At 40.4% G+C, this 143409-nt stretch overlaps 4 protein-coding genes across 18 annotated transcripts in view; 3 read left to right on the top strand and 1 right to left on the bottom strand.

Annotated features, from left to right (window-relative positions):
* Positions 1-41977: 41977 nt before the first annotated feature.
* Positions 41978-98263, top strand: PPM1B (protein phosphatase, Mg2+/Mn2+ dependent 1B). Of its 8 annotated transcripts, XM_068676685.1 has the most exons (10): positions 42326-42547; positions 57049-57165; positions 59075-59425; positions 66362-66506; positions 74236-74303; positions 76116-76979; positions 79032-79149; positions 86537-86648; positions 88659-88716; positions 94530-95136. In XM_068676685.1, the coding sequence occupies exons 5-10, from the start codon at positions 74262-74264 to the stop codon at positions 94833-94835; spliced, it is 1500 nt and encodes a 499-aa protein (XP_068532786.1). In that variant the 5' UTR covers positions 42326-42547; positions 57049-57165; positions 59075-59425; positions 66362-66506; positions 74236-74261; the 3' UTR covers positions 94836-95136. The 8 variants fall into 8 exon arrangements, with proteins under 8 accessions (XP_068532787.1, XP_068532786.1, XP_068532785.1 ...); XM_068676684.1 differs by lacking the exon at positions 59075-59425; XM_068676686.1 differs by lacking the exons at positions 42326-42547; positions 57049-57165; positions 59075-59425 and adding an exon at positions 41978-42136.
* A 10586-nt stretch (positions 98264-108849) lies between these two features.
* On the top strand, positions 108850-123865 carry SLC3A1 (solute carrier family 3 member 1). Its single transcript, XM_068676681.1, has 10 exons — positions 108850-110645; positions 111135-111314; positions 112174-112328; positions 113489-113614; positions 116552-116671; positions 117560-117684; positions 118443-118641; positions 119766-119912; positions 122359-122475; positions 123286-123865. The coding sequence occupies exons 1-10, from the start codon at positions 110219-110221 to the stop codon at positions 123724-123726; spliced, it is 2037 nt and encodes a 678-aa protein (XP_068532782.1). The 5' UTR covers positions 108850-110218; the 3' UTR covers positions 123727-123865.
* A 212-nt stretch (positions 123866-124077) lies between these two features.
* PREPL (prolyl endopeptidase like) lies at positions 124078-142965 on the bottom strand. Of its 7 annotated transcripts, XM_068676675.1 has the most exons (16): positions 142826-142965; positions 142339-142428; positions 141929-142159; positions 139001-139201; positions 138435-138501; positions 137602-137808; positions 136254-136377; positions 133825-134041; positions 131946-132131; positions 130390-130593; positions 129475-129650; positions 127820-128036; positions 127463-127612; positions 126390-126516; positions 125913-125995; positions 124078-125141 (listed from the first exon to the last, which is right to left on the bottom strand). In XM_068676675.1, the coding sequence occupies exons 3-16, from the start codon at positions 142127-142129 to the stop codon at positions 125094-125096; spliced, it is 2208 nt and encodes a 735-aa protein (XP_068532776.1). In that variant the 5' UTR covers positions 142130-142159; positions 142339-142428; positions 142826-142965; the 3' UTR covers positions 124078-125093. The 7 variants fall into 7 exon arrangements, with proteins under 7 accessions (XP_068532776.1, XP_068532775.1, XP_068532777.1 ...); XM_068676674.1 differs by having other exon boundaries at positions 141929-142428; XM_068676676.1 differs by lacking the exon at positions 142339-142428 and having other exon boundaries at positions 142826-142963.
* Positions 142966-143076: 111 nt separating this feature from the next.
* Positions 143077-143409, top strand: part of CAMKMT (calmodulin-lysine N-methyltransferase) — a 226782-nt gene continuing 226449 nt past the window's right edge. For both annotated transcript variants that reach the window (XM_068676692.1, XM_068676691.1), the window contains exon 1: positions 143077-143207. In XM_068676692.1, the coding sequence (XP_068532793.1) occupies positions 143109-143207 (99 nt within the window). In that variant the 5' untranslated portion in view covers positions 143077-143108. The remainder of the gene's footprint in view (positions 143208-143409) is intronic.

The raw sequence follows: 143409 nt of genomic DNA, 5'->3' as shown, positions 1-143409 counted from the left end.
ACTCAGACATGAAGTCTACCAACACTGAAAATGTCTTGAAATCTTTTACTGTGACTTGTTTCACTCGCTGGTGCTGATCCAGTACTGCTGGATACTGACTGAGAATGAAGAATATGGCATGGGGGAAAGTACTCTTTCTGCAAACATCAGAGTTTTCTTGGAAGTTTCCCATCTAAATACTGACCTGGCCTGACCCTATTTAGATTGTGAGATCTGATGAGACCGTAGCCTGAGGTTATGGCTCTAAACTAAGCAAAGTGATAACAAAACAAAAATGGCATGATTGACAGGGTAGCAGGCTGCACACAATAAACCTATGGAGAACTATGTGCATGTATCCCACTCCTTAATATCCTCTTTGTAGATAAGAAAAATAAGCCTTACCCTGGAGCTAAAATAGTAATGGGATGAGGGCTGTCTGCATTTCTTGATGGCCGTAAACAGTATTATACAAAGATGGATTACTGGAATGGAAAGTGGGTACTCATGAGATGTTACCTTGAGGCAGGACTGAAGCAAGAGCCATCCTGCACCCTTGTGCTTTCCACGGTTATCTCCTGTTGGTGGCCCTGTGTTTCTCAGTAAGCTGTGATATGACCCTGTGCGGTCCAGCTTCAGTGCTTTTCACTGTCAGGTTCACTGAGGCTATATAAGATTATTTTGCTTGGAGAAAAAAAAAAAAGAAAAAAAAAAAGATATGTGAACAAGTCACTGAAAGCATTTACAGATAAAAGAAGTAGTCAGTAGAAAGCTGTCTAAAGAGGTTTCTTTTGTAGTGCACCAAAAGCAAGCAGCTACTTATGACAATAGAAAAAATAGCAATAGAAGACTTACATAAGGATAAGGAAGCTCAGCATTTTTTTCTATGTTTTTCACTAAACTTGAAAATTTTTGAGACTGATGCTATTAAGGTTGTGATGTAATTATGTTGAACTCATTTAAGAGAGCTGTAAGAGCAGATTTTTCTCTCAGCAATGAGTATAGTAAAATTTGGAAGTAACTTCAGAAATGAGGCCAAGTTTTGATATTACTTTGCAGTGTGACAAAAAGGGAGAAACTCCATTAATGTCAGTGGGATTGTTCTAGATTGTTACCAAATACCTGTAGTTTTTCAGTGCTAATAGCCTCTATATTTTAGCTTTTCACAACACTAGCCTATTTTCTAAACAACTTTCATTCCTATTGTCTATTTTATATGCTAGCTGAAGACATATAAATGTCTTCCTTCCCTGGAATAAGGCTGGAACAGAGCAAATCAAGTCCCCAGGGCGTTTTTTCCTACAGTATTCTAATTCAAGACAAGAATTCAATTACATTTAATAATGAGTTACATTAAAATCTCCCTATTTTAGAGATTCAGAGCAGGTTTGTGATTTCTGGATGTGAACTAGAGCTGGTGGGAAAGTTTCTGCTGAACTAGTAGAAAATTGGATTTCTGAGGGAACATGAAATTCCATAAAAGGAAGAATACATAGTTGTAAAATTATAAATGAATCAAAGTTGTTGCTGAGTTGCTAATTAAATATATTTTAAACTAGTTCTGGTGAGGATCTCTCATGTTCTGTCCGGGTTAAATTGAATATGAAGGCCTCAGATGTTTGGCTTATATTTTTGGTGCAACCTTGAATACAGGGTTTTTCCTCTTTACTAAAATCTAAAATGATTGTCTTTTGTGCTTTCAGAGGACATGAATTTATTTGAAAAGCAATAGATTGTTTTCCTGGTGACTTTTCCAAATACTGTTTTATTTCCTTGTGAGGCATACTGTGAATGTTATGGTTTTACATTTTATATAAAACTCAAATGCAATAAAATATAAAATTCTTTTAGTGCTGTTATCTCAGTTGTTGCAAAGTACTGTCTTTGGTCAAATTTGTAGGCATAGTTTTGCAAGTACTGAGAAGACTCTTGCTCCCTGAGAATAAAATCACTTCGGCAGGGACACCTAAAATCTGAATACAAATCATTTTGTAAAGGCAAAGTGGTCCAACCTCAAGTATTTGTTACTAAATTCATGTATATATTTTTCAGGCATCTGAGGCTACTTCTTGGGAAGGATGATATTGGACAAATCCATGATTAGAGCCTTTGTAATGTAAACCATCCCTACTGCGCTGGAATTGATTACACACATTTGGTGAAAGGCAATTTGAATGGTAAGTCACTTAGTCATATTCTCGTTTTCACACATCATTCAGCTTCCTACTGTCCTTCTGCTCATTCTTTTCTCTTTTCTCACAGCAATATGCACAGCATGTTCCCACCATTGTTCAGCGTAGTTTAAGATGACGTTAAGATAGAAAGATCAGTGTAAACATGCAGAAAAAGTTCCTAGTGAAATGTCCAGGCTTCTCAAATGTACAAAGGACTGCAGCATTCTAACATCCCTGAGGAAGACAGGGAAATTTGCAGCATTTTACTGAAGAGATTAGCTAATTACTGCAACAGGTTGAAGTCCAGTCCCACAAGTGGCTGGGCATTCTCAGCTTTTTAGCGCAGTTTGAGGGAACTGAGAATACTCAGTAGCTTCTGAATGTGACCATTTAGCCAAAGAAACTTGTTGTCTACTACGAAGAATGTCTGGAGTTGAAAATTACCCAGAATATGATAACTGAGCCAAAATAGAGTCAAGGCCCCAACTCCAAATGTACATGAAATTTATCTTTTTAATGTCCAGATTAAATTTCTGTGTATGAACACGACGAAGTATGGGCTTTCCAAGATTTTAAAATGTTATTGCTCTCCTTTTATGAAGAGCAGTAGCATAAGAAGACAAATACGAACAGATCTTCATCCACTATATCGAGCTCCATGGTTTTGTTTTTTTCTTTGGACTCTTACATAGTGTTAAAACTGGCCTCTCATACTGACATTTATGTCACTTAGATGTTAAATGTTAAAATTGCTTGTTTTTATTAAAACGAGATTAGCTGAAATGCATGGCAACACATACTTACCACATAGTTACCCAGAGACATGGTTTTAACAACTTCGAGGCCTTTTTGTGATGGCAAGGCTGTGTACAGACAGCTGGGACAAACATCTCTAACTGACGTCAAGATCTTGATACCCTGAGTACTTCTAGAGGTATTTAGACAGAGTCTGAAGCTTCAAATTGGTGATCCAGAGGCCTTCTCAGCCATTTCTTGGTGTGTGTAAGGTGTGTCAACATGGCACAATGCAGATTTGAGGCAAGAAATGCGAGCTCCTGGAATGCCTGAAGGACCAGCAGTGTTGCTACACTAGCACAGAGCTCTGCTCAAGCTAGTAAAGCCTATTTTTCTTGTAGAATCCATGTTTGCCCAGTTGAGCTACCTGCCTCAGCTTTAAAATGCATCTGGAGAAGTGCCAGAGCAGGTACAAAATTACAAGGTGGGAGGACGCAGCAAGACAGAGGGGATGGCAGGACCACAGAAGTATCTTCTGAGAACACCTTTGGGTAATTAATATGAAACTGTAGTCTCAGGCCAGTGCCTGCTCCTTGTAGCTGAAAACCTAATTTACAACTGCATTGTGCTGTGCTGATAGACCCTTAGGTCTTCTCGTGCTCTCACTAGAGTCAGTGATAAAATTCCTGTTGAACTAAGGCTGAGCAGTACTGCCCCAAAAGCTGGGAGCACTACAAGAACATCCGAAACATGTCAGAGAAGTAGTACATTCAGAAATTGTATCTCAGCAGGAGCTACGAGTGCTGGGATCTCCCAGGCTGGATGTCTCTAGAGAGAGCTAAGTTAACAGGAACCCTCTGGTTTGTCTTCTCGTATAATACAGGGCAGAATTTCTCCAGCTATCCTGTTTTTGTTCTGTTCATCAATTTGTCAACACACAAAGGGAGAGGGAGAACTGTCAATGCTGTACTTTCTATGTGATGACCACCAGAGCGCCAATTTTCACAATAAGCAGGGCTCCGTATTTGCTGTCTTTTACAGACATATTTAAAAAGGTCTGAACAGCCATTGTGCATCCAGTGAACCCATATTTTAGATATGTCTTCCAGCCTTGGAAAGATTTGATGCATCTGCTATGTGGACTGGAGAGTGCATAACATATTTTTTTCCCTGCCTCTGCATCAGGCAGCGTTCCCTCGCATTCCTTCTTTCCAGTAAATAGATCTGTGCATAAATAAGACCCTAAAACTCTTTTCTCTTTGATAAATTTTTTAGTGAATATCCCTGCTTGCACAGGGCTCTCTTTGGTTCCCCTGAAGCCAGATCTGGCCCACATACAGTGAAAATGAGGCTGTCAGCTCAACATGCAAAATTCCTTATGTTCTAACTAACAGTAAGAATCAACTAAAAGGAAAAGGACTTTTCCTTTCTTTGTCTTCTAGCAGTGTTAGCTTAGACAGCCACCAGCACATGATCATTTACATAAGGAGGGAACTGCAGAGCTGCTGCCAACTGCCCATAGTGCCTGCCAAAAACAGATGTTAGATGTTACTGTTAGAATAATGTCTTCTTCAGCTTGACATGTGAGTGCTGCAATCTTTTTTTTTTTTTTTTCTAAAAAGGAAGAGGAAAAAACATGGCTGAATTAATGAAATGAAGCACACAACATATGGTCTGAAAAAACTATAATGTAAGGGGAAGTGCTGGTTGTCCAATTGCCTAAGACTGCTAGAGCGCATAGAGAACTGCCCTGGACTGTCAGGTAGCTGAATCTGGTGGCCTGATCGGTTTGTTTAACATTTACATTTTTACTCCCATGCCTTTACATTGATTTTTAAATAGTTTACAAAAGACAATGGGTAAAGCTTCAAAGCTCTATACTAAGAGGGTAATAAATTCAGCATTCATTAACACCTGTTGAAACCTACACGTGTTAAGTACTGGACAACCTTATTACAAAAACTGGGAATTATGCTTGGATTTTGCTATCATTTTGGAGGAATCCTGCAGGTTCTATAGAAACCAATTGAGATAAATCTTTGTGTTTTATTTGTGATGTATTTTATTCATGTATTTTATGGGAAAAGAAGGAACCTGTCTGAATAATGTTACAATTTTGACTTTGTTTACTTGTCTTCTTGTAAGCAGCAAACTAAATCTCGATCCATACAGCTGGAAGACTGACTTATATTGAAGGCAGCCCTATATGGTCAGCCTATATGAGGATTTGTATGGATGCTGGTTCTGTAGGGTCAGTAGAACCAATGAACCCTCATTTCTTGCATTTGTGTTTTGAGGCTGAGCTTTTACATGGACTCAGCAATACCTAAAAATGTGTAGTTCACGCTTCAGCCCTTCCTTTGGTTAATAGCCATGCTGTTTTACTTGCTAACCAGAAGTTGTGAGAGTTTAACATTCCCAAGACCTCTGTCCCTTGCCTAAATGTTGTTGGAAGTAGTTAAAAAATGTAATGGGAAATACAGATAGCCACAACGGCACACATACTGCGTGATCTCATCAGCATTGCTTCTGCAGGAATTCTGGCTGAAATGAGGTCAGACCCCCAGGTTTCGTAAGCTGTGATTTCATTGCAGGCTCTGCAGTAGAAGCAATTTGCACCTATTAGGTGTCTGTCCCAGACGACTATGACACAAGGCAGCGTCTCTCTCTCTCCCACTGCAGGAGTAGCCAACACAAACCACCTCGCAGGGATTGCTCCCGCAGTTTTAAAACTTTGACTCAAAGCTGTCGTGTGGAAAAGGCAGCTGCCTAATTGCACAGCTGTCTGCCTTGCAAGGGCGTATGAACAAAGTGCTGCCTTCTGCTTTTGAAGGTAGATGGGAAAAGAAAGTATGAGTGTCTTGCATCCTCTCTGCCCTCTTATTTTCCTTGGATAGGAAAGGAGATTGTCAGGCTCTTTGCTGGCTATTAGACTCTTGCGGGCAGATCTGAACGAGGCGGGTTCTGCAGAGAGGTCACTGCTGATGAGGAGAAGCCCTAGTCCCCTTCTCTTCACACCTGCCACGTCTGTGGCAAGGTCTGGTGCTCTCTGCTCCTTTGGTGAGCTGATTTACCCAATTGACATGGCATTCTAGGTATGCTTTGTTACCTTCTGTGGCTTTGGTGAACCAAGTCAGCCCAGCCCAATAGTCCAGTGCGTGGCAGAGCTTCCCCCAGAGAAGAGGAAGAGGGAATGGGATTACACATTTTGGTGACACTGGTGTGTTGGGTTGGCTCAGCCATCTTGCTTAAAAATACCGACAGACTGTGTTGAGATGTTATCACTGCAGGAGAGTGACGCAGATGATACACTTTGCAATATGCTTTCAAGAAACTTTTCAGTAATCTTGGCTTTTGTTCATTCTGATTCTTCAAACATTTTTGATCTCTTCCCTCTCTCAAACTGCAAACTGTTTCTTCCATGATTTGCAAAGGGGCTGGAGGAAGAAACAAGAAGGAAATGTGTGCCAATGCAGTGCTGCAAAAGGTCTGCAACAGCACAGTGATGAAGAGCTTTTGCTGGATGCAAAATACACTGTGCTTGGCTTTTAAGCCCTTTTTCTTTGCGTTCTCCTATCCAAAGAAGTATTTACATGAAATGTCAGTCACCCTGTGAAACTATATGAGAATTAATTATCTGTGGAGAATGATTTGGCCCTATTAATTATGGGTCTCACATAAGAAAAAGAATAGGCCTAATGTATCATATGATTTTTTTAGCCAGTGAACTAGGAACTCATTGGTATCAAATATCAATGATGGTTTTGTTGAATACGGATTGATGACCTCTGACAAAAATTATAGGAGAAATTTGTAGTATTTTGTCTTATTATAGCCTGCTAAGACCTTAAGCAAGATTGGGGTCTTATTTTCTTAGGCTGTCATGCAAGGGGTTAAAGCTGATCTTTATCAGATTATTGTTTGCAACCAGTCATGAATGAATAAGCCTTTAATGTATGTAGAGTCAGAAATAACTGATGTTAAAATGCAATCACAAATCAAATACAGTATTTCATGGAGACAGTTAAAACATCGTGTCTAATTAAGTCTTCATTTAAACGTGTGTAATTTTGTTGTTCAGATTTATGTATATCCTTGTAGAACCTCCTCTGAAGTGAATCATGGTGCCTGTTTGTATGTTGCCATTTGGTAAAGAAAATCTGGAAGTTTGTGTTTTGCAGGTATCATTAGATATAAACAAAGTCCTGAGAAGTTTTGTGGGTTATTCAAAAGCCATATACATCACTTAGAAAAACTGAGTATTTATCACGTTGTACTTCAAATATCTGCTCTAGGTATTTCCTTGCCCCTCTGTTTTCTCGCTTCTCTGTTCAGCACCTTCCCTGAGTGGCTGCAAAGCACAGTACTGGCATGGCAAATTTGTTGGAAATTTTCTAAGGCAAATAGCCTCTTGGCTGCATGGGAACATCATACTGACATACCAGCAAAATACTTAACGCCACCACATACAATAATTCCCTATTCACTATACATGAATGTCTGACTGCAGCATGAATATGTGAACAAAATGAAATGGCAACTTGATTTTCTTTTTGGAGGAAAGTAAGTCCTGGAAGTTAAAATTGAAACTTGAATTTGAAGCAGAATTTACTTTTGAGAAACAGAGCTGTGGTAGGAGCAATTTAACATTATAAAGCAGATGATTCTCAGTTTTCAGACAGTGGTGTAGGTCAAGAAACTACATTGGCACATTCATCCATTTAAAATTAACATAAATGGCAGGAGAAGCAACTTTACAACTGGGGATTCGAGTTTAGTACTTCAGAAAAATCATTCCACCTATGAGCTTGGCTGCCAATGTTAAAAACTGCAGTTAAATGAAACTGCCAAATCACAGACCAGTTATTTGGAAACAGAAGAGACAGAAAATTCTAATAGAAACTCAGATGATACAAATAATTCTTTGATATCAACTTAGTATGTGTCTAGTGGGATATCATATAATGGGAAATGGAGCGAGGGATACCAATTAAGGCACTTAACTGAAGAAAAGCTCCTTCTTTGTTCTGTGTATTTCTCTTAAAAGTATTTCTGTTGTATTTAGCATCACCTCCATGGCCCAAGCTTTGATTTCTTTGGTAATTTCTATGCAATGGATAAACTGAAAATGTGATTTTTCACATTTTTTCAAGTCATGAGGCATTTTTACATGCAGTTTGATTTAATTCATAGCCACTATGTCCAATTCAGACATATCTACTTGGAAGTGGAAAAATGCAAAGAACAAAATGACAAACAGGAAAAACCTTAGAGCGGTTTCAGTGAAAGTTTTTTCCACAGCTCTGTTGGAGACGAGTGGCCACTGCTCTGTGATATTTTCTTGGCCACCGCAGATCTAGCATCAGGTCTTGGTTAGGATCTGGACCGTTAGGTCTGGACATGATTAAGTAGGAGAAAGCAAGTTAAAAGAAGCGGTAAATACATACAAGTACTATTCACACCTGGATTGTAGGTGTTTTTCCTATGCTCACACACACAAAAAATAAGACAAGAACAAGAACAAAAGAGTTTATTCATTAATGGCAAAACTCTCCCTTTGTTTCCAGAGGTATACAAGAGTCTTACACAGTCTTGTTCTGAGCACAGAAGGACAGAAGGCAGCTCCACCATGCACCACATCTTGCTAGTCATTCCTCTTGAAAGCCTTTTGTGGCTGGGCAGGATATGTAAGGAGAGCTGGGAAACCTGCTGTAATCCAGAACTCATTTCCCAGATTTGCCATACCCTCCCCATCAGTATGTTTCCTTCTTTCAAGGGAGATCTTCTGAACGGTATTTTCAGTCTTTGGAAAGAAAAGCTATAAACAAGTACAGAAATAGAGCCTTCACACCTATTTCCTACTTTTGTGTGTATGTGGGGTACATGTGCACAAACCTCCCCAGAGCAGAATGAGCTAGTGGTTTTAATTATGGTGAGGATAGTATAAAAGAACATTACATAGTAATTTTGATAACTGCTTATCTGCATCCCGTGTTGATGGAAAAGTATATGATGGTACATGAGGAAATAATTTTAGTTCCACAGAGGAAGAAGTATTGCCTCAAATTTAGCAAGTGTTATTACTTCTTTAGTTCATAATGATTTGAAGCATATATATATTAAATATCTTCACATAACCAATAAATTATTAACATAGTCTTGGGTATTTTTCACAGACATAGTCTCTTAGTCTTTCCTGGCAGTTTCCTAGAGAAACAATTAATAAAGGAAATAAAATTTTTTAATAAATTCAGAAAATGGGGGAAATGTCTGGTGATAAAAATGTATCTGCTTCTAAAAAGCACTAGCATGTTTATTTCTTTCACTTATGCTTCAGTTTCACACTGTTATGGTAATATCATTTTGAACATTTAACTTCATATTGATTAACAATAAGGTATTAAAGACTTCGAAGACAGAGGGCAAGCCTTCACCTTTATAAACTGCTATTGTTCAGTGGATATCACTTTTATTCCCAAAAATCTGACTCAGAGTAAAGAGTGAAAAGGATGTAAGACAGTAAGAGGAAGCCAAATAAAGGATACATACTGATCCCTGGGCACAGTCAGTTTCCATTTAATCAAAAATATGCATTTATGCATATCCGTTAAGCAAATTATACTTCAAAAGAATATACACAAAAGTATTTTCTTCAGCACTTTTTAGGGATTGATTGGAGGAGGCTTATAAACTACTGTTTTCTACTTCTTTGTTGTTTTTTGTTTGTTTGTTTTTTTAATGCATATTCACTGATTAGCCATTTAGTTAACATCAGATTGTGGGTGAAAAATAATTGCATACGGTGTCATACATGGACAGACTACTCTGCAAACTCTGAGAATGTCAAGATTAAGTCGGAGCAAGGCATCCTATACCTAAAGTAAGATGGTGTTTACCTTGCCAAAACCTATTCATTCAGACTTATTTTTGTGAAATGAATATCACACCAGCATACCAGGATCTCAGTCTGCGATTACTCTGAGGCTTTCTGCAGTTACATTCAAGGAGGTGTTCATTTCTCCCTTTCCCTTTATTTTTCCTTGAAAGGAAAGGCATCTTCCTTCCTTCTCCCTTCCTGTTTCTCTCTGCTTCCAAAGACAGTTGCACAACTTGTTGGAGCTTCCCATAGGAGCAAAATGTCCTCTGTCCTGCTAAATTCAGCAAAAAGTGACTGTGCTTGGATCTTGTGAATTTGTATGTTTAGTGCTTAGTTCCATGTCCAGGGCCCAGAGGAACTGTGCATGGCTGTAAGACCGCACACTGCATGCATTTGCACTCCTGTAATGTTGATATTTACTGAGGCATAGAAGTTCACAGCTGTCTATTCTTTCATAGATAATCAATAAATCATACGTCAGCTCTGGTGATTATGCGTGTCAAGTAACAAGTCATCAACATCTAAGCTATTAAAGATCATGCACTATTTTTTGTGTTAGCTTAAGAGCTGTAAATATGTTCTCACTAAAAGAAGGAAACAGTGAAAACTAAGAAACTCCATACAAAAAACATCACTTGCTGCCATTTCTGCCTCTGGTCAGGAAATGTTTATGGAATAAAGAAAGAGAGCCTTCCTCAGTAAAAAATGAAAATGAAAAAATTTGCATGATCTATAAACCGCCCTAGCTGTCACCAGCTGACAGATCTGAAATATGAAAACCACTTCTGACATTTTCTGATCTTAGCCTACCAGATGGTGTATGGCACTTCCAGACCAATATGAAAGGGAAGATAGGAATGGGTGGAAAGCAAAGCAGATCGTAATTGTAAGCATCCTCTTTTGTAATTCTGGCCATTTGCTACTTCATAAATTAATCAATCTGATTTCCGATGTGTGGTTATTATTCTACTGAAAATTGGACTAGCATAAATGGATCCCGTTCTGCATCCTGGATGAAGATAAAGATTACAGAAGATAAACAAAATTATGTGAGACTCTGTATTCATCTCCTTACCTCCGTATATTCCCTTCTGACACAAAGATATTTATGGTCTAAATTAGCGTTAATGTTTTGCAAGGCTTAATCCATATTACTAAGTGGCTTTGTGATAAACAGCTAAAAGAGCAAAACATTACAATTCTATTTCCCAGACTATAATTTTCTGCAGCAATAGAAATGCATTAGTGCTGGTTTTGACTCCTCTTCTGCTAAATAAGGGCATGTTTTAATGAGTTTCTGAATCTGCCGTACTGTGCTCTTCTGGGGTAGTTCATTGACTTATTTCCAACTAAGAAAATATGGGCAAATGCTGATGTGCTGAAATCTGGAATTGAACATAACATCTAGGAGCTTCCCTCAAGATGGCACTACCGAACTGCTTCACATACCTCTGAACCCTTATGTAATCTTGTTTATACAGCGTCAGGGTCATTTTAAAGCTAAGATCACACGATGCTAATTTGGCCAATGATTTTCACTTTCATTTTGGCAAAATGCCTTCTTTATGTCTAGGCACAGACATTTAAAGGCAATATTTTTGTGCAGGCTCTGCCAATAGAGTCCTGTAGTCAAGGAACACTTGTTAAAAAATAGCCAGGATTATACTTTCCAATTTGCCTTAGAAACTATGAATCCCTCTGAAATCTGCTGGGCAGATTCATGCACGTCAGATTTACAGGCCTTTTTTCATGTTGGCTGAAACTCTGGATCCATGCTGAACTGAACATGTAACATGTGAATTGAAAAGGATGACACAAAGTAAGGGGGAGAATGGGAAGAATGTGTTTTTCCGATATCTGTGAAGAGAGGGAACCCCTGCATGCAGCTATCTTCGTTCTTGGCTAGGAAATTCTTGTCTTTGCACAATCCTACTAGAGCTTCCTGAAACACTGTGTAGAAATCAGAGGTCATATAGCATGTAGAGGTGAAAGGTCTGGAGCAATGTTCATTATTTCTTCTCTCGTTTCAAGCTTTGCAAGAAATACACCCCAAACTTCCCACATGCTGTCTTGACCTTTGTACATGCATGCAGCCTTCCATGCTGTGAGCGTAGTCGCAAAGAAAATCCAGACACCTTTTTTCATATTTCCTTTACTGACTTTCCACAGTTGTCCTCAAAATAGTGCCCTCTGAGAGGGCAACTCTCTCGAATAGTATTATTAACAAAAAAATAAAAAATTCTATAGGGACTTTTACGCAGAATTTCTACATAGTTTGGGACAAGGCATCAAGGAAGATCTTGCTGTTCTAAACTGATGAACTGTTAGAGGAAACTGAGCTATCTTTTGCAACAGCAATCACCTTATAAACCACTGGAAAGAATCTGGTTATTCTTCATTCAAGTCTTGTAGGAGATTTAATGAAATTATCCTCATCACAAGACTAAAGAACCTTGTTACGCTATGCAAAAACTATGCTACGCCTTGAGTAAGTGATTCATCAGAGCAAAACCTCATCTATGTAGCTATGAATAATGTGAAAAAACCTGAACAACACAGAACCAAGAAAACGTTTTTACACCGTGAAAGACAGATAGCATCAGACTCCATGTGAAATATCTAACCTTTTCATAGAACCACAGAATGGTTTAGGTCGGAAAGGATCTTAAAGACCACCCAGTTCCAACCCCCTGCAATGGGGTTGCTCAAAGCCCCATCCAGCCTGGCCTCGGGCAGCTCCAGGGATGGGGCAACCACAGCTTCTCTGGGCAGCCTGTGCCAGTGCCTCACCACACTCTGAGTGAAAAATTTCTTCCTTTGATCTAATCAAAACTTATCCTCTTTTGTTTAAAGCTATTACCCCTTGTCTGTTGATATGCTCACTGATAAAGAGTCTCTTCCCATCTTTCTTGTAGCCACTCTTTAAGTAACTTTCAATTATTTTCTCCATGATTTAAGGGTATTTGAAATCCGAGATATGTATGCTAATGAAAGCCAATTGGACTTTTATTTGAAGCTGCAGCAGTCTTCAAGAAATGAACAGACCTGAGTGAGGCCTCCCTGCTATGTGGCACTGACACAGTTCCATATCAATGCTTAGTGCAAAATCTGTGCCATCCGCATGAGTCCTCTGGGATTAGGCCATGGACCAAAAGCTGCTCTACTTTTTTCTTGCACCTCTGCGTGTTGATTTGATAAGGTACATCACCGCTCCCTCAACGATGTTGCTTTCCCACAGCCATACTGCCATTGCACAGGTCCTACATTGCTGTGAGAGGAGCTTTGTGACCACACATGATGCTGCAGCAGGAAGTGGCCATAACTGGTCACTGCAGGGGAACTGGGGCCGATTTTGCCCAGCACGCTCTGAGTGGAAATGGATGAATTAAGTAAGGGTTCATTAGACAACCCTAGCTAAATTTTCAAATGGTGCCATGCTAAAAACCACTGATTTAGCAAAAGCTCTGAAATAACTGCTGAAGGAAGCAATGTGAAGATGGCACGTGGGTCCTCTGCCTTTAACATCTAAATGATGCCTGAGGGAATCCATGGCAAGGCAGCGCTACCCAGGATGCTGGTGGGTTGGGTGCTGTATCTACAGAGACTTCATGATTATTACCTCAACTCCTCAAATTAATATATATATATTTTTTTTCTCCCTCTATGTAATAAAAAGCTGTATTTTCAGAATCTGACTGAGTACTTCTGAGCAGCAGGGTATTGTCCATCGTATATTCAGCAGAAAGGTTAATTGGTACATTTTAACCAGCTTTTGGAGGATCAGGGGAGAAGTGCATATTAAGCTGTGTTTGTTTTATAACAGAAACCCAGACCCTCATCACAAAGTTGAAAATACACCTTGTAATTCCTGTTCTTTCAGTAGTGGAAGTTACCTGAGGAAATCCTTTTGTCTTCTTCATTGTGTGGAAGAATTCAGTGTTTCTGTGCAATCACGGTAAGAACCACTGTGATTAAAAGGTCTAGCTGCAGTCAATAAGAGCTTGCAGTTTATTCAACAGAGCCAGCGGTTCACTCCTGAATTCTTGGAAGCTGCTGTGATGACAAAAACAAAGCAAAGCAAAATCATGCTGTCGTTCTACTCACTAAATGTAACGAACAGGATTAAAATAAACAGTACCCTGTTGCTTTCTGGGCCTTAATCCTGAAAGCACATATGTGTGTGCTGCAATTCACGACCATGGACTTTCCGACTAATTTGTGTAACACAACTTTGTGGAAATGTTTTCAGGATTGAGACCCTAAATTTACTATGAATGTACTATGAGACCTAGTTATCTGCTTAGCTGCTCCGTGGTGCAACAATGGTAGGATCTGTCCCATTATTATCGATTGCATTATTGCATTATTGGTGTGCTCACAGTGTCTTAAATGCTGGCCTTAAAAGGCACAGGCCCTCCTGCAAGGTGTAATAGTCTGAAAATGTAGGAAACAAGCACAGGATGGGAAGGGAGTAAGGCAGATGAAACATGAAAAGAAAGCTAGACACATTTCCAGTCTTACAATGCCTGCTGTGCCTTTTGCTCTGGCAGACTAGGGAACTTATTACAGAATGTTTCTGACTCTATGAATGAGTAATAATTTAAAGGTATGCAAGAAGAGACTCAGAACCTCAGCTTAAAAAAAAAAAAAAAAAAAAAAAAAGCCTTTTTGAAGGCATCATTACTATCTTAGAATGAATAACAAGTTTCACTCCTGCTGATCTCTTGTTCTACCTGTCTACATTTTATCAAGTCTCCTACCTTCCCTTCTTCCCACTCCTTAACATTCATTGCATAGTTACGATTTAATAGCTTAGTGAATAGTTCCTCTAAATGGTGTCCATGTTTTAAGAAATATTATCTAAAAATATGTACCTAGATTTTAGAAGAACGAGAAGTAGCCAGGTAGAGAAAAGAATAGTCTAAGGAAATCTTTGTGTCTCAGTCAACTCTAGCTCTGTCCATGAATATAACTTCTAAAAATGACCCACTTTTAATATACTGAATGGTTTATTTTGCTGAGAATATAATAGATGCCAGTGAAAGAGGCAAGGAAGTGAATTTCTAATTGCTAAGTGTCATATCCGTGCATGTATGGATTGTCTGTACTTTCATACTTTGCAGCAGTGGCACACGAAGTAACATAGTAGGAACTTCCAGTGAATGAATGGACTTGCAAGAATGGATGTGGGCAAGTAATAGATGTCTATGACAGTTTGATTCTGATGAGAAAGCAATATTCACATCTACAAGCAGAAGTAAGAGAGGAACCACTAAGCTAGGCTTTCACCAAGAAGCAGCTACACTGCTAGATGGAATCTGATCAATGCAAGCCTGCTTACAGGACGGTTGGCATCAAAACACAACAGCTGAAGTGTAGCAGATGGCTAGATCTGAAGGAGATGTAAACAGAGGCTGAATAACTAAGCATTGCATTCTGTAGATGTCAAAGTTTCCAGGCTGTAAAAAGTTTAGTCTAAGCGCTCTCCTGAAAGCTCTTTTTGTTTTTGGCTACCTAAGCCCTAACTCTACCCACACTCTGTAAGATATCATGTGATATCTTAAAGGCATCTGAATTGTCTGGTTTTCCAGCACGTGGTTGCTCCTGAAAGTCCACATAATGCAGATTGTCATTTCCTTCCTTCCTGTGCTTGGATCCTGCCAGTACCAGGTGCTTGTGGGATTTCATTTTCAGTAGCAAGGAGATTATTTCAAAGGTGAGAAAGATGATACTGATACAGTTAAAGGACAAACAAGCATGAGGATGGAGTGGTTAATTCCAATTCCCTGCAGGTCAGCGGAATAACAGAAATACCTTAATTCTGTTTTCCTCCCTCTTTCTTGCACATTCCCAGCTTGTTCATAGGGCATGTGTATAAGGAAGGAGGTCTATACCTTAGAGAATGGCGGAAAATCACAAAGAAGAGCTGTGTGCAGGAGCCAGTTGTCCACAAGGCCAAGAGATTTCTCTGCAGTCCTCCAAAGAAATAAACAGACTGGAAAGCTGTATGAGTCAGCCCTGATCTGTTCCATGCATTTTGTGCTGCCTACTTCTTTTGTCATCTTCTCCCACTTGTGACTTGCACTTCTTTTCACATCACACCTCTACTTAGAGCAGGCCACTACTTTGCAGATTATAAGCACCATTCATCTCTTTCAATCTTCCCTTAAAACACTCTGCCATTGAAAAGAAAAATTGTGAGATCTCTTCACCAACAATAACTGGGCTGTGCATCATATTCTGCAAGTGAGATGGTGAGCTGTTCATTCTCAATGAGCCCTGTAAAGGGCATGTGCATACTTGACGCTGTATACACAGCAATATCTTCCAAAGTCAGGTAATTCAAACTCTTAGGGCAGATGTTTTGACTAGTCTTCAAGGAAAGGACAGCAAATGGCAGTGCAGAGGGAAATAATAGCGCATATGCTGAGCCACTACCTGGAAACTGATGCTAGGAAAATCATGCAGGGAGAATGTTGCTTTCCAGCTTTGGTGTAGTGAAGAATGAAGTTCAGTGGAAAAAATATTTTCAGAAAATTAACTCACATTTATATCTTCAGTTAACTGGAATTGTTTTTGATGGATAGGTGTATCATAAAGGATTTTCTTGCCTGATTTCCACCTTGCTTTGCTGGAATTCCAATTTCCTGCCCTCCCTACATTGGCTGCTGCCAGCAATGCAGCTTTATTAGCCCAACAGCCTGTCTTCAGTCCCGAGCAATGCCATGCTATGACTTGTACTGGTGCTTTGTCAAAAGGTCACCAAACAACATTTCCAGTTTATGCTCATGCAGGAATCCTTCCCACCTCAAGAATTAGAACCATTAGGTTTTCTTTTGTATTCTTTTGTCCCTCCCCATGGCATAAAGTTGAAATTATTGTCCATTTTCTTGAAGTATATTGAAGTTATATCCAGGTTACCCACCAAAACTGACTGAAGAAAGAATGATTTTAATAGGGACTTCAGCTGGAGCAGATGATCTCACACCAAGCTGTAAAGATATTTGTGGTACCGAAGGAGGAAGGCCTTACAGAAAGAACAAAAATTACCATGCTTCAGCTTTTGTTCAGCTTGCAGTATTAATTAAAGTGATTTGTTTCACTTTGGCAATAAAGCTTTAACTAATCTAGTTCAATCTGAGTCCAAATGTCATTGTAGAGTGTAACCATGAATGACATTGGCCAGTTCAGTGACTTTGCTGGTAAAATTACTATTAAAGCTGACAATTCAGTTCTGGCATGTGGAAAACACTGTGTTGTAGTCTGGGCCACAGATAACACAGGGAAATGACAGACCACATCCCTGAAAGTGTAACTGCATGACAAAGCTGTGCTAGTGTATGGGTAGACGATGGGTTCGTGTCCACTATGGTTTTAAATCCAGATCCACATGGAAACATTATAAGACTTGAAGGTCTTTCCTCCAGATGTCTGAGCATTTTTAAATGTTAAAGGAGAGGAGAAGTAAAATTCAGATCCAAATGGAAATAAACCCTTTTCAGTATAATGCAGATGTTTGAGGTGAGGTTCATATTCAACTCTGGATGAATACTGTATCTTCTCTTGAAAAGAAGAAGATTTAGGAATTATATAGTTAAAGCATTAATGGAGCTAACTAGAAAAAGCCAATGACTGTGAGTGTCTTTGAAGTTTGGGTTGTTTTCAGATGATGTACTTAATTCTGAATAATCCATTTCACCTCTCTTTCCCCAAACATATCACTTAACTTGCTACCCAGAAAGCTCAGATACTGCACCAATGAACATCAGTAGATTTGAGAGATGAGTTTCTCAGATGTCTCTGGGCCTAGTTTCGCCCTTTTTTTATTCACTATCTCCCTGCTTCCCTCACTACGTTTTCCACTGCAAGGCTTCCATTGTGAGTTTTCTCCAGCTTCTGGCTATGAAAACAATTCAGTCTTTTGCTACAAACTCAGCCTCTCACAGCTCTGCAGCACCCATTTAGGAGTTCTGCTCTGAGGAGTGCCTCATGCCCTCAGCTGAGCCATGGAGCATCAGAGATGCTGTGCATGAACACTGAAAATATGAACTTGTTTTTTGGCCTCTAGAGGCCAAAATTTCCATTCCTTCTGCTACTATGGGTTGAGTTCAGCACTAGCTAATTGCTGTCCCTTACCTTGGAGAGGGTGGTGTTTCAGAGAACGCTTCTTGCACTTATATATTTATGTATACACATATCTGTAAGTGTGTGTATAAATATATATTTCAGCTTGTTTCGATTCTTTTGGGGTAAATACTACTACCATTATTTTCTAAGCTTCAAGTGTGACTATTTGCCATATGCAAGGAAAGTGTTATGACTTTGTTTAATCAAACAAGGAAGAATTTCCAAGGTGGTCAAAAAAAATCTGGAATATGACCCTGGCCAATATCAGATGCTTCAGAGAAAAATGTAAGGGATGCTACAGTATGTATTTCTGGGATAAACTGTGCAATTATACAGAATAAAACAAACTTAGCTGCCACAGTTACTGAGTTAATATTAACCATGAATTGTAAGAACAAAAACCATGAGTAGAATCAGCTGTTCGCACCCTGAGTGATGTATGGAGTTTGAGGAGGTAACCATAGCACATTCCAAACTTTCTGCTTCTCCCCCAGACGTATTGCCTGCTTCAGTACAGCAGCAGGAGCCTCGCATACCTGCCACTAAGAGAACTGCAGGATTGTTCGTCTCTGTGTGGAGTCCTGCTCATGATACAACTATAGCTGTTTACAACAGCAGCTTTCATACAGAGTCTCATAAATCTTGTTTTGATAGTCATTTACCCACTTCCATGTGGTGTCTTTCTTTTCAGTTTCTGAAAATCTGCTGCAGGGAAGTCTCTAAAAACAGTCAGATACCAATATGTGCAATGTGAAATGAACTCTAAAACAGCCATGAGCTTATGCTCTGATAAACAGCTTCATTTTAATATCCCTTAAAGAAAAAGTGATGGTACATTACTTAGCTCAGAAAATGGGGCTTATTCCCAGAGAAATACCCCTTTCATGTCTTTTTCCCAGAGTTTCATGTCTGTGTGACTTGCTTTGAGCTTACATCTGCACACCAGAAAGTGCGTCACACCTTCCAAGCCATAAGCTCTCCTGCCGCCGGTCAGACTGTCCCCCCAAAGTGAATCGGTGTCTATCTGCCAGATATCAGTCAGCTTGTAATGACTAACAGGATGGATTTTATGCTGCCTATGTAGTTCATCATCACACAATCATAGCATCAACTAGTCACAAAGTCAGTTCAAAGCCAAAGTGTGAAATCAGTCACAGAGGACCATGAGGTGTGACTGTAAGCCTGGTTCGCTGGCCTCTTCCACTTCCCCAGGTCTTCAGCACTTTCAGTGAGAGAAGAAGAGAGGTGAAATAAGCCAAACAGGGCTCTGGTATCTGCTAGATCTGAAGTCACTCTCCTACTGGGTATTTCTGGGCATGGGCTGTGAAGAGGCAGTGCTGCCACACCTACTGTGTTTTGGGTTATACATGTATGGTGCTGAGCTGCACGGTGTCATGGTGTGCATTTCTCCTTTTGGCTGGCAAAGCAGAAAAAACAACCCTTCCCTAAGTTTCTCCTGTACCCAGAGAATCAGATATCCAGTGCTGAATGTATGTCATGTTAGGAGAGGACCTCTAAAATATTTATAATTAATATTGTTGAATGAGTAACTCTGAACAACAACTCCTTTTTACTGAAAAATTAAGAAAGCCAAATTAAAAGCATGTGTCTGATTTAAAGAACAAAACCACACAAAACCTGAAAAGCATCTTTGTATGTTCCATTTAAATGTTTGGAGGCAATTCTGAGACAAGGATCTAAATTTAGTGAAGTGATTCAACAGTTACATTAGCCTACATGATACCAGCACTAACTTGGCTGGCAGACAGCCAGAGTTGCAGGGCCAGATTGAGAGGTGCAAGGAAGAAGACTTGTTTGTCTTCAGGAAAGCAGTGCTAGCTACTTTCATTCTTTTCCATGCATATTGTATGACTAAAATATGTGGAGAAAGGACATAGCAAATAACTAATACTAAATGCTCTTAATTTCTGACTCGCTGACATCCAAGTATTTTAAATACTCTGTAACATCAGTGAAGTTGCAAACTTCATGTAAGGTAGGTTGGATGTTTGTACAAATAAGTGTGCTGTAGTACAGCAAAATTAAAAGCTATGCCCAGTATTTCTGAATAAGTGAATAAGTTCTTTGAGACTGTGAAAGGTTATCCCAAGACATTAAGTCTATTAAAAGTTAAGTTAAAGATATCGCTTGATTTATTCAGTGTAGAAATTTCTTAAGTGACAATTCATTTATGCTTTCCTTCTGACCTAGTCGTTCTCCTTATAAATTAATATCTTGCATGGAATTGTGACCTGCTGAATAGCTCTTTCTCATCAGCAGAACACTCCTGAAATTTGCAAGGCTTTTTGAGATCTTCCCTGGTTCACCTCAACTGTAATCAGATTTTTCAGCCTTTTTGTGACACTGGAAGTCTCAGCACAAATGTCAGGTCTCATCCTTAATCAATGAATCCTTTCAAAAGCAGGAAGAAAAGGTTTCCATTATCATAACCCTGGTCTTTTTTGGCAAGATATATCAGGAATATCGGCACTGTTAGATGACTGCAGCAGTCCAACATCCTGCATTTTTCTAGAAGGGTGCATGGTGCTGGGAAGCTCCGGACATGTGGCAGGGCTGGCTTTCAGGTTCTGGAGGGACTTCAAGTGCAGAATGGGCTTTGTGGCATACCACTGTGCCCTCAGTTATACCAATCCAGTTATTGACGAGACAAACTGTTAGCATTTCTAATTCCAGGACACTTTATCCAGACCCTAGGTGCCTTACCCTATTACATTATTAATTTCTGTCCCAGCTTTGGACACTTTAACATGCTGGAGACTATGCTGTTTTGTAATTGCTTTATTAAAAGTGCAGATGAAAATCAGTTAGATCTGTACTACTGGCTGCAAATGAATTTCACTTAGAAGCTATTACAGTTACCAGCCCCAAATTATCCTCATCCCAGCTGGAGTGGTGCCTCGGTCGCAATTCACCTTTTAAAATGTTCTTTGTGTGGATAAGTCAGAGAAAAAAGAACCTAATTGGCCTTTATTGTAATTTTTATTGGTGCATTTCCAGTGGATCTTTTTGTTTAACATTACAACAGAGTAAGTCAGAAGCTTTGTGTAAATCATAGTTACCACTTGGATTAACATTAGTGCCACAGAAAATGGAGAATAAACCCTCAGGGGAGAGATTCAGCCCTTGGTTCGTGCAGAACCAAGTCACACAAACACTGAAAAAGATGGTGTCTTCCCCAAATTTGTGGTAGGTTTTCTGCTCCAACCAGGGCAGCTGCAGCCACATCTCTGGCCTGGGATTCTGCATGCCTTGGTCCGGACGTGCATTGGTGAGCACTGTGAAATAGCTTAAGAACGTGGACATCAGTCCAGAGACACCTCATGAGCATGTTTCCCCTGTTCCTCTAGGTCTGCTTGTTCTTGATGTTCTTTGTGCACAGTGACTCTCCTACAGGCTGCACAAACCCTACAGGGGACTGATCCTGGAGGTTCTTTGCACTGGGGAGGCCAGTCAAGTCTGAGAAAGGTAAGGAAGGCTGTCCTGAGTCACCAGCAGTGCAGAAGACAGCTCTGTTCGTCACTCTTCTGCACAGGTACCGTGAGGTGTAGATCTCTGATCTCTAAAGCACAGAGGAACTTAAATTTCCAGGGAGTGCTCAGGATACTCAGCACTTCAATTGCAGGTAGTAACTTGAGGGTTCAGTCAGTAATACCAGACTCCAGGCACATGCCCTGTTTTGCTGAGAGGTGGGAGCAACTTAAAAAGCGAGAAGCGCAAAAGGGAGGAGGTTGTGTTTCAGGGGTGTGTTGTAAGCCATCCTCCATCACCATCTGACTGAAAGGCTTCAGAGATGCCTGGAGCCTGCAGGGTCTGTGTCACTGAGACAGGGAATCAATAGTGGACACACCACAGCACCATTTTATTACTTACGTGACTTCAGCAGCAGAACATCTCACTCACAGCATAGGACAGCTGTGGGAAGAACAAGGGGGGCAAAAAGGCCTGGTAGCTTGCATTTAACTCATCAGCCAACTAACAAGCTTGTTTGCTTCCTTTGGTGGGAACCATAAATTCCTGGCAAGTCTGCCTGCTCTGAGTGAAGCAGAACATCAGCAGTTCTGCTCTCAGCACCAGTGGCAGGAGAAGGGTTTGCAACAGGGATACTGATCTGAGCTGTCCAAAAAAAAAAAAAAAAAAAAGAACAGCCAACCAACAAAAACAACCAAAAAAAACAAAACAACTGCCCTTCAGAGAGATTTAATATATTGAGGTCTGCACAAATATAGGTGGGCTTTGGGAGCGGATTTTCATTTCACTGCAGTGCCATCTTTTCAATATCAGTTTATTCCACTGTTAAATGTGTTACATTCTCTGCAGTGGTTCCTTGATTTTTTTTTTCAGTTTAGATCAGCTCTTACAATGAGGTTATTCTGAAAATGGTGGCATTTTGTGACCCATGACTGCTAATTTCCATATCTAATTATTCAGTTTACAACTAAGTAAATGGACTGCCTTGCTGCATAATCTTATTATATAAATTTCATGCTAATCATCAGTCGTGGCATCTCTGCTCTTTGGAGCCCTTTGAGCTGCGACAGTTAAGATACACCAACTTCTGGCACACCAGAGGGCCGTGTCGCTCTCATCTCGTTTGTCAGCTTTTGACTCCTCAGCCCAAGTGTGTGTTTACTCTTTTGGAAGGACACACGCTTTGGGACAACCTCAAAGTCGCCCTTGTTACATTCGGCAACCCACTTTAACCACTCCCCCCCTGTGCTCCTGTGTTTTCCTGTTATCACTTAGTTTAACGTGAGGCATTTTTAGATCGTTTGCTTATATGGCAATACATTTTTCTGAAACACTGCTTGGCAAAAGGACAAAGCCGTGTGGCTAGCAAGAACCTGAAATTGTGATACTTGTTTAGGTGTTTGGCTTCAGGTATTGGCATTTCTCATATATAAAGCTTCTCCAAATGATTTGATGCCATGACAGCAGCTCTTCTCTCAATAAAACAAACCCAAACAGAGAGGGAACTGTCCCCCTTCAGGGCAGGAACTAAAATGATAAGGCCAGCTGGGCTTCACCCCAGTTTCATTAACATGCACCTCTTCTGGCTGCACAAGATTCCATTCCCCTGAGCAGCACTCGCTATCATTAGAAAGCTGGTTCCAGCAGCAACCCCTTTCTCTGCTGGAAAACCCACACACTTCAGCTGTAATAGTTTTTTTGTTTGTTTGTTTGGTTTGGTTTTTGGTTTGTTTTGTTTTTTTTGGTGGTGGTGTTTTTTTCCTCCTCTCAGAAGTGATGGGGAAGTAACTACTGGCATAAAATTTTAGGTAATTCTTTTTTCTTACAACAGAGAAAAGGTCTACCAGTCCTCTCCCCCATGTCAGGACCATTCCTTGAGCGCATTAATGCCTTGGCAGGTGACAGCTAATGCTTCCTGAGGTGTCCAGTTAGGAACAGGGTCTCACAAGGCTTCCCGTGAGCAAGACAGGCACCTTTAGAACATGCTTCAGATCTTAGGTGGACAGACTCTGTCTGTCACTCCCAGCTAACCCAATACAGACATGAGGTCTACTTAACCTTCCATTGACTGAAATATTTGCCTACAGCTAGGTGAGATGAATCCAGACTGAAGACATTACTCACCTATCAACTGTGCAAATTTAGCCTGGATCTCAAATTGTGGTCTCTCCAACTCTTGTACTGTTAGCGACAATAGAAGATGTCAAATCATTCTTCAGCTACAGCTTTCTGCAGATGGTTTCTGTCTCTGGTTAGGCTGATGTCAATCCACTGAAGTTACTGGGTGAATGAGGTTGCAGAAGCATAAATGTGTGTGTATACACAAGTATTAGTTATGTACAGTACAAATAATAGAAACACAGTAGTAATCCTCATGGTGATACATGAAACAGAGGAGAATCCAATTAATTTCTCTCCTCTTTGTGGTTCTGCAGAGCTGCATAAAATAAATAAATGTTAATTTTGCAATTAAACAAAGTGTTTGATACAGTATACACAAAGGAACAGGTCTGCCAAAAATTGGTAGCAGTCTTATTAAATTAGTTTCACAGCCGAGTTATGTTAGTCTATTAGTCCAGTAGAAGAACTTTTTCAGGACTCTTCCATTTAACTTGCTAAGACCAGTTGCATTATATTGCACTTGCAATTATACCTGAGAAGATGCATGAAATTAATCAAAGGTGAATAACAAAGCTTGTTCTGTTTTGTTTTGTTTTCTTCTGCAATGTGCTAATGTCTGCATGAAAGGCTTCCAGTTCAGTGCTCAGTAGATTTCCACAATCCGTGCATCTCTATTTGAACAAGTAACTGGAATTATGACGTCCTACGGTACCTAAAATAGACTGGACTACCAAGGGGAGGTGTCATGAAATGACATTTAGTAAAAACCGTTCTCTGTTCCATAGCACAGTTCCCTGCAGTGTCCTTCATGCCAGTTATTGATCAGATCTTCACTCAATGCAGAAAGCCGCTCTTTCAGCCCATGCTTTAAATGTAATAATAAAGTAGGTCATTGATTAACTGGAAGTATGACAGACAACTCCTCCGGTCAGGTCCTGATGTACTGTAAATCTTGGGGGAGGAGGGCAAGCGATGAATCAGTGATGTGAAAAGAAATAAAGCCCACAGGTTTTTGTCTTCTGGGAGGACTTCTCACAGCAAAATAGTTGATAGCACTACCCTCAGCCAGCTGACAGCTATACGAATTTGCCAGGGAAGTGTTTTCAATTTCCAAAAAAAGGAAGGGAAGAAACAAACGTATAAAATGAAATTCACATACCCAGCTGCACTACCTGAGGAATATTTTAGTTTGCAGACAACTTGTATGGGCTACCCCTACTTTTTTAGGAACCTGGTCTGGTGGGAATTGGCTTTATCCTGGCCATGCTGAGTACCCAGTACCTCCTCCCCGGTGGATTATTTTTTTTCCTCTCCAAAATTGCTCATCACGTGCCACGGCTAGGGTTGCTAGATGTCAAATCTGCTCATCAATCAGTTCAGAGAGCAGAACAATGTTGGCTCAGCACAATGCACTGTGACACCCAGCAGCTTTTACGTGCTTGTGTTTGATGTGATTTTTTTCCTAAGCATGTATCATCTGCAAGTTCTACTGCTACCTCCTCACTGCCTCCCACTTGCCCACCCAGTAAAAGCTCGCTCAGCCACTTGCATATCTTTTTTTCCCTCCAGACAGTAGCACTGCCCACAGTCAGTCTACACGAACATATTGGTGTGTGAAAAGAGAAAATAAAACAACTGGCATTTATTTAGTTGGTTTTTTCGGATACAGCTATGCTCTGAGGACCTCGTCATCACCCACGCATCTCCAGCCTTTCTGTCTCCTGTCCGTGTCTCCAGTGCCCTGCCCGCTCCACCCCTCTGTTCTCCCTGCCTGTAGCTGCAGCATCCTGAGCCGAGCAGTGGCTGCTGTCAGAGGTTTAAGGGGGGAAATTATGCACATGAATCAACTCAGACAGCATTTTCAGTCAAGTTTACATTTGTTTTTTAATCAGAATTACACAAATATATACGTATACACATACTGTCAAACATATAGACCTATAAAACACTGTCAGATCCCCTACTGCCCTTCGTTTTGTATGGTCACTGTGTTTGTGCAAGAAAGCTCAAAGTGATATTGAACATTGCTAAAGTACAAGGGCCACTGTCAGTGAACAAGGTTAGCAGAATTCTGTCATTGTTCATTTTTGCTTTTAGAAATTTGATTTTTTTAATGAAACAAATAAAAAAGATGCTGAATAATAACCTAGCATTGTGTGTTAAAGTAGCTGTTTTAGATAACAAACTAATGAAAAACTTTAGCCCAATCTGTTGCTCCAGATCTTGATTCTTTCCTTTCATTCTCTCTCTCTTTTTGATTTGAAGCAAACACTTGTACCTGATCTTGACATGCAATTTATCAAAGCTAGAAAATGTAACAGTAGGTCTGCACGGCAGAGCTGAATATTTGATACTATCAGCAACTCTTAGCTAGTGATTACCTAAATGCTGCAGGCATGAAAATGATGCTCTAAATTACATTAAATGAAGCAGCATACTGGAAAATGACCAAGATTACTCAGCATTTTCATCTTAGGAAACCCTCCCGTTGCTAGAATAGAAAAAGCCTCTACTAGTCGCTTTGTAACAGGGACACAGAACACGAGCTAAATTCATCCACAGTTATTTATACAGAATGATATCATAAGTACATTCAGGAACTACTTGAATGAGAAAATCAACACTATGTAAAATACTACAGGGGCTATGCCTAGTTTTAAGAATAAGGCCCTAAGCCTTTGGAGTAAACCTTCCTGAAATCTTGTAATGTCATCTCACTACCCAGTCATGGAGGCTGGAGTTGCCTCATCCGAAGTCCCACCTGAATTCTTAGGGCACTGACATACCTATTTTATTTTTTTTCAGATGCCTATTCAGTGTCTGTGTAGGTCAACCAAGGAGCAACTCAAAGAGATTCCAAAGACTTGGACACAACTCTAGCTCTTCTATTCCGATGGCCTGAATAAGAGTGAGTAGAGATTGGCTTCAGCTCTCATTCATGAGATGCTACAGCACTCAGGAAGCCTCCAGCTTTCATTTCCAAAACAGGTGAGATGCTGAGCAGGGATTGTGGCTTTTTCATGTGGCAGAGGAATTCACTCTTAAATGCACTTGAAAGCATTGAAGGGAGGGAAGGAAAACACCTGTGGTTTTCCTACTTGTAAGCCTACTCATTGGATTACTCACAAGATCTCCAGCTCCACAGGTCTGACTTGAAGTTTTCAGGAGTGAATCCATGAGCATCAATTTTGAGGTTTCTTCTGTGGTGAACGAAAAGGAAATTCCATATAGCTCCTTCAGGCTCCGATAGAAGAGGAGTCTTCCCGCAAAGGTAACTCAAGAACTATTGTTTGTTATGTCATTTGCCACAGCCAGGTATTAAATCATCTTTGACAAATTCTTTGTTTTATACCTGTTGTATGGTTACCAGGGTGGATTTCCCCTACTTTCAGCAAGCTTGGAAAGTTGCTCTTCAAATCTTATGTAAATGTGAGCTTCAGTAGCTGACGGAAAACATAAGGAGATGGGGAATTTGCCTCATTTTTATAGCTTAAACTACTGTTCATCAACCCACTTTGGTTGTAGGGAGTGCTGAAGAAAGAGTAATGCGTCAGAAGACTGAGAGCTGCTTCCAGTAACATTTGAAAATGAGTTTATGAAAATAGGCACTGCTTTACATTTTTTTTTGTATAAAATACATATTAAAATGTACAAAGTATATCGAGTATTGACATTTTGTGGAAAGACTGTCTAACGAGAATATATTCCAAAAAGATAGCTATATGCATGTATGTGAGTGTATACTGTGTACAAATATATTTACAATAATCACTTTATCTGCAGAAAACATTTTCTAGTCTCTACAGTTTACAGCAGCAAATGTCCTACAAGATTTGAGTTTGGGTAAAATATTTCACTTGGGTTAAATGCTGAAGCCCAAGTCCGATCTCAAGGTGCCTCTGACACTCACACAATCCTTTGCCCTCAGAGCTTCTTGTGAGGTCTTCAAGGGGCCTATGCTCATGTACGAGGTGTGCCTGGGGCCACCTCTCCTAATGACACTAATTCACTCATGAATTCAACAGGATTCACAAAATTGGCATTTCCTCATCTGACATCTCAAGGACCATAATTTAGTAGACAAGTTCTAAATAAGGTTAATGCCTTACAAAAAATACCCAGAGGTAGCAGCACAAGCAGCACACAGGTACCCTCCTTTACTTAGTGTATGAATTAACACAACATCTACTTCACAGAATAATAAAAAGCACAAGTTTTTACTAAGACTTCTACACAAAGCAACACTGAATGAATGACAACATTAATTGTCTGAAATCCTAAGTAGATGATACACAGACAAGTTAGCTAGGAAAAGAATTGATTAGTAAACCAAAACACAATAGTTAGGAGTAAATCCAGGAAACATCCTCCCTTTGCAATGAATGAGAGAACAAATTCAGAATACATTTGCTAAGCTATTGGAAGAGCAGGAAAAAAAAAGAGTCTGCAGTTTAAAAACAAGAGGCTAAGCCATTTCTGTTTACACAGATTTTAACGTATCTGATAGGACCAGGGCCTTTGTTTTGTAACTAGATTAGCTGATGTGAATCTGGCTGCATCTGTATGGCATCACTGTGATAAGTGGGATCCAAATGGATGACTAACTCTAGCAGTGGATTTTGTTTCCAGACCGGGGTGCTAGGTGGTCAGCCAGCCAAATAGCTCTATGTGAATGACCTGTTCTGTTCGCTAGACTGTAAGTGCAGCCATTTTACTGATCAAATTTCCCTCATCTTAAGCGAAACTAAAGAAAAAGTAAGTATTAGAGATCCTAAAATGAGTATGATAAGTAGTGGGAAAAAATGTATTTCCTGTGGAGTTATACAATTATGGAGCACTGGGAAATATACAGAATGGCATACTGGAACAGAATGAAACCTGTTTTAGAGGAAAATGAAATATAAAGAGTAAACCATTTAACTTTTCCATGAAAATTAAGAAAAGTAGAAGAGGAGAAAACAGGAATAGTTTCAGCCTTAAAAATCCTTATCTATATTATATTCAGAAGTCTTTCTATAAGATATCCCAATTAAAAAGTCTTTCAAGAACAATATCGACACTATTTTGCTTATTACATGGTTGGTGATATCAGCTAAATAACTTCATTTGTCATAGCATCTTATTATCCACTTGAAATTTTGAGTGATGGAAACAATTAAAATTGGAAGAGAGAAAAACAAACTCTGCATGTTTCAATCAAGTAATCAGAAATCCACCTGAAAAGCAGGTGTTGCTCAGTTGCCAGTCAGTGTAATGCAAGTATGTAAATGTTGTGTTTACTACGAACTTGCAACCTGAGGCTTTCTTAGAGGCTTTTCATATTTGTGTTAGCTCTGCTTAATGAAAATACCAAAATAAAGAGGGATTCTTTTTAACCTCACATGTTGAGCTGAGAACACCTACAATATTTTAGGAAAGTTGGGCCTGTCATTAATGTTATCTAGACAAAAAGCAGGAGGATGGCATTATTTTGTTACTGTGAAATGTTTCTAAATGTACCTTGCAGATTCATATAACCGTAGGACGGTATGTCTGCTGATGACTCATGCTGACTCACCCACCAAGCCAGAATTTACTGAGCTTTCTTCTGTGCCCACACACAGTGATATGATTTCCAGTCTGAGTGAATTCTTTAAAATTTAATTTAGTAGGCTTTAACTACAGAGACAGATACACTTCTTCAACGGTTGCCTTAATTTGTATTTATGTCTTATTAAATGCGTGTTCAGATTATGTTTTGCAGAATCCATTGAAATCAATTTTTAAAATAATGTGGATAAGTGCAACTGTACTTTCTGAATACAGAGGTCTGTCTGAAAATGGTGCAGGTATATAGAAACGGTGATAATTTACTGATGCTATGGACCTAATGGCCTAATACGTAACCACTGCCTTTTTGCTATGGTTTTAGCAGTAGTGCTTCAATTGTGACAAATCTCCAGGCTCTTAGGCAATGAATAATTAATAAAAAGATGAACTGACCTGATTGTTTTTGTCTTTAAAGCTGAAAAAGCATACATTGCTCCACTGAAGTCAACAGAATTAAATGGTAAAAAACTAGGTGGAAAAGCAATTCTTTAAATGCTACTACAAATATGTTCAGAGTGATTTTACTTTTTCTGAAATAAGTAGAAATTGTATGGCAGACTTTACTGGCAACATGATTAGTCCAATTGTTTGTCTCTCTGAGTTCTTGTTAAAATCTGATGCGATGTAGCAGCCTGAGAAGTATTTCTTGTTGTTACAGTAGAAGCTGCAGGGATTGAAAAGACAAATGCCAGTGAGATTAGCTCTTGGAACCGAATAAATACTTCTCTACTTTCTTGGACTCTTTCATACAGAGTCATATATTTGTTAAATCGGGATTTATAATAGTCTTATCCTCACCCTGGGATGCTTTCCCCTCCACACAAAGACTAAGAGGAAAAAAAATTTGCTTGGACTACTGCTGCACAAATTGCTTTTTAAACTCTTCTGACAAATGACTAATGAATGTTCAAGCAACAGAAAATGAGAGGAGTGAATGTTCCCCCAAAAGAACGCGATCTGATGCTTCAGTAAATTGGTAAGGTCTCCAGACTTTACTCCACCTTTGCAGTATTCTGATATGAGCAGTTCATGCCCCCAAGCCTCATGCTCTTTCTCTGGGAATTTGTCATTTCTCAAAAGTATGTCAGCTTTGACAGTGTGATGGGGCTGTGCGTTTTATTTTTCTTGCTCCTGCAGTCAGTCAGGCATGATTCCTAATCTGCATGAGTTCGGCTATGATTCTGTCTTCTGATCTCTGGGATTCACTAAATTGCCCTGTCCTCTGAATCTGAAAGTGCTGGATGAGTGGACACTTTGTCCCTTGTGGTTTCTGCTCCACTGACTTTCTTGTACTTTGGGTATAGAGTCCTTTGTTTTTCTTCTGGAAAACAAAAATCCCAGACTTGAAATCTTTAGTCACACCTTCCTGCCTACATCATTGTTTGCACAGGACTTTTCTTGTAATTCTGTCACTAGAATTCAGAAGTTGTTGGTTTTGTGGTTTGAGTTAAATGTGCTCGAAAATAGAGTGTAACTTCTTCTTTTCATTGCTCCAACCCCAAGCAGCCATTAGGATTCTGTATATAGTAAGGCACGACACAAGGAGAACCACACAGTTGTAAGACAAGGTTTGAACAGAAGTTGCAATACGTGCCCCTCCATCAGTCCCTGCATGTTTTGCCTGTTAACGTTCCTCCTCCTGCTCTTGCACTGCCAATCACAGTCAAAGTTTTATTTGAAACCATGATTTCTACCAGACAGGCATGCACAAAGGACTTGACCCTGCTGAACTTCTGTCAGAAGCTCCCGAGTAGGGATGCCCAGTTCTGAGCCTCCAAGCCTCTTGCTCAGAGTAAGCCGTATAGCAAGGCCACATACTGTGGTCCATCCTTTGCTGCAGGACACGAGACTTCTCTAGAAGTGCCTTAATTACAGAATAAATACAATAGGTTGATTGCAGCAAGTTTCCCACCCTGAAGAGATGAGTGCTGTTGAAATGTAGGAACTGAGAGTAGATTACTATTGCTGAGGAATTCAGATGCTGTTAATCCCCTTCCTTCTAAGCAGTGCCACAGACCTACGAGGAGGAAAGAGTGACTACTGGCTTAATGGTTGTGACAGTAGCTCATTTCTAAAAGCCCTCTTTCTCCAGTAGCCCTTGTCTTTCCTCTGTTTTATTGCCGGATTGGGAAAAGGCCTCCGGACAGAATGGTGGTAAGTAGGCCACTGCTACTACCAGAGCAAGTCATTTTGCCTACAGCCTATTCCTGTGGGCTACAGACAGTATAAATAAACCTGGAAGTCATAGTCGCTGCAGACTGAATGCCCCTGCTCTTTTCGGTGTCTCTGTAAATACCGCATCCTCTGTTCTTTTACTCTTGATTTGCAAAAACACAGCGATAACGTAATACCGATGTGGTAGTAATTGAAAAAAATAACATGGTTTTTCAAGGAGGGAAAATTCCCAAGCCCCATCTAGCATTGCAATTAAGTGGTTTATGGTGTTTCAGCTAACACTAGCCTTTCCTGGATAAATATAGACAACTGCAAAGCCTGTATCCAAAGGTCTCTCTCTATCTGAATAAACTGACACGGAGGTTTTCTGTATTTCTATAGCTTATACTCTGCTTTGCATCAAATTTTAAGAACTGTATTGTGTTATGATGGTGCCAGCAGTGTGTTTGGAAGTGTCCAATGTGTACTCATCTTTGCACTTGCTGCACTTCAGTTGTGGAGCCGCTCTTATTATTTTTTTCAAATACATTATTAAAAATCTGAGCATGTTACTGTTGAAGAGCTTTGCACAGTAGCGCTCTCAAGTGCCTGTTGCCATTCTTTCTTTTCCAGCTCTCACCATTTTGTTGTTCTTACACCATTTTGCAATGGAAGGTAATATTTACATGCCTTGAATCATTTTTTTTATTTTTTTTTTAAATGGCAGATATTCACCTGGCTCCTCCTGGCAGTCGAACACCGTAGCTCCCTGGGGTGCCCTTGCTTGACTGTCTTGGAGTTGTACACGTTCTTCTGCCTTGTGCCTCTGTCCCTGCGCTACTTCATCCTTGGGAGTGCCAGGGCACTGCGTAACCTCCAAAAAAATTTAACCTAAGCTGGGTACCTCCAATTATACAATCTGACTTGTTCAACAAATACCCACACGAACAGACTTCTTCCCACACTGCAACACTGACTCTTGCTACTTATTAAGAAAAGCTTTAGTTTCTGAAATTTCTCCCAGGTTGTGGGTATCCTAAAGGTGTGTGTGCCATCTCATTCATTTGGAACTGGTGCTTTCTCAGAAGTCACACCTGGTGTTTGACATTGTTACTTGAAATCATTTTTACCAGGCAAACTTAAACAAGAAACAAAAGATTCTACTAGCAAAACAAGGGTTAAGTTTCTGATTACAAATTGGAAATAAACTTAACAAATGCACACACACACACAAAAAAAAAGCGTAAAAGCAAGAAAGTCCAATTTCAAAATGTAGTTTGTCCTGATAGTCACAGAGGATCTCTTTGAGGCATAACTTGTCTCTGGGAGCCAAGGAGATGGTACAACTGCATTTCTCTTTTTGGTTGTTGCCTGTCTCCACACAAAGTACCAGGGACTTCCCTCACTTCAAGGGAGGATAAACTTCAGAACATTTCTTCAGACCATTTCACTTCCCTTGCTTCCTTCAGCTTAGAGAAAAATCTAATATATTGTATGGGAGTTTTGATCAACCTGAGCTATTTATATGAATGCAAATGAAATCTGTTTGAGCTTGACTAAAAATGAATCATCCCTGATACGCAATGATCCTTTGACACACTGATTTCCAAATTTAGATTTACCTTCCTGCTTAGAAAGTCTGTTGAATTACAATTTGATTTGGGTCTCCGTTTCCCAGACACCATAACTTCTATTATGAAATTTCTTTTTTTTGTCTTTTTAAGACCTTACACATTTCAATAACAAAAATATCAACTGTACATCAGATTCCAACCTCACAGCTCGTGAAAAATGGATGACTCTTCTTAGAGTTCACACTTGAGACATCACTAATACTGATGATCAGTTTAGGCTTTGCAGCATTTTCTCAAATCATTTTCATTTCTCTCGTTTTTTCACTTTATCATTTCAGAGGTCTTATGCTATCATAGTAACTCCTAACTCTAATTCCCTTAGCCACAGTTAATTATAGCTATTCCAGCAGTTTCTCTGTGTTATTTATTCTGGAGTTTCTTGGTACTGACAAGGCCAGGGAGAGATCTTTTGGGGGCTCTTTCACTTCCAGAAATGCTGCTTTTAACATGTCAAGTCCCATCACCAGCAAGATATTTCTGTTTCATATTTGTACTACAGAGTGTAAAATTCATGAATCTGTGCTCATTTCTCTGTACACATTTTAAATGCAATGTCCTTTTCTAACTAGTTTTGGATTGTCTTTGAAATTAGGCATTTTTTTTCTAGCCATTTAAAATGCACTTATTTATCTGGGGAAACAGGTAGCCCGTTTAAAAGGTACGCTTTACACATTTCACTGGCTTGGTTGTTCTATTGGCAGAAAGGCACTTTTGCAATATATATGCTTGTCTTAATTGGCAGTCCTTTGGTGGGGCGTGGGAGCAGAATTCGTAACATTAATTGTGCAGAGACGTGCCTATTCTTATTTTGTATTTTCTCTTTGATAACTGAAAAAATTAATTTATTTCTGTGTTTCAAAAACACTGCTAGATTTTATTTTATTTTTTTCCTTAGAGGGGAGTCCATCCTCTACTTCTTCCATGGAGTGTATTTTTACCGGCATTAGTGGTACTCTGGCTTGAGCAGAGCTGAAACCAAAGGCTCTCATCATGATGCTAGTTTCCCTTTGCCGAAACAGGAGGGAGTCAGAGCACTCAGTACCTCGAAGGAAGTGCACAGCATACTTAACGTTGACGCTATTACTATGGTTGGCATATTTTGACCATCGTATTTTTCTCTTTGATAGTGACATACAGTAAAGAGTGAACATTATCTTTAAGCTGCAATCTGATCTTACTGAGCTTTAAGTGCAGCAAAGGGCAGTGGATTTTCTCTTCAGCAGCAACACAAACAGCAGGAGTTCTGGAAATTGTAGTGGCAACAGCAGCTTCTGTTGTGACAGTTCTCTTGTAGGTCACCATGGTGAGAATGTATCTGAGCGTTAATTTTCTTTTTTTTCTTTTTTCTTTTTTTTTTTTGTCCAGATGCTAACGTAATTTCTAGAAGCCAGAAGAATACCTTATATAAATTAATATCCTTACCATAAATAATGTTCAAGTAGGTATGCTAAAAAGAAACGTACACGTTTTTAGGACAGATTTAAAACTAGACAAAGGAAGGGTTAACAATACTTTCAAGGCTAAATACAGCATATTTATGTTTAAAGCAGTTGTTCTTTCTGCTGGTATATCTGACAAACAACAACAACAAAAAAAAACACTGTTAATTGGAAGAACTTACTGAATAAATAACAACATGGAGTCTGGCCTACATTCTGCTTTGCTTTTCTCTGTGCAGATTCATTACGTGATTATATGTCTTAATATTAAAAACTCATTTTTGACCTGTGGGTACGGGAAGACGATGCAGGGGCCCTACTTGGGTTCAGCATGCAGAAGGCAAAGCTCCCTGCCCAGAGCTCAGGGTTGAAGTGGCCCCAGAGCACCTGAGCTGGGCCACTCTGCTGGTCAGTGACAGCCCCTAGCAAACCCTGCCATGAAAATGCAGGAAAGGAAACATTAACTATTTTTGTAACAGCTGGGGTGAGGGCTCTGTTTAGAGTTAGCCGTCCTGCTCGCAGCAATCCGGAGCGCAGCCTGTTGTTCCTACCAGGTGGGCCTGCTGCTGGTGACTGATGGAGTCGCCACCCAGAGCCTCCATTAGCAAGCCTGCAGCCACTCAACGTCTGCAGCCCTGGCCTGCTGGGCCGCTTCTGGGGCTGGATACCAGTGAGCACTGCTCAGGTGTGAGGAGATGTTAGAGAAACAGAGGCCTTTCCTTTGCTGTGGGCTTGCTTGTCTTGGTTTGTTTCATTTCTTGCCGCCTTCCTTTTCTACTTCTGAAATTAACTACCCAGAGTGTGTATTCATCAGGTGCACACGTCTATAAATTACTCAGTCCCTGCTGCAATTTGGTGCTTTAGGAAAAGGTTCAATGACCTACTGGACACACATGAAGTTTCTGTCAGAAAGACTTTTCACAAAAAGAAAAAATCCTCTCAAGACCCACTTTGCTCATCAGTACATTTCAAGTGTTGGATGGGGCAGCCCTCCATACCACCCAGTCTGGTTGCTGGTGGTTTTTCCACCCAGAACGATGATGAGTCTCATCCATGCCCGTTTAACAGCCGGGCTGGATGCCCTCACCAGAAATGTCCTGAAATAATACAAACCATGCTGATAAATCAGCTTGCTCCTGCTGGATGCGTTGCCCATCCTAGGCAGCTTCTCCTTCTCAGATGAGGTGAGAGGGGCGTCTTGCAGCCCCCACCTCTGGCTGGGGCTCCACGCTGTTCTTCTCCCTCCAAAATGGGAAGAAAGAGGAACCATGGGCAGCACGACTGTAGGAAAGTATTCCTAAAATGTCACCAGTTTTATGGAGCTGCCCTCCCAGGCAATTACTTCTCGTAGTCACAGTAAAGAAAGGTGAAATAGTAAATTCAGAGTAATGGTGATTCCGTATAAAGTAGGAAAACATTACAGAGATTAAGTAGGAAGCAGTTAACCCCTTGTCATGTGTTTTCTGTTAGAGACATTTTTAAGACAGAAATGTGACCAGGCAGGAAAAGGTAGCAATGGAATTGCATAGACGAAAATATATCTAAGTTAAAAGCAGTGTATTTCAATGGTAATCCCTTCAGATGGTGTAATTTCTTCTTGAATCTCATGCTTTACGTTTTGAATTTTCATTAGAATGGTGTCTGCTGTAAAGCGCCGTCTCCATACGGTGTTTGAAAATTGAGAGGATACTGTTACCAGAAGTGGTGTTTTTTATGGAGCCTGAAAACAAGCCTGCTTGCCAAACTTGATTGACTTCTTCAATAACATAAGCTTAAAAGATAAGAACATAAGTACTTTACAGTTGATTATGCTTAAGCTTTTGAACTCTCTTAAAGCATTTTAAGCTCTCTTCAAATGCTTCAGTCAAAGGGTAGAAAAAGTAATCCAAAGTCCCGATAGTCGGTGAAGAGCCAGACAGGGCAGTAATAATGATGAAAGCACATTGGGGATGATGGGTAAGAGCAGGCTAAGCAAAAAATGATGTTCTAACGTCATAGTAGAGTTTAGCGAGATTTTAGGCAGAAAAAGGAGACGTCTCAGAGCAAAACGTTCACAATACTAACACTACTCACCTACCTCCCGTGCTACCTACATTCATTTTTCTCTGAGCTTCCCTGTAGCACAGAGGAAAAGCACGAAGATACGCTCACAAGTGATTTTGTTACCAACCCAAACTACTGCTTATCAGCTGGGACACTAGCAGAGGATAGCAGCTTAAACTAATACATTTTATTTCAGCAGCTGGACAAGCTGAGAGCATGCACACAGGCAGTTATTACAGCTCGTCTGTGGAGCAGTAACTTATTAAGCCATGCTAAGTCATGGCTTAATTACAAACTGGCTTGACAGCTTGTGGCTGTCTGTCCCTACCCAATTTAACAACATGAACAAAGCTGAAATGAAGGCAACAGGAGTAATCATGGCACATCAGCCCCTTCAGTGTGTTACATCTCGGAGCCAGCTCATGGCTGCCTGCGTGGAGCTCCAAATAAGCACTTCCACACTGCCAATTACGTGCCTGTGTGAAGGCACCTAACCCGTCGCCCAGCCATGTTTAAGATTGCATTTGGCGTTCTAATGCTGAAGCTGAATGGCATCCCCTGTCATGCTCTAAGAAACGAGAATATTCCGTCCTTCTTCATCGTCCTGAAGTGATGAGCACCCAGCTGCTAGAGGAAATTTCTGATATTGGTCCCCAGAGATCTTGCTTCTGTACCCCTGAAGTTAGCTGCATTTCAATTTCTCCATCAGTTTAACTGTGTATGGTTTCCAGGTTCTCCTTACTGTTGGTACCTCCTAGCACTGGGTCAACTTTATTTCCTACCACCTTCTTGTGTCATTAATGAAAATATCTAGGTTTAAGCCCCAAACTGACCTTTTACAAAACAAACCAACCCCTTATTTACTCAGATACTTCACCTCTGATTGGTTTATTTTGCTTTATCCTCTGTGGATAGTCCATTGCTTACACTAGTCTCTGACACTACTCTGCTCTACCATCTCCTCCTTTATCTGGAAGGTGAATGATAGTATCAAAGAAAGATATTAGGTTAATCTGGTCAGGTCCACCTGTTGTAAACAAGCATTACTCTTCGTCCTCTCCTCTTATGCCTATTTTAAAAAGCTTACTACAAGACCAGTGATTTCCTTTGACACTCTTTCCTGACTTCTGGAATGGGCATTATCTATCCATTCTTTCTGCCTAGAGGCTGTAGTGTGTGCTTTACTTTCATCTTATGTGTGATACTAGCAATTGATTTCCTTTCCCTCCTAGCTATCAGCCATCCTGTCCTCTAGCCTCTTGTTCAGCATCACCATCTCTACTGAAAATTAAGATAAAATATGTGTTTAGTTTTAGAATTTGATGTAGAGTATCTCTAATTCCCCTTTTTTTCCCCACTGGGAAGCAGCATTACATCTTTCTTACCAAAAAGACGGATAACATCTGGCTGTTTTTCCAGATACCAGGGACAAGGTCTAAATTAACCTGATTTTCCAGATAAATTCTCCCTTCATTTTCATATCTATTGTTGTTGAAGATCTTTCCTGAACCAGACTTTTTTTTTTTTCTTTTTCTGTTTTGTTTTTATACTCTGTGCTTATAATTCATACCTCTCTCTCCCTTGCAGCTGTTTCTCTCCTAGTTAGGCCTTGAAGCCCCTTCCCATATCCCTTTTTGCCTTGTGCATGATACAGAATCACAATGGAATTAGCAACTTTGATTTTAAGATAGTTAAGGCTTCTTCCACATCCAAATTTTTTATTCTGTTTTACATGAGCTGGTTTTACTGCCACGTCCATTCATTTATCAAGTCTGTTTTTCTGACACTGAGAATATTCTTTTTCACCTCCACCTTTCATCGCACAATTTATGATCACGTGCTCTAGGGTTATTATCGATGGTCAGGCCTCTGATGGCGTATTCCTGAATCATCAAAACACTTTACTTCTGGTGACAGTTTGAAAGAGGAATTCACTGAGTACCACATCCAAGAATGTCTGGCCCCAGCTACTAGCAGCATTTATTGTCCAAACTATTAGCTTGTAATATTAATACTACCTAGTGGATGGGTTTTTTGTTTGTTTGTTTGTTTGTTTTTCAGTTTATGTGCCTTTTTCTTTGCTACCCATCCCACATTCTTCCTATTCTCCACCTCTGTATTAGCATTTAATCTTTCCCTTGTTGAGCAAAACGAAGACAAAATGGTACATGAATCTTTCCAAACTTTCTGTACTCATTTCTTCATATGAAGACAGCCTTATTAGCTGTGGTGATTTCCTTCCTTTCCTCACAGATGGTGTAATCTAGAAGGGGTACCCAGGGAAGTGATGAAGAACTTACCGACTGTTGTTTACTGAATCAATTTCCATGGGAAGTTACTCAGCTGAAAATGAAAGCACTTGTTTGCTTCACAGATAAAAAATGTTCATACACCATGAATATTCACAGTACATAGGCATGCTTTCTTGTGAAACTAGAGCAGTTCTCCCTTGAGGTCAAAGCAGTGTGAAGGCCAGTTAGCCCACTGGACTGATGTATGCTACAAATGAAACACTGATTTTTTAAAGCTCATAAACAGCGGTGAAAGTTGAGATAACGTAAAAATGTTTTCAGCTCAAGTAGTTTCCCAAAGTTACTGATGTTTTGTCAAGAGCTGTTTTACAGATCATTCATTTGAACACGAAACAAATTTAATTGTCAAGATTGATCAACAGCTACTCCTAAAGGGTCAAATCTGTACACCAATAAAAGTAGAATATGGAGAAATGGGAATATTAAAAACTCTGTATGGTAAGAGCATACTTTCACTGCTCTTCTGTGCAGTATCAAATAGAAGTTGTCTGTGAATTACCTTTATCCTGCACAGTCTATTTCCCACGTATTAGTTAACATTTCTAAAGTTATTTGCATCAGCTCTGAGAATCAGATAGACACTGCATATATATGAAAGTACATACACTTCCAGGCACGCATGCTTTACTGTTGATCCAATGCACACACGTTCTCACAGACAAATATTCATCTTTAGCAATCTTTCATGAAGCTAAACTGAGGCCAGCCACGAAAAGCCACAAAATCCCTCGATTAGCCATTAACTCCGCATTGCCACATACAGCCATTATTTCACCTACTTATTACTTCACCCCACCACCCCTGCTGCCTGCCACTGTGATCCTTGCCTCTTGCCACACACACCTCTTGAGCAACGGCAGCATTTCGTTTTAGCCCACGTAAACCAGCCAGATATGCACATTTTCTAGTGATTAGGAATGTGCTGTTTCTGCTGGGTTAAGGACTCATATGTGGAGTGCAGATTTTTAGTTTATCTCTAACACTTATGCAGGTTGTGTTTGGGAAATAGTAAGGGATAGAATTTATTGTGTTAAAAATAACATAGGGTAGCATTTATTATTTTGGGCAGTAAATTCTCTAAAGTTTGTATTGGTACTGAGGTGATGTATTGAGGAAGTATTTCATATTTTTCAGAACCTGTTATAAAATTGTATATGCAGTTGGAGCAGAAGGTGAAATGAAGGGGATAAGACTGAGCTGAATCTGGGAGCAAGGAGAAAGACAGGGTCAGATGGTTTGAATGACAACTGAAAGGCTATTTCTTTGATATTTGTGTACATTTTGCTTTTAGTAGCCACTGTGGGAAGAATGGCTGCTACAGTAAACGAGATGGAGGAGTCAGTATCAGCTGAGTATACCTTGGTCATACGGGGCAGGATTATCTAATGCTGCCTGTGGTATCTCGCTGGCAGGTGGCCGAGTAGCAAAGTGGAGGCTGTAAACAGAGACCTGATAAAATTACAGCTCAGTTCTGTACCTGCTGAAATCTGTGTTTCAAGAGTGACAGGCTTTCCAAAAATTCCCAGTGAATCACTTAAGGTAAAAACTGCTATTCCAACTGCAACCCAAGAATTATCTATGTTGAATGAATTTTATGTTCACTGACCAGAAAATACAGCAATTTTTAGCCAGATGTGTCATCACTTTAATAATACATAAATTGTATTTAAACAACCTCTAGAAGTAAGCCTCAGGAAAAGCACATGCACACCAAAAATAAATAAATAAACAAATCCCTCCTAGTGAGATGTATAAAAGTATATTGAGTCCCAGATCATGTGGACACGGCAAGGATAACTAGGTTGATTGGCAGCCGGGGCTGGGCACTCAAATTAGCTTGTCTATTAGCAAGTCTCCCATGGCAGAGGGCGATCCGTGGTCTCAGTGTTCTGTTTCTGAGCTTGCTTGTGAGCATCTGTTCAGAGGCAATCGAGGTTTCGGTGTCCATCAACTCTGTCGGTGAGCAGAGAGCTGCGGGAAGCAGCACGACCACGCTGGGGTGACCCTTCCAGCCCCCTCCTCGCAGCACATGTGCACTGCACCTGCAGAAAGCACAGCTCCGGCTCCTGTGCCCTTTGCTCAACCTGCCTCTGGAGCGCCAGGCAAGGGTTATCTCGTCTGCGTGTCAGTGACCTTACAGCCAAAAGCTGCGTATTTTCTGGACTGTGGATGTAACTCTGGGAAATAATCCCATTGTGTGCCTATGTGGAAGAGAGAGGGGCCCTATTGTCAAGTTGCAGGCTTTTTCAGGGCTTTTCCAATGCTCCAGAAAAGTTGAGGCAGATAAATAAAAGTGCTAGGTAAGCTGAGTTTTGACCTATGGCCCCAAGTCCGACAGCGGTGCCTGTTCACCCCCAGCACATGGTGAGAGGGCACAAGGCATCAATCAGCCACCGGTACTGGTACGGGCAGCGCTGGGCTGGCGGAGCCGAGGGGCAGGCGGGGGGCACGCAGCCGCTCTGAGCCCCTTGTGTGGCCGGCATAAACCCAACACGGGGCGGCAGGGAGGGAGGTGGGGGTCCGGGGTGTGACCCAGGCTGGCTGCTGTGTGTTGGGACAGCGGGGCTGTGAGGTACCAGGGGGCTGTGAGGTGATGGCAAGGTAATGGCGGGGGCTGTGAGGTGATGGCTGGGGCTGTGAGGTAATGGGAGCTGTAAGGTACTGAGGGGCTGTGAGGTAATAGTGGGGGCTATGAGGCACTGGGGGCTGTGAGGCACCAGCAGCTCCGAGGTAATGGCGGGGGCTGTGAGGTACTGTGGGGCTTTGAGGCACTGAGGGGCTGTGAGGCACCGAGGTACTCTGAGGTACTGAGGGGCACTGAGGCGCTGGGGGCTGACGGCTGTGAGGCACCGGGCACGCGACGCAGCGGCCCCAACGGGCGGGCGCGAGCCCCCGCCCCCGGGCCCCGCGCCCCCTGATTGGCTGCCGGTGATGTCATCGCGCGCACATACGGGCATTTTTCCCGCCCCCCCCCTTCCCCCCCCCCCCCCTTCCCTCCCCTCCCCTCCGTGCCGGGGGGCGCCGCGCGCCTTTCCCCGCCCCTCCGGCGCCCCGCAGCCAATCGCTGCGCGGAGCGGCGCGCGCGCCGCGGCTCCGCCGGGGGCCCGCCGGCCCGGGGAGATTGGCAGGGGGAGCAGCCAATCGGGAGGAGGCACCCGCCGCCCGGTTCCCGCCCACCCCGCGCAGCGGCGGCCGGGGCGAGGGAGGCGGCGGGGGAGTGGCAGCGCCGGCAGCCAATGGGCCGCAGGCAAGGCGGGGCGGGGCGGGGCGGGGCGGGGCGGGGGCGCCGCCTGACAGCCGCTTCCGTCCGGCCGGCCCAGGCGGCGAGGCCGGGCGAAGAGAAGTGCGGAGAAAGGCAGGCGCCGCGCGCGCCGGCGCCGTGATTGACGCGGGCGGCGGCCAATAGCTGGCGAGACGGGGGCGGAATGCCCAATCGGGGGGCGCTCCCCAGCGGGGCCGGCGGGTGAGCGGCGCGCGGCTCGCCCAATGGCGCCGCGGCTCCCCAGCGCGAGCCGCGCGGGCACCCAATGGCGGCGGCGGGGGGGCGGGAAGAGGGCGAGCGACGTCGGCGGCGGCCAATAGGAACCTCGGGACGGCCGCGGGGCGGAGGGAGGGGGCGGGCCGGGAGGGGGGGCGGTGACGTCGCGCGGCGGGAGGGCGGGGCCGGCGGCGGCCGTCGGGACGGGGGCTCCCAACATGGCGGCGCTGCGGGCGGCGCTCCGGCTGCGCGAGCGGGCGGCGGCTGCGGCCGGCGGCGGCCGGCGCGGGGCGGGCCGAGCCTGAGGGCTGCGCCTCACGGGGACGGCTGCGCCTCGCCTCGCCTCGCCGCCCCGCAGCGCGCCCGGCCCTGCGCTGCCGGGCCGCTCCCCGACAGGTACGGGGGGGAGAGGGGGGAGGGGGGGGCAGGGCCCGGCCCTGCGCGGTGTGAGGGGGCCCTGGGGGGGGGGGAGGCGGAGGGCCTGTGGGGGGCCTGTGGGGGGCCTGTGGGGGGCGAGCGGCTGCCACAGGGGTGCGGGCGGCGTGGGGAGGCACATGGGGGGGGTACGGGGAGGCGAGGAGCGCTGGGAGCTAATCCTGTGAGAGGTGCGGGGATGGGGATAAGCCAGCAGGAGGAGGGGGCGGGGGGCGGTGAGCATGGGTCCGGCTGGCAGGCGCGGAGGCAACAGGTTGCTGCGAGGCCGGGGACTCGCGGTGCTGGGGGGCCGCTGCGGCTGGGCGCAGTGCGCGAGACCTCGGCGTGTAACAGGAGCTGGGGTGTGCGCGGGGAGGCGGGCATGTGCTGGGCTGCCTGCGAGCACGGCTGCCGGGCGCTGCTGTCGAGGGCTGAGGGAGGTGGCTGGCTGGCAGCAGCGGAGAGAGCCCCGGTTTGGGTGTTTGGGGGCACACCAGGGCAACAAGCCGTGTGGTTGGTGTCCTGGGAGCATAGCAGGAGCTGTGGGCTGATGGCCTACTTGCGATGGCATGGAAAGCCAGGGTGTTTGTTGGTTGAGCCATGGAAAACTCCTGGTAGCTGCCAAATCTGGTGGACCCAACAGTGCTGTTTGGAGAAAAGGCTGCACATGGGCTGGGAGGTGTCTGGAGGAGCCCCTCCGTGCTTGGGGCAGATGTGAGGCAGTGTAAGCTCCTGTCTGTAAGGGCGTCAGTGCTTCATTCTTGTGGGTAAATTGCTATGATTTACTGTAGATTGAGGCTGTGAGGGAGCTTGGCCGGGTATTTAGAAGTAGAAATGAGCAGCGGGGGCACTGAAAGGTCTCCGTGGGTTTGGAAAGATGCGGGGGTTGGGTGAGTTCGTGGGGATTGTGCCTGTACAGGGCGAAGCTTCCCGTAGGCTGTGCGTCCACGTGTGTACCAGGGCAATGGCATTTGTGCGAAAGGGAAACTGGAATCTTCGTAGTGCTGAGCTAGTGGGAACTATGGTCTGTGTGGAGAGAGAGGGCAGGCCTTCTGACCGCGGGTGTGGGAAGCTGAAATGGGGGGGGGTGGGAGTGGCAGTGAGCTGGGGCTGAGCTGGTGGGAGGTGGTGGGCGTCCTCTGCTCCCTTCAGTGTGGGGACAAGTTCCCAGCTGTGGCAGCCCGTGGAAACAGGGAAAAAAGTGAGTGAAGATGAGGCAACTTGTCACTGCTAGGAGTACTGTCAGATTAAGGGAGTCATGGAGTTCCTGTTAAAGGCTCATTGTTTCTTCCCCCTCTGTATCTTGTTCTATTTGTTCCAGTGGGTAACTTGGCCATTAAGTGTAAATGGGTGCTTGTAATGGTCTTGACAGGTCAGGAGCTAACTAGAGGCACTCTGTGATACACGCAAGCCCCCTGCACATGGGCTCAGGGGCTGGGATGTGTCTGTGCCTGTGTATTAGATACACATTTATGCTTAACATGAGTGTGTGCACTGAGAAGACATGAAGTCTTTTATCCTGGACATATGGTTGTGTTTGAAGGAGGTTTGGTGCATAAAACACTTGAGGGGCAGAGATCTGTGAAAAAATGCTCTGCGTTGGAATGTGAGGCTGCTTGGCTCAGGTGGAAATGAGGAGAAGTTGCAATTGTGTATCATTTGTTCTGCAGGTTTGTGTTAGTATGTGCTTGGTTCCACAGCCCCTCATCTCCCGTTTGGCACAGATGTTTAGAGGATGTTGTCTTATGGGATGTGTGGTTTGAACAAGGCACAGAACATCAATACGTGGGGATCCTGAATTAATGTTGTGGAATGGGCTGTATGTAGCACGTGGCTTTTTGTGAGGTTGACAGGAGGAGGCCTTGCATATTTGAAGGCTGTGGTTGGGAGTTGGGAGGAATTTCAGGCCTTAGTAGGGCAGAGACACCTGTAGGGGCTGTGAAGGGCAAAATGGAAGGTGACAAGGAAAGAAGTAGGTATTTGACTTTTTTTTTTTATGAGAAAAGTGGTTGGGGCAGTGTGTAGAGCCAATCTTTGATTGCAGTAGCTGTGAGGCAGTCAGTTAGAAAGGCCGAGAGCCACAGAAAGCCAAGAGAAGCCTCGCTCCTGGTAGTTACCCTGGGTATTGCTACCGTGTGGAATTCCCATCGCGTGGGTGCTGGTTTGTTCACATCCATTTTTCCAGAGGTGGTTGCTAATGTGGGCTCCTGGCTTCTCTTACTCAGCTTGAGACCCTGCCTTGCATAAATACGAACCCGCCACAGCTGAAGTTAAAGCTTGTGAAGTTTAAGTGCTGGACACAGTCTTTTAAGATCCTGAATGAAAGAACTGCTCTTCTCAGAGGGGGTGCCTGAGAGCGGTCAATATTTCTTACCCGTGTTGTCTTTTTTTTTCTACTGTCTTTCCCCTTCTGTAATAATCCACTCAATATTGGATGTAAAAAGAATGAATCAGTCGGAAGTACCTATATTATAATCATGAATATCAGCCATTGAAGCAGGACGTTTCCTTTTTTTCCTCTCCCCCAAAAATCCTAAGACTGGAATCCATTGTGTGGCAGCATCTCCTGGCTCGTTGTTCCAGCAGGGCTGCACAGATGTGGCACACGGGCCTGTTGCTGTAGCTTAGTAAAAGAGAGCTGGTGTGTTCAGGCAGCTCTGGAAGATAACGAGCTGCTGGTTTTTGCAGGTACGGTCTCCCCAGGTGCCAGGGTAAGCCACACTGAAAGAGTCTAGGCTCCACGTGTGAGCCCTGGGAAGCGAGTACCCTAATAGGTCCTGCAGGCCTGTGTGTGTTTTTTTGCTCTAAAACCGATCCTTTCTGCCTGTCGCCTTGTAGTGTTGGTACTAAGTATATTTTTTCTTTATTTGTTTTATTCCTGCTACCTTGTCCAACAAGTTTTTCTCATATCTCTGGGTTCACTCCTGCATCTCTTCACCTCTCTGTGAAGGTGCATCCTCCACATCTTGGGCCTTGTAGCAGCCCCAGAGCCTTGGTTCGAATGTCAGTCTTCCCACCAAATCGGAGGCAAGCAATGGGGATTTGTCTGAAAAACTGTTCAAGTAAAAATTCTTGTAGCCTTGGCTCCTTCCATGTGCGTGACTTCCTTCATTCTGTGCTTCGCTTGTTTATGCTTGGTCATCTGCAAGGTTTGGCTTACAGATCGACAGGGTGTGAACTGTTGGGGCTTCTTCCTCACTGCCTAACTGCTGGTGGTGTGAAGGCAAGAGAAATGTTGTTTGAAACTTTGGGAGGGCTCTGGTTTAGCCCTGGTCTTCAGTACATCTCGTATGCCTGTAATCTTCAGGGAGTTCAGGTGCAGTATCTGACATAATGTCATTGCAGATTCTTAATTTAAAAAAAAAAAGTATCAATGTCAAACTGTAAGAGTTTGGAAAAGAGATTGTCTGCACGGACAATGAAAAACACGCCCTTGATGCAAGAACAAGGATGCTGAGTTTCCAAAACCCTAATCCAAACCGTTTAACAAGACAGCCTTGCAAACTCCTCAGCTATTTGGCTGATGTCTTTCAGGCTTGGGCAGATATCTAGCATGGGAGACTTCAAACTGGCTGAAAGCTGGCAAGTCTCTAAGACTGATCGCTTCTGGCCTGGGGAATTTCAACTCTGGCATGTAGATGTTGTAGCTGAGGAGCGTTTGGGGCCTCATGGGTCCTGCAGTGTGCTTGTGGGGTTGGAAGGGCAGTGTCCTGTGCTGAAGCCCAACAAGTTCTGAGGAATTAATGAGTGGCAGTCGCAAAGAAAACTGGTCTGAAAAGTTTTGTATGGGATGACCAGGGAGGGGATGACCTCTGGCTGTTCAGCTCACCTCAGCTTCTTGAGGCACTGCTGGCCTTGTGAAACGGGAGGGCAGCGGGTCAGCGTAGGGGAGGTCAGTCTTCTGGCTCTTGGCAACCCTTACGCTGGGAGAGAAAGCACGCAGATGCTTTTGGTGTAGGAATTGATAGAAGGGAACCCCCCAGTCTTGGCTGCTGCAGCCACTCGTACAATTTGAGGAACTAATTGAGGCCCACGTATTGCTCTGCTAGGACAAGTGGCACCCACTACCCTTTTTCCCCGTGCACCGTTAGTTTCTCATTAACGTTACTTCAGTTCCTCCTTTTATGGTGGCACTGCATTACTGGCTTGTGGTGTAGGTTCTCAGCTTCTCTGATGGGAAATGATCTTTTCATTGAGATCTCATACATCTAAATAATACCACTAGGTGCTTGAACCTCTTCTCACGAGCACTGATAACAGGAATTCAGCCCAGGACCACAGCCAGTTCACTTATGTCTGTTTCAGACCCAGCTGCTGGGGAGCTGAGGATGGCTCTGCCGTGTGTGACACGATGACACGCGTGTCAAGTCAATGACCACAAACTTCCGATTAAGTCACAGAAGAAAGCAGCGGCGTGTCCTGGTAGCTCTCAGGGCATTGGTGTGTGCTAACACAGAACAGCACCTTCGGTAATTCGGCGGCTTTGTTTGCACCCCGGTGCAGGAAGCTGACCTTTACCGAGTGCAGAGCAAACAGAGCTCTGCATTGTTAGCGTGTGAACTGATTGTTGTTATCAAGCAGCTAATGGATTAAGCTGATGAGGATTTGAGTAGAGGAGGTAACGTTTTATGGTAATTTTATGACCATTGTGTGCAATGCATGCCCTATTGCTGGGGCCTGTTCTCGCCAGCTCTCTCGCGCTGTCAGAGCCAGGTTTTGTGTTAGGGACTCAGCACCTCGCATGAAAGAGCTAGGGCTGCAAAAGAGAAGCGGGTGACTGGAAAGAGAAATCTAAAATGATCGAACTGTTTCGAAAGAACTGAGGCAAGGAAACTGAAACTCATGTACATGATGGGAATCCTCTAATACACTCAGAAAGTGTTCATGAGCTTATTCCCACACCAGGAGAACTCACTCCGATCTGGGCAGCTTTGCTGGCTGTGCTGATGGGCAGGAAGTACCGAGTGTTACTGAGCACGTGCTCCATGTCCTACCACGAGCTGTAGCAGAGCCATTGATGTGGGCTACTGAATTGTGTTTTTGCTGTTATTTAGAAGGTATTACAGGAGATGTGGGTGATGCATGAGATGTCTTTTGTTTTTAATCAGTAGACTTTCCTAGATGTGTCCTACCAGCTTTTGATACTCCTCACTACAAAGGGGCGGAAGCAAAAGTGAATGAGTGCTGCAACACTCCTGCTCTGGTTACTCCAGGAAAAGAAATGCTCAAATCCCCAGTGCAGCCCTTCTTTTTAGGGCTGAGGAGGGGGTTGTTGGCAGCTCCAGCCTACGAGCTTAGTTATTGCTGCTTGAAGCTCTCTGAGATGATCGAGCAGCGAGTTGTAGTTGAAGGTGACCTGTAGGGTGGAACCAAGTTACATGGGCCGTGTCCACAGTTGTATGTGTAGCTCTTGGGGTTTTGTTCTAGACGAGCTGTGCTCTGGCTCTGTGAACTGAACATACCCCAAACCCTGCTGGCCATTAGGTGTTCTCCAGGAGTTTTGGTTTAGGTTAATCTGAGAGGTGTCCAGTCTTGTGTTTAGAAATCGCTCCGAGATGCAAACCAAAGCACAGTAAGTGGGGTGACTCAGATTTCCTTGAAAGTGCCTTACTGATCCAAACTAAAGCGCTGATGCGGATAGTGCTGCTGTGTGGCCTGTGGAAATTGTCCCCTGCTCTCTACAGAAGGTTTTAGTTTTTCTTGAATGGTACCTGAATTGTGCTTCCCAGGTGATTGTCCCTGGTTCTGCAGTTTTGTGTTAAAATGACCGGTATTACAGCTGCAGTAAATTCTGTAAAGCTGCTCTTTCATGGTTTTACTTCAGTTAATCAAGAATGAAACTAGTAGCCGGCTGAGCAACAGGTTTATGAAGTCTGGCTTCCTGCGGCTTCCTGTGGCTTGATGTCTTGTGGTTGGATTTATTTCTTTTACGTATAATATTGCAAGCAAGCCCTGAAAGTATTTCTGTGTGTTGGGGGCACTTGTATGATACATGTGCATGGAAGGATGGTACTGCTATTAAAAGTTGAACTCTGCAGCACTTGGCCTCAAGAGGCACCAGTTTGGATGGGCTGTCTCTCCTTGATCCAACCATTTATTTCTGCAAAGCTTGTACAATATGATTATTTCTTGAAGTATTTACCCTGGTGTTAACTTAGGAATTGTGGCCAGTGTCAGCAGACTGCTGGGGAGTAAGGGAGGAAAACCAACACTTGGCTTTCTACGGGTATATTTTATTGATCTTTTCATTAATGGTAGCTCTTGTTTTGTTGCCTTTTTGTGTTTGCCACTGATTTGAATTTTCTTCTAGAAGAGATAAAATATTTTATGTTTTTGCCCCTAGTGTTCCAGGTAACCTGTCTAGAGGTAGGACATGATACTTCCAGTGGCGGCAACTCCTAATGGCAGCTAAAAATCTCTCCTCCATAAGACAGATGAAATTTGTGAGAGTCCCTGACATGCTAATTACACCGAATGTGAGGCTGGTAATACCCACAGCGTGTCCAGCATCTTTGGACCATGATTCTGGGAGGGGCTGAATGAGAGTTTTGAAGACGAACGGTGTATTGATGCCTAGAGTACAGCTGGGTTAGATTTTGAGGATGGTGGATTAGGATTTGGAGGGAGAGCGGATTTTTGTTTGTGATCACTCTGGTGACCCTGAAAAGCTGTTGAAACTTCGTAATGTGCCTTGATACTTCGCAGCTGAGAAGTACTGTGCTCAGGCTTGAGTGGACTGCAGACTGAGTTCTGTCTGCAGTGTACAAAAGCTGAAGAAAGTGTTCTTTTCGCTTCTATTTTAAGTGTGTCTATACTCAAAGCACTGAAGAATAGTAATAAAGGACTTGTGTTATTTCTTCTAATTCCCAAAGGAATCTCTCTTCCTAGTGAGAAGGTGCTCTGCCTGCTCGTTCATGTACCAGCTCCCACTGCAGGTACGGTACTGGTTGCAGGCACTGGTGCCTGCTGCCCGGCATCAGTTCAATTCTCCGTGGGCCATTTGAGAAAGAAACGCTCATGGCTGACATCAGGAGAAGAATGTGCTGCTTTTAGCGTGTGTAGGCAAGGCAAACCCAGAGTGCCTTTGTGTTTTCAATCAGCTCGGTGCCTCGAGAGGCGAAGAAACTCCGTCCGTCCCGACGGAGCCCCAGCACCCCGTGTGCTCTGCTGGGATGGAAGCGCATCGCGCTCGGGGTGTTCTGAGTCAGAACCGAAGCGTCACCCCCGAGGAATTATTAATAGTGCCTAATTACAGCTGGGGTTGACAGGCATCCGTAGGAAGTTCATCCAGTACTGGTGGGACCAGTACCCTGGGTGTACTGACCTGGCTCCTCAGGTGTGCTGCTTACCCATTTGCCAGCTTATCATGTTTTCTATGTCTTCACCTCTTTTCCAGGAGACACGAGGCAAGAGACTCCTTGTCTCACTTTGTTTCCTCTGAAAAGATGTCTTTGTGATGTGCTTGCTTAGAGTGTGTTTTTTATTTAAAGCCCCAAACCACTGTTGTGTTGCTGATGCTACAGAACTACACACACTGCTTGGTGCGGGTTTGTTGCTTCCAGTTGTTTCCCTTAGTCTGCCCGAAGAGTTTATTGAAGTTGTTGGAGGTCTGGGCTGGGGCTGATGATGCTGTGAGGGGCACTTGTTCTGAAGTAGTGTGTGGTTGTACATAAATCTTCAAGTAATAGCATTCCTGTACATGCAAAATGCCAATGATCTTGTGGAAGTAATAACTAGAGATGTTAACTGTGTTGTTTTTTTGGTGAGACCTACTTGGTAAATCCTCTGTATGTGCGCTATAATTGAATTGCAGTTTAAAAGATGACCCAGGGGTTCATAGGCGCTGTCATGAAAAAGGTGCTTTAATAGGAGCAATTGCTTGGTTCGTGAGAGGTTTTCCAGCCAACCCTCCTTTGGATTCGGGGCACCCATACACTGTAAAGAAACTGGAAGCAGTTTAAGTGACTTTTTTTGAATAGTTGGTTGTGGGACCAAGGAAAAGACAAGCACACTGCTACCGTTGTGGGTGGTTGCACAGGAAAGAGACTTTCACAGCACTTGCTGGAGTCAAAAAGCTGTGCAGTCTCCTCTGCACACCAGCCTGAGAGCTTGTCAGTTTTTGATAAATGGTGAAAGTTGCAGTTTTACGTTTTTCTGCGTTTTACAACTGAAGTAATGATTTGTCTTGCGTGTGATGTAGGGAAAAAAAACAGGACTCTGCCGTAATGATGGCGATGTCTTGAATCCTACCTTTATTTCACAGTGAAACAACAGAATTCACTTCTGTTATCTCTCTGGTATGCCTTATGCTGAACCACATCTATGCCTTCCTAGTTATGTTTTATTTTCTTTTACTTTATATGAGTAAAAAAAAAACAAACAACAAAACACTAGAAACTCCAGGCCAGAGAAGAATGACTCTGAAATATGTAATGATCTCAAAATAGTAGCTGTTGTTAACCATAACAGCTCACTGTGTGGCTTTGACTACCGTTACAGCACTGTTTTAGTCTCAAGAAAAAAAGAATGCCGTCAGCTTAGCATCTCCTGCCTTTTGCAGGGGAGGGAGCAGTGCTGGAGATGGTCAGAACAACTTCTTGAACAGGCAGCGAAACGGGGCTCAACCTACAGGATCAGAAGGGAAGGAATACAATTCCAGTGTAGGTGCAGGCTCTTGAAACGAGCTTGGGTGCTGTTGTTGCCCATGACATGGTCACAAAATGTCACTGGGGGAACTGTTCTGAAACTGTATTTTGGAAACCCTTTATTAATTTATTATTGGAAAATACCACCCTTGAAAAATACCTGATTCTCAGATGTTCTTGGTGACTTTGCTATTTTCAACCTGAAAAGCTTTCTGTATTTCTGCATCTGTGCAGAAGCCAAGTAGGGCTCCATCTAGGAGAAGAACTACTCGCTTCAAGTGATCTTTTTTCACTGTTGCTTCTCTGTTTTGGTCAAGGTTATCAGAGGTAAATTTGTGTGTATTTACAAAAGAATGGGGTAACAGTTCCGTAACTGAAGTAACTTTTTTAGAAAGGTTTGTCCCGGTATGAAACCAGTCTGTTTGTCAGTTCCACAAAGAACATGGAGATAATGTGGAAGACATCTTACTACACCTTACCATGTTGTCCCTTCCTCCATAGGCTTGTTTGCTTGTTTATTGATGGTCTGGTTAAAACAGGAGCTCTTGCACACAAGGCGGGCATGCCAGACCTGTCATGGTTTGTCATATTTCTGCTTGAAGCCTCTCTAAAGTAAGTAATGGCCCTCACATGCTCTGCTGGAATCTCCATTGTCCTTTCCTATTACTTTTTAGTTGTCATCTTCAGTTGTCCCTGGTACAGCCAGAACCAGTGACCCTGGCCTACCTGTGGGCAAGCTGCCTTCTGCACCGTTGTTGTGCTCCCACGTCAGAGCTGCTGATTCTTCCTGTGCAGTGTTTATCCTCTCCTTTCCTTGGGTCAAAGTCTGAAGGAGAGAAACTAACATGGAACAGGAGAGGAATTCAAAAGTAATACTCTTTCTTAATGCATTAGAAAACCAAAATACTTTCTAAAGAACCGAGATAATAAATGTGTTGAGAAATAGGCGAGTCCATGGACTGGGAGGCAGAGTTCAGCCAAGTATTCTTCCTTATTACCTTAGTGCTGGGCTGAGCATTCTGATAGTTTCAGCTCATCATGTGAGAGCTTTTTATCAGCAGCCTTTTATTACCAAGCTCTGGCTGCCCCAATCCTACCGGGATGGTTGGCCTTGTGGATGGAGGTACCACAACTTGATACTGCCGGGGGTAAAAATAAGCAAACACAAGTTGCCCACTGACCTCTGTGCTGCTTTGCCTTCAGTTGTCATTCTCTCTCCTGATTTTTGTCGACATCGTTTGAGTTCGCTTTCTCCTGTTGTGTTCCTTCCTGAGACAGGACTGGGGAAGGGGAAGAAGCTTCAGTCTATAGTTGTTTGTTTTTTTTTTCCCTGCACTTTGTGGAAAGCTTTCTCCCCCAAATGGTATTTATTAAAAACCAAACAAAAAACATCAACAGCAAAAACACAGCAAACTACAAACTTGGAAGTCCTACAGATAGAGGAAAGCTCAATGCATTGCATGTTCTTGGTATAGATTTAAGGTGTCACGGAACTGCTGGGCTCTCGGTCTGAGGAAGCAAAGATTCTTCAAAGGTCTTTAGGAGGCAGAAAGGACATACTTGGATCTGACTGCCGTGTTCAGAGAAGAGATGGAAAATTAGGCTGGGCTAAAATGATCTCGTGTCATTTTTCCATTGAGAAGGGAAAAGCAATCAGGATTGTTTGGTTTCACTGCCAAAGTGCAGTGCCTTCAAACCCTTATGGACAGGACAGAAGAAAACCCAGCACAGCTGAAGCAGCAGCTAGCATATAATTGGGTCAAAGCTGCTTTTTTCTTTCGGAATTTCTTCTAGTCTGCAAGTCTAATGCTACCTCAGTGGCAGTGCTGGGCACTAGACACATCCGCTACCTTTGTCAGCCAGGCCCTGTTGTCACTTCTTTGCAGCTGTTTAAAAACAATGGATGTAACATCTTGGAAGCTGCCTTGCTTAATGTACACAATCTAGCTTTGTTTTTGTCTCTTCTTAGTTGGGAGTTCATTCTCTGCCCAAACAGCATTTTGTTATGTGCTGCCTAGCTGGTGAGCATCTGCTATTCTTCTTAGGTAACAGTCCTTAGATTGATTTTTTTTTTTTTTTTTACTGCTTTTTAGTGCTAATACAGTGCAGAAAAAGAGAGCTCTCTGAGGTGGGTTTATAGCACTATCAGTTCAGCTTAGGCAGATTGTTGCAAGTCTACACCTTGAGATGTTTCCAAGGAGTTTCTCTTAAGACATACTTACTGACACAGGTTGTTAGGGCTCATGGTTTGGATACCCGATGACTGACTTGCCAGTGGAAGTCCTAAATTTACTTGGAATGCTACTGCTGATGCTTTCTTTGCAGGTAGCTGGAGTTTTGTCACATGGCTCTGAACTTCCTCTAATAAATGAGTCAGGATAGAAACAATGTCAGGTTACATGATCAGAGATCTTAAATTTTATTTAAATGAGAAAAATGTAAAGAGAAGACAATACTGGAAATCATGTGAACTGACAGTGTTAGCAGTGTCACCAGCTGTACTGTTACACTAAAGTAAAATAACAAGCAATTAAATATTGATGTTAAAACCTCTATGATGGCTAAATTATGAATGCCCTCTCTCTTGGATTTTCCCCAAATGCATAGGCTGCTACGGGTGATGATCTGACTCCCTTCACAGTGGTCATTCCAGTTTAATTAAATATCAACACTTGCTGACAAGAAGATCTTTATTCTGTAGGCACATGAGAATACAGCAGAAAGCAAAGCTTTACATAGCAAAGGTCACGGTGAGGAGTTCGTCAGAAAGTTCCTGAGGGAGCCAAGAGGTTTTTCTTTGTCTTCTGTCATGTTTGCAGATTTCCTTGGGGGATAAAAGAATTGCCTCTGCTCATCCACTGTTGGTATTGTTCGCTGCGTAATGTGGAGCTAGAGCTGCTTATCTGCTCCCTGCTTTGAGCACCAGTTTTGGGGAACTTAAGAGAGACTTTTGGGTGAAATGTGGGTTGTGTTTTCACTGGTATCAACTACGATTTGCAGTTCTTTGTGTTCAGGAATTCTTGAATTTGTTCAAGTTCAGAGGTCTCATTAGGAAGGATTAGCTTTCAGTACGGTATGGGAGGAAGTCAAGTCATCTGAAAAGATGTAAGCAATCCCAACTTGAGATGCTTTTTTTAGGACGTCCATAGTGAAACACGTAGGTTTTCTTGACCACTTGCTGTTCATTTCAACTCCTTTTGTTCTTCCCTTTCTCTGCTACCAGTTTGTTACGAGTTCTCAGTGGAGTTAGTGATACCAGGTTTTCCTTTTTATATCCTCTGTTGTTACTGCCCTGTTGCTAGACACCTTGAAAATTAATCAGAAACTCTGTAGCTTGATGGCTGTGTTCAGCTTGTTGAGACCAGCTTATTTTTATGCACTGAATCCTTATATTTAGGCTTTGGAACATCTGAATTCTGCAAATCATTGAAGCTTGGAGACTTCAATTTTTTTTTGTTCACTGTTTCAAGCATCCTTGCTATGTTACATAATAAAACTTTTTTATGTACTAAAAACATTTAGTGCTTTGCTTGGGTAGCATTGTCAAGTAGTAGTTTATACCAGCCTGTAGCAAAACGTTTCTGGGCCCTTGAAAACAGGGGCTGGAAGTAGCCAGAGTGGATTTACTGAGGGTAAAACGTTCTTGACCAGCTGCCTGCCTTCTGTGATGAAGTGACTGGATCCCTGGTTGAGGGGCGAGCAGTGCATGTCACTTTGACTGTTGCAAGGCTTTTTTTACACAGTGCCCCACAGCGTACTCCTATTTATAGGCTGGATGGGAGGATGAGAAGACAAGTGAAGAACTAGCTGAAGAGTCAGGCTCCAAGGGTATCAGTTGATCATTTGTGCTCTGCCTGGACACCAGTTACAAGTAGTTCATCGGGGTTTGCTGTGACCTACTCAGTTTCACAGCTTTGCCAGTGACCTGGAGGAGGAGATGGGATGTGCCCTCAACAGGTTTGTGGCAGACACGGAACAAGGTGCCTCAGAGGCAGGGTGGCCATCCAGAGGTACTCAGGAAGATGAGCAGGCCTGTAGGAATCTATGAAATACAGCAAGGATATGTGCCAAATCCTGCTTCTAGGGACAGAAACTCTCCTGTGGTGCTGGAGGCTGGCTGCGTTGCTTCTCTACTGACAAGGAGCTGCTTCTGGCAAACAGTGGACTAAGTACAAGTCAGGCAGGGGTTATAACCAACAGCTTTATTCCCCTTTAATTGGCATTTGTTCCACGTGTTCCCAGACTGCATCTTTAATATCATGCCCAGTTTTGGGCCTCTGGGGTGATAACAAACTTCTGGTATCTACAGAGATGGATCCCAAGCGGATGGAGCTTTACTGAGATGCACAGTGGGAAAGCAAGAGATTGGGTCATAAACTGGGATGGGAGGGTGTATGCTGAGAAGTTTTTCTGGTGAGGGTGACTGTTAAGAGGTTACAGGAGATCCCACAGCAGAGAGGTTGTGGGCTTGCCTCTGTAGAGGTTTAAAGACCTGAGAAGATAAATCCCTGAGCAGCAGGGTCCGAGCTCAGCACTGGCTGTGCTTTGAGAAGGAAGTTGACTGGAGGACCTCTTATTAGGTCCCCTTCAACCCAAATCTTTTTGTGAAAAGCCACTCATATCTGAGATGTAAGTAGCCAAACTAAGGAATATATTCTCTTTTATTTAGAAACATGGTTCCTTGTGCAAGTGGCAGGTATTTCTACTGCTGCTAAATAAAATAGCTTGGAAAAGATCAGCTACTCCTGTTGACGATGTCTGATATTAATCATTAATTAGTTGAAATCTGTGTCAGTTGGTAAGCATTGAATAAGCAAGGTACATTTATTGAATAGCATCATCTAAGAATGAAATAAAGAATATTCGTTAAGTTGAACAAGTTGTTCTAGAGCTTTGCAGTGACCGATGTGTCTTGTCGTTCACTTGCCTTCACCCATTATTCTCAACTTTGAAGTAAAGCTAAGCAATATGTGCAACACTTCTTGTTTGAAGTTGTTGGTTTGGGGAAGAAAGATGTTGAAAAAGCAAATCATGACTTTGACTGAGACTGGCCCAGTTCCTTCTTTGCCAGGCCTTTGGAAAGAAACTCATCCTAGATCCTACGCACGGGCATCTTGAAGATGGAAGGCCATACTCAAGCTACCAAAATAGGATACTGGTATATCTAGGCAGGGTGGGCTTAACTGTGATATCCTTGCTCATGAGTTTGTGAGGAAAGCAACTTTGCTTCTTTCTTAGTAGCAAGATAATTTTGGTCAATAGTCGCATGTCTTTCTGCTTCGACTTTTACAGATATCTACAGTAGCTAGTGACAGGATTCTTTGGTATGGTTTCTGTAGTTGAGATAAAGTTTGAACCCCAACTTTTAGTCCTTTTTTTTTGAGTCCAGGATCTGTATATACTCTTGTAAATGATTGTGTTAATGTCCAGGCTTTTTCATCCTCTTTCCTCTTAAACATGCACCTGTGAAGCATGTGCAGGCTCTCGCACTCTCACAATGTGTTCCTGGTTTAGAAATGACTTTCCATACACCTATTTGAGGGTGATGCAGATGATGGTGATCTTTTTTTTTGGCAGATACTCGCCATTTAATGGTTTAACTTAAATCTCCTGCTACATTTTACCTCTACCAAACAAAAGGCATTCATGTATGACGTAATACAGCAGAAGATTGCAAGTAGGGACTTCTTGACTAACTTAACCACTTCCAGCGGTTCATGTGTTTTCTTGGTTCCCCTCAAGAAGTTGTGATTAAGCAGCTCTTGAGCTATGGATTTGATTGAATAATTCGTTACCCAGGAAAGAAATTGGTCAATTCTTCCATCTTACTGCTTTCAGATTCAGAGGCTCTTCCGGTTTATTCACCCCCTAGTATACAAGGAAGAGTCTCTAAAGTGAATCCTTATCAGAAGGACAGAGATCTGGAAGAAATTTGACTTTTGCACTGCGTTCAAGGTAAGACTTTAAGAATTATCCATGATCAGATGGCAAAAAGCATGAATACCGAGGCTTGCGAAATGGAGCTACTTCTCATTTGTCGGTTTTCTTGCATATTATAATTCTTCTGCAGAATATTATGAATAATTAAGCATTAAATACCACATAATTTTGTGGACATTCGTTGTGATCAGGTGCATAAAAGCAAGCTGTGTCTGCGTTCTTTAACTCAAACGGTTAAGCAAGTTGATACATGCAACTGGTGTTTGCTATGCAAAGCTGGCTTTTGGTAGTCCAGGTGTTCATACTTCTAAAACAGATACACTAATTTGCATGATAAGAAATGGAATGCCTTACTGAAGTGTGCATGTAAGCAACCATCTTTGGTTTAGTGGAAGGGCCTGCGCTGAGCTCGTTGGAATTTCTCTTTAGTGCAATTATAGCTGGAATGCCGTGTTCGGTCAAGTTCAAAATATCAGGGAATAACTGTGGAATCAGAGGGCAGGAGTTGGAAGGAATGGTAGCAGCATGTATTTCAGGAAAGCCATAGCTTCAAGCACCTGTACGGTTGTCATCTCCCTGCAAGTGAGAGCTCTGATCAAGTGTAGGAGTCATTAACATCAGTCAGCAGGGTGATGCCATCGCCTTCAGCTTCCGTGCACAGTTTAATAAAATGTTTAATAAAACGTATCATTCCCAGCCCCCAAGGGAAGAATGGAGAGTGCATCTAGGTTTGGGGAGATAAAATGCATTGCAGACAGTGGAGTTCCCTCTGGTGGGACCAGTTTCAGGGAGTGTTGGTGGACTCTACTGTTGACTGGGCTAGCATCATATTTGCGGCACTGAGAAGGTGTTTCAGAAGAATGGAGACAGATATTCTTTACAGATAGCAGATTGTGGCCTTGTATTTCCTTCCTCACACGGTGTCCAGCTGGAAAACAGATGGTGGAGACCTTCATGTGGAGTTGGAAAGACATAAATGTTTTGGGAACTGTAAAGTACAAGTAGTGCCTAATGTGGGCAGCTGGTTGCCTAATGCCAGCCCTTCAGTCTTGTGGGGGCAGTGAGTTGGGCAGAACTACTGAGGCTGGCGCTTATTTTGCTGAATTCAGCACTTGTTTGAAGGTTCAGGTCAGCAGGCTTTTGTTCACAGAACTATTTCTTATTCATTGCGCCTTTGTGGTTCTCTTTTTTTTTTTTATGTTGTAGATTTTACTGAATTACCTGTGTAATCCCCAAGCTGAATATTTACTTTGCTTTTTAAACTGTTAAATTCATCAAATTCTTCCAGTTATCATTCTGTAAAGGCCTGAATACTTATTAAGGGCTCGCAAAAGGGATAGTCTTATTTCCCCCCTCTTTTATTTTATGGATACCTAGTTTAGTCCAGTTCGTTAAACCTGGTATAAGCGTACGTACAGCTTAAGCTTGACATTTCCTAAAGAGGTAAGACTGAGATGCAAGCCTTGGAAGATCTAGATACATAATTTTAATTATCTTGGCACGTTGCCCCTATAAACAGGATAGCAGCGTAGGGTGTCTACCCCCTTGCTACAGTGCACGTGTTGTCTTCCTCATTGTGGTGTGAAGGTGGCATTCCCAGCAAGGCAGTGTCTTGCAGCCAGCAGTGGTGTAGGAGCAGTAATCTTTGTGGAACTGGAGATGGTGTCTTAATCTGTTAGGCAAAACTGCCTGCAGCTGATGTCTGACCTGATGAATAGCATAAAATAAACATTGAATTATTAACATGCTTGCTTCCCGGAATCCTTTTTGCTGTCAAGTCTGTGTAGACCTCTCATAACTGCATCGACTGCCTGTAAGCCCTTGAGCCCCATCTCTACTATTGATTTCTTCTGAACTGGCATGGTCTTTTTGCATGTTAGTTTTAACATTCTTATCGCTAAAATTGCCCTTTGAATTTTTGCAGGTATATTTCAACATGTATTATAACACTTGCGTAGTGGCAAAATTAAAACAGTCATTGCCTCGATAGATACATTTGAAACTTCTTCATTAAAATACATTGTAAACCAAAAGACTTTAAACGGTATTGATTAAAAGTGAGTCAAACTGATCTGTTGTCAAACTGAAGTTGCAGTACTAATTGGACAAAACTATTTGAGTATTTAAGCTTGCAAGTTGCGAAATGACTGCTGCTTGCCAAGTACTCCTCTGTTTAGATGACAAGTGAAGCAGTTCAGATAGCCTCAATGCAGATACCTGAAAAAGATTCCATGTGTCCAGGCAACGATATTGGAGACTGCTGCCAGAAACAAAGGTAATGGAAATTTGCTTCACTCTGCAGTTCCTAGAGACAGTAATTTTTTGATTAGACTTCAGATTTTTTTCTTAGAAAGCTTCTTTAACATACAGAAGAAGTAGAGCATGCTATCAAAATGCAGGGGACAGTACCGTGTTCTTGTACCTAATCTGAAAACCATCTGTGGTCTGAAGCGTAACTTTTTGTAACACACTGGATTGAATAGTGCGTACGGTGGGATTACAACTCTAATCGACCCTGCTACAGCATGGGAGTCTATCTATCATTACATGCCGTGTAGAACCAGCTGCTTCTCCTAAGCATTGGGTTATAACTGACTTCCTAAAAGCACATGACGTTCCTCACTTGAAATGATTAGTTGAACTGGGCTAAGTCAGGAAGGTGATCAGCCTGTGTTAGCAAGGAGAGTTCAAGGCCGATAAACACACTTAAAATTTTTAAGGTGTCTTTTTAAGCACAGAGTCTCTTCACACTATTACAGTACTGTTACTGAAATAACTTTGCTAATAGGTTTGAAAAGTTTCTTAGCATGGAAGAGATAAAGGAAAAAATGAGGTTCTAAAACTAATTGAGGTATAAAAATGATGATGTATCTGAGTGATTCCTATTTGGAGGCTTCAGTTCCTGTATTACTTAAGTATTTGATTTTAGTTCTTTTGCAAGTTTGTGTGTGTGCGTGCGGGCTGTTAGTTGACATAGCAGGTGTTTGAATTCTCTCTTTCCAAGTTTGCTTTGCAGTAAGCATTGAAAGAGCTGTAACATAGTAAGTGTTAATATTTGTGCTCTGTTACTGATTTGAAAGGTCTGGTGATTCTGTTACGGTGCTGAATGACCTTTTTTTACGTTGAAGTCCTTTTGTGCATAAACCTATAAATGGATCTATTTGTGGCGTTTTTAGTCACATTACCAAGTGGCAGAGGACTTAATTCTTTCTGATAGTCATCTGCCGAGAAGCTGTTCTTCCACTCTGTGAGCATTTCTTCTGAGAGACTTGCAGTGGTGTCACTCTGAAAACTGTCAGACTTCCTGCCCCTATCCACAGCTAGGGCACGTTGGAGCACAGTCAACTTCTGTATCCTAGCAATAAAACAAGACAATTATGTCACATCTTCTATATGTCTTCATCCTACGATATTTTGCAGTCTGTAGCAGTGGGAGTTATTCATCTGAATGCACACGCTTGCTACAGAACTGACCGATCTGTTGCTTTCTCGCGTTTTTCCTGAGAACTGCTTCTGTAAGGGTTCTTTATGGTCTTAAGATTTATTTATTTTTTTGAATGGCTTAGCAAGAAAGGGCTAAGCCGTTCCTATTTCATAATCGACAGAGCAAGTTTTTATTCCCAAGTTTACTTCTGAATGTGAATAATGCTGCGGTTTTCTAGCACCTTGCTTTTCTGCTGCAGGAAGGTCTGACAAACTCAGCATGTTCTTTCCGTACTGCTGGAGTAGCTAGAGAGGGCGAGACATCTGGCTTCGGTGTTAAGTGAGGTGCTGTTGAAGGATGTGCCATGGCTAAGGGACATGCCATTTCAGCCCAGGGGACTTTTTAATATATGTCATTTGATAACATCATGAAGCACAGGCGTGGTGAATTCTTTCTCAGAATGTTTGACAGTGCTTAGGTTGTGATTTCTGCTCGCTTGAAGCAGAGGGATATTGACAAAGCCTCAGTAATCCACCTGCAGTGACCATATTTTTCAGATGTTGATTTGAAGGCCAGATGCTCACAGAGGCAACAAATGGATGGGTAACTTCAAACTGACTCATTAGCTACTGCCGCTTATCAAATTAACGAGCAAGATGATAATAAGTTCACCTCATGGGGATATGCCATAAGAATGTGTTCAAAAGATGGGCACTTCACTGACAGTGAATGGGATTCTGGTGTTGTCTCTGCAAGTCACTGGTGTGCCTGAGCTGAGTTCAAATCCCTGTCAGGAAGATGGATGCTGGCATAGTCTGGCCTTAGCAATTAAAAACAACTGAACTCAGGTCCCAGTTAAATATGAACACTTCTACCTGCTACTCCTGAGCTGCCATGGATGGCGTGTTGAGAATTTATCTGCGTTGTGGACGTAGTGTATGATAACAGCTATTAGTTCAAAGTACATGTTCCAATGTACAATCAACTTACAATTCTTCTTTGTAGTCTCGATGTGTTTTAAGAACACAAGCATAGAAGTGTAATACATTTTTAACTCTTGAAAATCATCTCCCTTCTTAGTTCTGATAAAAAAACAAATATGAAGGTTTATACTTGGATATTTTTACTGGAGTGTTTTTGGTTGCCTTTGCCTTAAGCATACCTGAAACTGGATGTTGGAAAAGATCTTCTGCTTAACTGTTTGAGATGATTTCATCTTTGTGCTTTAGTTCTCCTAATCATAGCTGAAACCAAGTGAACTCTTGGATTAGAGCAGAACAGAAGTAAGTGCTTGCTAGTGATCTCCCAGTAGGTGAGTGTGGATTGTATACGTGTATTCACAATTCTAGAAAGGCTGGCTTGCAGTGTTTCTTCATCTTCTGCTTGTATAATTCAACAGAGTTTGAGTTACTCATCAACTAGATGAACAGTCTCTGCTTCAGGCATTCACTTACACCAGCAGAACTATCTACGTGGCTGAGTAACAGGGATTAATGTGGAACGAGCTGCTGATAGCAAATATTGCTCAAACTGCCTCTGCTGCCAAGGCATCTACATAGCCATCATGTGAATTTTGTGTTCAAAAACTTAACCCGAGACAGCTGCAGACTTGAATTCAGGAATTCAAAATGTGCCTGGCAAATCTGTATGCAAGATAGGTCTGCAGAAAAAAACTTGAGAGCATCTTTTGTAACTGTTTTCTAGATGTATCAAAAGCCAGGTTTCTGGTGCTGTGACCGAAGCCCAGCATTTATGAAGTAATACTTAAAAGTATGAACTGAACCAGACTGCCAAGCCCCTAGTATTACTGAGGTTTGTGCTGCTGCTAAATACAATGCTAATCACCTGTTCCCCTTGGAAATTCAGGCTTGAATAGTTCAACTGATTAACTTGCAATTTAGACGTTGCACTGTCAGCTTCAAACTGCTGATCTAAATATTCACCGGAAACCCAAGTAAATTTACTGCAAGATACTTAGCATTGTAAGAAACCCTCGATTTTACACCTTTTATACCTAAAAGTACTGCTGTATTTTTAGCAAAACCTAGATGCTAGTTTAGCTGCTTGAAAAAGGCTAAAGCACTTAACTTGCTTCTTACAGGTCTTAATTTCAAACTCTTCTTCATTCCCTTTTCTTTAGATGTTGCACTAATTAATGTTTTGATGGAACTTCAGCATTTGGGTGGAAAAAAATCACAAAGAATGGCTTAGCTCAGTTTTGGTTGATTCACGGTATTGTTGTATAGAACCAGGAATCACTCAGCAACTGCAGAGAAAAAATCATTCATCTTGTCCTGTAAAAGATGAACAACTTGCTCTGTAGGGTGGAAGTTGTATGTTGCCTCAAGTAGTTACACAGACATTAATTGCTCGTTTATGTTTGGGCTTTGCCATATGTAGGTTAACGAAGAACTACTGCGTGAACTTGCACAGCTACCGCACTCCTTTGGTACGTGCTCTTTTTTACTGTAAAATCAGGTCGCTTAATGTCTATGTGAGGAGGGGGATGTTATCTTAGCTTTACCATCATTTGACAACACGCAGTTGGGAAGTTGCAGGATACTGGCTGACCTGCAGTAAGCTCACGGGATTGTGCTTTTCCTTCTCCATCTGGTGTCTTCTGCTTCTGTAAAATCTTGTATTAACTTCTGCATCACCCGCAGTTGGGAGGGATGATGTCAGCAGTGGTAGTATTTTGGTGTTATAAAGTCAAATGCGATACGTTACATTTCACTTCGTTTTTCATGATGCTTAGGGAGTGGGGTTGGTTGGTTTTAAAGCAGCAATGATTTGGTTGTCCTTTACAAAGCCAGCTGCAGCCGTTTGTGGAACTGCGTAAGAAACGTATTTCTGGTGCTCGGCTGACCAGAATCTCAAAACTTGCGAGGGACTAGAGGGTGGGATGTTTTTTGCTTGCTTTAACATTTGGATTCAGCTTGAAGTTCATTAGTGCTTTACCATCAAGGCTGTTTGAAGATGCATTTAATGATCAGAAAGGCTAGCATGTGCTGCCTGTCCTTCTGTAAAGCGCAGTGGCGGGGTTCTTCACACTTGGCAAGATTCTTGCCTGCTTAGTGTGTTTTTTTTAACGTTGTTATTGCTGACTGTTGGTTTCAGTTCTTTAGCAGTGATTTACTTGCGATGGCTCTGGCTGTGTAGTCTTCTGCATCTGAAGAAAATGCTGTTAAGCATGGTTAAACTCAAATTCTTTTAGCCGAGGGATGTTTTAGTTATGCTCAATTAAAAACTATGCTACTGCAGGGTAGAATCACAGAATGTCCCGAGTTGCAAGTGACCCATAAGGATCATCGAGTCCAACTCCTGGCACCACACAGGTCTACCCAAAATTTTAGACCATGGTACTAGTATCTTAATAGCAAAAAATAAAAATAAAAGCTTAGTAACAAATTTGGTCCTATTCAAATAACTGTTTAGACATGCCAAATGTTCAAGGAGCCCATATAAAATGCTTAATACATTTTGTAATTCTTTTACGTCTTTAATGGGAGGCATTCAACTTTATTTTTGTGACGTAGCTTATGGTTTTCTATCTATGTAAAACCACTTCATTTGCTTATATCAGCATTTTCTGCACCCAAGTTTTTGGGGTCTTGATTAGCTTGTTGTCCCCAGGCTGCATCAGGAACCGAACTATCTCCATACAGAATAAAAACCTGTGGCTTACTTAGAGAGGTAAGAGGCACTGCTGTGCAGAAGTAACAGCAATCGTGTCCCCTTGCTGGGCAGTGTTCAGCGATGGGGTATCTGTCAAGTTTTTTTTTTGTCTTCTCTGAAACACAGAATACCCCTATTCCACACTTCTGAGAATTTGAGTGGACAGAATTTGTACGAATGGGGGCATATTAGGATAAGATGCTCTTAGCTCCAAGTGTCTCTCTTTGAATCCACCCTAATATAAGTGTCCAGGCTAGAAGTCACCCTTGTCAGATGAACATTTTCACGTCCTTTGTAGAGCAGAAGAATTTGGGAGTGATCAAGACTTCTGCTTCTGGGAAGCATAATGCTTGTCTTTAGGTCAGTGTTTGTGAGTCTGCCGCTTCTGGAGGCTGCTGGAGTAGTATCAGAAAAAGCGAGGCTGGAGCACTTCATGCACCTGCCCTGTAGCCTCACAGTTAGGGCTGTCTTCTGGAGCTGGGGGAGGCTGGCTGAAGGGAGTTGTCTTGGGGTCATGTTCTGCGTTTGTGCCCCGGTCACTTAAGAAGTGCTGATGTACTTCAAAAGAGGGAGTTGTGCTGTTACCTGCAACTTTGTGAATCCATGCTTCTTGTGGCTTATTTTTTTTCCCGAAGTTCTCGGGTGTAGAAGAAAATCTAATTTATTTTTTTTTTACCGATGGACTTCGTAACTTTTTTGGAGGAAAGCTTTTGCTGTGTGGTCCAGTACAATGATTTAAGACAGTTGGTGTCTAGTTATTTCAAAACAGTTCTTCAGAGTCCATTAATGATTTAGCGGATGCTGCTTAACATGTAGTTTCGGAATACTCAGAGCAAATCTGAATTGGCAGCAGCTGCTGGTTCTGCATTTCTGGCGCTTGCCTGAAAGGCATTTTCAAGCTGGTTCAGAGAGCTAAACCTACAGAAAGGAATCAACTTTTTCTGGCTTAGCTTGATTCATTGAACCATCCATCCTGTTGTGGTGCCTAAGAGAGAATGATGGGGAGAACACAAGGGCTTGCAGCAGCGTGACATCATGCACATAAAACTGAGCCCTTACAGCTCTTCCTCAAGCAGTAGCAGAGTATCCCTTCTGTATGAGAATCAAAACTGGTGCTTTGTGATGCTTGAAAAAGACTAGTTACCATTCAGAAGAGGCAGATTGTCATGAAATGTTGTCATAGCTCGCTTCTTCAGTCCCTGGCCTTAAAGTCCAAACCTGCAGCGTGTCCCCTTTGTGCCTCCTTCAGCCCGGCAGTGCTGGCTGGGCTTTCAGTGTGCTGTAATCAGTCGAGAATCACAGCGTTACAGTAAGGCTTGTATTTCCCTCCTGCCCCAGACAAAGCTGGCTGCTATCCAGAATTCTTCCTGGGGTAGTTCCTTCTACCAGTGTACTGTCATGGTAACTTTTGTAAGATGCAGTGGTTTGTAAGGTTAAATGTGTAGTCTCTGATCCATGAAGGAATTTGGGCATTTGCATCCTGCTGAAAATAATGGGATTTAGATGTCTAGATGCTTGTGGAGATACGTACATCTGAATTGTTAGTTACCTGATACTTCTGCGTTTGAAGCTGAATTTATGATCAATTTTATTGAAACTACATTTAAAGATGTATGATGATTGTTATTTCAGAGGAGTTCTGGTACTTAAAAAGAAAGGCACTAAACTTCAGTTGCAAAACCCCCATGCATTTTTACATCTAAGCAAGCAAAGTAGAGAGTTTACAAGTTAGACGTGCTACACTTGGTGGATTTCAATTTCGTCAAACACTGTGAGTACTCTGTCACTTAAGCAGGTGAACAGCACTTCTCTTAGCAGGCGTGCAAAAGCTGTTCCTTGTGTAACTCAGTTTAGGGACATGAATGTCAGGTAATAGGCTGGATGGCTTTTTAAGTGCTAGCCTGTGCTGGTGAAGGAAATTGGATTTTTTTTTTCCTTAGCATTTATGTTTAATATGCTGTTTAGGGAGTAAATTGAAAGGTTTTAGATATCCAGACATAGCTTTAGTTCGTGCACTTCTGTTTTTGGTGAATACAGCTTTTTCTTAAATTCATGTACAAATCTGTTGTGTGCCATCTGGAGTAGCTAACTGCTTTCTTTGTTTCTTTCTAGGAAATACCAAAATAAAGCAGATGTTGTGTCCTGTACTGTTATCTCAAGGTTTTGCAAGTCATTCTGTTATGTGCTTCTTGGCATCAGGAATGTAAACTAATTCTCTCAGCACTGAACTAGAACCTTGACAAGGTTGTGATTACAGGTAAGAACTAATTCTGCCTGTTGGAAATTTATGGGAAGGTATAATCACTTCGCTGTGTTCTAATTTGCAATTTGTAATTGGCTAAGTCTTTAACCATAAATTTGAGAACAGATTGGGTAAAAGGATGTTTTTTCTTCCTTAATTACATTTGAATTTTGCTTAATCCTGTTTAAAGTAGGGAGGGAGAAAATATAACCAAGTATAGCTTCTTTTTGCTACAGTACAAAGCACTGTTAATAAATGGAAGAAATGTAATTTCTCAACACCCAAATGCATGCTGACCCAGATTTTGAGGAGGCTGTTTTCTCACACAAAAGATGGTATAGTGTCAGTCAGTCGTGAAGTGTTTTGCCACCGTGAGCTGAAATCAGCTTACTGTCTGCATGTGGCTTTCCTTCCCCTCGAGGTTTGTACTTCCTTAAATGAGCTAATAGCAGCAGTACTGCTTAAGTTACCCTTTTTAATCAGTTACAGAAAATCTCTAAATTGTTGTTACAAGTCCACTTCAACTCTTGAATGACCTTTTCAAGGGGAAAGGTTGATGTCTTCTTCCAGGTCAGTGAAAATATTTTGGCTGCTGGTTTTCTGTCCTAACTTTATCTGACAGGCTGCGAGGTGATGTTGATAACTCTTGTCCCACTTTCAGTCACTATCTGCTCAACCTGTGTGTGGGGACCTAAAAATCTGTTCTTTTACTCCCTTTTTAGAACATGATAAATGCTACAAAGCGGTATTAATAAAGCACAGAAAACAACATAAATGTCACAGAACCTGCATGTTTTGTTTTTCTGAATGATGAACTTCTGTTTTTAAACAGGGATTGTGTGTTTCGAAGACTATCCATCAAATTGCTTTATTGCACATGCTGAATCTGCAGAATTATGCTGAAGTTAAAGCCTTTTAGTCTTGATTTCACCCTTTGGTATCTTTGACAGGATGAGTTGTTTGCCTTAGGCTGTACACAAGAGTGTCAGGACCAGTCTGGGATGTTGATATCGAGCAGTCTCGTATGTCTTATTCTGAGGTTGGATGATGCATAGGTCAATGACAAGTTTGTGCCAGGAAGGTGGCATTGATTGTCGCTGCTGTAATGAAAGAAAGGTTCAAATGTTTTGTTTTCGTGGGTTTTGGTTGGCTTAGTTTTCAGATGTGGTTGTTTGTTTGTTTGTTTTTTTTAATTGCATAATTTAATGTTTATATTTAAATTGCAGTGATGTAACAGGTTGAAAAAAAGCCCAGCTTCTTATAGTATCATCGACTAATTTTTTGCTGGAATGGACTTCTAGCATTCATCTGGCCCAGCCCTTGTGTTTTCCTCCGATTTGTGTGTGTGAATCAACAAGTCACCCCTCAATTAAGTAAATAAAGGGTTTAGTGTTTTACTGTGGTTCTGCAGACCTGCTGCAGAACAATTATTCTGGTCTTCCAGAGCTAGTTGGGAACAATTAATTGATGGTATGAATTAGGCATTCATTTCTGCCTTATTCTCACAAAAATGTGTCTGCCTAATTAAACGAATGTTGAAAAAGATGAGAGAAGTTGTTTTAAATGCATAAATTTAGGATAAGGAAGAACTCATTTTTAGTTATGTACTGCTTTGTGCTAATGAGTAAAATAAATCCTTCAGTTTTGATACCCGTGATGTATTGGCTGAATAGTGGCTCTTGCTTCAAAATTTTACATGCTACTTCTTTAATAAAACCTGGCTGGTGGTAGCTTGAGAAGGTACAAAGTAATTTTAACACATAAAATAGCTGGTTTTCTATTGAATTTAGGGGAAGAAAGAAGATTCTACGTAGAAGTAACTACAAACTTTATTTAGGGAAGGGTCATTCTTATACTAAATCAGTGCTTTGTAATATCCAAATGCTGTGCATGTATCTCTGTTTTTATTAGTGCAGTTCAGAAGGGAGAACGTGCTTATTGGCCACAGGAAGTATGAGCTGAGAGAGGCGAGCAAAAGGAATTTTAGTTCATATTGGTATATAAATATTCATAATGAATTTGTCATAGTATGGTCAGTAGGAAAAAAAAGCAAGTGCAGTGAAGTCCGCTGGGTGGTATAATAAAGCCACGCCTTGTTGTAGAGGTCGAGTTAAGGATGAAATGTGACTTCAGAGCTGATGAGCTTGACTTGGTAATATCTGAACCAAGCAGACACATTTCACTTAAGTGCCTGTGCACCAAACTCTTACTTCAGTATTCGCTTCCTTGTGCCATCTTGGTTTGCACAGAGATAGCTTGGTTTGTAGATGCTTGAGCCTTCACTGCTCCCCTGGAGGTGTAGAAACAACAGGATGTTTGTTTTGCACTGTCTGGACCTGATGGTGTTGTACTAAGTGAACCAGCCTGGGTATTTGTGGCTTACATGTCACTTTTCATATGGTTAATCTCTAACTCAAATAAAACTGGTGTTTCTGAGGTGGGGATTATGTTTCCCAGACTTCATTATGTTTGAAGGAAATCTTGATAAAGAAAATCTGAACTTGTTACCTAGAAAACTAAGATGAGTGACATTAAATGAAGAAATTTACTGCTCTAGAGTATTTCTTTACTGAGAATGACATCTCATCTGTATTCCTTTTCTTTGGCAAGTCCCTAGTTGAGATGCCAATACGGACCGAGGGTTGCTAGATGTCAGAAGCAATCACAGAATTATGCGTAGCTAACTAGGGGGAACACTGCATACTTTCTGTTTCACAAAGCTTTGTGAATTTGACCTCTGCAGTTTATGTAAGGGATGTACTTAATGTACTGATATGTACTGCATGTACTGATAAAGGCTTGGTGACTGTAAAATATGTCAGCCTGAGCATTGATGATGGATTTTGTACTATTTGCTGTGATTGCACAGGTAGGTTCAGAGTCCACTTTCAAGTTTCCTGTTTCAAGACACCCACTCATCTTGAGTGTCTGAGATACGATCTGTCCCTTTGCATCTACCAAACTGCATTCCAGAAAAATAAGCCACAGCATAAAAGCGTGGAACTTACCCATGAGAGACAAGCAGTTGTCACATAAGCCAGTCTTGAAGATCTGCAGTTATGTGGCTTCATTCATGTTTTAATAAGGTGCAAGAAAGCTGAATATGAAATGAACTTGTGGAAAGGTGAACTTGGACATATTTGTCACTTTGTGTGTGGTGTATTCACTTGCTATGCTATGAGTGCATATTTGGTAGTTGCTTAAGCTGCTCGTGCAGATCTTTGTGTAGCTTTGTTTTATACCAGTCTTTAAACTTAGTTTCTCGATAGTTATGAAATTGAATGGGAGAGAGCATAATCTAAATAAGTTTTGAGTTAACAAGTGCATGAAAGTGATTTCTAGAGCTAGTCACCTTTTCTTACCCTGTGACTTGATGACAAACTGAAATCAAGGGGCCAATTAAGGTTTGTGTGTGGTTTTTTAGCTTCACACTTGAAGTTCATCTTATTTCAAATCTCGGAAAACAGTTTCTTGGTCTCCTTGTGCTTGATTTGGCATTGAGGGAATTCAGTCACCTTCAGCCCTGAATTCTATTGCGATATTTTGTTAGTAGCTTAAGTACATGCACCCTGCACCTAGCACTAAATGTACCCCAAAGCTTAGTGCACAGTGCTTCCGTGTGTATTTCTGATTACATAAATGCATTGTCTGCCTCACAGGAACTTTAGAATCTCAAATTTTTGATGTACCAAGCCATTTAAAATTTATCTGCCACTTGGACCACAAGCATACGTATGTTTGTGGTGTTAACAATCTAGCTAAAAAGGTACTGGGTCCTTAAACTAGCTCCTGGTGCTCCTTTTTACTCACTCCCACAGTCTTCCCTGTAGGAGGTTACTGCTGTCTTGGATCTGCTGGCTTCTAAATCCAGTACAGCCAAAGTCAAAGTTCTGAAATACTAAAGCCAATTTTGCACCTCTTCAGTGAGGCACTTTGAAGAGCAGCAGCAAAAACATCTCAGCCAGCAGTTCTGAAAGAGAAGAAATTGCTGGCACAAGGTAGTGGTGACTAGCTGAGGCATAGCAAATTCTATTTTCAGGAATTGCTGCAGACGTTGAGAACGGATGTAAATCCACGGCATTAAAGACCGCCCGTGATCGTGTAGTACCTCCAGACCAACTTTTAAAGTAGCTGAAGCATATTCTGAAATCTTGCCTCCTTTTTATCTTGCTGGTTTAAAAGTAGCACAGTGTGGGCTTCCTTGTGTGTTTTTGTTCCAGCCTCCTCTCCCCCATAACAAAGGTGCAGAAATTCATTTTGGAGTTCTGGCTGTTGCTCCTAGGCATGTATCCTGCCAGCTAGTTGGGGGCTAGCTGGCAACATTTTCACCTTTCTGGTTTAAAAGCTTATTGCAGTTGTGGCAGGAAAAGTTTTTGGTAGTAAGATCTATATTAGAGGTTTATCTTCATACTCAATTTCTTCATATCAGTACAAAGTGAATCTTTGGTCAGCGCTATCACTGGGACCAGTTCTGATGTTGACTCCCAACCTGCTCCTTGCCCACAGGTTATTTAAAAACAAATAAAACAACTCAAACCAAACAAACCCCATAGTACATGGGCATAAGTAACGATCAGTTACTGGCTTTCTTCACATTTCATTTTTTAAATGAACGTTTAATATTAAGATCTCACTCTGAAATTCCAATAACTGCAGTTCAGGTCGTGCCTGTGCTGTAGTACCCGAAGGTAGGTAGCTGCTCCAGCCAAACTTGAAGTAGAGCTATTGCTCAGAATTTCAGTATCTATTTGCCTAATGTAAATTGATGTAGTATTTTTTTGATGCCAGTATTTTCTAAGGTCAGTAAGTCAAAAGGGATCCCGAGTTTTCTGGGATCAAAATAGAGATCTTTGAAGATTTTACTCTTTAAATGAACTTCTATTTACCTACTTAGTATAGTCTTATATTTACTTGAATATTCTGTCATGCTGCATTTCTCGTGTAAATGGAGAGATACTCTGAACCTTTACAGATACCAAAACAATCTACAGTGTGCATGTGTGCATTTGTACAGGCACATCTCGCATGTGTCTCTTTCACACTAGAGAGAGGCTTTTTTCAACAAGGCCAGTTTAAGTCTTTTTAGTTAAACCAGACAAACTGCTTCTTCCTGCACTTCCACTAAGCTTTGAAATTGTCATAGGTATTGTGATTTGTCACTTGCACTTTTAGTATCTAGTGCAGCATTTATTTCTGTGGAAACATACTTTTTTTTTTTTTTTTTTAAACAGAAGGAGCACATGTGTATTGTAACAGGAAACTGGCACTATTTCTTTTCCACAGCACTGACTTATTAAAAATGGCTAGTCTCTGGAATGAACCCTTCTGAGGAAAGAGATGTTCTACAATATGCTCTTATGACCTTAGCCCAAAAGGTTGATGTTTGACCCATTCTCCTTATATGAAAAGACCCATTATTGTCTTTGGGACTGTTGGCTATCAAAGCAGTAGTTCTTTTTGGAACCCTCAAGTGATCTGGAAATTATTTTATGGTATCTACAAATGCATGGGTATAGACTGTATTATTTAATTACATTTTTGTATGCCTTCATGGCAACTAGCGAGTATTATTTCTGCCAGTTAAATCTATGTGGGAAGAAGCATGCTTTTCCTTAAAAGTAGCTTCCTATTCCCCCTCTGTGATAGAGTGGAAAATAAACTCATCATGTATGTTCTGGAGCTGAGCAAGAACTCTTTACCATTTTATGGGTACATCTTGGTGAAAATCAGAGGGTGTGGTTGTTTTTCTTTTAAGCAGAGAAACTCACACTTGTTCACAGACCTGATATTTAGGACTGTTTATTTTAGGGCTGATATAATGCAAATATATGTATTCAGTGTGTAGCTGTGGGGAAATGGAGACCGACCACAAATTTTTCAGTGTCAGAAGGTGTGGTTTTGGGCTTTATGCTTTCTATTTCCACACCTCAAAAGTGTAGATGACTTTGGTTTCCTAGGACTGAACTATTGTTTGCCTTACCTGTGTATTAGATAAGGACCTCATGTAAAATTTATATCAGGTAGGAAACATTAGGGAAGAATACACATTTGGACTTCAGAAAAGTATGTCTTGGGTTAGTGTTGTTTTTTTTTTTTTTCCTGGGAAAGGAACGTCAGGTTTCTTAGAGACCTGCAGCATTGAATTTGATTGGAAATGACTTAACGATTGGTTTTAAAGTAGAGATGAAGAGCGTACAGTAGAGTGCTAGAGGTAGTGCTCTAGCAGCATGTTGCTGAGATTCCTCTGAAGGCCTTACAAAAGCTACTGTTAGTAGTTAGTACATTATTGGTACTTAGCAGGTGATTTTTTTTTTTTTTTTCCTTTTGGAGGTGAGAAAACTATTGCAAGAAGGGAAACCTAGGGTTCCGTTCTTGATCTGCAGAATGTATGTTGCTTTAAAGAACTTAGTGGCTGGTTCTTTCTTCCATGCTCAATAAATGGTTTGACTTTTTCAGCTAATTTTCAAGCCAGCTGCTGCGTTGTGTAGCATACATAATATATGCAGTAATAGAAAGATTTCTTCTATGTATTTGGTATTTTTCTTTAGGACCAGCCATAAGCTGATACCTAAACTTACTGTTTACATATTGATTGGAAGTCTGTCTCTACATCCTTTATTAAATATGTGTAATATTCTAAATATCTTAGTAATATTAAAAATATATTTGCAAATAGGACAATATTTCATTTTTTTTACTCATTCTGAGCAGTAAGAACTCAGTTCAGAAGCTACTTATGAAACACATGAAGCTAAGATGTGGAACCCGTGCTTTTGACTTTAGTATTATACAGTATAAATGCATATGTATGAAACAGTCAGTAGTCAGGTCATCGGCTTTTGTAGCTAGATGAGTTCTGATCTTCTTTACGCAGCCATATGATTCCTTACTTCATTCTCTACTATCCTAGATAGTAAGAGACCTGTAGATAATGACTGCAGAGAGAAAGAGTACAGATAACGGGGCTTCTTGTTTGTGGAATTCCTTGGATAATACCATAATATTGGATGGACAGGGAAGGTGGGGGGATTTAGGGGAGCTTGGGGATGGAGAGTAGGTGTTTGAAAGGGCTTCATGAATGGGAAGTCTTCTGAGAACATTCGCTGCTGGTCTGAAATCATTCTTGCGTTTTGTATAAGATGTGCCAATTAATTATCATTTCAAGGGGATGGCACTCTTGGTTTTGTTTTACGAAGTCTAGTTTGAGAATTTATATATAAATTCTGTTTATATGTAAATTTTATATATATATATATAAATTATATAAAATAACATTATATATAATAACTAATTATATTTAGAAACTATAAAAACTATATAAAAATTATATAGAGTAAAAAAAACTTGGCAGCAACTTTGTAGTGTGTTCTTGTGACTTGAGTTTACTGTAGATGCTGCAGCTGGAGATGCGTACCTTGTACATGGAAAGCTCGTTTTGGAGCACGTACAAAGCTTAGGATATATTTCTTTAGTCACGCAAGTGTTGTTTTTTAACAGCAGCTTAAAGCAATTTACTAAGTGCAAGACTTGTGTTCTAATACCAGACTTTGTGATAGCATAAGTTTGGTACATAGAGATAATCAACTAGTCTGCAATTATAGAGTTCTCTAACGTGATCAAAATCATGGTAGTAGCTCAGAGCCGAGCTAGAGGTGGGTATTTGCACAGTGTTAGAATTCACACTGTACATGCAAAACCTCCATTTCCTTTAGCTGATTAGTAAAGAAATCTTTTCCTCTAGCAGATGTGTCTAAACTCGGAATCCAATTGATGATGTTTTATTCTACATTTCTGAAAAGATCTTCAAAAGAGGTAACTCCAAGGCTTGTAATTAGAATATAACATGGTACTTGAACATAAGAGCCATCTGAATTCTGGTGCTTCTCAGTTGATTTGATTTAGCCAAGTGCTTTCTCTCTCTTTTTTTTTTTTTTTTTTTTTTAATAAAAAAATACCAGAACCATGTTCATCCTTCTGCAGTGTTAGTAGCACTTGAATTAAAGATCATTAAACATGAATTAAGGAAGTAAATTATACTGAAGAGTAAAACAGACAGGGAGTTGCTGCAATATTTGGAGACATGTCTAAATTTACAGTAAGAGTGAGAAATACAGTTCAAAAGAAGTATAACTGGTAAGCAAAGTCTTGGTCTGCGGAATAATGGGCATCCTCAGCCCTACATGGAGGCCACTGGAGCAGAGTGTGAGGTTTGCATTATCTGGTTGAAAGTTCTGAAATGACCCTGGCAGGGTGGGGTGAGGAACCTAGCCATAAGCTTTGCCCCTTGCAGTGTGCTACTTCCTTTCATCTCTCCTGTTAGAGCAAGCTATGGATGATGAAAATATTTTTAGTGGAGGGGAATGAAAGAAGAAAGGAATCATTAATCTTTCTAACATGGTAACAAACTCTTAAAGCAGTTTATCGTGACTCCACAGGTTTTTGGTGAGTGCTAGTGTGTGGGAGCGCTAGTGACTGACTTGCTCGCAATCGGTCAAGGCTCTCAGATTTTTGCTGGTTGAGAGTTGCTATCGTTTTTACAGCCAGTCGCTAAGGGTTTCATGGGACAGTCATTGTTAGCATGACAAGTAGTTTTCTGAGTTTTTGGAGGAAATAAAAAAAAGTATTGCAGGGTCTCTGGGTTAAAGAAAATATTCGCTGCTGACTTGGTGAAGTGCAAGGTGTTTTTTCAGGCCTGCGTAGGATGACCTATTCTCCTATAGGAGGGGAAGTTGGAAGTCGTCTAAAGCTTCAGCGTAGATTACTTGTATCTGCAAGCTTGCTCTCTGAGGATGCCTCTCACGTATTCTGAAGCTGATCTCCAAATGTTGAGGAGCTAACTTTCTGTGGAATATGTTTTTCCCTTAGAGGGCTCGTAACTGTTTTAACTGGGTATGTTTTAAAATCAAGATCAGTGCATCTATGAACTTAAAACCACATGAATGTCTTTTAGGGATGGTGAAAATTGAAATGTATTACAAAGCAGTAAGTAATATAGTAAGAGAATCCTGTGAAAAGTTCTTTTGTGTCAAAGTGGGAAATGACTTATTGTTTCTTTGGAAGTGCTGTAATCATACTTTGCTTTGGTGAGTGGTCTACATTTCTCTATTGTCAATTTTGCCATACTTAGAAGATTACAGAAGTGGCACAGTACACGCAAAGCTAGCAAGTCAGTTGGTACTTACTTATGAAGTATTAGCTTTTCTTCATGCCCTAGTGAAAATGGAAGGAGAATAAGAGTAATATGGATGTTGTTTTTCCAGCAGAGAATGACAAAATTGGGCTGCAGAGGTATGTAAAGTACTCTACCTTCATACGGAGAGCCTTCTTGCACATTTTAATTTTCATGAAGTAGGTCTTAAAGACAAAAACAAACAAAAAATCCTGTGCACATGAAGTAGATACCAAACTGCCTGAAAGGCAGACAGGGGTCTGTAAGTTCCAATTTCATTAATGTCATTTGTTATTTATCCCTCCCTCCACCTTACAGTTGTTTTTTGCACATGTGCATGCTTTGTAATATGTTTTATAAAGAAGAAAGGGAAGGGAGAACAAAATCGGCATTGCTGAGTGAACTTAGATAGCATGGTGGAATTATAACTAAGATTCTTCTTCTCTGTTTTCCAGATTCGTTATTGCATAAACATGGGTGCATTTTTGGATAAACCAAAAACTGAAAAGCATAATGCTCATGGTGCAGGGAATGGCTTGCGTTATGGCCTCAGCAGTATGCAGGGATGGAGAGTGGAAATGGAAGATGCTCACACAGCTGTTGTGGGTATTCCTCACGGCTTAGAGGACTGGTCCTTTTTTGCTGTCTATGATGGTCACGCAGGATCTCGTGTTGCAAATTATTGCTCCACACACTTACTAGAACACATCACTAACAATGAAGACTTTAGGGCGGCAGAAAAACCTGGATCTGCTCTTGAACCTTCAGTGGAAAATGTCAAGAGTGGAATCAGAACTGGCTTTTTGAAAATTGATGAGTATATGCGCAATTTCTCAGACCTCAGAAATGGGATGGACAGAAGTGGCTCAACAGCAGTGGGAGTTATGATTTCACCTGAGCATGTATACTTTATCAATTGTGGTGATTCACGTGCTGTTCTCTATAGGAATGGACAAGTCTGTTTTTCAACACAGGATCACAAACCTTGCAACCCAAGGGAGAAAGAGCGAATCCAGAATGCAGGAGGCAGTGTAATGATTCAGCGCGTTAATGGTTCATTGGCAGTTTCTCGAGCTCTGGGGGACTATGACTACAAATGTGTTGACGGTAAAGGCCCTACAGAACAACTTGTTTCTCCAGAGCCAGAGGTTTGTGAAATTTTAAGGGCAGAAGAAGATGAGTTTATCATCTTGGCTTGTGATGGAATCTGGGATGTAATGAGCAACGAAGAGCTCTGTGAATTTGTTAAGTCTAGACTTGAAGTATCAGATGACCTGGAAAAAGTGTGCAATTGGGTAGTGGACACTTGTTTACATAAGGTATGTAACTGTTTTCTTCAAGCAGATGTTCTAAATTTATCTTCTGTTTTGATGGGTACAATGTTAACAGCAGTTTCTGGCCTAGTCTTCCTGTTCTCCCTGCTCCTACCCTCAAACTTCTGTACCTGTTTGACCGTGTCTTTGCTGAAAAGTGTATAGCCTCATCCTTTGTGCTTGGAGAGGTGATGGCAGTTGCAAAAATAAATGTTTAGTGCAATGTTTGCATATGGTCCCAGCTCTAAATTTTGTTTCCAACTTTTAAAGTGAATGATTTTTAAAAACATAACTTAAAAGTACGTTCTGTGCAAGGTTTGTATTTTTCTGCTCTTTTGAGTTGGGTGGTGTTACTCTCCTTTGCATAATATCTGTGCTTGTACTACTATCTCCTCATTAGGGTATGTTTTGTCTATCATCTGAAGTGGTGTCCTCAGCAAATTGTTGCAGCTCAGATGCAAAAGTAGTGCTTCTTCATCTGAGCTTGCTCACAGTCCTCAAATTTAAAATTCATTAGGAGATATTGCAGGTTGGTCTGCAAACGTTTGTCATTTCCAGCATTCCCTCAAAAGTGTAACTCATACTATTGCAAATAAAGTTCCTTGATGAAGCCATAGACCAAACATGCCGTTTTGAGGAAGGTTTAAAACTTAGAACTTACCCTTTACTGTTTAATTGTAAGTAACTTTTTTGGAAGTAGGGTTGTATTGCAGTAGATGTCAGACATTTTAAGATTGGTTTAAATGCCCTGGCTTTTCTGAGCAAGCACTCGATCAGCTTCATTAATGACTTGTCACTCTAGTATACTTTCAGGAAAGCAATAGACATAACCTCATGCTTATTTTCTAAAGTAAGATCGGGGATCTGAGCAGTTTGTGGCAAGATTAGAAGGTCTTCAGCATGTGAAGTATTATCTATTGTAAAATACTAAGTGTCTCCATATGCTTGATACAAAAAGGAATTTGGATGAAGTCCTGCATTGGGACTTTGGGACAAGTCCTACATTCTGAAGTAATTTATTCTGATGTTGGATTGCTACCTAATTTCCTTTGAAGAATGAGTTGTTTTGGTAAATGATAGGAACTACCCGAGGGTTGGAATTACAGAGAAACAATGTGCAGTGAAAAATGGCACACAGATTTCTGGTTTAGTTTGGATAAGGAGCTATTTACATAATGTTTGTTAAAGATTTCAAACTTAGCTTAAGAATAGAGAACTTGACAGAAAGAGCAAGAATAGATAACTTGACAAAAACAAACAAACAAACAAAAAAAAACAAAAAAACAAAAAAAAACCACCCTTGATTTTAAACCAGGAGTTCAAATTGCTTTTTTGCTGGATTTCTTTGTTTTTAAATTTGAATTGTAATTTTAAAATTTGGCTATGGATTGTAATTTTGAAAGGTGAGGAGGAAAGTGGTATTGGAGCTTACTAGTGAACAATTGGCATTAAAATTATTATCTGCAAAAGCCGTTGGCTGATACTGCTGAGCACAGGATAGTCTATAGTGCTAGTTTGGCCATGCTAAATGATTTCTTATTTTGTAATTTACCCATTTTCCTCAAGGTGCATGACGTATAACGTGTACTTCCTATTGAACAGCCATAGTGAATGTTTTCAAAGTTATACATTAGTAGCTGAAACTAGCTATTCTGGGAGTTTAGAATATTCAGCATTTCATTTTGCAACATGAATATTTTTTTAAATTTCCTTAAGGTTAACGTTAAATGACAGTTTAATTTCTGGCCTGTTTTTTTTTAAATGGTTTTAAATGGTTATTTTATATGGAGATGTTATTTTTAAACCGTTGGCACATAAAGTACATTAAATAATTTCAGCTCAGACTAACAATGTAAAATCAGCGAAAATCAATTTAAATGAGTAGTTTAGTTGAGAAAGAGAGGTTGTTATTAATCGAAGACTTTAGTTGCAAGGTTTCTTTTTCCCAGGTAAGTCTAGGATACAGTACTCTAAGTAAAAAATACAACTGGTAGCAAGAATAGAAAAAGGAAAGATGAAATCTCAAAAGCCTAACTCTTCTTTTTCTTTGTCGCATAGGGGAGTCGTGATAACATGAGTATTGTACTAGTTTGTTTTTCAAATGCTCCTAAGGTCTCAGATGAGGCAGTGAAAAAAGATGCAGAGTTGGATAAGCACTTGGAATCACGGGTTGAAGGTAAGAAATCCATTTTCTTCATTAAAAATGCTGTCTTAATGTTGTTGAGCATAAAACCAAAACCAACACAAGCCATCATGACTTTATGATGAGGAAAAATGTTGTAAACCATACACCACATGCATTTTCTCAATAAAACCCTAGATCTTTGCATTTTGTTTTGTAAAAACAGAAGTAACCACTGACCTTACAGAGGCTTACATCAGCTAATTAAATAGTGTTATTGTTAGTGTTTTGCTTACAAAGGGATGCTCGTGATACGTGATCCATTTCTTTTGTGGAGCTTGACTAAAAGAAAAACCTTTATCATTTTTTTTTGAAGGGACTCCTAATTATCAAGGTTGTTTTAACTGCTTTTGTTTAATCCAGTTGTTTTGTTTTGAATTTGAGTTTGTTTTGAAGTGTCAGTTTGGAAAATAACTTATGAAAACTTGTACAGAGTGTAACTGATCAAAATATATCTGGATGCAAGAGCCTTAAATCATCCTTTTGGTTCTGAATGCTTACCAAGCGTGTGTGTGCATGAATAAAAGTTGCAATAAAAGCAAATCTAGATGTTTCTTGTAGAGGACTGGACTTAATCACTAACCAATTTCATTTATTCACTGATTTTATAGTTCTTTTTATTCCTTCAAAGAATTGAATACATTTTCAGAAACAGTTAAAGGAACAGTTGAGCAGAATGAAAGGCTAGCCCTTGTATGTTTATTCCTTTTCTGCCATGTTCTTAATGTCAGAAAAACTGACTTTCAAACTATTGCTTCTATTTATTATTTTTTTTATCATTGGCTAAGGCTGCTGTAAGGTTGGACAAAAAAACTGTGTGTAGTGGCTTTTGGGGCTCTTTATTCTTGTTGATTAATTTAGTGATCCCAGTATAGCTCAGTTTGGTAGAACTGACTGAAGTTCGTTGTTGATATTGAAAGTTAGCCTGTCTGTAATATTGATCATCTGTTGGCATAGGCTTTTGCAGAATCAACCCAAGCATGAAAAGAACTGTTCCTGGTACAGTTTGTCTTGATGTTGCATATGTGGCTATGATACTGCTGTGAAAGAGCTTCATTAGAGAGAAACAGTCTTCAGAGGTTTTGAAAACCTGGTTGTTATCATTCTGTAACTTCTGTTATCTAATCAGAAGAGCACTGAAGAACGTATTTCATACTTCGTATGCGTTTACGTATGATGCAGCTTATTGATTTATCTGCTGCATCTATCACAGCAGCAGTGTTCAGGGGAAGGAGATGGGTTACGGAAGAACACACAGGCTGAGAAAGAACGTTGAGGTAGTTTAAACCCTTTATTGACTTGTTTCAGGGCAGGACTATCATATTCTTATGACTGTATCCAGGTTTAACAGTGCTTCATAAAGAGGTGGCTCCTCTTGTAGACAGACAATGAGTCATGCAGCCACCTTAGATGTATTTGTGCCAGGTGCTGAGACCAGTGTTTCAGCATTGTACATTTTTTTTTTCTTTCCTGATAGTACTCTTTTCATGTAGAAGAACGCAACGTTGGCACCTACAGGACTGTGCAGTAGTGTTCTGTGGAAGTAATTGTAAATTTAAATGCCAAGGTGTCTGGGAGTTAGATGACTTCCTGCTGGTTCCCACCTGCAGTCTTGAGACTGCAGCAAGGTCTCTATGACATAAACCACAGCTCTGGACGCCAACTACCTGAGCTTGAGCATTCTTTGTTAAATTTTCTCAATGTGGATCCTGATGGTATCTTTAAACTATAGAGGAAAATACTAATTTTCCTTAAAACTATTTGAGAATTACTAATATAGGAATTCAGCACTGTCACATGGGAGGTGGATTCCGCTTCTGTTTTTCCTGTTGCTTTTATTTGAAGATCTAAGAGTTCCACTGGCTTTTCAGTGTGCTGTAATGGATGTTAAAGGATTGGATCTGCTTTTATTAGAAAGTAGTTCGTATCCAAGTAAGTAGGACTAAGTATGAATGGGAAGTAAGCCTGCACTGTAGATTTGAGGAGATCAGGAAACTTCTGAGTGTATGTATTAGAACAAACAAAAAGGAAAAAAAAAACGACAGCTAACCATTCTTAACTTTTCTTAACACAAATTCAATATAAAATGCAACAGATAAGTTAAATGTCTGTCCTGCCGCTGCAACCGAATTGATGTGGACAACTGTCATCTTTGCCACTTAAGTTAGAGGGTTTTTGATACTAACTTAATGCTGTAAATGACATTTTCTGGATATACTTTATTTTTTTCATCTGTGTGAAATGGCTGCACTCATTTTCTTTGTTTAGATGTGTTTTTATTAGTCTTATGTAACTGAATGAGGTACTTAGATTTATTTTTTTTTCCCTGTTTGTGTCTCAGTAATCTAGACAGGTCTGTTACGTGAGTTACATCGACTTAATCTTTTAAAAAAAAAAAACACCCTCTACGAAGGCCTTCAGACCATGACACAGTTACCTCTGCATGTGCTGGTGGTGTGTACGGTGTGGTGTCTTCCCCACTGCCCATCTTGTTTAAATGGGATCTAAACTGACATGGCTTGCATACTTGGCCTTTCTGCTGAGGTTAGGGAGAGCTAATGGTCACTTCACATGCGAGCTCTCAGCACATTTCGCAGAACTTGGCTTGCATCCTGGGCTTCCTAGATGACTAGTTAAGATAAATAACTATTATCTTCCTATGTCTGAGGGGAGAACATGAGCTGTTAATAGGCTCTGGGAGAGAGCCAGGAGCAGTTACCTTCACTGTCAGCAGTTAGGTAGGTGTACACATGGTGGCTAGGAATTAGTATGCCTAGCTTCTCGGGGGCTTCTCTCTCAATTTGCAAACAGGTGGAAAATAAATAGAACTACAGTGTTACTTTATTGCTTTTGTGAATGTTAAAAGCATTAATAGAAAAGCTGTCAAATACTTTATAGTCAGATTGACTGGATTGAAATGAACTGAAAATGATGTAGGAAGCACTATTTACTAGTAACAGTGCTAGTGTTGTAGCATAACTGACTTACTGTTCTATCAAGATAACTTCTGAGCAAAAATATTTAACCTATTTCATCATATTTAACACATTACACACAGCAAAAAGAAGTGGAGAGTTTGTAACCTGCACTGATGCAGAGCCATCCCAAGCGTAACTTGAAATGATTGATAAGCTGAAGATCTCAACAGATACAAGTTGCTTCAAAGACTGAGTTTCTGTTGCTTCAGTTATTCTTGATTTTTCCTACATGAGTTCCCTGTGTCATTCTGTGTTCAGTGAATTGGCCAGAGCGCAAGACCTTTAAATGTCAAGTATTTAGCAAGGAATGAGTGTTAGCATATTTGAGGAAATTCTATCAGGAACCACAGAAAAGAAAGGAAACAACTCTGAATAATTTCAAGTAGTTGCCACTGTCTTCTCTCCAACAATTTTTTTCATACTTCATAAATTCTTTGAAATTGACATCTTGACACAGTATCGTAATAGAAAGGAAGTTACTGGACTGCAATTTCTACATAACATTTGTGCCTGGAGTACAATTTCAGATACAGAGAAACTTGAACAAAACGTTTCAAACAACTGGAGAGAATCATTTAGAAAGGGGTCAGATTCTCAAAAGTAAAAAGAAGAAATGCCTTTCATTTAACAAAAAAAAGGGGGGGGGGGGGGGGGGGGAGTGTAAGAAAGAAGGGTCCAAAGTATGAGTAGTAGGGAAAAAAATGCAAGGTAGGAATGTCATTTTTGAGTTTGATCAATGGTAATTGTTTTTCATGAATGCACACTGTTCTACATGGGGTGTTTCTGTTCTCTTGTGAACCTTGGGTTTAAAGCTGACTGGGACTATTCCATCAAACCTCTAAGACAACCGGTTTTTCACTGCTCTGTTTAGGCATTTTAAGGTTTGGCTTGGAGAAAAAGGCATTGTTTGAGGCATGCTTTTGTTGTTTTTGCTTGTTTTAATATCCGTGCTCAAAAGCAGTTTAACACTTGCATGTGTTATTTTTCAATCATTTTTATGCATTCCTAAGTAGAATGCCAAGATCCTGTGCATTCATACAATAAGCTAGTAGTTCTGTCAGATCTTCACAGGGTTAACAGAAAATAAAGAAACGAGCAAGAGAGAGTTCTGCCATTAGATTTCTCAAAGCTATATACTAAAACATTTTGGTAGCTTGGATCTTGATGTCGATGGCCTGTGTGTAACTGCATTCCAGAGCTGTAAATTCAAGAGTATTTCTGCAATACCTATGAGGCAGTGCTTGGTGGCTTGTGACTAAGTTACTTATGACGGTGACTTGCTCTGTTTTGAGTTACTTAATTGGTCAATTTCCAAAGTAATGCAAATGTGCTGGATAGTAAAGTTGTGCTAGGTCAGTCTTTTTTCTTACTGTTGCTTTCAAGTGCTGCTTTTGTTTTCATCTGGTTTGTCATTTGTTTTTTGAGACCCACCGATTGCTTACTGGAAGAGAAAACTTGATACAAGTCAGTGCTCTGACTTCTGGGTGTGTCAGATGTGGAAATTCAAAAAGAAAAATAAGAAAAACAACAACCAACACCTCAAATCATAAATAGGGGGCACTTCAATATAGATTTAGGTAGTTCTAATAGTTGAATGCTTCATTAATACAGTAAGTTGAATAGTGCATTTTATGTATGTAGAATATGTACTTTATATAAAGCTGTTTTGAGGCATTGGAGTTGGACCTGATAGAGAAGAGTGGATTCTTTTCCATGTCCTAATCTTACAGCTAGAAATCAGAGGAGATGCTGTAGTGTAAGAAGTTGTAATGCTGTCTGGTAGGGGACTTAAACTTGAGGAAGCATCTGCATTGATATAAAACTGGAATAAATTTTGGTTGGGGTTTTCAAAATGCTTATCTCTGAGTCAAAAGAACTTTTGGTTAAAATTATTTTAGGATTAAGTAGTAGACTTGTTTTGTAGTGGATTTCCATGGATTTGCATGTATGATAACATCAGGAAGTGATTCTTCAGGTGTCTAAATTATATTAGCAATAGTGGTAGAAAAGTTTCTGCAGTCATGGTTTGCATGTTCAGTTAAAAATAACCCTGCAATTATTTTTTTAAATATCCTTGAGAAAGTGAAAACCTTGTAAATGTGTATATCAGGCTTTGAAAACATTAGGTTGTTTTCTCTAGTGATCTTTGTCAAACAAATCGGCTGTATGTATCTGTTAACTAATGTGTAGTGAGAAGAAGTCATTTGCTTTGTTCTTGGATTTTTTTTATATTTTTTTTTTTTACTAAGGAGGTGATTCAGTTGTGGTTTGTTGTTGTTTTTTTGTTGTGTGTTGTTTGTTTTGTTTGAAAGGGGTGGGAAAATGTTTTGGTAAAATTACTCATCCTAATTACCAAGAGAAAAAGGAGACGGCCAATTTCACCAGAATTCCTGATGAGCACCCTCTGAAAATGGGGAGAAGGTGCTCTTGGTTCAGAGCTCCCAAGGGTTATACAGCATAAAGCAGAAGATTGCAGTACCAAGAAACACACAACAATCCCGAGTTCTGACTGCTTTAGTTTGCTTTTAAGAAGATATAAAAATCTCATGCTTCGGTTAAAATTTATCAATTGCTTACTTCTGTAGCCTTAGTTCTTAGTGATTTTTGATATTTGTTAATTTCGGTCTGTACAGAACCAGACATGCTGTTGGTATAAAAGGCAGTATATACGAGACATGTTTCTGATCTGACGTGACTCAGCACCATTTATATTATAGTGATAGCATCTACGTCTAGCTAGGCAGAACTGCACAAAAGGACAAGATCTATGAGAGGACTTGTGGTTTGTGTGTGTGAATGTGCATGGAAGAAGTGATCAAAGCCTGAAGATGACACAAGCGCACAGACTTAGCTGTCATTTCCTTTGCTAGCCATGATTCATCCTTAATAGGTGTATGAAAGTTATATATATACATACTATAAAGTTTCTTAGAAGAATGTTTAACCACTTTTAGTAGTATACCCCACTCATTCATTGCAAAGATTTTGGTGGTGCTGACTTAAAATTGCAGTTTAGAAGCATAATGCCTTATTTCTTACTGGGTAGTATAACTTGTGAAAGTAGAATTGCCTTTTGGGGGCATTGCTACAGATCTCCTTGATACAGAGTGAGCAAGTGCCTTAAACACATTTTTGTTTTCAGTAGTCTTTAGTGAAGTCTGCATATCCCTTGTTTTATGGGTATATAACAGACATCAAGAGAGATTTAAGTACCGGGAAACCTAGGGTGCAGTGTTTCAAGTAGGTAATGTGCTCTTTTACTAATTTCAGAAACTGAAGTTGCAGCTTCAACTCACTTTAATTGTAGGTTCCAAACCAGGCATCCAAAGTGGAAAATAATTGATTGTAAGAAACTTCATGTGAATGTGATTTATTTATTTATTTATTTTAATTTAGGATAGTAGCCATGATACAGACTGATCTAGATGAGGTATTGTTTAAGGTACAAACAGGGGAGTTGGGAAGAAAGAATTCTGAAGCTTTTTTTGCATAATATTTGAGTCAGTCTCCACATGAGATGGCACTATATTCCTTAATTTAGTTGATTTTCAGGAGAATTTTAACTTTTTTGACTTTAAAGTATGTGATACATTCATAACATTACAACTTTAGATAACTTAAGTGAATCTTTTTCTGCCATGACTGTAATTAAATGACTTGAGGCTGATGTCTGGAAGGTTGTAGCATTATGCATATGTGAATATACGTATGCATCTATTGCAAGTTAGTCTTACAGCAGCTTTGATGAGTAAGAACATGTGAAGACTGACTTCATACTTTAGGTATTTCTTTCCCAAGGCAGAAAAACGTCCTAGCGCTGGACTAGTGAGATATGTCTGCTTTGAAAATGGAACACCACATCATCAGTTGCGTGTTGCATCACTCCTGTATTCTGTTTTGGCCACTGGGCCATTTTATTTGTCATCTTCTTTTTGCTTGATGGTCTTGGTGCTTACGCACCAGAGATTCAGGACTTTGCGAGTACAGGGTGTTATTCACAATGAAGTATGACTGAATTCCTGGGAAGTGTTGGCTTTATGGCAAATAACTTCTGAGTGTGTGTTTCAATGCAATGGGAAGGTAATTGAAGCAGGCTCCTAGCTGTCACCTTTGTGGAAGAGAACAGGCTGCTGTCCCCAGGATGTTTCAACCAGTAGTTCAGTCTATTTAAGAGTTTCTCAGAGAGAGAATGGCTAGAAGCATAATGCAAAGGCAGAATAGGGATTTGATTAGCTCTGTGCACTGTACAAATATAGCTTACTTAAAACGTTTTTTAGAAGTCCCGTTTACATGCAACTTTTTTTTTTATAATGTCTGTTTAAGTGATGGTGTCTTGTACCTTACTGTTTTAAGAAATGGGTCATGTAAGTTCAGTAATCTAAATACTTCTGTTTTTACAATAGAAATTATGGAAAAATCAGGTGAAGAAGGAATGCCTGATCTTGCGCATGTTATTCGTATTTTATCTGCGGAGAATATCCCTAATTTACCACCAGGAGGTGGTTTAGCTGGCAAGTGAGTACACTACTAGAATTTCTTTAACTACTTAGTTTATTGCAACAAATGCTTTTAATAAAATGTTCTAAATCTTTCTCAGTGTAACAACTATACTCAAGTCAATAGAAGTTGTTTGCTATATCTGAGACTAGTTTACGTTTTGCTCTACATAAACATTTGTGTTACTGATCCCATTCCTGAAGGGTAAAAGGAAAAATTGTATTCTGGTACGTAATGCACTAGTTTATTTCCATGGAGCTGTTAAAAATATACATAGACACAAATATACACAATATGTATTTACTCTTAGCTATTTATTACTTCAGTTTGTTAAGAATATCAATAATGTAACTAGAATATCAAAGTATTAGGAGAATTTTTGATGTTGTGCTCCCTCTACCACCTAGTGTCCGTGCTCCACTTTTTGGGGGCATTGTATGCTTCCCTCAAACACCTCATTTCTGTAGAAGCCAGAAGTGGCTCATTCTTTGTGTGGCTCGCTCCCAACAGAGGCTGCGCTATGGATATTTTAATTGCCTTTCAAGTCGTGAACATCACTAAGTTACTCAGCTTGTCCAGAGCAACAAGGGTTTCAGTTATTTCATATCAAAGGTGACTGGATACAGACATTGCTTGTTTGTAGAAAAGAAAATAAGACTTTCTGTTATAAAAAATAGTATCACTTTAGAAGCTGTAAGAGCTATAAAATGTAGGGTAGATAGTCAGAAACTGCATCTTCACTTTGGAACCAACTTCTCTTTGGATCTAAGTGTTCACAGGAGTAATGCCTAGATTCTTCAGCAGTCAAGGTTTTCTTCAGGTCTAGTTCTGTTATGAGAAATACTCCAACCCCTATTCAGCTAGATGTACATTTGAGGTATCTTTGAGATCTTGTCAAATCCTTCTTGCGCTTGTAGGATCTGATTGACTTTGCCTAACGTATGTTCCATCTTCTATTTTGAGGGCATTTTGGTAGTCATGCCTATTTAAGTTTGGAGATTCCCTTACTGATGGTAAGTTATAGATCATGTCTTGCAGAGAAGGAGTTTCATCCAAATGCACCTAAGTCAAAAAGAAAAAAAAAACAATGCTTTACTTGGGACACTTCATCTAATGAGGCTGCTTTACTGGTGCTCATCTGGAGGCAGCCCAAACTCCATTTCAGTTGGTACTGCTTTAAATGCTGAAAAATCTATTGTGATGCTGGACACAAGCTATGAGCCAGTCTGTTTCTTTGCCTCAGAAATCCACATACTTGCCACATTCCATTCAGAAATGTATCTCTTCTGTTTTGGCTTTCATGATATGAACATAAGAGCTCGTCATACTGGATCAAACCAAGGATCATTTTAATTCTGAGTACTGTCCCCAGGATAGCTGAAAGTAGATGCCTAGGGAAGAACATGAAAACAAGATAGTATATAAAATGCTTCCCCCATTACTACTACTGTTTTTGGCTTTCTGTGCTCATCTTGCCTGCCTGTGAAGGCCTTAGCTGGATTTTTTTTATGGAAGCACCATATGGTGTTGAAGTTGTAGTATCTGCAGTGTGAACAGACACTAAATGGCAAACCTCAGAAGTTGTAGGCACTGGACACGACACTTCAGAAATTCTTAGGCAAGTAGTAGCCCATGGATAAGTCTTAGGAGAAAAAAAAAAAAAAACTAACTTCAGGAGTTTTGTAGCAATAAGCAAAATACAATTTTAAATATTACTCTTGGCAAAATCTGACTGTGCAGCTGGAACTTCCCAAGGTGAAAAGGGAAAAAACATGGGGAGGGTAAGATAAGAGAATGCTTTGCCTTACTAGCTCTTCACAAATTCTGACTTAGAGTTAAATCTCTAAACATAGTATTGAAAATGTTTGAAGACACCAAGAGTGGGCTTCATCTTAAGAGACAGGTTGAAGACCAAGCATATAAATGTTCTGAAATATTTATTATTGCGCTCAAACCTCTTTAAGTTCTCAAAGTTTTTGAAATCCCTTATTGTTATGCTCATATTTTTTTTGCAACTTCTCTTTTTAGGCGTAATATTATTGAAGCTGTGTACAGTAGACTGAATCCACACAGAGAGAACGAGGGGGTAAGTTTCCATTTTGATTGCTACACATCTTTGTTAATGAGAACATCCAGGTAGTGTCATACACATGAGCAAAATTGTACATCACTGCCAATAAAGTATTACAAACACAAAGTATGCATTGGAGCACACAGTGTATGTTGACCTTGTTTTGGATGGATCTGATATGGAAGAACTTCAAGCTCAAAGACAGAAATCTAACTCTGGCACCCAGTTCTAAAAGACTTTCTAAACTTTTGGCTACTGCTTTTTCAGTCAAATCTGTAAAGCAACAACATACATCATTTTTTTAATGATAGTTTACTTTAATCAAAAATCATGGTTTTCATATTCCTTACTAGATATTCCAGAAATCTAGTAAAAGAGAGGGCAAATACTTATTACTGTCTTTTTTCTGTAAGTGTAGAAGACCTTGGAACACTGAATATAAAAGATACTGAGACTCATATTTTAAAGTGTATATTATCTTTAAATATCCCATGTGCAGTGGTCTGAGGACAGTGTAAATTGCTTTCAGTTCACTTCTGTTCCCATTTCTAAAAAGACTTTATTCATCTGCCCTGTTCCTAGTAAGTTGTTTTAAATATTTATGTTTCAATGTGGTTTACTGTAACTTCACACCTGATTCTGGGTTATTCTTAATAGTGGTATAAAGAGTAATTGGTATTCATATCAGTAGTAGCTAAACTTCATGGAGAAAAAAAATAGTTTGGAAAACTGATTGAGTAACTACAATAGTATATTGTAAAGGATTGAATAACATTACTGTTGATACACACGCTGAACTAATCTGCAAAGATACTCTTCATCCTCTAGTAAATCCTTCATCATCAGATTTTTATTTTTTTTCCTGAGATGACCATGAGGTTCTCAGTCACATAGTCATTATAGTCAGTGGTGTGCTGGGGGGATTATTTTTAAATATTTTGAAACGATTAATGGCATATTCACTATCTTAGAGCACCCAGTCTTGCCACAGTTATCTTGTGTTTTTTTCCCAGTGTGTTTCCTTTCGGTTACCTATTTTTGGCTTCCCTCTTAACTCAGAAAGTTTTTGCGGATGCAAGGGGATGCTAAGTACGAATAGAGAAGAAATCTCTAATTTACTTTATTATGTAGGATTTGCTCCTTTTTTGTTTTTCAAATGTGATAGAACTTTATTTTTTCGTTTAACATGCACTAAACTGTGCACCTGTACTCCCAAAACAAGTTAATGGTTATACTGTTCAGCCTGCTATCTTAAGATAGCTGCAAAATTTACTTGTTTTCAGCTTCTTTAGTACTTCAGGAAACTCTGCTCTTGCTCTTAATATTTAGCCATAACCTTGTTCCTTCTTGGGGGAAGGTTTAGTTGAAGATTATAGCATGTTTTGTATTTATTTTGTGTCTAATGATAACTTTCTGGAAATGTCACTTGTGATGCATGCTTTCAAAGTCCAGATTTAGTTCTCAATAGCTATGCAATTTTGCCTAAAGCCCTAATACAGAGAATGGCATCCTTTTCGTATGTTGGCTCCTTCCAGGAAAAATTTACTACATCATCTGTTATAATTTAATAATAAAATAGGGTAAGGGCATTAAATGCAAAGTGAATACTCAGAAAGCAATATAGCTTTGGACTTTATTACCGTTAGAATCACTGTGTATTTGTTTGGAGTCTTTTTAGTTTGGTTTCTTCAGTAAGAAATGTGAGTACACTCCGATTTATTTTGTAAACTGTATCATCTGTTGCTGTTTAGTGCAAATCTCAACAGTGATTTGAATGATGTGTTTTAGATACACTGGATCAAATTATAGCTACTGCTTTCCAGTCAGTACCTTTTTTTCTTCCTATCCTAAGTGATTCTGAGCTAGAGGAGTTTGAGAGGAGGCTGCTGCCACTGGGTGAAGGATGCAATTCCTGTTTGTGCTTTCCCAGCGAGCAGGAATTGTTTATTTTTTTGTTCATGAGAGCAGGATGAATCTTGTGGGCTTCATCTGAAGTGACCAAAGCATGACTGCCCTGCTTCTCTTATTTCAGTCCTTGGTTCTAGGTATATATGTAGTGATCTCACAGTCTTTTCAACTAGATGTTTAAGTGCACAGGAGGGGCAGAAAGGGAAGGAAGCTGTTCAGTTATGCAATGTCTACACATTGTGATAACATTGCTACACATCTCGCATTTAAACAGGAAGCGAAGGTAGGAAGGAAACATACTGTACATCCCAGTGATGACATTTCCAGCGAGACTGTAATCAAAGTTATAATGCTTCTGTTCTAAACGAGTATGAAGCAAGAGTGCATCTTCATACTGAAAATCACACAGTGGAGACAGATTCTGAGTCTGCAGAGCATGAAGGTGCACTGACGTGAACTTGAGAATCTTTCCCCATGTGTATTTAACAGCATACATGTGTCTGTTACAGTGTGGGTGGAAGGCATAATACTGCAGTTACTAACTTGAAAATCTGCCTGTGGCAGTCATCTTAATCTGGTGATTTTATATAAAGGGCAGAAGCGTATTTTTTATTTTTTTTTTTTACCATGGGGGGAAGAAAATAAAGTAGTTGTTAAAATATTAATGCATGTGAGTAAAAATTGAACAGCAAGAAAGAAGCTTGTGGAATTGAAGATATGTCTTTCCTCTTAGAGTTTACTTTCTAGTGTTCAACAGCGTAAGCTAGTTCCTGAGAGTTACTGTGAACTGCATCATAATAGCTTGTCAAATAAGTTCTTAGTATATAAATGAAAACCAAGATGGTATCTTTTCTAGGTTAGGTTAGTATTTTCTTGGCACTACACATATATCTATTAGTGTTGTGCCTGGTTTACGTTTTTTTTTTTTGTTTTTTTTTTTTTGTCATTGGAGCTTGTGATTTGTGGAGTAACTTCAGTTGTTCACGTGTCCGTTCTGTTACATTTATAGTCTGAGAATCTTTAACAAGTGGCCTGAGTAAGTAGATACTGTGTAGAGTGAGAATCTGTGGGGAGTAAAAGAGACATTACTATAGCAGTACTGAGGGATTGCTAGTGTAGCTTCAGCAGTCATTAAAAGTTGTAGTGTTTTTTTTTTTTTTTTTTTGACATCTCACTGCAGTACAAGTATTGGACAAATCTGGAGCTGTAGAGAACATTGCATTGGGCTTGGAAACTGCACCTTTGCTGGTGGCAGAGAGGCTTCTGATACATCTGTAGTAACTTGTACTCTCACAAGTTCTCTCACTTGTTCTCTCACAAGTGTGTGTGAAATCACAGAAATCTGGTACATACTGGGGCTTGCTGCTTTCAGATCTTCAAATGGAATTTAAAAGAACTTAGTAGCTAAATAATTGTTACTGCTGAAATGTTAGAGTGATACCTGACCCAGTAGGCAGTCCAGTTTAAGTGTGAAGTACACTTTTGTTAAAAGTATTACATTTTTTCTAAGGACTCTGTTTCTGGTGCTTTTTGTGCTCCTAAGACTAGTTCCGTTAGGCCTCTTGGATGTATATGTAACCTTAAAAATGAGGAACAGTGTTAAAGTTACAGTGACTATGCTACAAGTTTCAGTGGTATTTGTTTAAAGCCACCTTTGTGTTTGAGTATCTTGTTTGAGACAGGCTATGTTTCTCTCCTGCTTTAACTAATACTGTATTCTGGCATTTGCTAAATCAGATCATGTGTCACTAAGGGCTGTGGCAGATGACTTTTAAAAAAATTTAAATGGACAAAATTCTTGCAGCCTTAAACACTGTAAATCTGGTATCCTCTAACACATGGTGGCTCTTTATGTACACGTTATCTAACAGAGGAGAAGTTGTGTAAGAATTGTGAATGCTCATGTTAAATACAGCTTCTTGTTTTTATGGTTAGCGCTGAGATGAATTAGAACATGAAGAAGGACAAATGCAAACTTGTACAGTGTGTATAGAGAAAATACACTAGTAATGCTTGTGTGTGTGTGTACTTATGTATATACATATACAATATATGTGTAGATATATACACATATGTATATAAAAGCAGTTTCTACTGTCTATTACATGTAGAGTTTCTTGTCTGCTAACACAGAAGGAGACAAGGGAAGCATGAAATGGACCAGCATCAAACATGATAAAAGCAGGATGCAGGCTCAAATATCAAACACTAACAGCACTGTTACTTTGGTTCATAATAGCATTTGAGTTGTTGAGGAGTCTCCGCAATGCTAGTGTATTGCTTCTTGCATGTACTCTTTAGAGTTGCATAGGAGCAAAAGTATTCACCTCAGTCTGCCAAAAAGGCTTTAAAGGTATGAATATTGTGGAGTGGGCCTATGTTTGCTAATGTCAAAACATCAGAGTAAAATTGATGGGACAGGAATTGTATCTAGTCAAATTTAGATGCTCTGAATTTTTGCTGAATTTGTGCTTCTAAGGCATTAAAACAGTCCCACTTAACGCATTATATTTTTAACTTGCTTTTTATCAGTGGACTCTTAAAGATCTATCTGAATGTGAAAATGCTAGTACATGGCAGTCACATCTCAAACTAAGACCAGGAAACCACAGTGGCAATACATCTCTACTTAAGCAACAGAGTGAGCTTAGAGGGATCTCATTATATACAGTAATGCTCATCTTTGTGATAAAATCATCTCCTTTTAACTTACATTTTGCTAATTGGTCTTAAGACTTCTATTCCAGCAACATTACATCATCCAAAATCTTCCTGAACTCAGGATACTGTCTTAATACTTCTATTAACTTGAAAATGAGCAACTACAATACTTGTAGCTTACGGAGCTTTTGGAGTAGATAACAATAAAATGAGGTCAGCATGAGAAGAAGGCAGTCTGGATTTTGCCTCTGTTGCAAAATCTGCCAGCTTCAAGTGATCTAGTTCCATTTGTCTAGTTTGATAACTTGCTAGATATTAATAATTTAAAACATGCTATTCCTTTAAAGCAATAGTACTGCTGTAGCACTTGAAAGTTAAAATATTTAGTATTGATTTCAATGTACTGTAATAGATACAGAAGCCTATTGGAAACAAACAAGCACCAGAAGAACCCCACAGCAACAAAAGACTTTCCACTGAAGGCTTGTAGCCAAATACATGGTTGCAGAAGAGACCTACAGTCCTTAATCAGTGCATCTTATTCAGGTTCTGTGCTGTAGGTCACTAAATTTGACTTTAAATGGCTGTTGCTGTGAATTTTTCAATGCAGTACGCATCTGCCAAAAACATCTTATGTTGTTTAAACCCCACTGCTCCTGGTGCTGATAGGTACCTGTTTTTTTCTCTCATGGCAGCAAAATGCATGCAGAAATCAGTCTTAAATATAGATGGATCATCTTCTAAAACACATTGAAGCATTTGTTTCAAGGCGATGCTTCAACTGAACTGCTAGCGGTAGGGAGTTGCCTGTTCTTTTTGGTAAGCTTTTCACAGAACTGCGTTGCTCTCAGCTGTGTGAAAATTCACAATTAAAAATATTGACCTGTTGGCTAAAGAAGCTTAAATGTTCAAATTTCATTCACTTCAAAACGACAATTGTGGAGAACATCTATCAAAAAGACCATTTGAACCAAGAAGGAGTTAATTGGGTGAAGGTAGCATGTTGACACTGTCTGGCTCAAAATAAATAGAAATTATTAATTTAAGGAATTATACCTATTAAGTGTTTTTATGTTGTATAAAATAAACATGAATGATACTGTTCTAAGATGTATGTTGCTAATAAGTGTTTTTATACTGAAATTAGAACAAAGCTGCTGTTTTCTCAGTCAGAAAAGTTTGTGTTTTTTTTTTCAATGTCGTTCTAAAATACCCTAGTTTAACAACTAATTTTTTTGGGGTCTTGAATCTTAAAAAAGGACCCTGGCGAAGCCGAGGAAAGTGGAACACAGGGAAAATTGGTGGAAGCACTCAGGCAAATGAGAATTAATCATAGGGGAAACTACCGCCACCTTCTGGAAGAGATGCTGACTAGTTACAGGCTAGCTAAGATACAGGGAGAAGAGTGCACTGCTGAATCAGCTGCAGCTTCTACTTCAGATAATGATGCTGGACCCAGTGACCCTGTATCAGAAAACCCCACAGAATCTGGGAATCACCTTGCTGAAACACAAATCTCAAGTGAAGATTCAGGGATGAATGAGACGAGCGATAAACAGACATAATGTCTTTGTTTTACATAGCGGATTTAACGCTTCTCCTCACTTGGCGATTTTCCTTTGTTTATATCTCAACATTTGTCACATCTATCCTAGAAGTCTGTTTGTTTTCACTTTTGATAATTTGTACAGATTGTTTACATAAATATCTTTTTTCCTTAGAAGTTCAAGAGCTATGGTATATTACAGTAGTTGCATCTTATGTTATATAGCAACCAGGTAACTTTTGCTTTGAGATTTTTTCAAAATCCTCTGACACCAACAATAGGAACCTAATATGCAAATACAAAAGTAAATTAAAGAAAAACCAATAAAACACCTTGTAAGTAAATTCTTAAATAACAATTTTGATGGTATGTTTGCTGTTGTAAAGTAATTCACAACTTAATGGTATCTTTTGTGCAAATTAATTGAATTATATGAATACTTCTCATTTTTTCCTCTGCATCATAACTGCATGTTTGTACTTGAATTGTGTATAGTTCATGTTACAAGTAAATTACAAAACTTGCCACATCTTAGTTTGTCCCTTCTTCTTGAAATGTGTACTATTTTTCCAGTTTAGTTTGTATCTACTGTTCATAAACACCTATTTTCTAGATGACTGTATTCTTATTTTCCAGGTTGTAGCATAACATCTATCCAGCAATGAAAATGTACTTAGAATTAGTACCTAGTGTCAAGTTTTAAGAATTTGTGTTTAAGTGAAAATAAAGAACATGCTGTGGAATAACACCTGTATGCATATTGACTCTTTTAAGCAAGTAATAAACTTACTTTGAAATGCCGTTATTCTGACATCAAAACTTCTCTCGTAGCTTCCAATAGTAACTCATTATGATGTTCAGTATCTTCTACAGATATTTGAGTAATTTTAAGTTTGGTGCACTCCTTGTTAATCCTCTGTTTGAGCAACATTTCTCAATTTCAAGTTAAGCATCAGCAATGTAAATGAATAAACTGGCTATTCTACCTAAGTTTACCTTCTACCAAATCGTTTTCTTGTCTTTTGGTGTATGACACATGTATGCACATGCATTTGGGTAGCTTGGTGATCACAGTGCTAATTTACAACAGTGGTAACTGATTTGCTAACAAGTTAACTCTGGAATAGTTGTGTCAGTATTCAGTCCTTATTGTAACACTTGCATAAAAATATCGTTGTTCAAAATAGGTACAAATTTCACTGCCTTAATGAAAAAGAGCCTGTGGGAATTTCTGATGAACCAGGAATACCTTAAGAGTTAAGTTTTAGTACTCTGTAGAATTGTATTTTGTATTCCATAGATGTAGTAGTATCTATCAATAGCTATGATGTAGTATGATTTTAGGTAATATTTAAGTCTTTACGTTAAAATAGCTTTACTGGGTTCATGTTTCATAAAAGTGAATTCTTCTGTGTAGTTGAAGAGCAAAGCATGTTTGTGTGTGGAAGTGGGCAGGTGTAAAAAAAAAAAAAAAAAAGCGAATGTTGTTTTTATGCTAGTGTTCTAATTAATTGTGCCACTTAAATCCAAAGTGCAGCAAAATGTTTCCATTTGTATCGGTGAGTAGTAATATTTCTCCTCTTCTCTTCCTGTAGGGTGCTGGAGATCTAGAAGATCCGTGGTAGCCTTACAAATCTACTAAAATGCTTTTGATTCTGAAAGGGGGAAAAAACTTTTAAATCTGTTTTCTTCAATACAAGGGAAAAATTCTGGTGGATTTCCAACATTTTGTGAAATGGGCAGAAAGATATTAGAATTTTCCATCATTTGTTCATTTTTGTGTTTTCTGATATTGCCACTCTTAGCATTGCCTGTACTACAGTATTTTTACCAGCCTCAGGCATACCGAATACATCTGTAATGAACTCTGGCCCTAAAAAGGAAGGAAGGAGTGATTCTCTCAGCAGATCAGTGTATGTACCTGAGGTGCATGGGATTGTAGTTGTACTCTGAAGATACACTATGGTTAACTGAAATTACAGCACACAAGCGCGAGAGAGTACAAGTAATTCTTTGAGACGTTACTTATTTCACTTTACTGAGTTGGAAGGCTTTGCAGCTCTGTGGCTTGGAAGTGATTTCAATTGGGCAATACGCTATCAGATGTGTATTATTTTTTTTTTTTTAATTTTCCAGTTTTACCTGTATTACCAGACCGTTAGGTTTCCCTGCGGTGTCCAAATTGTGATATGTTGCCTACTGCTTGCTTGGAGATAAGTGTATTTGGCAATAATATATGAAGATTCTAGGCATCTAAAACCAGTAAGAATTTTACGCATGTGTACAACACACCCTTAAACTCTTGCTAGAGAAAATCTTTTAAAACCAAACTGATGAATTTATAGTTAGTAGTGACTTGCTTTGACATCTCTCACAGCTGCAGGTTTTTTTAAAAAAAAATGCTGAAAATTTGCCTTTATTATAATGTAAATTGTGATTATTTTGTTCTATATGTGGTTTTCTATAGTTTTTGATTTTTTTCAGCTTAAGATACAGACAGAAGTTTTGTGTAATATGGGTATAATTTTTAATTGTTTGCGTTATTTTCAAAGTTCAAATTATCACTTTGAGATTACTATAAATACACTTAAAATTATCTATTTTAAATTAAGAAAATATTAGAGATATTTTCATGGGTTCAATGACCTTTCATTTTATAAGCAATGGGCATGGTACAGAGTGGCTGTCATGTAAGGTACTTGAAGATTCTTAGTTTAATTCTATTTTTGCAATAACCTTGACTTTTTTTTTCTGACTTCTTTGAGTTGTGCATGTAATGAGTCCAGTAAATGCTGAAAATGGGGAAGAGTAAAGTATTTATCTAAAGTAAAAGCTATTGGGGAGGGGAAACAATGAATGTATCCATCTGTACATGATTTACATGCTGTGGATGCCTTGTAAACATTTTCCTATTTGTTTAAACTGTGTTTCAGCGAGGATGTAATGCCCTTGTGTGTAGTTTTAAGCTAATGACAGTCATCAACTGGTTTTGTGTGAAATGGAATTCATGGTATTTTTCTGTAACTTTATCCCCATGGTGAGTCTGTATTAAAAAAAAAAAAAAAAAAAAAAAAAAAAAAAAGCTCTGTCATACCGGTGCCGAAGGCCAGCTTTCCCGATCATTTTGATTCACTGTGTATCTGATTTATTTTTTTTGGTCTAGAGAGGATTATTGCCACAGTATATTTTATTTATTCATTAGATTTTAGCCTTGTAAGTTAAAGTGTTCTAAATGATGATGTTAACAGGTATTTGTCCCTTTACTGTTTTTTTGGGGGTTGTTAAAAGATAGGGAATGAAGAATGCAAAATGGTTTATTGTTCAGACTGTCCGCTCTGGTCCAACCCTGTACTGATAGTACCTTCCCAGTATGATATTGTGATGTTTCATACAATACAGTGAACATAACCAACTTGTTATCTTCAATAAAGGATTGCTAAAACAGTGTGATATGCTTTATATTTTCTTGAGAAGGTTTTTTTCAAGGAAATACAGGTGTTGTACATAAAATGATAGGGTTTTAGAGTTTCTCTCCTTATGTAACCTGGTGATGGATTTTTGTTCAACAGGGAGTGTGGTTCTTTGTCACAAGAAGTCACAAGTTTCAAAGGGAGCTTCTCTGTGGGAGTCACAACAGGGAAAGCTCCTACAGTAAATCCATCCCAAGCTCAGCTGAAATAAGTCCTCTTGCAGCTTGTGGACTAAATTTGGAATTTAAATATTCAAATTAATCTGAACTTTTTAGTCAGTTCATTTCTTTAGGCTCCTTAAAGATCTGACGTTAGACCTAGAAAGGTTTGTAGTGTTTTGGGGAAAAATAGTTGTAATGCATAAGCCTCACTTTAAAACTTTTTACTGATTTTATTTATTTTACTTAGTAGTGGAGTTGTTTAGCTGGAAGAAAAAAAAAAGAACAAAATACTCTGTTACTGACATTGCACAATCATAATGCGTTTGAATACTTAGTGTTATTGTGGAATGGGTGTGATGGGAACAACCTGCAGGTTTTTGTCTGTAAGTTCATGACACACGGTTGTTGGATCTGCTTCTGATCTTGTGATGAGCTGCAATTTTAACCTTGTTCTGCTGTAGTACGGGTTCCTGTACTCCATGGGCTCCAGTCCTGTGAACACTTGCATGTGTAGTTTTTTTCATCAGCGTGGATAGTCTCCCTGAAATAAAAGGGTTTATACTTCTATAAGTATTTATTGTATAGAAGTGAAGCATGCACAGAGGTTTTTCAAAGAGAACGACCATAGCTTGTAAGCTCACTGAAATGTAAATCAAGACTACTATTTGTTCCTTTTAAGTAGCACTGCTTTTAATTCATGCATACACTGGGTTTCTAATTCTAATCATGTTTCCAGTGTAATCAAAAAACTGTTGAGATTTCAGCAGCCTGGAGGAGGGAAAAAAAAAAAAAAAAACACACAAAAAACTCATTTTCACTTGGTATTCTTAGCATGAGAAGTCTGAGATGTTTGATAAAATTTTGTTCCTGTATTTTACTATATGCTGTAACCTGTCAATTTTAACATTTGGTTTAAAATTATGTTTTCATAGTTTTATTGCCATCTGGTAACTAACATACTTCTGTAGAGTGCTGAGAGTGGGATGTGTCACTTCCACCTCAGGTCTTCCTGACATGTCACATTCAGCTTGATTCTTCCCTTCGTTTTTGTGAATACTCCTGTACCACAGACCACATAGTCTGTGTCACTTCTCAGATCTGCTCTCTGATCTCGAGCAAAATAAAGGATTTAACTGATTGTCGTTAACATATTAAATTGAATAAGGAATAAAGAAATGGATGCAAATGAAAGGTTAAGTACTAAGTCTCCTCTTAATAGAATGAATCTTCATATGCTTTTTTTTAAGCTTGCACGCAAACCTTTGCAGGACTTGGCCAAACCATCTGTGCTTTTCATGCTGCTTATGCGAACTGATGCTGCTATGTGGGTTTGGGAGGGTGGTTTTTTTTTTTGTTTTTTTAAGAGAGAAGGAAAAAAATGTACATTTGAAATAGATGTCAATTCTTTGAGCACACCACAGGCTAAGAACCAAGCTTTAGAAGGCACTCCGTTTTTTTTTCTTCTGGAAGACTTTCTGATACTATTGAATATTAATGGATATTTTCTACCTAAATAGGAATGTAGCTCTTTCACTTTGTCCTATTGCAAAAATAGCCATAAGCTGTGAAACTGGTTAGATACTGGGTCATTTGGGGCTAATGTGGTGTAAGGGATGAGGAACTGAGTTAAAATATTCCTAGTTTTTGCTTGCTTTAATTCTAAAAAGAATTTCTTGCATGAATGAATGCGTAAGTGTACTAGTGAAGTATTTCAAATAAAAGATGAAGGAAAAAAGACAACTTCACTGCTTCCTGACGTTAGGTATGAGGTTCTGGCAAAAAAAAAAAAAAAAAAAAAGAGCTAAGCACCTTTTTACTCCATCGACTAAGTCAGGTTTTGTTGGTGTAAACAGCAAATTTTAGATTTGAGGCTTGTTGCCTGCAGACATGTTGCTTTGAGGTCTTTACAGCTATTTTTAGCTCTAAATTGAAAGCTAAGTTGGAGAGAGGTAGCTCCCAATGTGCAGGTGGGCAGCTGCATGGGATGCTCCCAGAGATGAAGGCAATTTGACAAAATCACGTAAAAGTAACCAGGTCACTGAGCAGTTGCAATATTACCTGTGTAAGTATGCAGCTAGCTCATGCAATTGAAACTCTGCCTGGGCTCTCGTGCATCTTTGGATTATTATTTTTTTTACACTTGGCTCAGCTTGACAGTCTGATCTGTCCTGCTTTTATTCACTTGGACTGTTGCTGTACAGGTCTGACTTAGCCGTGCTTGGCTTGTACCATTTCATATTCTCCTCACGGCTGCTTTGCTGTCAGTCACGTACAGGCAACTTCTGCACTAGCATGACTGCGCCTCTCCTGCGTTCAGCTCACTGCTTCAGGTTGTCCCTCACTTCTCGTGCTGATGCTGTTATTCTTTTAATCACTGCTGCTGTGCTTTGCTCTTTATGTATGAAGGGTGAAGTTCCCCCAAATACCTTATTTTCTTCCTCTAAAAACCTCCGCAAAGCTCTCCTTTGCAGGGGTGCACAGATACAAAGCCTGGCTAGCATCACTGCGTGCTTCCTGCTTCTGTCTCTGGCTGTCCTTACTTGTCCATACACAGCTTGACTGGGAATGCTCCAGTAGAAAAAGCTTTGCTCTACTTGTGCTGTGATTAGTGATTGGGAGTTGATACCAACTAATGACTGCCTTAGTACTTGCTTTTAAAACTTACTGAAGACTGATAGGAATTCAAGACATATGAGGGTAGTTCTCTAGAGGAGGAGCAAGTCCCCATCGGTTTGGTAATCTTTCTCTGAAGGCAGTTGTCCTTGCTAATAAAGGAAGAAAGCAACACGTAGATGCCTTCTGAAGGCTTGTGGTGACAAATTGAAACAGGGATGCTGGATGTAATTTTTCTCACCTATTGTGTCAGATCTACTTTGGAAAGGACTGTAACCCTGATTCTGCTTTCTCAGACTGCTGGAATTTAAGGTGAGTTGGGGAAAGGTCGAGGCTACATTGTAGTAGTGTTTGGTACTGCAAGGGCCCTGCCTTTGATCTTTAAACACGATGGGAACAATCCAATTCCCAGGTCCCCTCATCAAGATCTTGGAAGTCTGTCTTGTCTGTAAATCTAAATACAGTTTTTTCTAGCATTTTCAGGTAACTGAAGGATTCTGCTGGGTAGCTAAGGGATGCTATCAAACATAAGCATTGTTGAGAAAAATACTATGCAAAGTTAAGTAAGGAAATGACTAAATGAGGTTTACTTTCATCACTTTGAAAGAGCTGCAGAGCTTTGGTGAAAGAAATTGCACAGAAACTCATAGAACAGTCTGCCTCTTAGGAGGTAAACCACCACAAAACACCACTTCTAGGAGTTTAATCTAGAAAGGATACCACCAGAAATACTTTAAACTGTTATATTCCTTGCAAAAATGTTAATTTTAGATTGATTTTTTTTTTTTAAAGTCTGCTAAGAGAAACTACAGTGAAATACCGCTCTGGTCTGAAGTTGTATTTCAGCTACATTTTCAGTTTTCTTAATGAACATGTAGTTTGGTAAATATCCTGCTCTTAGAAGTTAGTTGGAAACTTCAAAGCAAATGCATGCATATTGAAGAGTGTGATTATGATAATGAAAAAAATATTTCCACCTGTTCTTTATAAGGAAGCTTAGAAACAATCCCCATCAAATTCATTCTGTGTATATAAATATATAAATTTTGTCTTGGCAAGTTACATGCAAAAAGGTGTGGACGTCTGCTTAAAGTCTTAGACAAATCATGTACAATATTTGATTCTTCTTAGGAGGAACTGGAGCTCTCAGATTTTTTTGATCCCATATCCAGTGGTCATCTTCAGTTCATAAACACATCCAAGTTTAATGGTGCAATAAGGATTTTGACCTTGGTATGTAAAGCAGATGTGTTTTTCCACTGTGTTTAAAATAAAAATGTTTCAGTTTCAGGAGCAGCAAATGTGAACACAATAGTAAAACCGAAATGAAATACCTTTCCCAGTGCTCTGAAATCTGCATTTAATTTGGCAAGATACAGTTGTGGGAAATACTCCACTAATGCAAACAATCTGCATGGTGGTTAGAAGTGTGGTGTTTTACCACAATTTCTCAGTCTTTACTTTTAGTCATGGGCACCTTTTTCACCATACTGGGTTACAAACTCTAGGATGGGGAAATACGTTATGTATTTATCTGCTCATTCCTACTCATCCTTACCTTTAAAACATTCAGGTACTGTTGTTTAAGAGATTAGAGTTACTGTATTTAACTTTGCTCTCAACTTGTTAGGGGATGGAAGAAAGGCAGATAAGATGTCTGTGAAAAATTGCAACAACTGTTTTGTATGTAGTTAAATATTTTAAGTGCTGCTTCTGGAAGTGGAATGGGAAGAAGGGATAATAGCACATTGACACCAGAAGGGGCTCTGCCAAGTTTGAGTGCTGTTCTGCTACCTGAGAAGGAAGGAAATCACCCGAACAGCTCCTGCTTTTCCTCATTATTTTTATACGTTATTTTTTCTTTTGATTTTTTTGTGTTGCGTGATGAAATGTATATCAATTTGCTGGTGAGAGGACCAAATAGGTAGAGGGAAGTTTGTGAAATTCAACATACCTAGTCAATATGGCCAGTTCTAGTCTGGTTCTAGCCTCTCAGCCTTGAACCGCATTAAACAAAATTAATCAAAAGGAGGAAAATGTGCAACCTGGACATCATTGTTGATGTAAAGATGTATGTTTGAACCTTCAGTTCTGATATCTTAGAAACAAACTGTTTTTGTTCTGAGTAGATTAGTGTGTTGTACTTGGTGCTACAGACTCCAGGACATCACAGCAAAACTAATATGTGAAAACTATGAGAGCACCTGTCATATAATGAAAGCAGGATTTCACTTTAGTCCTCTGGGAGAGACGGGGTAATGGGTTACATGTGGTAGTGGTATTTGAATGACTAGTGGGGAGAAAAGTTTAAAAGCATTATGTGAGTACTTGTTGAATGTGGGATTATGTTTTTCTTTGGTTTGTTAGTATGGGTGAGCTAGATCAAAGCTGAAACTGTTTTATGCAGATGGATGCTCTGAGATCTGGCACCTGAAAAGCCTGTGCAGTTCAGTGGATTTATTAAGTTCAAAATGGGAAGTCTGCTGTTCATTGCAGCCAAGACTTTCTTGACCTTTCACCAAAAAACTTTTACCCTGATAACTGGATCCTCGAGTGCCAGGGGATTCCACAACTGAAAACCTGAAGTTGTTAGGAGTACTTAGCATATAATGTTTTCAGATAAAGCTCAGTTTTTAGATTAAAAAGAAAAAAAATTGTTTCACTTCAAGGCTTCACTTATTACAAAGAGGTGCAGCACGGTTCATAATCCTGAGTGGTATTTACCAGGGTGAACACCTAACTGAATTCTTCTTGCTTTAGAAAAACTAACATCAAAAGTAATGGGGGAAAAAATGAAAAACCTGCTTAGACTACTTCTGTTTATCTGTTTAACTACTGTTTTTAGAGCAGAGTCTGTTTAAGGCAGTGTAGGCTGCACCCTGTCTCTTCCTCCTGGTACTGGCTGGGACTGGAACTTGACCGGTTTCATTCTGGATGTGCTCGTCCATGGTCATTGGGCTCCTCACACCAGGCCGCCCTACCCTGTGCTGCTGATGTCCTGTGTGACGATGGGCAATGAGGTTGGATCAAGGCTGTCAGTAAGTAACAAGTTCTTTTGAGCCAGCTGTGCGTACACAGGGTTTAATTACTCAGCTTTACTGCCCCCACACCTCTTGCTCCCAGTAAACCTGCTCATGCTGGTTCCTTGTTCACTTGGGGTCTTTGAACCATGACAAAAAGGCTCGTATACTCTCCCTGCTGTCCTGCATCCCAAATTCTGGTACTGATTATTTAGTGACAAGCTTGGAAGGGACAGGCTCATCTCATAGGGTCTTAGCCTATAGGAAATGCTGTATGAATGCTTTTTTGAGACAGTTCCAAAGAAAAGGTTAGTTGTTTGGAGGCAGTCAATGCGGCTTGAGCTGAGGAAATACAGTTGTCTAGGGAAAACTATAGTCAGGTCTCATGTTGAATTTTAGGAACTCTTTTGTGAGTATTTCTGTCCACTGGACCTCTGTCACCCATCTGTTGAACAGGAGTCATACCGTGCGCCTTCTCGAAAGGAGGCAGTGGTTACTAACGGGAATTAGTGTGGTTTTTAGCAGTTCTTCTAGCTTTTTAAAAATAAGAATTGTCTTCCATTTGCTTTTGTATGTTCAGGTCAATGTAAAATTTAAGATTAATTTCTGTCACTTAAGTCTTCAGTGAATGGTATGTGTATCTATTTGGAGAGGGCTTCTTGTAGCTGTGAAATATTTTTGTTGCTGAGGTCAAGTTTGTGCTGGCCAGAGAGCACCTTCCTTGAACGCAGAGCCTCGCACGTGCCAGCTCTTGCCGTGTACTGCACTAGGTCAGCCCATCTGAATGGGAGGAGGTGTGCTTCAGTGTCGTTTTCCAGAAATGTATACTTCCAGTTTTTTGGTTTCACTTCCCAGTGTTCGTATTCGTTTTAGACACTGACTGTCTGGTGGTGGGCTGGTATGCTCTGACATGGAGTCAGTGGAGTGTTGGTCATAGCCAGCCCTTGTAAAAGCTTTGGGATCAGTTCAGTAGTCCAGTGAGGCCTGTACACAGACTGCAAACACCTGATGTAATCTGATGTCTTTCAGCAGGAGGTTACTTCAGGGGAGCACGACATGAGTACATTTGATCATGAAATGCCCGCCACAACTCACCGTACACGAAGAAAGCAGATTAGTTGCAGGAAGATCTATCTAGATGGGCTGAGACAGGGAAGGATTAAACTCTAAGCTCTGGGGAGGCTCAGTGGCCTGCTGTGTATACTCGTGTGGTACTGCATGCGTGGCTCTTGCAGGCGGGGACACTTGGGCCCTGTGAAAAGCATCACAGCTCGTGTAGTGGGGTGATGGCTGTGGTCACACACAGTCAGCACTGTGGGGTCGGGCAGGACACCGTATTCCCCACCTGATGGCTCCTCCCTGAAAACCCCTTTGACTGCATGAGGAAGTGCCTAGAGTTCAGCAGACCAAAATTTGCTCCTCAGTTACTGTTCAGTGAGTATAAATCATTGTAAGCTGTGGCATGGGTAGAAGTAGCAGGTAGCATGGTTATGGGGTGCTGTCTCTTGGTAACCCAAAGGGTGGATGTGGTCACGATACAGCACTGTCCCTTCTTGGTTTTGAGCATCTGCTTGCCTCCTGTTGGGCTGTCTAGCTGGGCTGTTTGTACTTCAAATTTTCCATTTCAGAGATCTTTCAGTAATGCCAGGTCACTCTTGGGTTTATGGCCATCACAGCTGCAGCCGCAGTCTTTTGGGATTTAATATTGTGCTGAACTTCACTAGCTCATACAAGAATACAATCAAGGTCTGGGTCTCTTGCTGGCAAAGATTTTAAGGACTAGGCTGGAAGATAAAATTGTTTGGAAGTTGGTGTCCTTTAGGACAGCTGTGACAGACAAATGCCATAGGGGGAAGAGTGGAAGTGGTGTAGACTGAGGAGGGTGTAGGAATGAGTGAGCTTCATCCTGTAGAGAAGCACACTCAAATTTACTTCTAAAATAAAGGGTGTGTGGCAGTACCATGTCTGATGCTCTGTAGGGGAGGACATCCGGAAGGAGTCAACTCTGCATGCTGCTGTACTTGCAGCTTTGCTAAGAGCAAGGATTAGGGGATAATTGTTTCCATTAGAAGTACTGGGAGAAGCCAGCCATGCTGATCACCCATGGGGGGCAGGGGCCAGGTGCCTCTTTCCCAGAAAGCTACCCCTGCTACATCACATGAGCCAAGCAGTAGGTAATTACAGCGTTTATAATGCCATTAACCTTTAATCACATAGTCCATTAGTGGACTAAGAGCATTTAAAAAATAAATAAATAACAAACCACCAGGCCTTGGCGTGGTGTCTTGTGCAATTAGATTTTAGCAGGACTTCAGGCTGCATGCTGATGGCAGAAACCTCATGTGTGGTCAGGGAACCCCTGGGTAAGAGATACCACAGCAGAAATTTGTTTCTAGAGAGTGTCTCACTCTCGATGGCTGCCCTCTGTGTCACGGGAGGACTTCCTTAATGCCGAATGAAATGTAGCTTTAAAGGTCAGATTATCCATCAGTCCTGTGGGAGCCGCTGAGGAAATATTGTCAGCTGCAGTGTTTGCCTTTTTACATGGGTGTGAAGCTGGCCTGGGTTCTGTAAATAATAAAGTTATATTTAGCTGTGAAGTACATTATGTCAGAGCAGTTTCAGTGGTAACAAAACATTTAATAAAAAAGCATTAAGCAAGAGAACTTTTTAAAAATAAACATCTTCCTACACTTAGCGCGTTAGGGTGCTTAATCACCCCTTTGTATGATTTTTGGTGTAATATGTATGGTATCAAATAACTGGTAAGCTACTTGGCATTTGTATAGCATCAAACAGCAGACTCCTTAGTCAGCCAGTGCATCGAAATAATTATATATAAGAAATACTTGTGGAAATTAACCCCTCCATCTTATAGAAATAACCATGGCAATCTGTGTGGAGATAGCAGCTATTACTGCCCACATACGGATTGGTTTTGTTTCCCTATCTAACGCTGAGGTAAACAGAATAACTGGCACAGAATATGAAGTGTTTTCTCTACTGTTTAATGCTTTTCAGTGGATTCTGCGAACGCAGTAGCATTGGCTAGTTATTCCTGCTAAACTATAAAATTGCTCAGGAGGGAACCGTTTTGGAATTGCTTGAGAGCAAGCCAGAAGTGTAATGCCTGCATACATAAAATACATTTTTAAAAGAAAAACTTAAACCTTGGTGGGAATTGCTGGTGATCTGCCTCTCAAGCTGACGTTTACAGCTTTCCTTTATCAAATAATTTTAAAGTGAGTAACTCCTTCAGATGAGGGGGGGGGGGGGGGGGGGGGAAAGGCCTAATAAATACCTGTGTGGTTTATATCTAGTTAATATATAGCAGTTGTGCTGGCAAGCAGTGCAGCTGCCTGTACTAACTGATTACAACTGTGAAGGTATGGAGTGAGCTGTCAGCTGCTGTAGGACACCAGCCCTGCCCAGCCCTTCTGCAGGGTGTATGGGTAGCTTATCCAGAGGCATTTGCTGTCTTGGTCTTGTTACTCGTGTTGCTTTGGTACAAAAGCAACTAACAGAAATACCACGAGAGCTTTTTCCTTTTCTTTCATTCCTGTTTGAGACTGGCTATTTTCAGTCTGCAAGGAATCACGTCTACAGGAGGAAGAGGAGGAACCAGATTCTGGGGCTTCTTCTCAAGGGTCCATGCTAGGTAGCTTCCAGGATCTACTTTAAGATCCTTGGCCATACTTTCTCTACAGGTTCTCTAGAAGAATTTTTTGGTATTCAAGGTCCAGTTGTCCAGGCTAAACATGTCTGTGCTCTGCTCATACCTGTTTGTACATCAGCTCTCCTTATACAGCAATGTGGAGTTAATCTGAAATGTGATTGAAACCTGTAAACACCGTCAGTCCGACTGTAAAGCACTGAAGTCTGGCTGTAAATCTGTGTGTTCACCAAGATGGTTACTCTGTTGTTTCCAGCATGGTTTATCTTGTGTTAACCTTAAAATATTGTGTCACTGTATCTCTGCATGCCCAGTAGACACCTGGAGGTTGAATTAGTCCACAGAGATTCATTTATAGATGTCTGAAGCTTGTGCATGGTGCTCCCCCAGAATAATCCTCTTGTTTTCAGCCGCATGCTTGGCAATTAAGACACAATCTGTACTACTTAAGGTATAAATAAGCATTTAGCATTACTTATGGATTACATTAGGACAACAGACGCTATTTTGAAGGGGCAGTTAATGAGTGGCAGGTTTCGTAGAACAAACACGGTTGTGCACGTGGAAAATAATTGAATTAAAGGGGAAAAAAAGTGTCAAAATGTGATAGTAGCTTTCAACTGCTTAATATTCAGTTTGTCTTGATTAGTTGTAAGAATTATGCATACTGAAGGTAGCTACCCATGTATCTTTAGATCAAACACACACAGCCATGCAGGCAATTATTACCATTAAATTTACCAACTTAAAAAAAAAATGGTAAGTTGTAAAAAAACTTATAATCTGAATTCTGGCAGTGCTTTAGGTAGTAACGTACAACCCGGGTGGAGAAAGAGGAAATCTGATCCTCTGCAGATTTGATGTGATCCGAGGTAAGCTGTTAACTGAACTTGAATTCTCTCCCTGCCTTTGATTCTAGAAGCACGTGCACAGAGATCTGTTGATGTGAGACCTAACTGCCGTGTGCCTTTCTTTCTGCTCCATAAAGTGGAAATAACAGGGCTTCCTCTACAGGGACAGACAAGAACGTACCAAAATGAATGTGAGACGTGAAGGGTGTTATTTAACTGTTGCTTGGTCAAGTAGCTGTGCCTTGTGCCTTGTACCCTGCCTCCTTGTCCTGTCCTCGCTGTGCTAAGCTGGCATGGAGCACCCCGTGGCCTCATGGTGACCTGGCAGTTTAGGAATAAAGCTGTTTAAAGAATGAAACGACATTTGCTTTTTGCCAGATCTATTTCCCAGCCTGGTTTGCTGCTCAGCCACACAAATACTTCACCTGGCACAAGGCAGGGGGCAATGCAAGGCAGGAAAAGCAGCCAGGGGTAGGAGTTTACTAGATGAGCGTTAAATGCTGGTGAATTAGATGCAAAACTGCACCTGAAGGTATGGCCACGCAGCATTGCCTGCCCAGCGGTTCTTTAATTTGAAAAAGTACACGTCTGTGTCCCACTGACCTGCCACAGATGCCTTAGGGGCCTTCTGTCATGTTTTGAGGCAGTCGTGGTAAAAACATTTTTGTATCCTAACTTAATAAGGGATTCAGTTGGTTAAGAAGCCAAAAGCAGATGTTTCTGAACCACAACGATCTGCTGGCATTTGCCCTGTGGCCGTGGGCAGACATCAGCTGTGGCCTGCAGCAGGGCCCTGTCATGGTGTGCCTGCCTCCAGGTGCCTGGGGCAGGGCACAGGCCTGAGGGGCTCCTTGGGGGGTGCAGGTTTGAAGGCCTTAGGCCAGCTGAAGTATAGGGCACACAGAGGTGTAAACCTGTGCCTGCTTGTGCAAAACTTCGGTGTTGCTGATAAGCAGTAAGCAGTTCTCCCTTGGGTGCTTGTGCCTGGGGATAGCTGTGGGGGCAGCAGCCTGCAATGTGCGCTGAGCTGCAGGACTGGCGTGTGCCTTATCGCTGCTTGGGAGCTGTGGGTGGGCTGCGTCTGGGCTAGTCCGTGCTGTGAGAAACCCAGCACGGCAGGCTTTGGATCTTTTCTTCCTACTGAATTTGTACTCTTGCTTTTGGACCAGAAGCTGCCCACGCCTTCTTCTCAGTGCCGATGTTTTTACTACTCGTTTATGCTGAGGTTGCAAGGGAGGCAAGGACCAATCTGCAAAGTTGAACGCTTACTAAACTTGTTATAAATTATAAATTTATTTAAAAAGAAATGAAAAACATTACTATAGAAAGGACAAGAAGTTTAGGATGTTGAAGAGAGCAACAGTAAACATAACTGCACCTTGGAAAACTGTGCTTTCTTGTAGTGTTTTGTTATCTTGCTGAAGATGCCTGTTATGCAAAAAGAGCTGGAGCACTTTGTCCTTTTTCTTCCTTTGAACTTTGACCAATTGGTCAGGATTATTTATAAACCCAGGTGCTAATTAAGCTGCTTCTCATTCCACTGAACAAAGGTATGCTGGCTCGCTTCCTTGCTGTAGTGAGTGTCTGTCTCCAGGACAAGAGACATCAAGCAAAATGGGTGACGAGGAAGCAAAGAGCTTGCCTATGGAGCTGAGTGAGAAGGGAGGTGTGGAGAACAATGGATTTGTTCAAAACGAGGCTTTTGATGACAAGGAGACCGATACCAGTAGCCAAGAAGAAATGCCAAAAACATGCGTTATTGGTGTGAACCCAGAAGCTACTGAGGAGCCAGTTTTGGAGCCCTATGCAGGGATGCCAAAGGAAGTCTTGCTGAAGTTTTCCAGCCAAGCCCGGTACAGAGTCACCCGGGAGATTCTCTTTTGGCTCATAATTACTGCTGCTGTCGTGCTCGTGTGTGCTACGATTGCCATTATTGCTCTGTCCCCAAAGTGCCTCGACTGGTGGCAAGCTAGTCCTATTTACCAGATCTACCCTCGTTCTTTCAAGGACAGCAACATGGATGGGAATGGTGATCTGAAAGGTGGGTGAACTTCCATTTTTGTTGTGTGTAATGCAGGGCAGCAGTCATTTGTGTGTATTTATATACATATAAAAATTTTAGAAATAGTTACCTTACAGTCCAAAAGAGAAGCCACTTGAGTTAAGAGTGGCGTATAAAGACTTACTTTACTTATCACCAATGGCCACTCACATTCTCATTACTAGATCTCACCAGCAGCTTCTTGCTCAAGTCAAGTCTAAGCCTGGAGTTCGACCAAAAGTTAAGGTATAGGGTTGAGAGGAAACAGCAGAACTTTCAAGTGGCTTTCAATGGTTTCCATTTTGTGGTCTCATGCTATTCCTGAAGAAATTTCAAGATTGCCCTGCTAGCTGAGATCAGTGAAAAGTTGGGGTGTTTAATGTATCAAAGGGATCTGTGTTCCATCTTTGAGAATCCACAGCAAACTTACTTCAACCAAAATATTTTGTCGTTTGTAAAGAGTTGATGATGACCTTTTCTTTTACATAGGTATCCAAGAAAAGCTGGACCATATAGTGAATTTGAACATAAAAACAATCTGGATCACTTCTTTCTACAAGTCCCCCTTAAAAGACCTTGGCTATGGAGCTGAAGACTTCTATGATATTGATCCCATGTTTGGATCAATGAGTGATTTTGAGAATCTGCTTGCAGCCATACATGATCGAGGTAAGCTGCAGCTCTGATCAAAACAGCTCTATTAAAAAGGCGTTCAGTTGTATGATGGAGGTGTACCTTGTGCCATTAGGTTCTGATCTTGAGCTTTCATGCTCATGCATGCAGGGCTCACCTACTGCCATGGTCCCTGCTGGGTCTGGGAGTGCGTGTCAATGGCACAAGGGCATCACGCCTGCCAGACAGTTGTTTCTGGCTCTGGATTTTATTACTGATGGCTGCTTTCTGGACAAAGCAGAAAAACAATTAAGAGGCTGGGAGGAAGCATGCGCTTCCTTCCTGCAATTGCATCCTTGGTTGGTGCGTGTATGCCTTAGGCCCAAGCCTTGCCCAGGTGTTTCCTTCTTAGTTTTTTTCCTTCCAAGTTGGGCTGAATGGAAAGTGGTTTGCCAGTCCCAAAAGCATTTGAGAGTTTTAAAAAAGCCTGAACTGTAGGAAGAGTGAGGAAGAACATATGTTCATTAATGCTTGTGAAGTGGTGATGCCCATTTCCCAGCTGTGAGATGGGAGAGAGATGTTGAAATCAGAGTTTTTGGTCAGACTTGGTTGAAGTGGTTCATAACCACAGCAATCTGCTCTGGTTTTCTTCCCTCTTTACAGGGAAGAGTCCCAGCAAGATGTGCTGCCCCTGCTTGCTGACCCTCATTAGTTTAGCCGGACAGGTAGCCTGGGGCTTTTTGTCTTTGTGTATGTTGGTCCCAGCCAATGGGGCTATGTGAACCCAACCTACATGCCTATCCCTCGAGCACAAACCCAAGCTCCCAGGCTTTTGAAGAAGCCCAAATGCTTGTGATACCAAAAAAAAGTTGCCTTAAAAGGTTGAATTAAATGTATTTATGATTTGCTTTATAAGGGTTAAAAGTGATAATGGACTTAATACCAAACCACACAAGTGACAAGCACCAATGGTTTCAGCTTAGTCGCAACCGTACTGGGAAGTACACGGACTACTACATCTGGCAGGACTGCATGCAGGCGGGGGCAGCGATCGCTGTGCCCAACAACTGGGTGAGTGTGGGCAGGGACACTTGTAAATTGGGTTGCAGGTTGCCTGTAACAACAATGCCTAGAACATCGTTGTCCTGGTGGATGCGGGGCTGTAAATGGTTGCTCATGGGTACAGACCGAGGTTACTGAGTGAGGCAGCGTTGGGTTAAGATTTAAACCGGTTCAGAGTGGAGGGGTTCCTACTTCAAACAACTAAAAAATTCTTCCATGCTGGAAACTTCATCTCTGCTCTGCAATCATAGTTGTGTACAAGTGAAGCAAAGCAATATGCTCTAGGCTTTTTTCCCTCTTTTCTGGAAGGTGGATCTACTTTTTAATTTGCATTGGGGAAAAAAAAAAAAAAGGAAAATGTATGTGTTCTGTATATATGGGTGTCTGGAGAAGCTGTGGATGCCCCATCCCTGGAAGTTTTCAAGGCCAGGCTGGATGGGGCTTTGGGCAACCTGGTCTGGTGGGAGGTGTCCCTGCCCATGTCAGGGGAGTTGCAATTCTATGATCTTTAAGGTCTCTTCTAGCCCAAACCACTCTGCAATTCTCATTTATCTGAAGTCTGAATTGATGGGTGTATGGTTAAGAATTTGTATATTCTAAAACCTCCAGGTAGGATTATTATTTTCTTCCCAATTTTGTTCCCCCAAACAACAATTTTGTTTGGTTGATTTTGTTGTGCTTTTTTTGGTGTGTTTTTAACTGGAGTCTTAAGAGCCACCTCAGTTTTGGGAATTCTTTATTACAGAGATCATAAAATTCACATTTTAACACACTGACTGTGGTTACTGCTTCAAAGGGACAATAACAGATTAAGGAAAGTGAACTAAAGCTATTTTTAACAACAGTTTTAGGAAAACTAATTCCAAAAGAAATGGTTCCACCCATGTTTCCCCCTCTTTGTTGTAATTCCCAGCAGAAGTTTACTTAAAGAGGAATGAAACAAAGCACTGAACATGAGATACATGTGGCAAAGCCTGACTGAAAGGAAGAGCAACTAATAGGAGAAGGAAATGAGAAACGAAGTATCAAAGTCTGCTTAAAATTCAGTCCATCAATTAGGCATATTCTGCTTTATAATGTGCTTGTAACGCACCACATCGTAAAGTATGCATATGACTAATTGTTAATTTGAGAGTTTGGTTTATTTTTCTTCCCACTTACATGAACAGGTGAGCGTCTATGGGAATTCCAGCTGGCAGTTTGATGATGTGAGAAAACAGTGTTATTTTCATCAGTTTGGGAAAGAACAGCCAGACTTAAATTTCCGCAACCTCGCTGTTCAACAAGAAATCCATGTAAGTATATGACCTGTTGCTGCTGCACCAGCAGCTAAGCAGATAGTTCTCTGCTTGATTTGATTTTGTGCTACACAATTTACAATCTAGTTGGAAGTAACTCAAGAGCTACAGTGCACGTATGGAAACAAAAAAACATCTAGACAAACTTTAAGTTTAAAAATTCAAGCTCTATCTTCTGATGCTTCCAGTATCAGAGCTACTTTGTTTCAAGTCTTTCTAATTTAAAAGCAAGCAATACCCCCTTCCCCCCCAAATAAATAAATAAATAATCCAAATGAAATTGTCATTGAGTGGAGGCACTGGCAGTGGGTTTTTTTGCAGTGCTCTGGGCCTGATGACTGTTGCTTTTTATGCTGGATTAAATCCCTGCTCTCACAAGCACCTGGCAAGATCTCGATCATTTTTGGAACAGGCTACTGCACTTTAAAAGGAGTTCCCTTAGCCTTCAGTGGGAAGTGGAAGGGGATCTTAATTTCTTTGCTTTGAACCTTTAAGAGCCCTCTGCTTTTCAGCATAACCTCATGCATAAGCAGTTCATGCTTGCTGTCTGTGAACCATACACATCCTTCAGCTTACGTATTTTTTTCCACTCATTTTCTCAAATGTGGATGGCCAGAATTAAACATACTTACAGAAGAGGTGCCTGGGTCAAATCTTGTACAGTAGCATAAACACTCCCCCTGTAAGCCCTAAGATTGTTACTTGCCTTGAAGATGCTGCTGGTAGTCACATAATCTAACATGACTGCTGCAAGGAAACAGTTGTGTGCAGTCAAGTCTAGTCTCCACCAGGAGCCAACAACGAAGGCATTTAATGAATTTGGTTGTTGCATGGAGGACAGCATTTAATGAGAGGACTGACATGGATGGTCAAGTGTCTTGCACTGAAGCTGGTGCTGAAGCACAGCTACATCAGGCAAACTGAGCGAAGCTTTAATCTCTGTTGATACAAGGAGGTGTTAATTAGCCAGCCCAATGGGGGGTGTCACCTTGTGTTAGCAGAGGTGTTTGCATTTTTGAGGAAGTGAGGCAATGCTGATCTGAAATGAAAGGAATGCCTGGACTTGATAAGAAGGAGTTAGTTTCGGTCTGCCCACACCTCTGACCACTTTATGTGGGGAGGGACATGGATAAACTTTACAGCCAGAAATGTTTCACCAAGGAATTGTTGTGATCTGATAAAACCTCATGCCTGCCTCCACCACGTCTCTCAGTAGACAAAGCATAATTCATTAACGCGTTGGGAAGTAGGTCTGAAGATGGGGAGCATGACAGCTGCTTCTTTTTCCTTTTTTGCTTCCTTTTGAGTGGTACAGCTACCTCAAGGGTGTTGATGTTAGTTCTTTGGCATTTGTTGCTCTGTACTGTTGAATTTTGGTGCGTTTCTTGGGTGTTAGTCTTCATACCTGCCCAATTCTAGTATGAATATCTCATGGGCTGTCTCTGCGGTATCTTTCTTCACTGTTGATGTTGCAAGTGCATGAAGAAACAAGCCAAAATATTTTTGGTCTTAATTGTTAACTGAAGCATGAAATGGGATTGATTTCAAGACGGATCCTTGACAAACTCCCCTGGTAACCTCTCTGTCTTGATGCTTCCCATAACATCACATCTTTCTCCTTTTTTCTTTTGTTAAACATACTTTTCAATAGCCATGGCTTTTTTATTTATTTATTTATTTATTTTGTATGCTACCTGGTATGTTGCTGAAGTAGCAAATAGATGCTGCATGTCTTATGCATAAAGATGAAACAAAGACCAGTAAGTTTGATCTGATAATACCCATCTTTGGTAAATGCTTGTAAACATCATTGATTCCTCCAGCATGTTGAAGAATAATCTTTGTCTACTACGTTAATTAAAAATCTTCTTTCAGGTTAGGACTATAATCAGTCTAATCAAGTCAGTGTTTGATATTTGCACTGCTGATACCTGGTGCTGCTTTTGTGATGAGTACGTGCCTAAACATTTACTGTTTGGTGGATTCAGTATTGGACAGACACTGCATTGAGAGCTGCTGCCTTCAGAATGGTTCCACGAGAAAGTACAGCTCCAAAGGTGGAATCCTGATTTGCCAAAAATCTGTAAAGCTTGAATGTGGAGTGGTTCTCACTCCAGCCTGTGCTCTCAAGTGTGTTTCATACACGTGTTAAAAATAAGACAATTTTTTGTACTTACATTAAAAAAAACAACAGCATCTGGTCTAAAAGAACACGTGCACAAACTGCTCAAGGGGGGTTGAACTTCAGAATTGTTTGTGAAAACCAGAACAATTAGAATTTAGTATTATAACAGCTACTGAAGTAGGAAATAATTCTACTAATAGTGACTAACCTCTGCCTTTGGTAGTGGAATTATTATCCAAGTTAACTGCTATAGATTTAAATTTTTTCATGTTCCTGCAAATCAACAAATAAGCCTGAAAATAAAATAAAATGAAAAAAACAAACACATCTGTCAAATAAAAGGGAACGAGCGTTTTAAGAGCTCTATTGTATAAAAAGAAAATTGGTGGCACAAGGTCTGTGCAGAACAACATATTCTTGCATATTTGAATCAATGCGTTCTAATTGTGTGCAGGCAAGATGGGTGTTCACCAACAATAGTGCTTAGCATGATCCCAGTTGTTCTGATGGAAGAGATTAGAAGGCTCTTAGTGAGGCATGCCCTGGCTTTGGTCTCCTGAATTACGGGAGAATTTAGACCAGTCTTTCTTTTTTATACCGGAAGAAATAAAAAGACATTTTCTATTTGTATGTCAGTGCTAACTCAACAGGATTCATTTTAACTTCTAGTTAAAAAAAAATATAATAATAAATCAAAATTAAATTGTGATATATTGTTACCTACAGTAGATTTAGTTTTCCTCTTTAAGTACATGCTATTTTGAATGCTATAGGCTCACTTGAAACTCTCCACTTTTCCCTTTGTCTAGGATATTATCAAATTTTGGCTTGGTAAAGGAGTTGATGGATTTAGTTTTGTCGCTGTTAAATTTCTTCTAGAAGCCACGCACCTTCGAAATGAACCGCAAGTGAACAAGTCTCAGAATTCTGTAATGTATATTTTCTTTCTTTTTTCCTGTGTTTTCTACTGGGGCAAGAGAATTGTATGTTTTTACTCTTTTGGCTCTTAATTAAGGCTTTAGGAAGCCCTTCCTTGGAAGGGAATTGGCTCCTGGGCTCCCTGCACATACAAGAAAGAAGCAAATAGGAGTGCAAAGAAGATTGTCCATACTCCCTTGTATTTCTGTTCTGACAGTTGCCTTGAATTTTGTTTGAAATACTTGGCTTTCAAATTATATTCTAAAAAGACCAGCGTTGTGAGTTTCAAAGGGCTATCAGTTGTCTTTGGGGAGCTCATTACAAGAGGTAGGCTCAGTGCTCTGGCTCACTTGGGACCCCGCAGCAGTCAGTAGCACATATTTCTTTTTAAGTGCTAATAGGAATCAGAGTAAAACAAACAGCAACACAAAACCCACCTCATTGGCAGCACGTTACACTGAGAGGTGGCCAGAGGCGTTGAGAAGCACCTCCCCGTTTTGTTTGCTGAGGTGGTGAACCCGGTGATGTTAGCAGATAGTGCCGGCAGTGAGATGCCGTTCCCCTGCTGAGCTGGGGATCACACAAAACTCACCAGCTCCGCAAATATTGTTGCTTTAAGTTACCACAACGACAACATGGTCCCTGCTTCCAGCCTGGCGTGTAGCCAGAGCACGCGCTGTGCTCGGTGCTGCAGGTGGGCTCTGCTGCTTAGGGCTGGGGACGGTTCCCGAGCACAGTTCAGATCCGCGCTGTTACTGTTGGTATGCCAAGCTCACGTCAGTTAAAATTTTACCTGTGTTGGTGGATTGTCTAAATAAAGAGTAGACAGGAAGAATTTGAGGAGTTCTGAATTCTAAAATACTGGGGAACTAATGGGGAATGTTGCCTTGGTCTTTAAGGAGAGCATCACAGCCTATTCCGAGCTCTACCATGACTACACAACCACCCAAGTTGGCATGCACGACATCATCCGTAGCTTCCGCGAAACCATGGATCAATACAGCCGTGAACCTGGCCGATACAGGTAATCGTTACTAGGGCTAGTGATTTCTTTTCCCGATTGTCACTTTCTTGTTAGCAATAAAATGTGGTGTTTTTTTTTTTAATTAAATTTTTCTTATAAAATGCAAATGGCAGTGCATAGGCTATGCTATTTCTTCCCCAGTGTGTACAGGAGAAGTGTACGGTGAGTTGGTTCAGGTAGCTCCGAACAGGAGAGATGCTCATCATCTTTGTGCCCCTTTGCTGGACATCCTCCAGTAGTTCATGTCTCTCCAGTTCTGGGCTCCCCAGCACAAGACCCAGCATTTCAGGTGTGGCTTCACCACTGCTGAGTAGAGGGAAAGGATCATCTTGCTTGACCTGCTGGCAGTGCTGCTCCCAATGCAGCCCCAAACTCTCACCTTCTTTGTGGGAAGAGCACGTGTCTGACTCTTGTTCAGCATGTCCACCAGGACCCCCAAGACATTTTCTGCAAAGCTGCTTTTCAGCATGGAAATTGCTAAAAATGCACTTAACGTGGGTGTGGTTTTGGAAAGAGAGGGCTCATTAAGATACAGCCTTTTGCTGTAGATTTTTCACCAGAAATTTCCAAGTAATATCTTTCAGTACTTGCTTCACAAAATCTAAGCTGCTCTGTGTCTTTGATGGGAAGGAGGTAAGCAGATGCAGTTCTTAATCCTGTATTATTTTCTAAGAATGCCAGACACTGTTCATAGCTTTCTTCAGCTCTGTACAAACCAGGACTGAGACAAAAAAAAGTGCTTGTGTACTTCTTTGCAGATTTATGGGTTCTGACGGTGATGAAAAGGAAGACATAGGAGCAACAATGATGTATTATGGAACAACTTTTGTCCAAGAAGCAGACTTCCCATTCAATTTCTACCTAATTAACATGAACAATCTGTCAGGAAACAGTATTTTTGAAGCCGTCAACTTGTGGATGCAAAACATGCCTAAAGGGAAATGGCCAAACTGGGCGGTAAGAGTTCTGGACTTATCCTTACAGGAAGGGCCTGTTCCTAGGTGATAACCATAGGTGATAGTTCCTCTTAAGGTGATAGAAATCTCCCCCACACACGCTGATTTCCCTGGGATTAGCTTTTTGCAGGTATTTGCGACGAAGCATGGTTGGGACGTACAGGAGATGAGCCATAGGCAGTGCACTGAAACCACGGGCTTTGACTTCCACAAATGTAACGTGGGAGCAGTTCTGTTCACCTATCGGATGGGACCCTCAGGAATGCAGTTTTGTATCCTGAAGGCTGTGTCTCTGGGGAAGGGGGCAAAATGCCCAAGGGAGTATTTAGAAACAGCTTTTGGCTGTAATGGCTTTCAGAAGGAAAAAGGCAACACACAGGGGCCATATGGAGTTGCAGCTACTGGTGTTTCACCACATTCCTTCCTACACGCAGATCTTTTGTTTCAGTCCCATGCTCAAACATGCCTACCTTTTGGGTGTTCTCCTTCAGGGCTGTCAGCTTTTCCCAGCCCCGGTATAAAAGCAGTCATCTTCTCAAAACAAGCACCACCTTCGTGTGGCAGAGAAAACGGTAGAAATCTGAGGGAAACGTTACCGGGGGGAGTTAACAAAGTCTCAGGCTGATTTGTCATCTCCCTGTGTCTCTACCACCTACATTCTAAAATATTTTGGGCAGAAACTTGTACTGGCATCAAAATCAGGATTCACCTTACAGACCTGCAGGTGAAAGGGGAAAAATTACCCACTACATTATTAAATCAGCTAATAGCACTACAGGTCTTTCTAAGTGGCAAGGCCCTTTTCTCAAAATAAGCCACTCTTGTCATTTATTTCTTTTGGGTGATAGTAGCATTAGTGTAATTATGCACTTGGAATATTCAAGTGAGCGTTTGGCCAATACACATGAAATACATTTAGCTACTTACCTAGGTGGTGGTTTTTGGTGTATGTCCCCTGGAGTCCTCCCTTTCAGCACCGTGAACACAGGCCAATTCAAATATGTTTTTCTGTTTATTTTGTTGCCTCTGGATAGAATTTCACTCAAAATGGTTTTTGTCTTAGAGCAGTTTCGTGTATGCACAGATTTTTATAATGTCTGTTTAACAGAATGTTGTTTTCTTCAGGCCGGAAGCCCTAACACTGCTCGGATTTCATCTCGCTTTGGGAAGGAATATGTCAGTGTTATAAACATGCTGCTTTTAACCCTCCCTGGTACTCCTATAACTTACTATGGCGAAGAAATTGGTATGGAGAACATTGCTTCAGAAAATGTAAGTGAAGAGTACATAAATTCTGATCCTGTTACTCATTTCTGAAAAACGGAACTACCAAAAATACAAGAACTCTTTGATTAATTGACCAACTCCAGTCTTTGTCAACGATTAGGGGGTGTTCTGTGTTCCACACTGCAAAGCCATGGTACGGACTGCAGAAACAGCCAGGCCGGAGACCAGAACTGAGGCCCTGATGCCTGCTGAGCTGCAGGGTCACAATCTTGGTCCCTGCCTGCTGCCAGATTAGTTTTTGTTGCTTTGCTTCACTTCAGCAGAGGAAGCAGCAAGTGCCCAGGCCTGGGCTAGTGGCTCTGAGAGGTGTGTTCGGTCACCTGAGGCAAGAGGAACAGAGTCCCATATCGCCTTCCGCTCACAGTACTTGATTCACTCTGTCAAAGTCCATTATTTCCTGGCGACTTCTTACAGTAAACCAAAGTTCATGGGAGCATTGCTGGAGCCACTGTGTCTCCTGGAGACTACTTTGGTCTCACTGTAGAGGCACCTCCCTAAACCACAGCCCTCGCTAAAATGCCCAAGCTCAGGAGAGGGGGCGTCCCCCAAAAAGGGTGGCTGTACAGACCAGCCTCTGCTTACCATTTCCTGGTGGAAGGGGCTTTTCCATACCACACACATGGATTTCTTTGGATTTGTATTTTAGATCCAAAGGTATAAAAGATTTAGGTACCTGAGCCCTGGGACCGGGTCCCTATCTCATTTTTTCGTGGTTGCAGGTAACACAGCAGGATGTTTGTGTTTTGTTAGGCGATGGAAATGTTCAGAATTACGTTTATTCAAGGTCAAGGGATTAAACCAAAGTGCCCGTGCCTTTCACACTGTGCTGAACTACCTGACTTTCAGTTTTCATATTCTGCCCATATTCATTTCTCATCTCTCCTCTGATCGTACCTGACTGCTGTAGTATCTTTTGTCAGAGACATACTGGCATGGCTGGAAAAGGTCATGCCCAAAAGGCAGCAGCTCAGCTCTGCCTCTTACGACCACATTTGAGCACCTTAAGAGCATGCGCCTATGGCAGATGCTGTTTTTACTGTGGAAATCCTCTATTACAGAATGAGACACTTGTGGTGATGCTATCAGTGGTATTGTCAAGTTTTGTACCAAAGGGAAGGAAGCACTTGCACGGAAGCACAGGATTGTGTCTAGGTTTGTCTGATTCAGATGTGAGGAAATGCTTCTCTGACTTCGGGAATCTTTCCCCTGAGAAATGCCTGGGTCAAAGCATCTCCTGCATTTTCTTACTGCTGTTGATTACTGCAGGCAGAAAGATACTCTTCAGAGAAGTGGCTTGCCCTTGGCTCCTCAGGGTACGCTCATTTAGTAGCCACCCTGTGGCTCATGGCTTTGTAACAATGCAAAACCACTCTTCGTTCAGTCTGGAAGAGGAAGAATCCCTGATTAATGGGTGTCTTAGAAAGATGGAGTGTATTTGCTAAGGGAATAGTTTTTATCCCTGGCATTTGAAAATCTTCAAGAAAAACTAGAAGAGGTAAAGATGAAAGGCAGTGTTACCAGTGTTGAAAACTTAGGTTTCTTTTTTCCTGCTTTTCAGAACATGCTAAAAGGAGAAACCCGTTATTTATAATGTCACGAAGCAAAGTGACAATTTCTTTTGTTGAGCTGCTTTTCTGACAGATTGTATTGAAAAGTGCCCTTTATATGAAAAACAGTTTTCATCGAAAACAAACACCCAAAGTATGTGCAAAATATTTTATGCCCTCTTATATCATTAAATTTAAGTGTCAGATCTTTTGGCAAGCTCTTCAATAACAATGAGGAAGCTTTTTCAGAATTTTTCTGAATTCTTCAAAGTGAGAACTTCAGACTTTTTGCATCAACACTTTTTAATCAGCTAAAAGCTGGTATTCAGTACAATTTTTGCACTTGAGAAAAAAAATATTTCTAATACAAGAAATCCTCTCCAAATTGTAGTCCTTGAGAACATATGCTTGAAGGGATCTATGGTGAAAAGTGGGGTGGTTACAAGAAAGCAGATACTGAAGAGCATTTACCACTTGTTTACTCTTCTCTCTTCTTAGGACTCGTTACCTCCTATGTTCCCTATTGGCGTGTCTAGTTACCCATCAGAATATTCTGTCTTTTATCCAACCTTCTGTTGCAAGGCAAGGCTACTAAAATTATCTGGGGACTCCCAGTTTTACCCAGTGATGCCGCATCTATCAGACTTCCTGTTCTCTTCCGTTTCAGCAACTGTCTCCATTCATATTTTCTCACTGTTTCTATTTAGATTTGCAGCAGGGTTACATCCTCCTTGTTGCATCTTAACATCAGCTAGAGAAAACACTACTGAAATGGTGACTGTATGGACTATGTTGAGAGCCTGTTATTTAAGGGATAACTTCTTAACAGACTAATCAAAGCAGGAACTTCTTGGCAACGGCTCTAAACCCACTTTATTTTCCAGGTCACCTTCCCAGAGAAATCCCCAATGCAGTGGGATGGCCAAGTTAACGCTGGCTTTACTGAAGGCACCAGTAGCTGGTTACCTGTTAACCCTGACTACCAAAGTGTGAATGTTGAAGTAGGTATTTGTGTGACAAACCAAAGGTCTGAAAATATTGTAATGCATCTCTTTTGCTCTGACTTCCTAGTGGGAGCTGGCAGTGTAGCTAATAAAAACAAACTCCAGGGAGGAAAACAGAAAGGTATGGAATCCTAACTAATTTAAAGACAGAAGGAAATCCTTGCACCAGCAAGGAGTCTACTTCATCTATATTCATTTAAACAGAGCAACCGCAGATACAATGTAGGGGTGGCTTTTTAACATCCTTTTAATCATTTTAACATTAAATTGAAATCCAGCCTTGGTTTATATTAATATATAAAGCACCATCCTCGTAACAAGAACTTAATACAGACCATCTCTAATGTAAGTAAATAAATTTTTCAAAGCAGTTGAGCAGTAGATCAAACAGATTTTGCTGATTTACAGTGCTGACGAGAACTGGAGACAAAAATATGATTCCAAGACAGGAAAAAAATAAAAATAGGAAATAAATTCTGTGATTCTGTCAAGCTTGTAATGGCTATGGCTTTCTGCGGAATAAACAATAAATACTCAAAAAGGACACCTGCAGAGGTAGAAGTAGCATCACTGACAGGGGAATTCTGTCCTGCCAAAAACCCTCCATCTCTGCCACTGCACAAATCCCAAGAAAGTGCAGGAGAAAAGGCAGGTTTTCAGTGGAATTAGCAGACAAATTTGAAGCGTTAATTGTCAAAACTGAACTTTAATATGCGTGTTCTTGGCAGACTGTGTGGGTGTGAAGGAAGTAACATCTCCTCCATTCAGTGGGAAGAAACAACCCCATTAATGCTGGCTTTGTTGCAGGTACAGATGACCTGGTCCAACTCAACCCTGAGCTTATACAGAGAGCTAACTTCACTTCGCAACAATGAGCTGCCCATTCATCGGGGGTGGATGTGCTACGTCTGGAATGACAGTAATGTTTTCGTGTATGTGAGGGAACTGGATGGGTTAGATAGAGTCTTTATGATGGTTCTCAATTTTGGACAGGAATCAACAATAGACATGCAAGCTATAGTTCCTAGCCTTCCCTCGGTAGTTACTATAAGACTAAGTACCAATTTTAGCAATACTGGTAAAGCTGTCAATACCAACACAATTAAAACTGAAGCAGGAGAAGGCCTGGTCCTTGAATATAAAACAGGAAAGCCTGTTCATACTATGGAGGCTTTTCAAGACAACTGTTTTGTGGCAGAAAAAGCTTGTTATTCCAGTGCCTTCAATTTACTCTATGTGAACTGTTAAGTGCAAGAGTAGAGTAACCAAGTTTTCATGTTAGTTTAGAAAATGCTGATTTCAAAGAATGGGGTAAAAATCTGTCCTTTTTTTTGGCTTTTCAAACTTGCTTTGTGTACAAAATAAACAGCCTGAAAAATGAAATTAATACCTAATTGTCTTGTATCTGTATTGGCAATGAAACGCTGGTATGGTATAAACAATGATAACTATTTAGACACCCCCATTGGGTCTTTGGAGAGAAGTAGTAAATGCCCTAAAAGAGTAGCCTGTTTAAGTGTGTGTGAAGAATGGGAAGTTTCCTGGGTGCTGCCCCTTACAGTTGCTGGTAGTGAAGCACTCCTTAGAATCTGGAGCCTGTGGCAGTTGACAGTTTTATTTAGTTATTTATTTTTACATCTGTAACTTTAGAATGAGCATTACACAGGGGTGGCTCTGTATTTGTTGAAACAGGAAAGAGCAAGATAGTAGTAGTATATAATGTTCTGATGGTTTACCTCTTCCTCTCTTCTCTTAGCTCTTAATAGCTCGGAATATGTACCATGCGTCTGTCTTCCCAAACAATGAGTAGCACTCTTGTGCAAGACTGCCTTGCTCAGAAATAATGAAAGCTATGCATCAAGCTGCTCCAATGGGAGCATTCTTTTTGTTCTCTCCTCTGGAGAGACTCTGGCCTTTCCTTCTGGGGTATTCATTTGTGTTGTCTTCTGGAAGGCCTTTGGCACCTCCTTTACCATGCTAGTTAAGGCCATTGCAAGATTTCAGATTTTCTCAGCTGAAAGAGTTCTACTTCTAAATCCCTGTTCTTAAGAGTCCATTTTTCCTTTGTAGTTGGTTTGGCCCCACTAAAGGATCAGCACTCTCTGGCTGCTGTGTGGCTGGGAAGGGCAATAATCATCATTGCCTACAGCTGGGGATTAGTTTTAGAAGAACTTACTGAGACTTTTTAATCAAATACAACTGTGTGGGAGAATTACTGCCTTGTGTAAAATTTGGTCTTGGAAGAGAGGTCTTAGACTAGAAATGCTGCCCATAAAAATTGTGTGTCTTTATACCTTAGGCTTTCAGCACACTGTTTTGCACTACTGCTCCACTTGTATAGTGCTGTACACTTGGCTTATAAACAGAACTGTACACGAAAGCAGGTACTTTTATACCATTTGGCAGTGAAGAAATTTAGCTCAGTTTGTATATTTATAATGCAATGTCACGCCCAACTTTGCCTTTGAATTTCTGGTCTGCTTATGCTCATAGAGCAGAGATCCATCTGGAGAAGGTGTTCACTTTCATATCAATAAAAATCTGACACCAAGTTCTTCAGGTAGTTGATGTGCTTATCAGCTATTTGCAGGATTTGATGTAATGTTGGAGGCATATCACACATCCTCAAGTTCTTTTTTCAGAAAAGCAAGCTGTCTTGCAACCTAAAGCAAGGAAAATATTTTATTATAAAATAATAAAACTCTTCATGCTATAAGGCTTCAAATTGTTGTAGAGCTATTCCAATCTTTCTTTCCTACACCGATGCTAAGCAAAACCTTGCCCTGAAACAAAATAAGGCTTTTACTCCAGAACTTCATTTGGGAATAACTGCCACAATAACTAACACTTGCTAGGATTTGTGAAAATTAACAGCAATAAAACTTGTGATAGTCTGAGACACCAGTAACAATGCAGCAGGTCTTGGCAGTCTGTTGCTTTTAGCATACATACTTGCAGAAAGTGCAAAACCTTGAAACCTAATTGTAGTAGCTTCCTTTGACTGTACAGATCATGCATTCCAAAATATAAAGACCAAACCCATCATATATTTTACTCATGAGGAATATGTAAGTAAACTAAAAAAACAAAAAAAAACAGTATGGCTAAATTAAGCTCTTAATACTGTATAGTACAAGACTTCTCATGCTGGAACAATGTTTTGCACAACTTAGAACCTTTCATTCAAAGCTCCTGGCATATTACAGTGGGATTTTAACACTATTTTGAGGTTTAAGGCATAATGAGGTTCAATAATTTTACTCTGCTGTTGATTCCTTTGTGTAAATACTCAAGAGTAGCCTTAATTCCAACATTTTTTTTCTTTTAATACTTCAAACGTACATTCAATGACTGCATGAACTACTGAGGTTGAAGTATTAATTGAGGAAAATCTCCACACTGTGTTATGGATGTGTACAATAAAGGGAACATACCTCACTTAGTGAATCCTCCCAAGATGAGTCACAATGACTGCCATTTGCCTGGATGTCTAAGATGATATTAGGGATCCAATTTCCTGGAACAATGAAGCCAGCAATCACTTGACATTGAATGAACAAGGAAAGGTAAGTGGGGGATGTGAGTTGTTTAGGGATAAAACGTTATTCTGCCTTCTGTTCTGAAATCATTTCTGTTATTCTTTAAGGGGGGAAAAAAAGGATTATTTAGGGGCTTGCTGGATGAACTATATTTATGTTAACTTAAGTATTTGAAAAATGTTTATATATTTAATGTGTATGTTCCGTCTCTCTTTGGAAAGATGTGCTTTCTCCTTCTGAGCTAAGGTGGATACTGGATTATATTGTAGATATGAATTCATTTAAGGAGGAGTCAATCTATAATGTTTAATTATATGACTGCTAATATTCTGCTTTAGTGAAGTCCATGCACCTGTAATATTCTTATCTTACCTTTCTTTTTTGTTCTGCCGGCGTGATCTAGTGCGGCCTTCCGAAGTTTCTGAACATATCGTAGAACTCCTGTTAGTGGTATTCGCTGATCATTTTCATATGCCGTTATAAAAACTGAGGGATAACACTGTTTAAAAAAAAGGTTAGATACATCACAACTGATTTTCTATTCAATTGAGTGAGCAAGTTTTTCTCCATGTATCTTACTGTACTACTTGTTATGGTTCATCTAAAATGTATCCGTTACATAATTACCTGTAGTTGAAAAAACATTTTACTTTTATCAGTAAATGGGAGAAGTATTTTGGTCTAACAAATGACTAATTAATATTAGGGGATTATCTGCCTGCAAAAGGTAATCAAACACATTGTATTTCTGCTGTTAAAGGTCTGATATGTGACTGCTTGCTGCTGATTACCACCCAACCCCGTCTCTCATCCCCCCCCCCCCCCCCAAATAATCATGGAATGGTAAGCCTTAAACAGAAGTAGTTGAGATTTACTTTTGCAAACTCTTTTTACACTTTAAGTTGTTTTTATTTAGCAAGATTTTTTATGAAGCTATGTAACACAGGTAGCACCTCCTCAAACAAAGATTTCCTCTGATATAACCATGTCAAAGCAATAGCTCATTTTCTATTTCACTGTTTGCCTCTAAAGGATATTTAATTAGTGGAAAATACCTCTTTTCTGCTTTGGCAAAGTATGGAAAATGCAGTAAAACAGCAGAAAGCCCCCAAAAATGAAGCACATATTTTACATCTTGAGGTTTGTTAGACGATAGAGTATGTGGCAGTCCTGTAACAAAACCAGCTTATGAAATCTCTTATTTAATGGAAGGCATTTGGTTAATGCCAGTAGTCTCTCTGACTCAGATTATTACTGAAATAACTTATATTTTTATTAATGGCTCATTTTAACACAAAGAAGCAGCTAAGTTTTAAAATGCTGGGGTAGAAAGCTTTGAAAAGGTAAAACATTTTTTAAATTCTAGTTATCTGTTCTCTATTATTTTACTATCAAGTGCTACATGTTTATTCCTGTAGTATTCCACACAGAATGGGTAGCTTTACCTGTGGCTTAATATTGTGGTAAGGACAGTAGCTTTTGATATATTTCATACATTTTTCATCTGCTAATGGGTTTCCCCATTCTTCTTGTTCTTCAATTGTCAGTGGGAGATGAGTTTTCATCATCGTATTTAGAACATCTATGAAAGGAGCCTTAAAAAATATTTAAAAAAAAAAAAAAAAAGTTGGCAAACAGGACACTGGACCTCAAATGCTCAAAAGTCAAGGCTTTTTCAAATGAGGAATGTGATTTAGAATGTTTCAAATTCTGAACGAGTTTTCTTAAAACAAGATGTTTTTTAGTTTGGTATTTTTGTTTAACATCATAACGAGTAAGATGTCTGCAGTACAGTACCTTACCTGTAAAACCATGGCTCTGATAAGTTCTGGATTGCTGTTGCACAGGGCTCCTGCAAGAACTCCTCCAGCACTGGCAGCTGCTAGTGCTGTGTATTTTGGCTGAGAAAATCCTAGTTCATGCAGCAGCATGATGCAAGCCTTAAGGTCATCGAGACCTTTGAGTTTGTTATGCTGACATCCATCTTTGTGCCAGCTATGGCCTAGCTCTCCTCCACCCCTGGAATTTAAAATAATTCAAGTTGGGAGTTTCTTTCAAAAAGAGTACAGAGCAAAGCTTCAGATAATAAAGGACAGCAGCAGCCACAGAATCACAAAAACATAGTTTGCCTTTCCAAATAACTTTTCTGTGTTCCTGTCTTTACCCTCCCTTACAGCTAAAATACACAACATGCAAACAAAAAAAAAATCCTTGCATGACTCGTGAAAATGTAACAGCATAAGGGTGTTCTAGGACACAAGAGTACAAGGACACAGAACTTGCAGAAAAAGCATTTTAGGAAATGTCATTGTCAAAGTAGCCTGTACCAAATAAAATAATGATATTATCTTTTTATACAGGAAATTATTAAAATGATAACTAAAACATTTTCCTTTCTTATAATGGTATCACTAGATTTATTAACAAGAGTGAAAGAATATTATTTCCTAGCTCCGTGCCAAGATGCTCAGGATTTCTTTTGGGTGGCTTAAAATTTGAGACTGTCAGTAAGTTTTTCTTTCTGTGAATTTCAAATACTACAGGAAATGGTGGTTTGCTGTTTTTTTTTTTTTGTTTCTGTTTTGTTTTTAATACAGATTTTTTTTAAACTAAATTTACTTGTGTTCCTTTACATACAACCATGAATTTAGTACTAAGCTACCTAAAGTTTCCTTATTCAGGTTTCAAGTTTAAAATCAATCAACTGATTAGTCTGCCAAAATTCTGCATTTTTGGTACTCTCTAGGATTGACTTGCACTGTAAGATACAGGGATACTTACAGGGAGGAAAAACTGCACAATACTGAATATATTTGTTTGCTGAATTAGTTTTGGAACTATTATTTATAACGTGCTCATTCTCCCCTTTCCTTCCCCTCCTTAAAGTGATATTTTTATTACCTTTCTTTACCTAATGAATTATCTCAATGAAAATGTGAAGTCTGTTGTATATAGTGGTTTTATAAAACTAATTTGTTTGTAGTTAAACTAAAAACAGAAGATTTACTCAACAGAAGAACAGAGGCAGCTTAAATGTTTAGTTGTTGCTGTAGAAAGGCAAATGGTTTTCAGAAGGCATACACTGAATATTAGTACACAATGCCCACAGAAGAAGAGGGCAGTAACATATACTGCAATTTGAACGTGTTATCAAATGTTTTTGAGTGAAGATGAGATGAAAAGTAATGAAATTTCAAAAAGATTAAAACTTATACACAATCATACTGTTGATTTAAATAACCTGAATACAGTATGTAGTTGTAAAAGTATATTTTCTTCCCAGAGCATTTTTTTTTAAAGGGCTTTTAAAAATTCTAAAGAGATGGAGGTGACAAGCATGAAGATTTAAGATATAGCTAAGCAGAGAAAAAACTTCTCTACCTCTTCAGTTGCACATCAAGAAATATCTGTATTTCCCACAAACGAAAATCTTATTTCTATGTAATATTTGACTTACCTAACATGGCAATATGCTAATATCCAACCCTCTTCAATTAACAACAGCTTCTCTTCTTTAAAGCTCATGTTCAAATCCATGCCATAAGCTCCGTATACATGAACTAGAAGTGGTTTCCTGTGTAGCTCTTTAGAATTCGTATTATGAAAAACTGTAATTGGCACCAAAGTTTCATCCTGGAAATGAAGGAGTATTTTACAATAAAGGACATTTCAGAAATCTCAATGACACATGGCAATGAAAACTTCAATTATTTATTTTAAAATGTGTTTTTTTTGATTACAGTAATTTTTTTCACTTAGATTGTACAAAGCACTCTTGAAAAATAAAGCAAGAGACTGAACCTCTGCTGTGTAGGCTTATGGATGCAGAATATAAAATTCATTTAAGTGCAACACCTGAGGAGTTTTTAAACTACCAAAGCACCCAAGTCTTCCTTCCCTCTTTAACACTAAGAATATCTATGATTAACTAAATAGTTTACCACTTACTGCAGCACAAACTCTTTATTAACATTACCAATTTTTTAAACGCAGGCTGTTAAAACTCTCTCGATCTATACTGTGTAGATGGTTGTGGGGTGTCCTTTTCAACTGCTGGCATACTTTTCTCATTTATCATAGAGAACGTGATTTCATACATCAGCTAGGGAGTCTAAGTTACGCTGTACTAAGATTCTTGACTCATCGTGTGCAGTTATCTGCTCTAGCATGCCCAGATCAATGAAAAAATCTTATCACGACTCTTTCTTGTTCTTCTCTACAGTACTGAAGAAAACACCCACTGGTAAGTAAGTATAGCACCAAATGCTCTTTTACATTTTTAATCTCTATTCCCTGCCAAATGCATTTTCTATAAAAGGGTGGGGAGGAAGGGAAGAATAAAGGGAATGGGAAAAGGACTGGAAAATCTTACCTTGCTTTTAGCTAGTAAACGTGTAGTGTGACAGTTGGTAATAATTGGTACCTCTTGCACAGCTTGTTCAATGAGATTATTTTCTTTAAATGAATATGCAAAACGCTTAGGGGGGTGTACTGGGGAGGTGAGCTGAAAATAGCAAGTGCTGGTGGTATGTTCAGGATGGGATTCCAATTCAAATGCACAGGCCCACGCAGGCAGCTGAGAAAACACAGCATTTCAAGTAAGACCCTTACGCTTCTTCTATAAATTCTGCTTAGTGTGTCCTTCAGAGGAAAAGATTTTGAATAGCAAGCTAATTATCTTCAGTTTCTACATTATTTCTTTTAAATTCAGTAATATAACAGTCGTAAAGTGAGAGACTTTGGTAAACTCTTCACCTAAGGCCATTGAATGAAGTTTGTTAATGAAATAGAAAAATAAATCCAAATTAAAATCCAGTTTGAAATGAACATTAGTGCAGATTTTTTAAAATTAAAACATTCTTTGAAACAGTTCCACATGGTTTTTAATTTTTATATCCTCTTTCCCCTCTGATTTCCAGTCGTACTTCACCATGTTACACAGCCAAGTCCATGTCAGTTGTTAGGCTTTTGCTGTGAGTTAGCTCAGTAATGCTAAGCCACTGAAAACCCCTGCCTCTTAACTTTGTTCTTAGTGCCAGCCATTGTGAAGAACAAAACCTTTTCCTGGCACATTTACCCTCAGACACTTACTGCTATTGTATTTAAGATTTTTAACTCCACTAAGAATAAAAGAAATCAAGATTCATTCTTTGAGAGCAGCGGGGACATAGTCAAACCCTCTGCCAGGCCACTGCTTACTTGAGTTAGCGTGCTAGAGACTTCTGAAATGGCAGCTAAAGTCAAAGTTCTCCAGAGTAACTGCAGACCCTCTGTGAATAAATAAATTAACTAAGACCATTTTCAAAAATGAAAGGTTTCAGAGACTGTAAAGTACACTCTGTTGAAAACCTTTTCTCTGTAGCAGTTTTATAGAACCCAGTACTGGTAGCTTGTTGCAATAAACTTGCAAGTTCTTCAGACAGTATTTCTCAGGCAAACAAATCAATCAAGTATTTCAGCTAAGTGGTCTCCAGAAACCATGGTTTTTAATTAAGTCACCATATTTGTATTCCACAAGTATTTAGCAACAACTAGAGACAGGAAGAAATATTCCCCATGAATTGTACTGCAATACCCAGGTTTCCCATTTATTATTCCAGCAACCGTATTTGTCTTCTGAATGTTCTGCTCTTTCTTCTCAGGGAGGGCCAGGCTTACTTCCTTGCATGGGCTGATGACTGTAACCACAAATAAGCCCAGTAAAAGTTATCTTTTGCTTTATAATCTTATATGATTTTTTTTTTTTGATTTATGATCTTATATTTAAAAGAATTAAATTGATCCTGTGAGATGTGTTCCGGGTGGCCCTGGACTAGATGAACTAGTGGTTGGACTAGATGATCTGCAGAGGTCCCTTCCAACCTCAGCCATTCTGTGATCAAGTACTGCTGGAAAAAGACCAAGTTGCCCGAGGAAGCTAAAACTTACCTTTATTGATTGAACTGAATGTGAAACAAAAGAAATCACATTTAAGTAGAGGTGACCGGCATTCTGCAGGAACAAAATACAGTGATCACTGAACATTTCCAAGTCTACTAGCTTAGTTTTCTCTTCCAGTGCATAAACTAGCTGCCAGTTCTCCATGCCACTGGAACTTACTGGTGCCTTCATCAACTGTAAACACAAAATACAACCTTGTATTACTAAGATATAGTAAGAGTTATGAGGCTACAGACATACAGCTGATCTTGTGCAACATTTTAATTACAAAAGATTGTGTGTTTTTTTTCTTCCTGACTAAAACTGGAGGGTTTTAAATTTGCTTTACTTGGGCAGAATAGAAAAACAAGTCAGTAACTGCATACATATTGATAGCAAGAGAGATCTGTGTGACAGATGGCAATTATTTTTTACAACTCCATTTGCAATTGAACTATGTTGCTTTAAGACACTCTGAGTATGCTGGAAGGGAGAGGGCAGGGTAGGGGTTTTCCATGAAGGCTGCTTCTGCTGCCTATTCATCCAAGCAGGTAGTCTCTCTGTTTAAATCTCATTTTTTCAGCTCCTTCTGCCATGGTTCTCTCCCTTCCTCTGCTTATCATACCTGATGTCTCTCCAGCCTCCCCTTCCAAAGTTTGCTGAAAGTGAGCTTGGGAGCAAGGAGTGGCTCTGCACAGACACAGCAGGCAGGGCAGAAGTTGTTTTTTTGCTTCTGTTCAGTCTGATCTTTAAATACAGGGGGAAAAAAAAAAACTCAGAATAACTGCAGATAATTATTCTTAGTTATGCCTACTGAAACCTACCCCTTTCAAGTTTAAAATGGCTTTTAATTGTCCTTGGGGAGGTCACCTGAAAGCTCCAGTCCACCTTTCTTTCACAAAGCAATAGGTTTATACTATGGAGGTGACAAGGCTAAATCCAGTCTGCTCTAAGACTGCCTTTTCCACTCCTTCTTATGAGTTTCCACTGCTTGCTTTGTACCAGCACAACTACTACTTATTAAACCCAAGTGATGAACTTGTTCAACTAGCTGATCCAGCATAAACCAACCTTATTAAACAAGGAAAAAAAAAAAACAAAACACCTGTACTGGCTCAGCCTCCAGTCACATGGGTGTTAAAGGTTTTGTAAAGAAGACAGGATCATAGCAAGCTGTTTTCCTTAGTAAAGGGTTTTGCTTCAAAAGGAAATACTTTAAAAAAAGTAACACCACTGAAGTGTGTATATATGTATATACTTGATATACTTTTATATACTACAATGTACGGACTTGATTTGGTACACAAAAATGGGCAAGTTGGATGGTGTTGATGGAAGGTTCGCTGTCTGGCAGTCAGCACTTCCCAGCAGTGCACTACGTACAGGAGGATACAAGATGCTGCCACCTGAGCAGCAAGGCATTTCCTCTCAGTAAGTTGTATAGTCTTAGCTACCAAGGGAAAGTTGCCACTTGAAACGTTTTAATGTGATGAGGAAAACTGATATGGGTAGAAGTAAATTTATGGAACAATTTCTATCTAAATACATTTGCAAAAGGAAGCTCAAATCTTGTAAGGGCTTTCAGTGTGTCCAGTAGCACTGCAAATCATTTGGTTATTGAGATAAACTTAAATTTTAAGAGGGCAAATAACTGGTAAAGAATGCTCATTTCTTGACATTTCCAAAGAAATTAAAAGTGAAATCAGCATGCTACAGGCAAGACTCAGATAGTACTGTAGTTTTTGAATCCATGCAGCAATCTTTGTAATTCTCTTGAATTATTTCAGTAAGCTGTAAAGCACAGCGTTAAAACCCAGCCTTACTATTTCTATCATCTGCAACGGGCATCTGAATTAATCTTACGACTCTTACTATCCGTTAAGATTACCTTATATTCTGCAGGCTCTCCGTATGTAGTGAGAATATACAACTCATCATTTCTGTGCTCAATGTGGTAAATGACACCTTTTGTTCGTGCTTGTACAAGAACAGGTGACTTAAAAGGATGTCTACAGTCAACCAGCCAAACTTCTGAGGTTGTCTTGCTGTTGCTGTTGATAGTGAGAAAACGCCTATCTTTTGTGCAGTATATGTCCACAAAAAATCTGTAAGCAATAATAATAATAATAATAATAATAATAAAGGTCAAACCTGATTAATAATCAAAAACCATATCAGTTAATCCAGAATCATGGGCTTCCTGCTACAAGGTAAGAAACGGCATGCGTATAAATAGGCTGGAAAAAATCCAGACCACTTGATTCCGAACCCACTTCTGCTGCATTTATTTCAGCACTCAAAACCCAACAACTTTGTATGTGGAACCTGAAGTCTTCAGGGAAAGCAGTTCAGTTATTCCCCAAATTAATCCAGGTTTTTGCATCAGTCAGATGGATTGGAAGGTCACAGATGTATATGCTTTAAAGTTCATGCAGAACCTAGATATTTCTATTGAGCTAGTGACCTTATTTCAGAAAAGAAAGTTCTAAAGAATAACTTAAATTAAAATTGATACAGGACATCATGTGGGAACAGCAAAGTAAAAAAAAAGCAATACTGTCTGTATAAGACAAGATGGACAGTGTTGAAGTGATAAAGCTGGAAACTAGGAACTGTTTAGCAACTCTACTGGTTTTAAATGCTTCTAAAATGTAGAAACAGGAAATAATGGTAACCAGTGGCTGGATATTGAACAAGTTCAGGCTGCAAGTCAGACTCAAATTTCTAAATAAGTCATACACATTAATTGAAATGTCACAGCTTGGGACCTAAGAGCTTCTTTGTCATTTTTAATCTTTAAGATGGTATGTTTCTACACAAAGTACCTCCAACACACAGCTTCGGGAGATTTCATGAAGAAACTGTAGGGCTGTGGACTGTACTTTGCATTATACAAATCAGATGCAAGACTGCAATAATGATCCTTCTAGACTTCAAAATATTTGAATGGTGAAAGAAAAGAAGCTTTGGATAGTATTTTCAGTGTCTTTAATTATTTGCAGGTGGAGAAATTCCAATTTTATTTTGGTACAATTGTTTTGTCTAATTGCACCCTCTTGATGTTTTTAAGAGGACAGAGACAGCAGGGGTTCTCAAGTCTGCAAGGAATCAGCCTCCTAGCTCTCTAGTCCACACAAATTTTGGCAAGTGTGGCACTGCATTCAGTAGAAATTCTAACAGTCCGGCTCTGCTGACCTTAACTCTAAGAGAATCAATCTGAAATGCAGGTTACAGTTCTCCCCAAGGTCTCTGGCCTTCATATCACATATGAAACATATATCTAGCCTTTTTTTTTTTTTTTTTTTAAAGGAAGTCAAGTTAATGTCAGCTTGTACAAAAAATATCTGATTGTAAGTAAAAGAGTTGGTGATACGTAGAACAGAACTGCTTAGTGGCAGTGCACAAGACCGTCTTGCCCTTCTCCACAAACAAGTGCGTTCAGTCATGAGCTGTACTAGCACATGAACCTTTAGAGTAAGTTTCTAGTAGATTTACTGTAATGACTACGACCTTCAAAATTATGCCAGCAGTTTCCCTGTGGGGAGATGTCAAGCCAGTGCAACTTTATTTTAAAATAATATGCAACAACTACAGCTGGAATAAAAGATCTGATTTACTCCATCTCAATTGCAGATTTTTTTTTCCAGATGAATGTATAGTTGGAATTTCTTTACTGAATATGTTACTTGAATTAAGAATACTTACAAACATTTATAGTATGCTGTACAAATCTGTCATTTTAATGCTACTTGGCCGAAAAACTAGTTATGCACTCAATTCAGCAAGAGCCCTCTTGTCTTCCTAAGCCACTGCTTAAAGAAAGGTTATTGAGAGGGTATTCAGTCAACAATAGTTCTCTCTCTGGGCACGCTGCAATGATTTTGCTCATCCATTACCCAGAGCAAGGATTAGCCTGAACTTCTATGTTTTTTAAAAGATGTATCAGACATCAATAGCAGAGAAAACAAAATGAAACCCCCAGTCTGATTTATCGTGTATGAAACTGTCACACATTCATTAAAGGACACCCTGACCCAAGACTGACCTTGACATTTATAATCTTAGCTGAACTCGTGAGGTAACAGAGAAAAGTTAAATCGCTGCTGATCACATATCAAGAGGAGACAAAAGTACATTCTCAGACTGTATTCGGCAATACCGAACAAAACTTATATGGCATAGCAGAACAGAACTTAAACATGTCTTCTACCATTTGAAGTGTGGTATAGAAGAACTTGTTTTCCAAACCAGTTGTATTTTACTTATTAAATACCATAGAATATGCAAAGGACTTATTTTATTTTAGACGGGTATTACCTTGCATCTTGCTCTGTATAAACCAGCTCAGTATGTTTCTGTTTAGTGAAAGTGGTCATAAACACATCTTGGCATTTAAGGTTCTTCTGACTTGTGTAATACAAAACATCATTTGAAACCCATTCTGGAAAAAAGACAAATGCATGTCAAACTGGGAACAGTACGTGCTATTGCTGAGAGAAAATAGAGCTCCATGAACATTCTGAAAAAGGTGGCTTGCAACTGATGTGGAACTGAAGACAACACTTCTACGTTCCAGAGGCTGGGGTATGCCACAAAAAGATTTTTCCATGTTTTCTTTGAATGCTACGTATCTCATAACATGTGAAGGGAAGAAAAAAAAAACAGGGCCCAGGGAGAGGAAGCTCTTGATGCTGTCAGGGTCCTGGAGGTAACAGGAAAATAGGAGATATGTGGATGTTTAAAGCTGCGCAGGGCAGCAGAGATTTAAGTAGTCAGCCAGACAATAGAGGATATAAGCTCTGCACCGCTGCATGTGGCTGTAGGGAAAGCATTTAGAGGAAAACAATGATGCATATGTCCCATGGGTACTCCTGAGATAAAAATACTCCAGTTTTCTGTGCTTGCATATGTGGTAATTACCTAGAATGGTAAATTCTTGCCCTGGCCAGGCAAACTCCTTCCTGCACTACATATCCTTGATGACATCTACCAAACTCCAAAATACAAGCTGTGGAACGTTGTATAATCTGTTGCGCTCTTTTTGCTATATTCTTTAATATGCTATTTAAAAAAAAAAAAGATTTCTCTTTCATTCAGGTTTACTTCTGCATGTTTTCAAGAGCAATGTAAAACTCCCTCACCTATGCTGAAAGAGTTGACTGAAGCCCTAACTGAATTCATTGGGCTCTGAATGGTGACCCACATCCTAGAGTCTGCCTGAAATTCCAGCCAACACTTTGTAGTACTTGCATACTTTTAAGCTAAGTGCTTACAGCTATCAGTGATTTCAGTTCAATACCTACATTTCTCAAAAAGATCCTTATATTGCAAACAGTTATGTCAGTAAATTTTTAAGGAAGCATACTGAATTCAATAAAAAGAATGATGTGCAAAGTAAGTGTTCAAACATGTATAAATGCTTGCTTTTATAAAGAAGGAAAACTTGCATCATGAAAGGAGTCACTCACTCATATCAAATAACTTGTAATTTTGCAGTGTGGAGGAACACATCTCTCAAATGAGAAATAGTTCAACAGCTGTAAGGATTAAATCTAAAAATGTTACTTCCTTAGTTTTTATAAAGCACTACTCCTATAATATGTAGACTAAGAAAAATGCTTTGAAAGTTGGTGTGATCTACAGGATATTTATAAATACAGCTTACCAAAACTAAATACATTTGGAATGACTTTTTCCACAACAGGAAAACCACCAAGTTTCATAACAACACAGGTTGCTTCTTCAGAATTTTCACTTTTTAAGCTGGTAGCCATGTATCTCTGGTCTGGTGAAATTCTGATCCGTTGAATAAAGGCATCATCAAAGCCAAGATCTTCAGCACTGAATAAAATACGAACATTTCCTTCATCTACTACATGAAAAAATAAAAATAGTAAAATCCTTTAATTAAGGCATGTCAAAATGAACAGTATTTGTTAATGCCTATGTTTAATAAGTCTGCTTACAGTATTCACAAGCATACTACTGGAACCAGGTATTTGTTTTGTGAGACACCTGCAAATGCAGTTTGTAAAAATGAACAAAATAAGTACTGCCCTCCTCCCCTTCCCCAAAGTGTTGTTGGTATAACAAATATTTGAAAAGTATAGATACTGCCATCTAGAAAATGTATTAAATTTTAAAGTTCAGATACCTAAAGTATGTGGTTTTACTAAAAATAATCAGTTTTTTTTTTTTTCATCCTCTCTGAAATAAAATAGGCCTTTTTTAAAACTTTAAATTAGGACTCTGAGAAGAAGTGTTTTTTCTCTTTCCTTTATAGAAACTTGCCTCAGTTTCAGTATATGTTATTTCCTTACTCTTTTAATCTCACCTTTTCAGAATCAGGATTTTAGAATTGTTCATCAGTTGTTAAAGAATGTTATAATTTATTATTTTTTTAAAGAGCAATTAAGCTTTAATATAAGAGAAGTACACTGATGATACATGCACAATTATTTTAACAGTTATACCATGCTAGGAAGAGAAATCCCTTACCATCATCTGTTTTTGAAAGAAATATGCATCCATTCTCCTCAAAGTACACACTCTCTCCAACCTTAATCTGTTCAATGCAAAACAAACTTGTTTCAAGTCCAACAGCCAGAATATGTCCTTAGAAAACCTATATTCAGTGTTCTGTACAGCACAGTTGTATGTAAATCAAAGAAAATAGCACATAACAGAAAGAGGGGAAAGAAGGAATTACATGCATCAGAAAGGTTATTTCAAAGTTAGCGTGTACTTAAGCAACCTAAATGTGCTCTAAATTTAATCAATGGCTGAGATGACCTGTACCTGCTCTTCTAATTTATAATGTCTTATATTCTTTATCAAATATCAGGTTGTTGTTGAACCTTTTTTTGTCTTTGGCTATGGTGAAATTAAGGTCAAATACTCTATCGTAAAGTGACAGGCTGTTCTAAACACATGCTTTTACTATCCATAACTATTCAATAGTTGAAATTACCACCATAACCAGTGAAATAGCATTTTATAACATGAATGACTTCACTGCCATTTGTACGCAACGATGGAAAATGTGTGTATTTTTTGCCACTTACCCGTGGACTTTCCGAACTGAACGTATACTTCTTGTGCAATTCTTCTATTTTTTTCTTAATTCTTTTTGCCATAGCTTTGTATCTTCCTGAAATTTCATTCCAGTTTTTCTGCTCTGATTTCAGAAGATCCTTGTACAAAAGCTCTGGTGTTGTTATAGATGCTATTTTTTTTCTTTTGCAAGGGATTTCTGTCCCTTCCTGCTAAATAAGGAAAGAAAACAAAGGCTATAAGCCAGCAATCTGTACTCCAATATGAATACACTGAGGCAATAATCATCTTTTCTGAGCTACAGACCCACAAACCAACTTTGCATTATTACAATAGTACAAGCCATTAAAAAGAACAACCACAGTTGGAAGGATTCCTTCAATTCTTCCTGGTATTTTAGGGATGCATTCTAAATGAACTCTACTTAACACATTTACTGAGGTCTCCTTTTCAAATTTAGGGTACTTTAATGTATGTTCTTAACTGATTATATGTAAGTATGTTTGGTTTTGTTCTAAAACTAGTTTTCAGTTATCTTTATTGAATTCTATTATTTTTTTCTTCTTCAGGAGTGTTTTTTTTTTCATCTTTTTCCTTTCGTAATGTATTATTTCTTATTTCCTTTTCTACATAGCAATGCCCCTACGCTGCCTATCCCTGTAGCTAGGAGTCCTAGCAGCTCATTCTGATTCTTTCTTCACCTCCTCTAAAGGGGTAGTCTAAATGTCCATAAGGAGCAGAGCAAAGTGAAGCAGTGAACTGATAAGGGTTCTGCAACAGTTTTTATGAGGAATAAGTTCATGGATCTGGTTTTGCACAATCCATGAGCTACTATACTCTGCTACTTCATTGCCAACAAAGTTGTGTCCTTTGTAAAAACATGAAAAATGTGTTAAAATTGCTAGAACAATGCTTTTTGCTTACTGTAAAATGTCATTTGGTCAAACTATGTTTAATACGTATTACAGTATGCTCAGGTCACGTGAAGGAGCATTTTATAACTTTCTATATAATATGTTTCTAAACTCATAAAGCTGTATACACTTATAACCCATCCTTACTTTGCAGCAAGAACTGTTGGCTTGTTTCTGGTTTGTCCTCACAAATGGTTGAGATCTGAAATGTGAACATTAGCAGCAGTTCCTTCTCCTTTCACAGGCTATGTCTGCTTCAACTACTAAGCTGCCTATAGACATAAACTGCATCATTCACGAGAGCATGAGTGTTCACTACCAATTCAGACCAGGAGCTCCCCGGGCCCAGCATATCAAATCAGAAGCACATGTCAAACAAACCATGACAGCTCTTAAAAAAGAGCTCTTAAAAAAGCTCTGTAATTAGTTAAGGTAAAGGGATTGCAGGATATGTCAATTGTACCACCCTCTCCCTGTGAGTAAAAAAAAATATATATATATATTTTGAGAAAGGCAATCCCCCAAGAAACACCATTTCCCAAAACAGATGCAAAACAGATGCAAACAAACTCCCACAGTGGGCACAAACACAAACTTAGGGAAGAGTGTGAATGGGTCAAGCACAGATGATGTTCTCCAACAAGTATTCCTTCAGCCTTCAACTGTGTTAGCTCAGGAATCTCCTGAGCTGAATGAGGTTTCTAGATATTTAAAAATACTCTTAATAGTCTCTTTCAAGTATATATATAATGTCCCCTTTGACATAAGTAAAGTTAGCCTCCACAACTCCTTTTGGCAAGTTACCCAGGTGTCTTTTATGAATCTTGCGATGATTCCCTCTCCCTTTGTTTTGAACAATTCCCGTTATATTTATGTGGAAATATATAGAACTGGTGGCAACAGTATAGGCATATATCAGCGGAATTACAATACACCTGGAGAAACATGTGGAGGAGCATCTAGAGAGATTTTTGAGGTTAGCAGGGGATCTCAGTGACAAACTGTTTCCACAGTTGCCCCAAAGCAAACAGTGAAGGCCACCTGTTTGTCTCCTGGAAAGTGTTGCAGGGCAGCATTTGAAACCATGTTAGTCAACTGCCATTGAATGAACAAAACAACAGCTTCTCATCCATCAAGACTTCAAGTACCTTCCTTGAAACATTAGTATATGCTGATGACACAGACATAGCAACATGTTACATTATGGTTAAAAATAAGAGGATTACAACAAATACTTCAAACATGACCTTTGGGTCAACTTTGAAGAAACACTGTTAACTTGAAACAATTTTTGAACAACTACACATCCATCTGAAAGTATGTCTAAGATAAAATAAACCAATGCAACAGTCTTTTAAAATGGCATTTATGTGTTACGCATGTAAATCAGTTTACAGGTGGGCATGCTGCAGTAAACTTATTTTTCTAATGCTGTTAGAAAATCCTTAATTAGAAACACAGGAGCAGAAGATCTGAAATTATTTCAGCCCATTTTCTGACTGTGTGATACATTACCAGTGATATACACAATAGTTATTTAGAGAAACAAAACCAAGTGCTTTTTAAAGTACAGTTTTTCAAATGTGTACATGATTGTGAGAAGTCATTATATTTCAATATTGTAATATGGTATAAAATGTGATTTACTGATCAGGATATAAAAGGCCACGTTTTTCTGAGCCACCTCATGGTTAGGCCTAGTGTCACCAGTTTGGACACTTTTGATACTAGCTGATCTTTCCCTCCTGCCACTTTAACTGAATCTTTCTTGAAGATCCTTTCATTATTATTTTACAAATTGCTACAGCAGGAAAATCAACCCAAATGTAGCTTGACATCAAAGCAGTACAGGAAGCTGAGCAGAAGTATGTGTCTTTCAACATAAGTGAAACCCTAGTATTTATTCTTCTGCTTCAAACCCTTTAGGAAGAACATATTTCCTTGACTTTTGAAAACTATGGCTGGCTTCCTTAACAGATGCATCAAGATGGCTGTTGACATTAAGGTTGCACGTAAACTTCATACCTTGCAGGAAAAGAATCTCCATGGCAGGATGCTTCCAGGTGGCACAGTGCTGTTGCATGTGCTTCCTGACCAGTCCAGGATGTGGCATTTTTTTGGTTTTAATTTACTATAGAGATGTATTTTTTGAAGATGGTTGTCCTTAGAGCAGTATTTGACACTGTAGCTCAGCCCTCGGATGAAAGATTTTGCAGTCCAACACATGATGTCCAAATCTTTTTCTTGGCAGTCACCCTGAAATTTACAGAAATCCCAAACTCCTGATCACTTGCACTATGTGAAACATACATGATATAAACAGAAGGTAAAACTTCATCTTTCAAAGACTGCTTCATGAGGCAAATCAGACTGGAAGCGTAAAAGTGAAGCTGTTTCTTAACAGCTGATACACGCAGCTCAGCTTGTACATTCACCTGCCACGCTGCTCCATTGAGTGGGTCCAGGCAGCTGGAAGTTTAGCTGTAGTAGGGAAAGGCAGATGCAACTGCACAGCTGCTTAAATGCTGAGGAAGAAGAAATGCACAAGTTTTCGGCAAGTTGGCTCTTGTCTACTTTAGAAGCACCACGTAACACCAGAACCACTTTATCTCAGGCGGGCGCCTTACGAAAACCAACCCAGTCGCCAGGAACACGGGACATATCCCACCTATTTCACAGCCCTCACCCCTTTTACCCCCCCGGCCGGGCCCCGACCCTCCCAGCCCCTCACGACGGCGGCGGCCGGGCCGTGCCCCCCGCAGCAGCCCCTGTCCCGGCGGGGCCGAGCTGCCCCGGGCTAAGATGGCTCCGGCTCCCTCACGGCGCTGCCCGGAGCCAAGATGGCGGCCGGGCGCGCTTCAGCCAGCCGCTGATGGCAGCCTGGGAGCGCTCGCATCGCTCGCGTTTCACTCGGGGTTTTACCCTCAGGGCGCTGAGGCTGCGGGAGAGCCGTGTTGAGGTGTGTTAGGAGCCGCAGCGCTCCCGAGGAGCCGGGCGTAGCGCAGGAGAAGCGCCGCGCCCCTCGCGATCCCGCAGCGCTGCCCTAGGGAGACACAGGCAGCGGGCACACGCTGCTGCCCTCAACAAAGATGGCCCCCCGCGTCTTCTCCCCGGAGCCCGGCCGGTCCTAGCACCCGCTGCGGGCTCGGCACATCCCCGCCGCCCCTCTCTCGCCCTCCCGGCCCCGGGCGCTCCCTGGTGCTGCATGGCCGAGCCCGCCGGCTCCCCGTGCCGCCCCGCCGCGGGCAGGCGAGAAGAGACCGGTGCGGGAGCGGCGAGAGCCCGCTGGAGGCTGCTCGGACAGGTAGGGGGAGCCCGCGGGCGGGGGGGAGCCGTACCGCCGGGATGGCGGCGGGGCTCTGAGGAGGGCGCTCCCCGCCCTGCCCGGGGAGGGGGGCGGCACGCTGAGGGTACTAGGTGGGATTCGGGGAGTTTTAGGTCGTGGTTTGACACTTGGCGCTGCTGCTGGACTTGGTTGGCACAGTTAGTAGCAAATGCCTGTCTGC

This window comes from Anas acuta, chromosome 3, assembly GCF_963932015.1.
Source record: "Anas acuta chromosome 3, bAnaAcu1.1, whole genome shotgun sequence".
NCBI lineage: Eukaryota > Metazoa > Chordata > Aves > Anseriformes > Anatidae > Anas > Anas acuta.
The sequence above is the reverse complement of the archived record's forward strand: the minus strand, read 5'-3'. Positions and strand labels throughout refer to the sequence as shown.

What these genes read in the sequence shown, in the direction of transcription:
- PPM1B (XM_068676686.1), top strand. Translation starts at nt 74,262, where the DNA reads ATGATGTTTTATTCTACATTTCTGAAAAGATCTTCAAAAGAG. An exon ending in TGGACACTTGTTTACATAAG is followed by an intron (nt 76,980 to 79,031) that starts GTATGTAACTGT and finishes TTTGTCGCATAG; the next exon opens with GGGAGTCGTGATAACATGAG. An exon ending in CTTGGAATCACGGGTTGAAG is followed by an intron (nt 79,150 to 86,536) that starts GTAAGAAATCCA and finishes TTTTTACAATAG; the next exon opens with AAATTATGGAAAAATCAGGT.
- SLC3A1 (XM_068676681.1), top strand. Translation starts at nt 110,219, where the DNA reads ATGGGTGACGAGGAAGCAAAGAGCTTGCCTATGGAGCTGAGTGAGAAG. An exon ending in TGGGAATGGTGATCTGAAAG is followed by an intron (nt 110,646 to 111,134) that starts GTGGGTGAACTT and finishes TCTTTTACATAG; the next exon opens with GTATCCAAGAAAAGCTGGAC. An exon ending in TCGCTGTGCCCAACAACTGG is followed by an intron (nt 112,329 to 113,488) that starts GTGAGTGTGGGC and finishes TTACATGAACAG; the next exon opens with GTGAGCGTCTATGGGAATTC.
- PREPL (XM_068676674.1), bottom strand. Translation starts at nt 142,129, where the DNA reads ATGTGTTGGACTGCAAAATCTTTCATCCGAGGGCTGAGCTACAGTGTC. An exon ending in GTTTACTAGCTAAAAGCAAG is followed by an intron (nt 129,651 to 130,389) that starts GTAAGATTTTCC and finishes CTTCATTTCCAG; the next exon opens with GATGAAACTTTGGTGCCAAT. An exon ending in TCAGAGCCATGGTTTTACAG is followed by an intron (nt 127,613 to 127,819) that starts GTAAGGTACTGT and finishes ATATTTTTTAAG; the next exon opens with GCTCCTTTCATAGATGTTCT.